The sequence below is a fragment of the Saccoglossus kowalevskii genome, chromosome 15 (genome assembly GCF_978046115.1).
Source record: "Saccoglossus kowalevskii chromosome 15, keSacKowa6.1, whole genome shotgun sequence".
NCBI lineage: Eukaryota > Metazoa > Hemichordata > Enteropneusta > Harrimaniidae > Saccoglossus > Saccoglossus kowalevskii.
The window spans coordinates 473,635-591,634 of NC_140655.1; the positions used below are offsets into that span (position 1 = coordinate 473,635).

At 37.7% G+C, this 118,000-nt stretch overlaps 1 protein-coding gene across 1 annotated transcript; it reads right to left on the minus strand.

Moving 5' to 3' along the window:
* Nucleotides 1-48,413: 48,413 nt before the first annotated feature.
* Nucleotides 48,414-109,380, minus strand: LOC102808927 (neprilysin-1-like). The gene is made up of 20 exons (XM_085490778.1): nucleotides 109,233-109,380; nucleotides 108,770-108,838; nucleotides 107,750-107,911; nucleotides 106,867-106,950; nucleotides 105,680-105,897; nucleotides 105,019-105,081; nucleotides 104,691-104,807; nucleotides 103,094-103,186; nucleotides 102,754-102,887; nucleotides 102,304-102,526; nucleotides 101,910-102,008; nucleotides 101,680-101,757; nucleotides 100,344-100,447; nucleotides 99,496-99,554; nucleotides 99,322-99,373; nucleotides 96,036-96,234; nucleotides 51,296-51,361; nucleotides 50,223-50,327; nucleotides 49,563-49,639; nucleotides 48,414-48,852 (listed from the first exon to the last, which is right to left on the minus strand). Exons 1-20 carry the CDS (start codon nucleotides 109,378-109,380, stop codon nucleotides 48,753-48,755), a joined length of 2,250 nt encoding a protein of 749 aa, XP_085346904.1. The 3' UTR covers nucleotides 48,414-48,752.
* Nucleotides 109,381-118,000: the final 8,620 nt, after the last annotated feature.

Consider the following 118,000-nt stretch of genomic DNA (forward strand, 5'->3'; position numbering starts at 1 on the left):
GCATGATACGCGCGAGGGAGAGTATTTTCAGTACAAATATGTGCGAAGGAGAGTATTTTCAGTACAAATACGCACGAGGGAGAGTATTTCAGTACAAATATGCGCGAGGGAGAGTAATTTCAGTACAAATATGAGCGATGGGAGTATTTTCAGTCCAAATATGCGCGAGGGAGAGTATTTACTGTACAAATACGCGAGAGGGAGAGTATTTTCAGTACAGATATGCGCGAGGGTGACTATTTTCAGTACAAATACGCGCGAGGGGAGAGTATTTAAGTTCAGTACAAATACGCGCGAGTGAGAGTACTAGTATTTTAAGCACAAATATGAGCGAGGAAGAGTATTTTCAGTACAAATATGAGCGAAGGTGAGTATTTTCAGTACAAATATGTGCGATTGAGAGTATTTTCACTACAAATATGCAAGAGAGAGTATTTTCAGTAAAAATATGAGCGAAAGAGATTATTTTCAATACAAATATGAGCGATGGGAGTATTTTCAGCACAAATATGCGCGGAGGGAGATTATTTTCTGTACAAATACGCGAGAGGGAGAGTATTTTCAGTACAGATATGCGCGAGGGAGAGTATTTTCAGTACAACTACGCGCGAGGGAGAGTATTTTCAGTACAAATACGCGCGATCGGAGTATTTTCGGTACGGATATGCGCGAGGGGGAGTATTTTCAGTACTAAGACGCGCGAGGGAGTGTATTTTCAGTACACATATGCGCGAAGATGAGTAATTTCTGTACAAATATGAGCGATGGGAGTATTTTCAGCCCAAAAAATGCGCGAGGGAGAGTATTAACTGTACAAATACTCGAGAGGGAGAGTATTTTCAGTACAGATATGCGCGAGGAAGAGTATTTTCAGTACAAATACGCGCGAGGGAGAGTATTTTCAGTACAAATACGCGCGATGGGAGAGTATTATCAGTACAAATATGCGCGAGGGAGAGTATTTTCAGTACAATTTTGCACGAGGGAGAGTAATTTCAGTATAAATATGCGCGAGGGAGAGTATTTTCAGTACAATTTTGCACGAGGAGAGTAATTTCAGTATAAATATGCGCGAGGGAGAGTATTTTCAGTACAAATATGCGCGAGGGAGAGTAATTTCAGTACAAATATGAGCGATGGGAGTATTTTCTGTCCAAATATGCGCGAGGGAGAGCATTTACTGTACAAATACGCGACAGGGAGAGTATTTTCAGTACAGATATGCGCGAGGGAGAGTAATTTCAGTACAAATATGAGCGATGGGAGTATTTTCAGTCCAAATATGCGCGAGTGAGAGTATTTACTGTACAAATACGCGAGAGGGAGAGTATTTTCAGTAGAAATACGCGCGATGGGAGTATTCTCAATACAAATATGCGCGAGGGAGAGTATTTTCAGTACGGAATATGCGCGAGCGAGACTATTTTCAGTACAAATACGCGCGAGGGAGAGTATTTAAGTTCAGTACAAATACGCGCGAGGGAGAGTATTTAAGTTCAGTACAAATACGCGCGAGTGAGAGTACTAGTATTTTAAGCACAAATATGAGCGAGGAAGAGTATTTTCAGTACAAATATGAGCGAAGGTGACTATTTTCAGTACAAATATGTGCGATTGAGAGTATTTTCACTACAAATATGCAAGAGAGAGTATTTTCAGTAAAAATATGAGCGAAAGAGATTATTTTCAATACAAATATGAGCGATGGGAGTATTTTCAGCACAAATATGCGCGAGGGAGATTATTTTCTGTACAAATACGCGAGAGGGAGAGTATTTTCAGTACAGATATGCGCGAGGGAGAGTATTTTCAGTACAACTACGCGCGAGGGAGAGTATTTTTCAGTACAAATACGCGCGATCGGAGTATTTTCGGTACGGATATGCGCGAGGGGGAGTATTTTCAGTACTAAGACGCGCGAGGGAGTGTATTTTCAGTACACATATGCGCGAAGATGAGTAATTTCTGTACAAATATGAGCGATGGGAGTATTTTCAGCCCAAAAAATGCGCGAGGGAGAGTATTAACTGTACAAATACTCGAGAGGGAGAGTATTTTCAGTACAAATACGCGCGAGGGAGAGTATTTTCAGTACAAATACGCGCGATGGGAGAGTATTATCAGTACAAATATGCGCGAGGGAGAGTATTTTCAGTACAATTTTGCACGAGGGAGAGTAATTTCAGTATAAATATGCGCGAGGGAGAGTATTTTCAGTACAATTTTGCACGAGGGAGAGTAATTTCAGTATAAATATGCGCGAGGGAGAGTATTTTCAGTACAAATATGCGCGAGGGAGAGTAATTTCAGTACAAATATGAGCGATGGGAGTATTTTCTGTCCAAATATGCGCGAGGGAGAGCATTTACTGTACAAATACGCGACAGGGAGAGTATTTCAGTACAGATATGCGCGAGGGAGAGTAATTTCAGTACAAATATGAGCGATGGGAGTATTTTCAGTCCAAATATGCGCGAGTGAGAGTATTTACTGTACAAATACGCGAGAGGGAGAGTATTTTCAGTAGAAATACGCGCGATGGGAGTATTCTCAATACAAATATGCGCGAGGGAGAGTATTTTCAGTACGGATATGCGCGAGCGAGACTATTTTCAGTACAAATACGCGCGAGGGAGAGTATTTAAGTTCAGTACAAATACGCGCGAGGGAGAGTATTTAAGTTCAGTACAAATACGCGCGAGTGAGAGTACTAGTATTTTAAGCACAAATATGAGCGAGGAAGAGTATTTTCAGTACAAATATGAGCGAAGGTGAGTATTTTCAGTACAAATATGTGCGATTGAGAGTATTTTCACTACAAATATGCAAGAGAGAGTATTTTCAGTAAAAATATGAGCGAAAGAGATTATTTTCAATACAAATATGAGCGATGGGAGTATTTTCAGCACAAATATGCGCGAGGGGAGATTATTTTCTGTACAAATACGCGAGAGGGAGAGTATTTTCAGTACAGATATGCGCGAGGGAGAGTATTTTCAGTACAACTACGCGCGAGGGAGAGTATTTTCAGTACAAATACGCGCGATCGGAGTATTTTCGGTACGGATATGCGCGAGGGGGAGTATTTTCAGTACTAAGACGCGCGAGGGAGTGTATTTTCAGTACACATATGCGCGAAGATGAGTAATTTCTGTACAAATATGAGCGATGGGAGTATTTTCAGCCCAAAAAATGCGCGAGGGAGAGTATTAACTGTACAAATACTCGAGAGGGAGAGTATTTTCAGTACAGATATGCGCGAGGAAGAGTATTTTCAGTACAAATACGCGCGAGGGAGAGTATTTTTCAGTACAAATACGCGCGATGGGAGAGTATTTTCAGTACAATTTTGCACGAGGGAGAGTAATTTCAGTATAAATATGCGCGAGGGAGAGTATTTTCAGTACAATTTTGCACGAGGGAGAGTAATTTCAGTATAAATATGCGCGAGGGAGAGTATTTTCAGTACAATTTTGCACGAGGGAGAGTAATTTCAGTATAAATATGCGCGAGGGAGAGTATTTTCAGTACAAATATGGCGCGAGGGAGAGTAATTTCAGTACAAATATGAGCGATGGGAGTATTTTCTGTCCAAATATGCGCGAGGGAGAGCATTTACTGTACAAATACGCGAGAGGGAGAGTATTTTCAGTACAGATATGCGCGAGGGAGAGTAAATTTCAGTACAAATATGAGCGATGGGAGTATTTTCAGTCCAAATATGCGCGAGTGAGAGTATTTACTGTACAAATACGCGAGAGGGAGAGTATTTTCAGTAGAAATACGCGCGATGGGAGTATTCTCAATACAAATATGCGCGAGGGAGAGTAATTTCAGTACGGATATGCGCGAGCGAGACTATTTTCAGTACAAATACGCGCGAGGGAGAGTATTTAAGTTCAGTACAAATACGCGCGAGGGAGAGGACTTAGTATTTTAAGCACAAATATGAGCGAGGAAGAGTATTTTCAGTACAAATATGAGCGAAGGAGAGTATTTTCAGAACAAATATGTGCGAGGGGAGAGTATTTTCAATACAAATATGCAAGAGAGAGTATTTTCAGTACAAATACGAGTGAAGGAGAGTATTTTCAGTACAAATATGAGCGAAGGAGATTATTTTCTGTACAAATACGCGAGAGGGAGAGTATTTTCAGTACAGATATGCGCGAGGGAGAGTATTTTCAGTACAAATACGCGCGAGGGAGAGTATTTTCAGTACAAATACGCGCGAGGGAGAGTATTTTCAGTACAGATATGCGCGAGGGAGAGTATTTTCAGTACAAATACGCGCGAGGGAGAGTATTTTCAGTACAAATACGCGCGATGGGAGAGTATTTCTGTACAAATACACGAGATAGAGAGTATTTTAAGCACACATATGAGTGAGGGAAGAGTATTTTCAGTACAAATACGCGCGAGGGAGAGTATTTAAGTTCAGTACAAATACGCGCGATCGGAGTATTTTCAGTACGGATATGCGCGAGGGAGAGTATTTTCAGTACTAATACGCGCGAGGGAGTGTATTTTCAGTACACATATGCGCGAGGGAGAGTAATTTCTGTACAAATACGCGCGAGGGAGAGTATTTTCAGTACAAATACGCCGCGATCGGAGTATTTTCAGTACGGGATATGCGCGAGGGAGAGTATTTTCAGTACTAATACGCGCGAGGGAGTGTATTTTCAGTACACATATGCGCGAGGGAGAGTAATTTCTGTACAAATATGAGCGATGGGAGTATTTTCAGCCCAAAAAATGCGCGAGGGAGAGTATTTACTGTACAAATACGCGAGAGGGAGAGTATGTTCAGTACAGATATAAGCGAAGGAGAGTAATTTCTGTACAAATATGAGCGATTGGAGTATTTTCAACCCAAAAAATGCGCGAGTGAGAGTATTTACTGTGAGGGGGGAGTATTTTCAGTACAGATATGCGCGAGGGGAATATTTTCAGTACAAATACGCGCGAGGGAGAGTATTTCAGTACAAATACGCGCGATGGGAGAGTATTTCTGTACAAATACACGAGATAGAGAGCATTTTCAGTACGGATATGCGCGAGCGAGACTATTTTCAGTACAAATACGCGCGAGGGAGAGTATTTAAGTTCAGTACAAATACGCGCGAGGGAGAGTACTAGTATTTTACGCACACATATGGGTGAGGAAGAGTATTTTCAGTACAAGTACACGCGATGGGAGTATTTTCCGTACAAATATGTGCGAGGGAGAGTATTTTCTGTACAAATACGCGAGAAGGAGAGAATTTTCAGTACGGATATGCGCGAGCGAGACTATTTTCAGTACAAATACGCGCGAGGGAGAGTATTTAAGTTCAGTACAAATACGCGCGAGGGAGAGTAATAGTATTTTAAGCACAAATATGAGCGAGGAAGTGTATTTTCAGTACAAATATGAGCGCAGGAGAGTATTTTCAGTAGAAATATGTGCTAGGGAGGGTATTTTCACTACAGATATGCAAGAGAGAGTATTTCAGTACAAATACGAGTGAAGGAGAGTATTTTCAGTACAAATATGAGCGAAGGAGATTATTTTCAATACAAATATGAGCGATGGGAGTATTTTCAGTACAAATATGCGCAAGGGAGATTATTTTCTGTACAAATACGCGAGAGGGAGAGTATTTTTAATACAGATATGCGCGAGGGAGAGTATTTTCAGTACAAATACGCGCGAGGGAGAGTATTTTCAGTACAAATACGCGCGATCGGAGTATTTTCAGTACGGATATGCGCGAGGGAGAGTATTTTTCAGTACTAATACGCGCGAGGGAGTGTATTTTCAGTACACATATGCGCGAGGGAGAGTAATTTCTGTACAAATATGATCGATGGGAGTATTTCCAGCCCAAAAAATGCGCGAGGGAGAGTATTTACTGTACAAATATGAGAGAGGGAGAGTATTTTCAGTACAGATACGCGCGAGGGAGAGTATTTTCAGTACAAATATGTGCGAAGGAGAGTATTTTCAGTACAAATACGCACGAGGGAGAGTATTTTCAGTACAAATATGCGCGAGGGAGAGTAATTTCAGTACAAATATGAGCGATGGGAGTATTTTCAGTCCAAATATGCGCGAGGGAGAGTATTTACTGTACAAATACGCGAGAGGGAGAGTATTTTCAGTACAGATATGCGCGAGGGTGACTATTTTCAGTACAAATACGCGCGAGGGAGAGTATTTAAGTTCAGTACAAATACGCGCGAGTGAGAGTACTAGTATTTTAAGCACAAATATGAGCGAGGGAAGAGTATTTTCAGTACAAATATGAGCGAAGGTGAGTATTTTCAGTACAAATATGTGCGATTGAGAGTATTTTCACTACAAATATGCAAGAGAGAGTATTTTCAGTACAAATACGAGTGAAGGAGAGTATTTTCAGTACAAATATGAGCGAAGGAGATTATTTTCAATACAAATATGAGCGATGGGAGTCTTTTCAGTACAAATATACGCGAGGGATATTATTTTCTGTACAACTACGCGAGAGGGAGAGTATTTTCAGTACAGATATGCGCGAGGGAGAGTATTTTCAGTACAAATACGCGCGAGGGAGAATATTTTCAGTACAAATAGGCGCGATCGGAGTATTTTCAGTACGGATATGCGCGAGGGAGAGTATTTTCAGTACAAATACGCGCGAGGGAGTGTATTTTCAGTACATATATGCGCGAAGGTGAGTAATTTCTGTACAAATATGAGCGATGGGAGTATTTTCAACCCAAAAAATGCGCGAGGGAGAGTATTTACTGTACAAATACTCGAGAGGGGAATATTTTCAGTACAGATATGCGCGAGGGAGAGTATTTTCAGTACAAATACGCGCGAGAGGGAGAGTATTTTCAGTACAAATACGCGCGATGGGAGAGTAATTATCAGTACAAATATGCGCGAGGGAGAGTATTTTCAGTACAATTTTGCACGAGGGAGAGTAATTTCAGTATAAATATGCGCGAAGGAGAGTATTTTCAGACAAAATACGCGCGAGGGAGAGTATTTTCAGTACAAATATGCGCGAGGGAGAGTAATTCAGTACAAATATGAGCGAGAGAGACTATTTTCAGAACAAATACGCGTGAGGGAGAGTATTTTCAGTACAAATATGCTCGAGGGAGAGTAATTTCAGTACAAATATGAGCGATGGGAGTATTTTCAGTTCAAATATGCGCGAGGGAGAGTATTTACTGTACAAATACGCGAGAGGGAGAGTATATTCAATACAGATATGTGCGAGGGAGAGTATTTTCTGTTCAAATACGCGAGAAGGAGAGTATTTCAGTACGGATATGCGCGAGCGAGACTATTTTCAGTACAAATACGCGCGAGGGAGAGTATTAAGTTCAGTACAAATACGCGCGAGTGAGAGTACTAGTATTTTAAGCACAAATATGAGCGAGGAAGAGTATTTTCAGTACAAATATGAGCGCAGGAGAGTATTTTCAGTAGAAAATATGTGCGAGGGAGAGTATTTTCACTACAAATATGCAAGTGAGAGTATTTTCAGTACAAATACGAGTGAAGGAGAGTATTTTCAGTACAAATATGAGCGAAGGAGATTATTTTCAATACAAATATGAGCGATGGGAGTATTTTCAGTACAAATATGCGCAAGGGAGATTATTTTCTGTACAAATACGCGAGAGGGAGAGTATTTTCAGTACAGATATGCGCGAGGGAGAGTATTTTCAGTACAAATACGCGCGTGGGAGAGTATTTTCAGTACAAATACGCGCGATCGGAGTATTTTCAGTACGGATATGCGCGAGGGAGAGTATTTTCAGTACTAATACGCGCGAGGGAGTGTATTTTCAGTACACATATGCGCGAGGGAGAGTCATTTCTGTACAAATATGAGCGATGGGAGTATTTTCAGACCAAAAAATGCGCGAGGGAGAGTATTTACTGTACAAATACTCGAGAGGGAGAGTATTTTCAGTACAGATACGCGCGAGGGAGAGTATTTCCAGTACAAATATGTGCGAAGGAGAGTATTTTCAGTACAAATACGCACGAGGGAGAGTATTTTCAGTACAAATATGCGCGAGGGAGAGTAATTTCAGTACAAATATGAGCGATGGGAGTCTTTTCAGTACAAATATGCGCGAGGGAGATTATTTTCTGTACAAATACGCGAGAGGGAGAGTATTTTCAGTACAGATATGCGCGAGGGAGAGTATTTTCAGTACAAGTACGCGCGAGGGAGAATATTTTCAGTACAAATAGGCGCGAGCGGAGTATTTTTCAGTACGGATATGCGCGAAGGAGAGTAATTTCTGTCCAAATATGAGCGATGGGAGTATTTTCAACCCAAAAAATGCGCGAGGGAGAGTATTTTCTGTACAAATACTCGAGAGGGGGAGTATTTTCAGTACAGATATGCGCGAGGGTGACTATTTTCAGTACAAATACGCGCGAGGGAGAGTATTTAAGTTCAGTACAAATACGCGCGAGTGAGAATACTAGTATTTAAGCACAAATATGAGCGAGGAAGAGTATTTTCAGTACAAATATGAGCGAAGGTGAGTATTTTCAGTACAAATATGTGCGAGGGAGAGTATTTTCACTACAAATATGCAAGAGAGAGTATTTTCAGTACAAATACGAGTGAAGGAGAGTATTTTCAGTACAAATATGAGCGAAGGAGATTATTTTCAATACAAATATGAGCTATGGGAGTCTTTTCAGTACAAATATGCGCGAGGGAGATTATTTTCTGTACAAATAGGCGCGATCGGAGTATTTTCAGTACGGATATGCGCGAGGGAGAGGATTTTCAGTACAAATACGCGCGAGGGAGTGTATTTTCAGTACACATATGCGCGAAGGAGAGTAATTTCTGTACAAATATGAGCGATGGGAGTATTTTCACAACCCAAAAAATGCGCGAGGGAGAGTATTTACTGTACACATACTCGAGAGGGGGAGTTTTTCAGTACAGATATGCGCGAGGGAGAGTATTTTCAGTACAAATACGCGCGAGGGAGAGTATTTTCAGTATAAATACGCGCGATGGGAGAGTATTATCAGTACAAATATGCGCGAGGGAGAGTATTTTCAGTACAATTTTGCACGAGGGAGAGTAATTTCAGTATAAATATGCGCGAAGGAGAGTATTTTCAGAACAAATACGCGCGAGGGAGAGTATTTTCAGTACAAATATGCGCGAGGGAGAGTAATTTCAGTACAAATATGAGCGAGGGAGACTATTTTCAGAACAAATATGCGTGAGGGAGAGTATTTACAGTACAAATATGCTCGAGGGAGAGTAATTTCAGTACAAATATGAGCGATGGGAGTATTTTCAGTTCAAATATGCGCGAGGGAGAGTATTTACTGTACAAATATGCGCGAGGGAGAGTATTTTCAGTATAAATATGAGCGAAGGAGAGTACCTTCAGTAGAAATATGAGCGAAGGAGAGTATTTTCAATACAAATATGCACGAGGAAGAATGTCTTCAGTACAAATATGCGCGAGGGAGACTATTTTCAGTACAAATATGCGCGAGGGAGAGCATTTTCAGTACAAATATGCGCGAGGGAGAGTATTTTCAGTACAAATACGCGCGAGGGAGAGTATTTTCAGTACAAATATGCGCGAGGGAGAGTATTTTCTGTACAAATACGCGAGAGGGAGAAGTATTTTCAGTACAGATATGCGCGAGGGAGAGTATTTTCAGTACAAATATGCGCGAGGGAGAGTATTTTCGTTACAAATATGCGCGAGGGAGAGTATTTTCAGTATAAATATGAGCGAAGGAGAGTACCTTCAGTAGAAATATGAGCGAAGGAGAGTATTTTCAATACAAATATGCACGAGGAAGAATGTCTTCAGTACAAATATGCGCGAGGGAGACTATTTTCAGTACAAATATGCGCGAGGGAGAGCATTTTCAGTACAAATATGCGCGAGGGAGAGTATTTTCAGTACAAATACGCGCGAGGGAGAGTATTTTCAGTACAAATATGCGCGAGGGAGAGTATTTTCAGTACAAATTAGCGCGAGGAAGAGAATTTTCAGTACAAATATGCGCGAGGGAGAGGATTTTCAGTACAAATATGAGCCAAGGAGAGTATCTTCAGTAGAAATGTGAGCGAAGAAGAGTATTTTCAGTACAAATATGCGCAAGGGAGAGGTATTTTCAGTACAATATGCGCGGGGGGTATTTTCAGTACAAATATGCGCGAAGTAGAGTATTTTCAGTACAAATATGAGCGAAGGAGAGTATTTTCAGTACAAATATACGCGAGGGAGAGTATTTTCAGTACAAATATGCGCAAGGGAGAGTATTTTCAGTACAAATTAGCGAGAGGGAGAGAATTTTCAGTACAAATATGTGCGAGGGAGAGTATTTTCAGTACAAAATATGCGCGAGGGAGAGTATTTTCAGAGTATCTTCATTACACATACGCGCGAGGGAGAGTATTCTTTCACTACAAATACGCGCAAGGGATAGTATTTTCCGTATAAATATGCGCAAGGGAGAGTATTTTCAGTACAAATTAGCGCGAGGGAGAGAATTTTCAGTACAAATATGCGCGAGGGAGAGTATTTTCATTACAAATATGCGCGAGGGAGAGTGTTTTCAATACAAATATGCGCGAGGGAGAGTATTTTCAGTACAAATATGAGCGAAGGAGAGTATCTTCAGTACAAATATGAGCCAAGGAGAGTATTTTCAGTACAAATATGCGCGAGGGGAGAGTATTTTCGGTACAAATATAAGCGACGGAGAGTATTTTCAGTATAAATATGAGCGAAGGAGAGTATCTTCAGTACAAATATGTGCAAGAGAGAGTATTTTCAGCACAAATATGCGCGGGGGGGGGTATTTTCAGTACAAATATGCGCGAGGGAGAGTATTTTGAGTACAAATATGAGCGAAGGAGAGTAATTTTCAGTACAAATATGCGCGGAGGGAGAGTATTTTAAGTACAAATTAGCGCGAGGGAGAGAATTTTCAGTACAATTATGCGCGAGGGAGAGAATTTTCATTACAAATTAGCGCGAGGGAGAGTATTTTCAGTACAAATATGCGCGAGGGAGAGTATTTTCAGCTTGAGTACAAATGTGCGCGCGTGAGAGTATTTTCAGTACAAATATGCGCGAGGGAGAGTATTTACAGAACAAACATGCGCGAGGGAGAGTATTTTAAGTACAAATTAGCGCGAGGGAGAGAATTTTCAGTACAATTATGCGCGAGGGAGAGTATTTTCAGTATAAATATGTCCGCGAGAGAGCATATTCGGTGCAAATATAAGCGACGGAGAGTATCTTCAATACAAATATGCGCAAGGGAGAGTATTTTCATTACAAATGTGCGCGAGGGAGAGTAGATTCATAGTATCTTCAATACAAATACGCGCGAGGGAGAGTGTTATTTCAGTACAAATACGTGCGAGGGGAGAGTATTTTCAGTATAAATATGCGTTGAGAGAAAATTTTCACTACAAATAGGCGCGAGGGAGAGTATTTTCAGTACAAATATGCGCGCGAGAGAGTATTTTTGATACAAATATAAGCGACGGAGAGTATCTTCAGTACAAATATGAGCGAGGGAGAGTATTTTCAGTACAAATATGCGCAAGGAGAGTATTTTCAGTACAAATATGCGCGCGAGAGAGTATTTTTGATACAAATATAAGCGACGGAGAGTATCTTCAGTACAAATATGAGCGAGGGAGAGTATTTTCAGTACAAATATGCGCAAGGGAGAGTATTTTCAGTACAAATATGCGCGGGGAGTATTTTCAGTACAAATATGCGCGAGGGAGAGTATTTTCAGTACAAATATGCGCGGGGGGTATTTTCAGTACAAATATGCGCGAGGGCGAGTATTTTCAGTACAAATATGAGCGAAGGTGAGTATTTTCAGTATAAATATGCGCGAGGGAGAGTATTTTCAGTACAAATTAGCGAGTGGGAGAGAATTTTCAGTACAAATATGCGCGAGGGAGAGTATTTCCAGAGTATCTTCTGTACAAATACGCCCAAGGGAGAGTATTCTTTCAGTACAAATACGCGCAAGGGAGAGTATTTTCAGTATAAATAAGCGCGAGGGAGAGTATTTTGAGTATAAGTTTGCGCAAAGGGAGAGTATTTTCAGTACAAAATAGCGAGAGGAAGAGTATTTTCAGAACAAATATGCGCGAGGGAGAGTATTTTCAGCTTGAGTACAAATATGCGCGCGTGAGAGTATTTTCAGTACAAATATGCGCGAGGGAGAGTATTTTCATTACAAATATGAGCGAAGGAGAGTATCTTCAGTAGAAATATGAGCGAAGGAGAGTATTTTCAGTACAAATATGGGCAAGGGAGAGTATTTTCAGTACAAATATGCGCGGGGGGTATTTTCAGTACAAATATGCGCGAAGGAGAGTATTTTCATTACAAATATGAGCGAAGGAGAGTATTTTCAGTACAAATATACGCGAGGGAGAGTATTTTCAGTACAAATATGCGCAAGGGAGAGTATTTTCAGTACAAATTAGCGAGAGGGAGAGAATTTTCAGTACAAATATGTGCGAGGGAGAGTATTTTCAGTACAAATATGCGCGAGGGAGAGTATTTTCAGGACAGAATAGCGAGAGGAAAAGAATTTTCAGTACAAATATGCGCGAGGGAGAGTATTGTCAGAGTATCTTCAGTACAAATACGCCCGTGGGAGAGTATTCTTTCAGTACAAATACGCGCAAGGGAGAGTATTTTCAGTATAAATATGCGCAAGGGAGAGTATTTTCAGTACAAATTAGCGAGAGGGAGAGAATTTTCAGTACAAATATGTGCGAGGAAGAGAATTTTCAGTACAAATATGCGCGAGGGAGAGTATTTTCAGGACAGAATAGCAAGAGGAACAGAATTTTCATTACAAATATGCGCGAGGGAGAGTATTTTCAGTATAAATATGAGCGAAGGAGAGTATTTTCAGTACAAATACGCGCAAGGGTGACTATTTTCAGTACAAATATGGGCGAGGGAGAGTATTTTCAGGACAAATATCCGCGAGGGAGATTATTTTCAGTACAAATATGCGCAAGGGAGACTATTTTCAGTATAAATATGAGCGACGAAGAGTATCTTCAATACAAATACGCGCGAGGGAGAGTATTATTTCAGTACAAATACGTGCGAGGGAGAGTAGTTCAGTATAAATATGCGCGTGGGAGAATATTTTCGGTACAAATATGCGCAAGAGAGAGTATTTTCAGCACCAATATGCGCCGGGGGGGGTATTTTCAGTACAAATATGCGCGAGGGAGAGTATTTTCAGTACAAATATGAGCGAAGGAGAGTATTTTCAGTACAAATATGCGCAAGAGAGAGTATTTTCAGCACCAATATGCGCCGGGGGGGGGTATTTTCAGTACAAATATGCGCGAGGGAGAGTATTTTCAGTACAAATATGAGCGAAGGAGAGTATTTTCAAGACAAATATGCGCAAGAGAGAGTATTTTCAGCACCAATATGCGCCGGGGGGGGGGGTATTTTCAGTACAAATATGCGCGAGGGAGAGTATTTTCAGTACAAATATGAGCGAAGGAGAGTAGTTCAGTATAAATATGCGCGTGGGAGAATATTTTCGGTACAAATATAAGCGACGGAGAGTATCTTCAGTATAAATATAAGCGAAGGAGAGTATTTTCAGTACAAATATGAGCGAAGGAGAGTATTTTCAGTACAAATATGCGCAAGAGAGAGTATTTTCAGCACCAATATGCGCCGGGGGGGGGGTATTTTCAGTACAAATATGCGCGAGGGAGAGTATTTTCAGTACAAATATGAGCGAAGGAGAGTAGTTCAGTATAAATATGCGCGTGGGAGAATATTTTCGGTACAAATATAAGCGACGGAGAGTATCTTCAGTATAAATATAAGCGAAGGAGAGTATTTTCAGTACAAATATGCGCAAGGGAGAGTATTTTGAGTACAAATATGCGCGGGGGGGGGGGTTATTTTCAGTACAAATATGCGCGAGGGAGAGTATTTTGAGTACAAATATGAGCGAAGGAGAGTATTTTCAGTACAAATATGCGCGAGGGAGAGCATTTTCAGTACAAACATGAGCGAAGGAGAGTATTTTCAGTACAAATATGCGCGAGGGAGAGTATTTTCAGTACAAATATTCGCGAGGGAGAGTATTTTCAGTACAAATTAGCGCGAGGGAGAGAATTTTCAGTACAAATATGCGCGAGGGAGAGTATTTTCAGAGTATCTTCATTACACATACGCGCGAGGGAGAGTATTCTTTCACTACAAATACGCGCAAGGGATAGTATTTTCCGTATAAATATGCGCAAGGGAGAGTATTTTCAGTACAAATTAGCGCGAGGGAGAGAATTTTCAGTACAAATATGCGCGAGGGAGAGTATTTTCAATACAAATATGCGCGAGGGAGAGTATTTTCAGTACAAATATGAGCGAAGGAGAGTATCTTCAGTACAAATATGAGCCAAGGAGAGTATTTTCAGTACAAATATGCGCGAGGAAGAGTATTTTCAGTACAAATATGCACGAGGGAGAGTATTTTAAGTATAAATATGAGCGAAGGAGAGTATCTTCAGCACAAATATGCGCGAGGGAGAGTATTTTCAGTACAAATTAGCGCGAGGGAGAGAATTTTCAGTACAAATATGCGCGAGGGAGAGTATTTTCAGAGTATCTTCATTACACATACGCGCGAGGGAGAGTATTCTTTCACTACAAATACGCGCAAGGGATAGTATTTTCCGTATAAATATGCGCAAGGGAGAGTATTTTCAGTACAAATTAGCGCGAGGGAGAGAATTTTCAGTACAAATATGCGCGAGGGAGAGTATTTTCAATACAAATATGCGCGAGGGAGAGTATTTTCAGTACAAATATGAGCGAAGGAGAGTATCTTCAGTACAAATATGAGCCAAGGAGAGTATTTTCAGTACAAATATGCGCGAGGAAGAGTATTTTCAGTACAAATATGCACGAGGGAGAGTATTTTAAGTATAAATATGAGCGAAGGAGAGTATCTTCAGCACAAATATGCGCGAGGGAGACTATTTTCAATACAAATATGCGCGGGGGGGGTATTTTCAGTACAAATATGCGCGAGGGAGAGTATTTTCAGTACAAATATGAGCGAAGGAGAGTATTTTCAGTACAAATATGCGCGAGGGAGAGTATTTTCAGCTTGAGTACAAATGTGCGCGCGTGAGAGTATTTTCAATACAAATATGCGCGAGGGAGAGTATTTTCAGTACAAATATGCGCGAGGGAGAGTATTTTAAGTACAAATTAGCGCGAGGGAGAGAATTTTCAGTACAATTATGCGCGAGGGAGAGAATTTTCATTACAAATATGCGCGAGGGAGAGTATTTTCATTACAAATGTGCGCGAGGGAGAGTAGATTCAGAGTATCTTCAATACAAATACGCGCGAGGGAGAGTATTATTTCAGTACAAATACGTGCGAGAGAGAGTATTTTCAGTATAAATATGCGTTGAGAGAAAATTTTCACTACAAATAGGCGCGAGGGAGAGTATTTTCAGTACAAATATGCGCGCGAGAGAGTATTTTTGATACAAATATAAGCGACGGAGAGTATCTTCAGTACAAATATGAGCGAGGGAGAGTATTTTCAGTACAAATATGAGCAAGGGAGAGTATTTTCAGTACAAATATGCGCGCGAGAGAGTATTTTTGATACAAATATAAGCGACGGAGAGTATCTTCAGTACAAATATGAGCGAGGGAGAGTATTTTCAGTACAAATATGCGCAAGGGAGAGTATTTTCAGTACAAATATGCGCGGGGGGTATTTTCAGTACAAATATGCGCGAGGGAGAGTATTTTCAGTACAAATATGCGCGGGGGGTATTTTCAGTACAAATATGCGCGAGGGCGAGTATTTTCAGTACAAATATGAGCGAAGGTGAGTATTTTCAGTATAAATATGCGCGAGGGAGAGTATTTTCAGTACAAATTAGCGAGTGGGAGAGAATTTTCAGTACAAATATGCGCGAGGGAGAGTATTTTCAGTACAAAATAGCGAGAGGAAGAGAATTTTCATTACAAATATGCGCGAGGGAGAGTATTTCCAGAGTATCTTCTGTACAAATACGCCCAAGGGAGAGTATTCTTTCAGTACAAATACGCGCAAGGGAGAGTATTTTCAGTATAAATAAGCGCGAGGGAGAGTATTTTGAGTATAAGTTTGCGCAAAGGGAGAGTATTTTCAGTATAAAATAGCGGGAGGAAGAGAATTTTCAGTACAAATATGCGCGAGGGAGAGTATTTTCAGTACAAATATGAGCGAAGGAGAGTATCGTCAGTACAAATCAGAGCGAAGGAGAGTATATTCAGTACAAATATGTGCGAGGGAGAGTATTTTCAGTACAAATATGCGCGATGGAGATTATTTTCAACCTGAATACAAATATGCGCGCGAGAGAGTATTTTCAGTACAAATTTGCGCGAGGGAGAGTATTTTCAGTACAAATATGCGCGAGGGAGAGTATTTTCAGTACAAATATGAGCGAAGGAGAGTATCTTCAGTACAAATCTGCGCGAAGGAGAGTATCTTCAGTTCAAATATGCGCGAAAGGGAGTATTTTCAGTACAAATATGCGCGAGGGAGAGAATTTTCAGAACAAATATGCTCAAGGGTGATTATTTTCAGTACTAATACCAGTGAAGGAGAGTATTTTCAGCACAAATATGCGCGAGGGAGAGTATTTTCAGTACAAATATGCGCGCGAGAGAGTATTTTCGGTACAAATATAAGCGACGGACAGTATCTTCAGTACAAATATGAGCGAAGGAGAGTATTTTCAGTACAAATATGCGCAAGGGAGAGTATTTTCAGTACAAATATGCGCTAGGGAGAGTATTTTCAGTACAAATTAGCGCGAGGGAGAAAATTTTCAGTACAGATATGCGCGAGGGAGAGTATTTTCAGTACAAATACGCGCGAGGGAGAGTATTTTCAGTACAAATAGGCGCGATCGGAGTATTTTCAGTACGGATATGCGCGAGGGAGAGTATTTTCAGTACTAATACGCGCGAGGGAGAGTATTTTCAGTACAAGTACGCGCGATGGGAGTATTTTCAGTACAAATATGCGCGAGGGAGAGTATTTTCTGTACAAATATGTGCGAGGGAGAGTATTTTCACTACAAATATGCAAGAAAGAGTATTTTCAGTACAAATACGAGTGAAGGAGAGTATTTTCAGTACAAATATGAGCGAAGGAGATTATTTTCAATACAAATATGAGCGATGGGAGATTATTTTCTGTACAAATACGCGAGAGGGAGAGTATTTTCAGTACAGATATGCGCGAAGGAGAGTATTTTCAGTACAATTACGCGCGAGGGAGAGTATTTTCAGTACAAATAGGCGCGATCGGAGTATTTTCAGTACGGATATGCGCGAGGGAGAGTATTTTCAGTACAAATACGCGAGAGAGAGTGTATTTTCAGTACACATATGCGCGAAGGAGAGTAATTTCTGTACAAATATGAGCGATTGGAGTATTTTCAACCCAAAAAATGCGCGAGGGAGAGTATTTACTGTACAAATACTCGAGAGGGGGAGTATTTTCAGTACAGATATGCGCGAGGGGAATATTTTCAGTACAAATACGCGCGATGGAGAGTATTTTCAGTAGAAATACGCGCGATGGGAGAGTATTTTCTGTACAAATACGCGAGATAGAGAGTATTTTCAGTACGGATATGCGCGAGCGAGACTATTTTCAGTACAAATACGCGCGAGGGAGAGTATTTAAGTTCAGTACAAATACGCGCGAGGGAGAGTACTAGTATTTTAAGCACACATATGAGGGAGGAAGTGTATTTTCAGTACAAGTACGCGCGATGGGAGTATTTTCAGTACAAATATGTGCGAGGGAGAGTATTTTCTGTACAAATACGCGAGAAGGAGAGTATTTTCATTACGGATATGCGCGAGCGAGACTATTTTCAGTACAAATTCGCGCGAGGGAGAGTATTTAAGTTCAGTACAGATACGCGCGAGGGAGAGTTCTAGTATTTTAAGCACAAATATGAGCGAGGAAAAGTATTTTCAGTACAAATATGAGCGCAGGAGAGTATTTTCAGTAGAAATATGTGCGAGGGAGAGTATTTTCACTACAAATATGCAAGAGAGAGTATTTTCAGTACAAATACGAGTGAAGGAGAGTATTTTCAGTACAAATATGAGCGAAGGAGATTATTTTCAATACAAATATGTACGATGGGAGTATTTTCAGTACAAATATGCGCAAGGGAGATTATTTTCTGTACAAATACGCGAGAGGGAGAGTATTTTCAGTACAGATATGCGCGAGGGAGAGTATTTTCAGTACAAATACGCGCGAGGGAGAGTATTTTCAGTACAAATACGCGCGATCGGAGTATTTTCAGTACGGATATGCGCGAGGGAGAGAATTTTCATTACAAATGTGCGCGAGGGAGAGTAGATTCAGAGTATCTTCAATACAAATACGCGCGAGGGAGAGTATTATTTCAGTACAAATACGTGCGAGGGAGAGTATTTTCAGTATAAATATGCGTTGAGAGAAAATTTTCACTACAAATAGGCGCGAGGGAGAGTATTTTCAGTACAAATATGCGCGCGAGAGAGTATTTTTGATACAAATATAAGCGACGGAGAGTATCTTCAGTACAAATATGAGCGAGGGAGAGTATTTTCAGTACAAATATGCGCAAGGGAGAGTATTTTCAGTACAAATATGCGCGGGGGGTATTTTCAGTACAAATATGCGCGAGGGAGAGTATTTTCAGTACAAATATGCGCGGGGGGTATTTTCAGTACAAATATGCGCGAGGGCGAGTATTTTCAGTACAAATATGAGCGAAGGTGAGTATTTTCAGTATAAATATGCGCGAGGGAGAGTATTTTCAGTACAAATTAGCGAGTGGGAGAGAATTTTCAGTACAAATATGCGCGAGGGAGAGTATTTTCAGTACAAAATAGCGAGAGGAAGAGAATTTTCAGTACAAATATGCGCGAGGGAGAGTATTCTTTCAGTACAAATACGCGCAAGGGAGAGTATTTTCAGTACAAATATGAGCGAAGGAGAGTATTTTCAGTACAAATATGCGCGAGGGAGAGTATTTTCAGTACAGATATGCGCGAGGGAGAGTATTTTCAGTACAAATACGCGCGAGGGAGAGTATTTTCAGTACAAATACGCGCGATCGGAGTATTTTCAGTACGGATATGCGCGAGGGAGAGAATTTTCATTACAAATATGCGCGAGGGAGAGTATTTTCAGTACAAAATAGCGAGAGGAAGAGAATTTTCAGTACAAATACGCCCAAGGGAGAGTATTTTCAGTACAAAATAGCGAGAGGAAGAGTATTTTCAGTACAAATACGCGCAAGGGAGAGTATTTTCAGTATAAATAAGCGCGAGGGAGAGTATTTTCAGTACAAATATGAGCGAAGGAGAGTATCGTCAGTACAAATCAGAGCGAAGGAGAGTATATTCAGTACAAATATGTGCGAGGGAGAGTATTTTCAGTACAAATATGCGCGATGGAGATTATTTTCAACCTGAATACAAATATGCGCGCGAGAGAGTATTTTCAGTACAAATTTGCGCGAGGGAGAGTATTTTCAGTACAAATATGCGCGAGGGAGAGTATTTTCAGTACAAATATGAGCGAAGGAGAGTATCTTCAGTACAAATCTGCGCGAAGGAGAGTATCTTCAGTACAAATATGCTCGAAAGGGAGTATTTTCAGTACAAATATGCGCGAGGGAGAGAATTTTCAGAACAAATATGCTCAAGGGAGATTATTTTCAGTACAAATATCAGTGAAGGAGAGTATTTTCAGCACAAATATGCGCGAGGGAGAGTATTTTCAGTACAAATATGCGCGCGAGAGAGTATTTTCGGTACAAATATAAGCGACGGACAGTATCTTCAGTACAAATATGAGCGAAGGAGAGTATTTTCAGTACAAATATGCGCAAGGGAGAGTATTTTCAGTACAAATATGCGCTAGGGAGAGTATTTTCAGGACAAATTAGCGCGAGGGAGAAAATTTTCAGTACAGATATGCGCGAGGGAGAGTATTTTCAGTACAAATACGCGCGAGGGAGAGTATTTTCAGTACAAATAGGCGCGATCGGAGTATTTTCAGTACGGATATGCGCGAGGGAGAGTATTTTCAGTACTAATACGCGCGAGGGAGAGTATTTTCAGTACAAGTACGCGCGATGGGAGTATTTTCAGTACAAATATGCGCGAGGGAGAGTATTTTCTGTACAAATATGTGCGAGGGAGAGTATTTTCACTACAAATATGCAAAAAAGAGTATTTTCAGTACAAATACGAGTGAAGGAGAGTATTTTCAGTACAAATATGAGCGAAGGAGATTATTTTCAATACAAATATGAGCGATGGGAGATTATTTTCTGTACAAATACGCGAGAGGGAGAGTATTTTCAGTACAGATATGCGCGAGGGAGAGTATTTTCAGTACAATTACGCGCGAGGGAGAGTATTTTCAGTACAAATAGGCGCGATCGGAGTATTTTCAGTACGGATATGTGCGAGGGAGAGTATTTTCAGTACAAATACGCGAGAGAGAGTGTATTTTCAGTACACATATGCGCGAAGGAGAGTAATTTCTGTACAAATATGAGCGATTGGAGTATTTTCAACCCAAAAAATGCGCGAGGGAGAGTATTTACTGTACAAATACTCGAGAGGGGGAATATTTTCAGTACAAATACGCGCGAGGGAGAGTATTTTCAGTAGAAATACGCGCGATGGGAGAGTATTTTCTGTACAAATACGCGAGATAGAGAGTATTTTCAGTACGGATATGCGCGAGCGAGACTATTTTCAGTACAAATACGCGCGATGGGAGTATTTTCAGTACAAATATGTGCGAGGGAGAGTATTTTCTGTACAAATACGCGAGAAGGAGAGTATTTTCATGACGGATATGCGCGAGCGAGACTATTTTCAGTACAAATACGCGCGAGGGAGAGTATTTAAGTTCAGTACAGATACGCGCGAGGGAGAGTTCTAGTATTTTAAGCACAAATATGAGCGAGGAAAAGTATTTTCAGTATAAATATGAGCGCAGGAGAGTATTTTCTGTACAAATATGTGCGAGGGAGAGTATTTTCACTACAAATATGCAAGAGAGAGTATTTTCAGTACAAATACGAGTGAAGGAGAGTATTTTCAGTAGAAATATGAGCGAAGGAGATTATTTTCAATACAAATATGTGCGATGGGAGTATTTTCAGTACAAATATTCGCAAGGGAGATTATTTTCTGTACAAATACGCGAGAGGGAGAGTATTTTCAGTACAGATATGCGCGAGGGAGAGTATTTTCAGTACAAATACGCGCGAGGAAGGGTATTTTCAGTACAAATACGCGCGATCGGAGTATTTTCAGTACGGATATGCGCGAGGGAGAGTATTTTCAGTACTAATACGCGCGAGGGAGTGTATTTTCAGTACACATATGCGCGAGGGAGAGTAATTTCTGTACAAATATGAGCGATGGGAGTATTTTCAGCCCAAAAAATGCGCGAGGGAGAGTATTTACTGTACAAATACTCGAGAGGGAGAGTATTTTCAGTACAGATACGCGCGAGGGAGAGTATTTTCAGTACAAATATGAGCGAGGAAGAGTATTTTCAGTACAAATATGAGCGAAGATGAGTATTTTCAGTACAAATATGTGCGAGGGAGAGTATTTTCACTACAAATATGCAAGAGAGAGTATTTTCAGTACAAATATGAGCGAAGGAGATTATTTTCAATACAAATATGAGCAATGGGAGTCTTTTCAGTACAAATATGCGCGAGGGAGATTATTTTCTGTACAAATACGCGAGAGGGAGAGTATTTTCTGTACAGATATGCGCGAGGGAGAGTATTTTCAGTACAAATACGCGCGAGGGAGAGTATTGTCAGTACAAATAGGCGCGATCGGAGTATTTTCAGTACGGATATGCGCGAGGGAGAGTATTTTCAGTACAAATGCGCGAGAGGGAGTGTATTTTCAGTACACATATGCGCGAAGGAGAGTAATTTCTGTACAAATATGAGCGATTGGAGTATTTTCAACCCAAAAAATGCGCGAGGGAGAGTATTTACTGTACAAATACTCGAGAGGGGGAGTATTTTCAGTACAGATATGCGCGAGGGGAATATTTTCAGTACAAATACGCGCGAGGGAGACTATTTTCAGTACAAATACGCGCGATGGGAGAGTATTATCAGTACAAATATGCGCGAGGGAGAGTATTTTCAGTACAAATATGCGCGAGGGAGAGTAATTTCAGTACAAATATGAGCGAGGGAGACTATTTTCAGCACAAATACGCGTGAGGGAGAGGATTTTCAGTACAAATATGCTCGAGGGAGAGTATTTTCAGTACAAATATGCGCGAGGGAGAGTATTTTCAGTACAAATATGAGCGAAGGAGATTATTTTCAATACAAATATGTACGATGGGAGTATTTTCAGTACAAATATGCGCAAGGGAGATTATTTTCTGTACAAATACGCGAGAGGGAGAGTATTTTCAGTACAGATATGCGCGAGGGAGAGTATTTTCAGTACAAATACGCGCGAGGGAGAGTATTTTCAGTACAAATACACGCGATCGGAGTATTTTCAGTACGGATATGCGCGAGGGAGAGAATTTTCATTACAAATATGCGCGAGGGAGAGTATTTTCAGTATAAATATGTCCGCGAGAGAGCATATTCGGTGCAAATATAAGCGACGGAGAGTATCTTCAATACAAATATGCGCAAGGAAGAGTATTTTCATTACAAATGTGCGCGAGGGAGAGTAGATTCAGAGTATCTTCAATACAAATACGCGCGAGGGAGTGTATTATTTCAGTACAAGTACGTGCGAGGGAGAGTATTTTCAGTATAAATATGCGTTGAGAGAAAATTTTCACTACAAATAGGCGCGAGGGAGAGTATTTTCAGAACAAATATGCGCGCGAGAGAGTATTTTTGATACAAATTAAGCGACGGAGAGTATCTTCAGTACAAATATGAGCGAGGGAGAGTATTTTCAGTACAAATATGCGCAAGGGAGAGTATTTTCAGTACAAATATGCGCGCGAGAGAGTATTTTTGATACAAATATAAGCGACGGAGAGTATCTTCAGTACAAATATGAGCGAGGGAGAGTATTTTCAGTACAAATATGCGCAAGGGAGAGTATTTTCAGTACAAATATGCGCGGGGGGTATTTTCAGTACAAATATGCGCGAGGGAGAGTATTTTCAGTACAAATATGCGCGGGGGGTATTTTCAGTACAAATATGCGCGAGGGCGAGTATTATCAGTACAAATATGAGCGAAGGTGAGTATTTTCAGTATAAATATGCGCGAGGAAGAGTATTTTCAGTACAAATTAGCGAGTGGGAGAGAATTTTCAGTACAAATATGCGCGAGGGAGAGTATTTTCAGTACAAATATGAGCGAAGGAGAGTATTTTCAGTACAAATATGAGCGAAGGAGAGTATTTTCAGTACAAATATGCGCGAGGGAGAGTATTTTCAGTACAGATATGCGCGAGGGAGAGTATTTTCAGTACAAATACGCGCGAGGGAGAGTATTTTCAGTACAAATACGCGCGATCGGAGTATTTTCAGTACGGATATGCGCGAGGGAGAGAATTTTCATTACAAATATGCGCGAGGGAGAGTATTCTTTCAGTACAAATACGCGCAAGGGAGAGTATTTTCAGTATAAATAAGCGCGAGGGAGAGTATTTTGAGTATAAGTTTGCGCAAAGGGAGAGTATTTTCAGTACAAAATAGCGAGAGGAAGAGAATTTTCAGTACAAATATGCGCGAGGGAGAGTATTTTCAGTACAAATATGAGCGAAGGAGAGTATCTTCAGTACAAATCTGCGCGAAGGAGAGTATTTTTAGTACAAATATGCGCGAGGGAGAGAATTTTCAGAACAAATATGCTCAAGGGTGATTATTTTCAGTACTAATACCAGTGAAGGAGAGTATTTTCAGCACAAATATGCGCGAGGGAGAGTATTTTCAGTACAAATATGCGCGCGAGAGAGTATTTTCGGTACAAATATAAGCGACGGACAGTATCTTCAGTACAAATATGAGCGAAGGAGAGTATTTTCAGTACAAATATGCGCAAGGGAGAGTATTTTCAGTACAAATATGCGCTAGGGAGAGTATTTTCAGTACAAATTAGCGTGAGGGAGAAAATTTTCAGTACAGATATGCGCGAGGGAGAGTATTTTCAGTACAAATACGCGCGAGGGAGAGTATTTTCAGTACAAATAGGCGCGATCGGAGTATTTTCAGTACGGATATGCGCGAGGGAGAGTATTTTCAGTACTAATACGCGCGAGGGAGAGTATTTTCAGTACAAGTACGCGCGATGGGAGTATTTTCAGTACAATTATGCGCGAAGGAGAGTATTTTCTGTACAAATATGTGCGAGGGAGAGTATTTTCACTACAAATATGCAAGAAAGAGTATTTTCAGTACAAATACGAGTGAAGGAGAGTATTTTCAGTACAAATATGAGCGAAGGAGATTATTTTCAATACAAATATGAGCGATGGGAGATTATTTTCTGTACAAATACGCGAGAGGGAGAGTATTTTCAGTACAGATATGCGCGAGGGAGAGTATTTTCAGTACAATTACGCGCGAGGGAGAGTATTTTCAGTACAAATAGGCGCGATCGGAGTATTTTCAGTACGGATATGTGCGAGGGAGAGTATTTTCAGTACAAATACGCGAGAGAGAGTGTATTTTCAGTACACATATGCGCGAAGGAGAGTAATTTCTGTACAAATATGAGCGATTGGAGTATTTTCAACCCAAAAAATGCGCGAGGGAGAGTATTTACTGTACAAATACTCGAGAGGGGGAATATTTTCAGTACAAATACGCGCGAGGGAGAGTATTTTCAGTAGAAATACGCGCGATGGGAGAGTATTTTCTGTACAAATACGCGAGATAGAGAGTATTTTCAGTACGGATATGCGCGAGCGAGACTATTTTCAGTACAAATACGCGCGATGGGAGTATTTTCAGTACAAATATGTGCGAGGGAGAGTATTTTCTGTACAAATACGCGAGAAGGAGAGTATTTTCATGACGGATATGCGCGAGCGAGACTATTTTCAGTACAAATACGCGCGAGGGAGAGTATTTAAGTTCAGTACAGATACGCGCGAGGGAGAGTTCTAGTATTTTAAGCACAAATATGAGCGAGGAAAAGTATTTTCAGTACAAATATGAGCGCAGGAGAGTATTTTCAGTACAAATATGTGCGAGGGAGAGTATTTTCACTACAAATATGCAAGAGAGAGTATTTTCAGTACAAATACGAGTGAAGGAGAGTATTTTCAGTAGAAATATGAGCGAAGGAGATTATTTTCAATACAAATATGTGCGATGGGAGTATTTTCAGTACAAATATTCGCAAGGGAGATTATTTTCTGTACAAATACGCGAGAGGGAGAGTATTTTCAGTACAGATATGCGCGAGGGAGAGTATTTTCAGTACAAATACGCGCGAGGGAGAGTATTTTCAGTACAAATACGCGCGATCGGAGTATTTTCAGTACGGATATGCGCGAGGGAGAGTATTTTCAGTACTAATACGTGCGAGGGAGTGTATTTTCAGTACACATATGCGCGAGGGAGAGTAATTTCTGTACAAATATGAGCGATGGGAGTATTTTCAGCCCAAAAAATGCGCGAGGGAGAGTATTTACTGTACAAATACTCGAGAGGGAGAGTATTTTCAGTACAGATACGCGCGAGGGAGAGTATTTTCAGTACAAATCTGAGCGAGGAAGAGTATTTTCAGTACAAATATGAGCGAAGGTGAGTATTTTCAGTACAAATATGTGCGAGGGAGAGTATTTTCACTACAAATATGCAAGAGAGAGTATTTTCAGTACAAATATGAGCGAAGGAGATTATTTTCAATACAAATATGAGCAATGGGAGTCTTTTCAGTACAAATATGCGCGAGGGAGATTATTTTCTGTACAAATACGCGAGAGGGAGAGTATTTTCTGTACAGATATGCGCGAGGGAGAGTATTTTCAGTACAAATACGCGCGAGGGAGAGTATTGTCAGTACAAATAGGCGCGATCGGAGTATTTTCAGTACGGATATGCGCGAGGGAGAGTATTTTCAGTACAAATGCGCGAGAGGGAGTGTATTTTCAGTACACATATGCGCGAAGGAGAGTAATTTCTGTACAAATATGAGCGATTGGAGTATTTTCAACCCAAAAAATGCGCGAGGGAGAGTATTTACTGTACAAATACTCGAGAGGGGGAGTATTTTCAGTACAGATATGCGCGAGGGGAATATTTTCAGTACAAATACGCGCGAGGGAGACTATTTTCAGAACAAATACGCGCGATGGGAGAGTATTATCAGTACAAATATGCGCGAGGGAGAGTATTTTCAGTACAAATATGCGCGAGGGAGAGTAATTTCAGTACAAATATGAGCGAGGGAGACTATTTTCAGCACAAATACGCGTGAGGGAGAGGATTTTCAGTACAAATATGCTCGAGGGAGAGTATTTTCAGTACAAATATGCGCGAGGGAGAGTAATTTCAGTACAAATATGAGCGATGGGAGTATTTTCAGTCCAAATATGTGCGAGGGAGAGTGTTTACTGTACAAATACGCGAGAGGGAGATTATTTTCAGTACAGATATGCGCGAGGGAGACTATTTTCAGTACAAATACGCGCGAGGGAGAGTATTTAAGTTCAGTACAAATACGCGCGAGTGAGAGTACTAGTATTTTAAGCACAAATATGAGCGAGGAAGAGTATTTTCAGTACAAATATGAGCGAAGGTGAGTATTTTCAGTACAAATATGTGCGAGGGAGAGTATTTTCACTACAAATATGCAAGAGAGAGTATTTTCAGTACAAATACGAGTGAAGGAGAGTATTTTCAGTACAAATACGCGCGATCGGAGTATTTTCAGTACGGATATGCGCGAGGGGGAGTATTTTCAGTACTAATACGCGCGAGGGAGTGTATTTTCAGTACACATATGCGCGAGGGTGAGTAATTTCTGTACAAATATGAGCGATGGGAGTATTTTCAGCCCAAAAAATGCGCGAGGGAGAGTATTTTCTGTACAAATACGCGAGAGGGAGAGTATTTTCAGTACAGATATGCGCGAGGGAGAGTATTTTCAGTACAAATACGCGCGAGGGCGAGTATTTTCAGTACAAATACGCGCGATCGGAGTATTTTCAGTACGGATATGCGCGAGGGAGAGTATTTTCAGTACTAATACGCGCGAGGGAGTGTATTTTCAGTACACATATGCGCGAGGGAGAGTAATTTCTGTACAAATATGAGCGATGGGAGTATTTTCAGCCCAAAAAATGCGCGAGGGAGAGTATTTACTGTACAAATACTCGAGAGGGAGAGTATTTTCAGTACAGATACGCGCGAGGGAGAGTATTTTCAGTACAAATATGTGCGAAGGAGAGTATTTTCAGTACAAATACGCACGAGGGAGAGTATTTTCAGTACAAATATGCGCGAGGGAGAGTAATTTCAGTACAAATATGAGCGATGGGAGTATTTTCAGTCCAAATATGTGCGAGGGAGAGTGTTTACTGTACAAATACGCGAGAGGGAGAGTATTTTCAGTACAGATATGCGCGAGGGAGACTATTTTCAGTACAAATACGCGCGAGGGAGAGTATTTAAGTTCAGTACAAATACGCGCGAGTGAGAGTACTAGTATTTTAAGCACAAATATGAGCGAGGAAGAGTATTTTCAGTACAAATATGAGCGAAGGTGAGTATTTTCAGTAGAAATATGTGCGAGGGAGAGTATTTTCACTACAAATATGCAAGAGAGAGTATTTTCAGTACAAATACGAGTGAAGGAGAGTATTTTCAGTACAAATATGAGCGAAGGAGATTATTTTCAATACAAATATGAGCAATGGGAGTCTTTTCAGTACAAATATGCGCGAGGGATATTATTTTCTGTACAAATACGCGAGAGGGAGAGTATTTTCTGTACAGATATGCGCGAGGGAGAGTATTTTCAGTACAAATACGCGCGAGGGAGAGTATTGTCAGTACAAATAGGCGCGATCGGAGTATTTTCAGTACGGATATGCGCGAGGGAGAGTATTTTCAGTACAAATGCGCGAGAGGGAGTGTATTTTCAGTACACATATGCGCGAAGGAGAGTAATTTCTGTACAAATATGAGCGATTGGAGTATTTTCAACCCAAAAAATGCGCGAGGGAGAGTATTTACTGTACAAATACTCGAGAGGGGGAGTATTTTCAGTACAGATATGCGCGAGGGGAATATTTTCAGTACAAATACGCGCGAGGGAGACTATTTTCAGTACAAATACGCGCGATGGGAGAGTATTATCAGTACAAATATGCGCGAGGGAGAGTATTTTCAGTACAAATATGCGCGAGGGAGAGTAATTTCAGTACAAATATGAGCGAGGGAGACTATTTTCAGCACAAATACGCGAGAGGGAGATTATTTTCAGTACAGATATGCGCGAGGGAGACTATTTTCAGTACAAATACGCGCGAGGGAGAGTATTTAAGTTCAGTACAAATACGCGCGAGTGAGAGTACTAGTATTTTAAGCACAAATATGAGCGAGGAAGAGTATTTTCAGTACAAATATGAGCGAAGGTGAGTATTTTCAGTACAAATATGTGCGAGGGAGAGTATTTTCACTACAAATATGCAAGAGAGAGTATTTTCAGTACAAATACGAGTGAAGAAGAGTATTTTCAGTACAAATATGAGCGAAAGAGATTATTTTCAATACAAATATGAGCGATGGGAGTATTTTCAGCACAAATATGCGCGAGGGAGAGTATTTTCAGTACAAATACGCGCGATGGGAAAGTATTATCAGTACAAATATGCGCGAGGGAGAGTATTTTCAGTACAAATATGCGCGAGGGAGAGTAATTTCAGTACAAATATGAGCGAGGGAGACTATTTTCAGTACAAATACGCGTGAGGGACAGTATTTTCAGTACAAATATGCTCGAGGGAGAGTAATTTCAGTACAAATATGAGCGATGGGAGTATTTTCAGTTCAAATATGCGCGAGGGAGAGTATTTACTGTACAAATACGCGAGAGGGAGAGTATTTTCAATACAGATATGCGCGAGGGAGACTATTTTCAGTACAAATACGCGCGAGGGAGAGTATTTTCAGTACAAGTACGCGCGATGGGAGTATTTTCAGTACAAATATGCGCGAGGGAGAGTATTTTCTGTACAAATACGCGAGAAAGAGAGTATTTTCAGTACGGATATGCGCGAGCGAGACTATTTTCAGTACAAATACGCGCGAGGGAGAGTATTTAAGTTCAGTACAAATACGCGCGAGGGAGAGTACTAGTATTTTAAGCACAAATATGAGCGAGGAAGAGTATTTTCAGTACAAATATGAGCGAAAGAGATTATTTTCAATACAAATATGAGCGATGGGAGTATTTTCAGCACAAATATGCGCGAGGGAGATTATTTTCTGTACAAATACGCGAGAGGGAGAGTATTTTCAGTACGGATATGCGCGAGCGAGACTATTTTCAGTACAAATACGCGCGAGGGAGAGTATTTAAGTTCAGTACAAATACGCGCGAGGGAGAGTACTAGTATTTTCAGTACAGATATGCGCGAGGGAGAGTATTTTCAGTACAACTACGCGCGAGGGAGAGTATTTTCAGTACAAATACGCGCGATCGGAGTATTTTCATTACGGATATGCGCGAGGGGGAGTATTTTCAGTACTAATACGCGCGAGGGAGTGTATTTTCAGTACACATATGCGCGAGGGTGAGTAATTTCTGTACAAATATGAGCGATGGGAGTATTTTCAGCCCAAAAAATGCGCGAGGGAGAGTATTAACTGTACAAATACTCGAGAGGGAGAGTATTTTCAGTACAGATATGCGCGAGGGAGAGTATTTTCAGTACAAATACGCGCGAGGGAGAGTATTTTCAGTACAAATACGCGCGAGGGAGAGTATTTTCAGTACAAATACGCGCGATGGGAGAGTATTATCAGTACAAATACGCGAGAGGGAGTGTATTTTCAGTACACATATGCGCGAAGGAGAGTAATTTCTGTACAAATATGAGCGATTGGAGTATTTTCAACCCAAAAAATGCGCGAGGGAGAGTATTTACTGTACAAATACTCGAGAGGGGGAGTATTTTCAGTACAGATATGCGCGAGGGGAATATTTTCAGTACAAATACGCGCGAGGGAGAGTATTTTCAGTACAAATACGCGCGATGGGAGAGTATTATCAGTACAAATATGCGCGAGGGAGAGTATTTTCAGTACAAATATGCGCGAGGGAGAGTAATTTCAGTACAAATATGAGCGAGGGAGACTATTTTCAGCACAAATACGCGTGAGGGAGAGTATTTTCAGTACAAATATGCTCTAGGGAGAGTATTTTCAGTACAAATATGCGCGAGGGAGAGTAATTTCAGTACAAATATGAGCGATGGGAGTATTTTCAGTGCAAATATGTGCGAGGGAGAGTGTTTACTGTACAAATACGCGAGAGGGAGATTATTTTCAGTACAGATATGCGCGAGGGAGACTATTTTCAGTACAAATACGCGCGAGGGAGAGTATTTAAGTTCAGTACAAATACGCGCGAGTGAGAGTACTAGTATTTTAAGCACAAATATGAGCGAGGAAGAGTATTTTCAGTACAAATATGAGCGAAGGTGAGTATTTTCAGTACAAATATGTGCGAGGGAGAGTATTTTCACTACAAATATGCAAGAGAGAGTATTTTCAGTACAAATACGAGTGAAGGAGAGTATTTTCAGTACAAATATGAGCGAAGGAGATTATTTTCAATACAAATATGAGCAATGGAAGTCTTTTCAGTACAAATATGCGCGAGGGAGATTATTTTCTGTACAAATACGCGAGAGGGAGAGTATTTTCAGTACAGATATGCGCGAGGGAGAGTATTTTCAGTACAAATACGCGCGAGGGAGAGTATTGTCAGTACAAATAGGCGCGATCGGAGTATTTTCAGTACGGATATGCGCGAGGGAGAGTATTTTCAGTACAAATACGCGAGAGGGAGTGTATTTTCAGTACACATATGCGCGAAGGAGAGTAATTTCTGTACAAATATGAGCGATTGGAGTATTTTCAACCCAAAAAATGCGCGAGGGAGAGTATTTACTGTACAAATACTCGAGAGGGGGAGTATTTTCAGTACAGATATGCGCGAGGGGAATATTTTCAGTACAAATACGCGCGAGTTAGAGTATTTTCAGTACAAATACGCGCGATGGGAGAGTATTATCAGTACAAATATGCGCGAGGGAGAGTATTTTCAGTACAAATATGCGCGAGGGAGAGTAATTTCAGTACAAATATGAGCGAGGGAGACTATTTTCAGTACAAATACGCGTGAGGGAGAGTATTTTCAGTACAAATATGCTCGAGGGAGAGTAATTTCAGTACAAATATGAGCGATGGGAGTATTTTCAGTTCAAATATGCGCGAGGGAGAGTATTTACTGTACAAATACGCGAGAGGGAGAGTATTTTCAATACAGATATGCGCGAGGGAGACTATTTTCAGTACAAATACGCGCGAGGGAGAGTATTTTCAGTACAAGTACGCGCGATGGGAGTATTTTCAGTACAAATATGCGCGAGGGAGAGTATTTTCTGTACAAATACGCGAGAAGGAGAGTATTTTCAGTACGGATATGCGCGAGCGAGACTATTTTCAGTACAAATACGCGCGAGGGAGAGTATTTAAGTTCAGTACAAATACGCGCGAGGGAGAGTACTAGTATTTTAAGCACAAATATGAGCGAGGAAGAGTATTTTCAGTACAAATATGAGCGAAGGAGAGTATTTTCAGTACAAATATGCAAGAGAGAGTATTTTCAGTAAAAATACGAGTGAAGAATAGTATTTTCAGTACAAATATGAGCGAAAGAGATTATTTTCAATACAAATATGAGCGATGGGAGTATTTTCAGCACAAATATGCGCGAGGGAGATTATTTTCTGTACAAATACGCGAGAGGGAGAGTATTTTCAGTACAGATATGCGCGAGGGAGAGTATTTTCAGTACAACTACGCGCGAGGGAGAGTATTTTCAGTACAAATACGCGCGATCGGAGTATTTTCGGTACGGATATGCGCGAGGGGGAGTATTTTCAGTACTAATACGCGCGAGGGAGTGTATATTCAGTACACATATGCGCGAAGGTGAGTAATTTCTGTACAAATATGATCGATGGGAGTATTTTCAGCCCAAAAAATGCGCGAGGGAGAGTATTAACTGTACAAATACTCGAGAGGGAGAGTATTTTCAGTACAGATATGCGCGAGGAAGAGTATTTTCAGTACAAATACGCGCGAGGGAGAGTATTTTCAGTACAAATACGCGCGATGGGAGAGTATTATCAGTACAAATATGCGCGAGGGAGAGTATTTTCAGTACAATTTTGCACGAGGGAGAGTAATTTCAGTATAAATATGCGCGAGGGAGAGTATTTTCAGTACAATTTTGCACGAGGGAGAGTAATTTCAGTATAAATATGCGCGAGGGAGAGTATTTTCAGTACAAATATGCGCGAGGGAGAGTAATTTCAGTACAAATATGAGCGATGGGAGTATTTTCAGTCCAAATATGCGCGAGGGAGAGCATTTACTGTACAAATACGCGAGAGGGAGAGTATTTTCAGTACAGATATGCGCGAGGGAGAGTAATTTCAGTACAAATATGAGCGATGGGAGTATTTTCAGTCCAAATATGCGCGAGTGAGAGTATTTACTGTACAAATACGCGAGAGGGAGAGTATTTTCAGTAGAAATACGCGCGATGGGAGTATTCTCAATACAAATATGCGCGAGGGAGAGTATTTTCAGTACGGATATGCGCGAGCGAGACTATTTTCAGTACAAATACGCGCGAGGGAGAGTATTTAAGTTCAGTACAAATACGCGCGAGGGAGAGGACTTAGCATTTTAAGCACAAATATGAGCGAGGAAGAGTATTTTCAGTACAAATATGAGCGAAGGAGAGTATTTTCAGTACAAATATGTGCGAGGGAGAGTATTTTCACTACAAATATGCAAGAGAGAGTATTTTCAGTACAAATACGAGTGAAGGAGAGTATTTTCAGTACAAATATGAGCGAAGGAGATTATTTTCTGTACAAATACGCGAGAGGGAGAGTATTTTCAGTACAGATATGCGCGAGGGAGAGTATTTTCAGTACAAATACGCGCGAGGGAGAGTATTTTCAGTACAAATACGCGCGAGGGAGAGTATTTTCAGTACAGATATGCGCGAGGGAGAGTATTTTCATTACAAATACGCGCGAGGGAGAGTATTTCCAGTACAAATACGCGCGATGGGAGAGTATTTTCTGTACAAATACACGAGATAGAGAGTATTTTCAGTACGGATATGCGCGAGCGAGACTATTTTCAGTACAAATACGCGCGAGGGAGAGTATTTAAGTTCAGTACAAATACGCGCGTTGGAGAGTACTAGTATTTTAAGCACACATATGAGTGAGGAAGAGTATTTTCAGTACAAGTACGCGCGAGGGAGAGTATGTTCAGTACAAATACGCGCGATCGGAGTATTTTCAGTACGGATATGCGCGAGGGAGAGTATTTTCAGTACTAATACGCGCGAGGGAGTGTATTTTCAGTACACATATGCGCGAGGGAGAGTAATTTCTGTACAAATACGCGCGAGGGAGAGTATTTTCAGTACAAATACGCGCGATCGGAGTATTTTCAGTACGGATATGCGCGAGGGAGAGTATTTTCAGTACACATATGCGCGAGGGAGAGTAATTTCTGTACAAATATGAGCGATGGGAGTATTTTCAGCCCAAAAAATGCGCGAGGGAGAGTATTTACTGTACAAATACGCGAGAGGGAGAGTATGTTCAGTACAGATATGCGCGAAGGAGAGTAATTTCTGTACAAATATGAGCGATTGGAGTATTTTCAACCCAACAAATGCGCGAGGGAGAGTATTTACTGTGAGGGGGAGTATTTTCAGTACAGATATGCGCGAGGGGAATATTTTCAGTACAAATACGCGCGAGGGAGTGTATTTTCAGTACACATATGCGCGAAGGAGAGTAATTTCTGTACAAATATGAGCGATGGGAGTATTTTCAACCCAAAAAATGCGCGAGGGAGAGTATTTACTGTACAAATACGCGAGAGGGAGAGTATTATCAGTACAAATATGCGCGAGGGAGAGTATTTTCAGTATAAATACGCGCAATGGGAGAGTAATATCAGTACAAATATGCGCGAGGGAGAGTATTTTCAGTACAATTTTGCACGAGGGAGAGTAATTTCAGTATAAATATGCGCGAAGGAGAGTATTTTCAGAACAAATACGCGCGAGGGAGAGTATTTAAGTTCAGTACAAATACGCGCGAGTGAGAGTACTAGTATTTTAAGCACAAATATGAGCGAGGAAGAGTATTTTCAGTAAAAATATGAGCGAAGGTGAGTATTTTCAGTAGAAATATGTGCGAGGGAGAGTATTTTCACTACAAATATGCAAGAGAGAGTATTTTCAGTACAAATACGAGTGAAGGAGAGTATTTTCAGTACAAATATGAGCGAAGGAGATTATTTTCAATACAAATATGAGCAATGGGAGTCTTTTCAGTACAAATATGCGCGAGGGATATTATTTTCTGTACAAATACGCGAGAGGGAGAGTATTTTCTGTACAGATATGCGCGAGGGAGAGTATTTTCAGTACAAATACGCGCGAGGGAGAGTATTGTCAGTACAAATAGGCGCGATCGGAGTATTTTCAGTACGGATATGCGCGAGGGAGAGTATTTTCAGTACAAATGCGCGAGAGGGAGTGTATTTTCAGTACACATATGCGCGAAGGAGAGTAATTTCTGTACAAATATGAGCGATTGGAGTATTTTCAACCCAAAAAATGCGCGAGGGAGAGTATTTACTGTACAAATACTCGAGAGGGGGAGTATTTTCAGTACAGATATGCGCGAGGGGAATATTTTCAGTACAAATACGCGCGAGGGAGACTATTTTCAGTACAAATACGCGCGATGGGAGAGTATTATCAGTACAAATATGCGCGAGGGAGAGTATTTTCAGTACAAATATGCGCGAGGGAGAGTAATTTCAGTACAAATATGAGCGAGGGAGACTATTTTCAGCACAAATACGCGTGAGGGAGAGGATTTTCAGTACAAATATGCTCGAGGGAGAGTATTTTCAGTACAAATATGCGCGAGGGAGAGTAATTTCAGTACAAATATGAGCGATGGGAGTATTTTCAGTCCAAATATGTGCGAGGGAGAGTGTTTACTGTACAAATACGCGAGAGGGAGATTATTTTCAGTAGAGATATGCGCGAGGGAGACTATTTTCAGTACAAATACGCGCGAGGGAGAGTATTTAAGTTCAGTACAAATACGCGCGAGTGAGAGTACTAGTATTTTAAGCACAAATATGAGCGAGGAAGAGTATTTTCAGTACAAATATGAGCGAAGGTGAGTATTTTCAGTACAAATATGTGCGAGGGAGAGTATTTTCACTACAAATATGCAAGAGAGAGTATTTTCAGTACAAATACGAGTGAAGGAGAGTATTTTCAGTACAAATATGAGCGAAGGAAATTATTTTCAATACAAATATGAGCAATGGGAGTCTTTTCAGTACAAATATGCGCGAGGGAGATTATTTTCTGTACAAATACGCGAGAGGGAGAGTATTTTCAGTACAGATATGCGCGAGGGAGAGTATTTTCAGTACAAATACGCGCGAGGGAGAGTATTGTCAGTACAAATAGGCGCGATCGGAGTATTTTCAGTACGGATATGCGCGAGGGAGAGTATTTTCAGTACAAATACGCGAGAGGGAGTGTATTTTCAGTACAAATATGCGCGAAGGAGAGTAATTTCTGTACAAATATGAGCGATTGGAGTATTTTCAACCCAAAAAATGCGCGAGGGAGAGTATTTACTGTACAAATACTCGAGAGGGGGAGTATTTTCAGTACAGATATGCGCGAGGGGAATATTTTCAGTACAAATACGCGCGAGGGAGAGTATTTTCAGTACAAATACGCGCGATGGGAAAGTATTATCAGTACAAATATGCGCGAGGGAGAGTATTTTCAGTACAAATATGCGCGAGGGAGAGTAATTTCAGTACAAATATGAGCGAGGGAGACTATTTTCAGTACAAATACGCGTGAGGGACAGTATTTTCAGTACAAATATGCTCGAGGGAGAGTAATTTCAGTACAAATATGAGCGATGGGAGTATTTTCAGTTCAAATATGCGCGAGGGAGAGTATTTACTGTACAAATACGCGAGAGGGAGAGTATTTTCAATACAGATATGCGCGAGGGAGACTATTTTCAGTACAAATACGCGCGAGGGAGAGTATTTTCAGTACAAGTACGCGCGATGGGAGTATTTTCAGTACAAATATGCGCGAGGGAGAGTATTTTCTGTACAAATACGCGAGAAAGAGAGTATTTTCAGTACGGATATGCGCGAGCGAGACTATTTTCAGTACAAATACGCGCGAGGGAGAGTATTTAAGTTCAGTACAAATACGCGCGAGGGAGAGTACTAGTATTTTAAGCACAAATATGAGCGAGGAAGAGTATTTTCAGTACAAATATGAGCGAAAGAGATTATTTTCAATACAAATATGAGCGATGGGAGTATTTTCAGCACAAATATGCGCGAGGGAGATTATTTTCTGTACAAATACGCGAGAGGGAGAGTATTTTCAGTACAGATATGCGCGAGGGAGAGTATTTTCAGTACAACTACGCGCGAGGGAGAGTATTTTCAGTACAAATACGCGCGATCGGAGTATTTTCATTACGGATATGCGCGAGGGGGAGTATTTTCAGTACTAATACGCGCGAGGGAGTGTATTTTCAGTACACATATGCGCGAGGGTGAGTAATTTCTGTACAAATATGAGCGATGGGAGTATTTTCAGCCCAAAAAATGCGCGAGGGAGAGTATTAACTGTACAAATACTCGAGAGGGAGAGTATTTTCAGTACAGATATGCGCGAGGGAGAGTATTTTCAGTACAAATACGCGCGAGGGAGAGTATTTTCAGTACAAATACGCGCGATGGGAGAGTATTATCAGTACAAATACGCGAGAGGGAGTGTATTTTCAGTACACATATGCGCGATGGAGAGTAATTTCTGTACAAATATGAGCGATTGGAGTATTTTCAACCCAAAAAATGCGCGAGGGAGAGTATTTACTGTACAAATACTCGAGAGGGGGAGTATTTTCAGTACAGATATGCGCGAGGGGAATATTTTCAGTACAAATACGCGCGAGTTAGAGTATTTTCAGTACAAATACGCGCGATGGGAGAGTATTATCAGTACAAATATGCGCGAGGGAGAGTATTTTCAGTACAAATATGCGCGAGGGAGAGTAATTTCAGTACAAATATGAGCGAGGGAGACTATTTTCAGTACAAATACGCGTGAGGGAGAGTATTTTCAGTACAAATATGCTCGAGGGAGAGTAATTTCAGTACAAATATGAGCGATGGGAGTATTTTCAGTTCAAATATGCGCGAGGGAGAGTATTTACTGTACAAATACGCGAGAGGGAGAGTATTTTCAATACAGATATGCGCGAGGGAGACTATTTTCAGTACAAATACGCGCGAGGGAGAGTATTTTCAGTACAAGTACGCGCGATGGGAGTATTTTCAGTACAAATATGCGCGAGGGAGAGTATTTTCTGTACAAATACGCGAGAAGGAGAGTATTTTCAGTACGGATATGCGCGAGCGAGACTATTTTCAGTACAAATACGCGCGAGGGAGAGTATTTAAGTTCAGTACAAATACGCGCGAGGGAGAGTACTAGTATTTTAAGCACAAATATGAGCGAGGAAGAGTATTTTCAGTACAAATATGAGCGAAGGAGAGTATTTTCAGTACAAATATGCAAGAGAGAGTATTTTCAGTAAAAATACGAGTGAAGAATAGTATTTTCAGTACAAATATGAGCGAAAGAGATTATTTTCAATACAAATATGAGCGATGGGAGTATTTTCAGCACAAATATGCGCGAGGGAGATTATTTTCTGTACAAATACGCGAGAGGGAGAGTATTTTCAGTACAGATATGCGCGAGGGAGAGTATTTTCAGTACAACTACGCGCGAGGGAGAGTATTTTCAGTACAAATACGCGCGATCGGAGTATTTTCGGTACGGATATGCGCGAGGGGGAGTATTTTCAGTACTAATACGCGCGAGGGAGTGTATATTCAGTACACATATGCGCGAAGGTGAGTAATTTCTGTACAAATATGAGCGATGGGAGTATTTTCAGCCCAAAAAATGCGCGAGGGAGAGTATTAACTGTACAAATACTCGAGAGGGAGAGTATTTTCAGTACAAATACGCGCGATGGGAGAGTATTATCAGTACAAATATGCGCGAGGGAGAGTATTTTCAGTACAATTTTGCACGAGGGAGAGTAATTTCAGTATAAATATGCGCGAGGGAGAGTATTTTCAGTACAATTTTGCACGAGGGAGAGTAATTTCAGTATAAATATGCGCGAGGGAGAGTATTTTCAGTACAAATATGCGCGAGGGAGAGTAATTTCAGTACAAATATGAGCGATGGGAGTATTTTCAGTCCAAATATGCGCGAGGGAGAGCATTTACTGTACAAATACGCGAGAGGGAGAGTATTTTCAGTACAGATATGCGCGAGGGAGAGTAATTTCAGTACAAATATGAGCGATGGGAGTATTTTCAGTCCAAATATGCGCGAGTGAGAGTATTTACTGTACAAATACGCGAGAGGGAGAGTATTTTCAGTAGAAATACGCGCGATGGGAGTATTCTCAATACAAATATGCGCGAGGGAGAGTATTTTCAGTACGGATATGCGCGAGCGAGACTATTTTCAGTACAAATACGCGCGAGGGAGAGTATTTAAGTTCAGTACAAATACGCGCGAGGGAGAGGACTTAGTATTTTAAGCACAAATATGAGCGAGGAAGAGTATTTTCAGTACAAATATGAGCGAAGGAGAGTATTTTCAGTACAAATATGTGCGAGGGAGAGTATTTTCACTACAAATATGCAAGAGAGAGTATTTTCAGTACAAATACGAGTGAAGGAGAGTATTTTCAGTACAAATATGAGCGAAGGAGATTATTTTCTGTACAAATACGCGAGAGGGAGAGTATTTTCAGTACAGATATGCGCGAGGGAGAGTATTTTCAGTACAAATACGCGCGAGGGAGAGTATTTTCAGTACAAATACGCGCGAGGGAGAGTATTTTCAGTACAGATATGCGCGAGGGAGAGTATTTTCATTACAAATACGCGCGAGGGAGAGTATTTCCAGTACAAATACGCGCGATGGGAGAGTATTTTCTGTACAAATACACGAGATAGAGAGTATTTTCAGTACGGATATGCGCGAGCGAGACTATTTTCAGTACAAATACGCGCGAGGGAGAGTATTTAAGTTCAGTACAAATACGCGCGTTGGAGAGTACTAGTATTTTAAGCACACATATGAGTGAGGAAGAGTATTTTCAGTACAAGTACGCGCGAGGGAGAGTATGTTCAGTACAAATACGCGCGATCGGAGTATTTTCAGTACGGATATGCGCGAGGGAGAGTATTTTCAGTACTAATACGCGCGAGGGAGTGTATTTTCAGTACACATATGCGCGAGGGAGAGTAATTTCTGTACAAATACGCGCGAGGGAGAGTATTTTCAGTACAAATACGCGCGATCGGAGTATTTTCAGTACGGATATGCGCGAGGGAGAGTATTTTCAGTACTAATACGCGCGAGGGAGTGTATTTTCAGTACACATATGCGCGAGGGAGAGTAATTTCTGTACAAATATGAGCGATGGGAGTATTTTCAGCCCAAAAAATGCGCGAGGGAGAGTATTTACTGTACAAATACGCGAGAGGGAGAGTATGTTCAGTACAGATATGCGCGAAGGAGAGTAATTTCTGTACAAATATGAGCGATTGGAGTATTTTCAACCCAAAAAATGCGCGAGGGAGAGTATTTACTGTGAGGGGGAGTATTTTCAGTACAGATATGCGCGAGGGGAATATTTTCAGTACAAATACGCGCGAGGGAGTGTATTTTCAGTACACATATGCGCGAAGGAGAGTAATTTCTGTACAAATATGAGCGATGGGAGTATTTTCAACCCAAAAAATGCGCGAGGGAGAGTATTTACTGTACAAATACTCGAGAGGGGGAGTATTTTCAGTACAGATATGCGCGAGGGAGAGTATTTTCAGTACAAATACGCGCGAGGGAGAGTATTTTCAGTATAAATACGCGCAATGGGAGAGTATTATCAGTACAAATATGCGCGAGGGAGAGTATTTTCAGTACAATTTTGCACGAGGGAGAGTAATTTCAGTATAAATATGCGCGAAGGAGAGTATTTTCAGAACAAATACGCGCGAGGGAGAGTATTTTCAGTACAAATATGCGCGAGGGAGAGTAATTTCAGTACAAATATGAGCGAGGAAGACTATTTTCAGAACAAATATGCGTGAGGGAGAGTATTTACAGTACAAATATGCTCGAGGGAGAGTAATTTCAGTACAAATATGAGCGATGGGAGTATTTTCAGTTCAAATATGCGCGAGGGAGAGTATTTACTGTACAAATACGCGAGAGGGAGAGTATGTTCAATACAGATATGTGCGAGGGAGAGTATTTTCTGTTCAAATACGCGAGAAGGAGAGTATTTTCAGTACAAATACGCGCGAGGGAGTGTATTTTCAGTACACATATGCGCCAAGGAGAGTAATTTCTGTACAAATATGAGCGATGGGAGTATTTTCAACCCAAAAAATGCGCGAGGGAGAGTATTTACTGTACAAATACTCGAGAGGGGGAGTATTTTCAGTACAGATATGCGCGAGGGAGAGTATTTTCAGTACAAATACGCGCGAGGGAGAGTATTTTCAGTATAAATACGCGCGATGGGAGAGTATTATCAGTACAAATATGCGCGAGGGAGAGTATTTTCAGTACAATTTTGCACGAGGGAGAGTAATTTCAGTATAAATATGCGCGAAGGAGAGTATTTTCAGAACAAATACGCGCGAGGGAGAGTATTTTCAGTACAAATATGCGCGAGGGAGAGTAATTTCAGTACAAATATGAGCGAGGGAGACTATTTTCAGAACAAATACGCGTGAGGGAGAGTATTTTCAGTACAAATATGCTCGAGGGAGAGTAATTTCAGTACAAATATGAGCGATGGGAGTATTTTCAGTTCAAATATGCGCGAGGGAGAGTATTTACTGTACAAATACGCGAGAGGGAGAGTATGTTCAATACAGATATGTGCGAGGGAGAGTATTTTCTGTTCAAATACTCGAGAAGGAGAGTATGTTCAGTACGGATATGCGCGAGCGAGACTATTTTCAGTACAAATACGCGCGAGGGAGAGTATTTAAGTTCAGTACAAATACGCGCGAGGGAGAGTACTAGTATTTTAAGCACAAATATGAGCGAGGAAGAGTATTTTCAGTACAAATATGAGCGATGGGAGTATTTTCAGTTCAAATATTCGTGAGGGAGAGTATTTACTGTACAAATACGCGAGAGGGAGAGCATTTTCAATACAGATATGCGCGAGGGAGACTATTTTCAGTACAAATACGCGCGAGGGAGAGTATTTTCAGTACAAGTACGCGCGATGGGAGTATTTTCAGTTCAAATTTGCGCGAGGGAGAGTATTTTCTGTACAAATACGCGAGAGAGAGAGAGTATTTTCAGTACGGATATGCGCGAGCGAGACTATTTTCAGTACAAATACGCGCGAGGGAGAGTATTTAAGTTCAGTACAAATACGCGCGAGGGAGAGTAATAGTATTTTAAGCACAAATATGAGCGAGGAAGAGTATTTTCAGTACAAATATGCGCGAGGGAGATTATTTTCCGTACAAATACGCGAGAGGAAGAGTATTTTCAGTACAGATATGCGCGAGGGAGAGTATTTTCAGTACAACTACGCGCGAGGGAGAGTATTTTCAGTACAAATACGCGCGATCGGAGTATTTTCTGTACGGATATGCGCGAGGGAGAGTATTTTCAGTACAAATACGCGCGATGGGAGAGTATTATCAGTACAAATATGCGCGAGGGAGAGTATTTTCTGTATAAATACTCGAGAGGGAGAGTATTTAAGTTCAGTACAAATACGCGCGAGGGAGAGTATTTACTGTACAATTACGCGAGAGGGAGAGTATTTTCAGTACAGATATGCGCGAGGGAGAGTAATTTCAGTACAAATATGAGCGATGGGAGTATTTTCAGTCCAAATATGCGCGAGTGAGAGTATTTACTGTACAAATACGCGAGAGGGAGAGTATTTTCAGTACAGATATGCGCGAGGGACAGTAATTTCAGTACAAATACGAGCGATGGGAGTATTTTCAGTCCAAATATGCGCGAGTGAGAGTATTTACTGTACAAATACGCGAGAGGGAGAGTATTTTCAGTAGAAATACGCGCGATGGGAGTATTCTCAATACAAATATGCGCGAGGGAGAGTATTTTCAGTACAAATACGCGCGAGGGAGAGTATTTTCAGTACGGATATGCGCGAGCGAGACTATTTTCAGTACAAATACGCGCGAGGGAGAGTATTTAAGTTCAGTACAAATACGCGCGAGGGAGAGTACTTAGTATTTTAAGCACAAATATGAGCGAGGAAGAGTATTTTCAGTACAAATATGAGCGAAGGAGAGTATTTTCAGTACAAATATGTGCGAGGGAGAGTATTTTCACTACAAATATGCAAGAGAGAGTATTTTCAGTACAAATACGAGTGAAGGAGAGTATTTTCAGTACAAATATGAGCGAAGGAGATTATTTCCAATACAAATATGAGCGATGGGAGTATTTTCAGTACAGATATGCGCGAGGGAGAGTATTTTCAGTACAAATACGCGCGAGGAGGAGTATTTTCAGTACAAATACGCGCGATCGGAGTATTTTCAGTATGGATATGCGCGAGGGAGAGTATTTTCAGTACTAATACGCGCGAGGGAGTGTATTTTCATTACACATATGCGCGAGGGAGAGTAATTTCTGGACAAATATGAGCGATGGGAGTATTTTCAGCCCAAAAAATGCGCGAGGGAGAGTAATTTCTGGACAAATATGAGCGATGGGAGTATTTTCAGTACAGATATGCGCGAGGGAGAGTAATTTCAGTACAAATATGAGCGATGGGAGTATTTTCCGTCCAAATATGCGCGAGGGAGAGTATTTACTGTACAAATGCGCGAGAGGGAGAGTATTTTCAGTACAGATATGCGCGAGGGACAGTAATTTCAGTATAAATACGCGCGAGGGAGTGTAATTTCAGTACAAATATGAGCGATGGGAGTATTTTCCGTCCAAATATGTGCGAGGGAGAGTATTTACTGTACAAATACGCGAGAGGGAGAGTATTTTCAGTACAGATATGCGCGAGGGAGAGTAATTTCAGTACAAATATGAGCGATGGGAGTATTTTCAGCCCAAAAAATGCGCGAGGGAGAGTATTTTCAGTACAAATACGAGTGAAGGAGAGTGTCGCATACGACTTGTTTCCCACTTCCTTGTGACTGAGAATGTTCTAGAACCGTACTGTGTCTGGGTGGAATTTTTAGAAACTGGTTGAATAGGTAATGGATCATTCTCGAAATTTGTAGTAAGTTCCAGACTCATTATGTATGCTGATGTAATGGTCTATTTATATAGGTGAGTTGTTCAGCACTGAGATCAGATCGGAGATCTCGTTGAATTGTATTGGAGTTTAAGTATCTAGTTATTGGAGTAGTGGAGTTTTACCGCGTTATTGTACTTGATGTTTGCAGAGTATAATAATACCAGTACCACTTGAAACCTCATCTGTTGGCTCCGTGTTCGCATGTTATCATCGCCGCCAGGGAAGTCTTTCTGTTACTGTTGCCATTTTGGTATTTGAACCATCACACCTGTACTATACCAATTACGATTATATTACGTTGCGTGTGACAGAGAGTGTTTTAAGTACAAATATAAGCGAAGGAGATTATTTTCAATACAAATATGAGCGAAGGAGAGTATTTTCAGTAAAATATGCGCGAGGGAGAATATTTTCAGTACAAATATGCGCGAGGGAGAGTATTTTCAGTACAAATATGCGCGAGGGAGAGTATTTTCAGTACAAATATGCGCGAGGGAGAGTAATTTCAGTACAAGTATGAGCGATGGGAGTATTTTCAGTACAAATACGCAAGAGGGAGAGTATTTTCAGTACAGATATGCGCGAGGGAGAGTATTTTCAGTACAAATACGCGCGATGTAGAGTATTTTCAGTACAAATATGCTCGAGGGACAGTATTTTCAGTACATATATGCGCGAGGGAGAGTATTTTCAGTACAAATATGAGCGAAACAGAGTATTTTCAGTACAAATATGAGCGAAGGAGAGTATTTTTAATACAAATATGTGCGAAGGGGATGTATTATCAACGCGAATGTGAACGAAGGAGAAGACATTAAACATCCGATAAGAAACAACCTGCTGTATATTGAATGTACCACGCAATTGGAAGCACCAAAGATAGCCATGAAATGAGGAAGTTGAAACCGATACTTGCGACCAGATATCCACCAACACTGGTGAGTTAAAATATTGGCATGAAAAGACACATCGGGGTGGTGTTATACACACAATCGTATTCAGTCATATGTATTATGTTTGATAAATGGAAATTGCTATGGTTTTGTGAGTGGCTGTAAATCCAGTTTGAAAGCAGACTGCGAAGACGGTGTTGGAAAAAGGCGAAAGTTAAAATATTGTCTACTGAGCTGTTTATGACATTATCAATTTCTTTGAATAATAATTCATAAGTTTGAATAATAATCCCCATTTTATCATTTCAAAATGATATGTATGGTAATACATTAATTTAAGTCATGTAATATGCATGTACTTAATTCCAAATCAAAGTAAACAACCCATGCATGGCACTGTCCCCGTTAGTTATCGAATTTAAGATATTTAATTTTTGTTTATAGTAATATTGCTGGAATATAACCATGTCAGGAATATGATTATGATAATTGTTTAACATTAAAATAATTGACATTTGTATCTGATTGTCAAACGAGTACTTGTTCATAAATTCCAGAAATGTTGATATTTGATGATTTTTTTTGTACAAAAATGGCCACCATTCGGCAATTTTTAATAGGATCGTCAAACCAATATATCTGTCTATCTATGACAAGCTGTATAATGAATATTTAAAATTTGAACATAATCAATCAAAGCAAGTCAGAGATACGGCACTAGAACCACATTCATTAACACAAAATGGCCGCCAGTCGGTCATTTTTAATCTTATCTGACAAACAAAATTGTTTGCATCAAGGTCCCGTAATATCTTATGTATATACCAAGTTTGAACAAAATCCATCTGTAAACAGCCGAGAAATGCTTGATTTTGATGATTTTTCAATACAAAATTGGCCGCCATTCGGCCATCTTGAATCAGATCGTGAAGCAAATTGATGTTCATATGTATTATATCATGTATAACGTATGTGTGAAGTTTGATTGTGATTGGTCCAGGCATTTCTAAGATACGGGTTCGGACGCACGCACGGCACGGAAGCACAGTCAAAACATGAGTCCCGTTTGGGACTGCGTTCGAACGTGGACTAATTAGGGAAATAAACCGGAAAAACAAAACGTTGTTAAAATTAAAACCTTTCTTAATAGTCCCAATAAAGTTAAAACGCGGCAGTTATCTCTATACACTCTTCACTTCAACCCGTTTGAATATATGCAGTTAAATGTGTTTGCTATATAAGCATATGTCGAAAATATATCGCCAATTTAGTCATATACTATGTTATTACACTATTACTATACGATTATTTACACGTAAAATATTGCCTTTGAATAAATGTCTTTATTTGTTAAGTAGGGCCTGATTTGATGGATGACACTGGAAAGTATTATAGTTTCACACTTTAAATAAGATATATTCAGTGTTGTTTCATTACAGTACTGTTATGATGAAATCAAGTCAAAATAGTAGATTCAGTACCAACATTAAAATAAACATGACATGTGTACAGGGCAATCAATCGAAACGCAGATGATCCTAATTGCCTCAAACTTCCAGTGACGTCTGGCTAAACTTGTACAAGACCACGGGAAACGCTATTATTGATGATAACCATTGCTTTATTTCTTCCCGAATGGGCGTGGCTTACAAGTGACATGTTTTTTTTCAAACTGTCAGCCAAAGAAATGGACTATTACTCTCCAATAATAACTTTACAGCCAGGCCTGTGGAATTCCGGTGCAAATTACTACCCTTGCAAAACTACTGATTAGCTAAGTTGATTTCCAATCTAACACACACAGAAATATAAACAACCTTCACGAGCACCTGAATCACTTGGGACACGTTCCTTTCCAAAGCAGTATTTCGTAAACTGAAAGCATGTTTAGCGGAATGGCCCTTGGGTTATAGTTCCGATACTTGACTTTCCATGCCTTGATACATGTCTGCGATGACTCGAGATTTGTCTTAGGTTGAACAGGTTTGAAATTCTTGCAAGATGCTGGAAAGTCACGTTTTTTAGTTATTCTTCTTGGAATTCCACCGACGACGTTCAATTAACAGACTTTGGCATTTAATCAACAAACACTTTTGTTATATCCATCTAAATAGTAGGTTACTCTTTGGGTAATTTGCGAACCTGTACAGAAAATAATATGAAACGGAATCATTATCGAAAACTTCATTTTATTTGATTAGGAATTGGATTGTCATTTCTCGGATCGTTTGAACTTTGGAGATAGTGAGCGATGGTCAATCCCGGTGTCAACACGGACACCATGAGAGGCTCTTATTTCCGATCAGTGGAAAGGACTCAATATTAACTTTGCCCATAATTGTGCTGAATATTCTCTCCTTCACCTATAATTGTATCGAACAAAAACTGCTCCTATATATAGTGAATATATGCAAGGTAAATTTTTATCCTTCCCCGATAATTGTACTTTCGCTCAAGGTCGTCACATTAAATATGTTTTTAACGAAGTAGTATAGTTCTGCATTTTATAGTCACGCGTCCCATTTATGAACAACACTTTCCTTCGTACCTAGCCCTTTCGCACTCCTTCGTTTTAGTGGCGCCCATTTTACTTACAGTTTAATTAAACTTTTTCACGGTATAATGCTTTATTATTTAGTGAAATTTTAATTTAACGACATTATTGGGTTAAAAGACTAAGTAGGTATAAAATATATCAACATAAACCCTAAACGTAATACCAAAACACGCATTTCTTCAATATAAATTAATTCGCCTACTTTTACTACTTTTTACTTTTAATTTTATTACACGTAGTTGAATAATAACTTGAGACATAAATCGCATGAGAACGTTCATTGGTTTATTATGAAAACTCGTGGAAATAGTGTCCCATGGCACCATGAAATAGCATTCTTTGGTTTGTTACAGTGATGTATTTGATAAACTTGTCTTACTATTTATTTTTTAGAACAATTCCATAGAACACAATGGTAGGGAAAAAATGCATGTTTTGACTCTTTTTAAAACCCAGACATAAATTAAAGAATAACCCACCAGTTGCAATATATAATTTGTTCAGCCTATGTCACAAGCCTACAATGTGGTTTATGACATAGTATCCCTGCCATAGAAACCTATGACAAAATGACCACTATCCACTAAAATACAACCATCATCTTTCCGAAAAGTTGGCAGGTTACTACTACTTTTTTAAGTCAATATCCCTGTATTGACCGTGTGTACAATTTATTGTAATATGAATAAATTATGGGTATTCGCATTTCTAAGTAGGCTTCTACCTTAAGAAAGAGTCGCGATTTATTAGTGGCCGCCAAATTTTAATCGGTTTCAATAAGGCGTGTAGTTACTTGGCAACTCCGTTACTTGGCAACTCCGCACCTATTCAAATACTTAGCTGTGAAAAAGTACTAATACTGGCACATCTCAATTACAACGCCCCCGTTTAAGCGTGGGCATAACTTACAATACAATCAGTGACTTCAAGTAACCAGCTTAATACGACATGTAATAACATGCCTATTCAATCTAATACATTGCATCTAATAGAGACCGTTAAATTTATCAATGGACGTCATTTACCAATATACATGCATTACATCATCTATTCGAGTTCATCAAATTCTAATATCGATATCATATATACAATAATATCACTCACTTCAAAACAAAGTTTTATTTGCTGAATATAAAATTACATATCACACAAACCCCAAATACATACAGATAACCCTAAATTATATACAGTGTTTACACAATTTGAAACTAAATTTAATATGTTGACTGTTCAGCTATATAAATTAATGAACAGTCATGTAAGAATAGTATGTATAATGCACACATTGTCATCTACCTGTCTGTCATTTGTGTCTTTATGTGTATTATTTTATATTTTTGTGAATTCTAAAATACAATATTTTGGAAGTTTATAATAATAAGCCATCTATGGATACTTTTATTTTCTTGGCTTTGATGACAAACCGATCCATCCATGCGTTACCATACAATGCATTTCTTTGAAGGATTCATTTTGTCAGTAGCACTACAACCAAATACATCAGAGAATTCTTGTAGATTGGAAATTGAACCAATAACTCTGAAAAACAAATCAAATCCACACATGATACATACGATAATGTAAACTGTAATATATAATGAGATTATTGTGACTATCACTTGAGTGTCAGTTAACCTGGCATTTGTTGCGCCACCTACGTCATCTCACGGTAATGCTTCAGAACTATTAGAACTCTAATATTTGCTTTGAGTGTGAATGCAAACGTCAATTTGATCTTGAATTATTCATATGAATAAACATCTAGATTGCTCATATTTTAAAGATGACGTCATTTGATACATCATTAGTAAGCAGATTTCTATCAACATATGCAACAGTGCAGCACAGTATTGTGCATTTTCACTAAATAACATTAAACATTGCAAATAAATAGCGAAAACGTTTTTAAGCTAACACCATGAACATAAAGAAGGTGCCAGTCAAGCGAACAGCCTTTGTGAATAGGAGTGATAAGTCTTGTTTCATTTACTCGGCATGTGCCAACCATTTCTTTGTATCGGCAAGAAGTAGTAAAAAAGAAACAATACAAAAATAAGAGCAAACAAATATCAGTAAACCGCCGCACATGCTCATGGTTAGGTTTAATGGGTTAATCAAAATAGTTCGAAGCATTGCCAAACTATGACTTATTATCCTGACATGCAATGCACGTAATACAAATATCCTAGTAACGGCCAATAGGAAATATGCCTTGGTTAATTTGTTCCCTTATTAGACAAGGTGCATACCTATACGGCCCGGGACTATGCACGCCAGTCAAGATTCTGTTCCTTGCTCCTTGTTCTGTGTACAGACTACACCATATCTATATAAGTAAAGCAATAAGTCACCAAGTTACTAAATATGATCACATCAGACAAAATAAAATAAAAAAAAATAAAATAAAAATGTTCAATTTTCTTTTCAAATGCCACAAACCACAATCAATATAAACATAGTAAAATGCCAGGTCCTGGTTAAGAGAAAAAAAGACGTAATTACAAACAAAACAGTTAAGTAATTTTAGCAATCATGATGTACCGTACACTCTACACGAATGTGACTCTATGTATTTGTATGTATTGTGTTAATCTTAATATCCTTCATTCCAATTATAATTGCAATTAGTCTAGCAGTTTTTACGAACAAGTTGAACAACTTTTACCAATATAAAAAAATATCTAGTAAATGTACAAATCTTGCAATCAACCATTATCGGCGATGTTTTTCTCTATGATATAAGGTGATTTTTTTTAATTGATGTACATCATACCATATATAGATATATTGTCGTTTAATTTTTATTTTGTAATTGTTGGATCAGTCATTTGTTTTGTAATCTCAAACTTGTGAATTCCCCTTGCCTCGTAAGGTTACTGTTTTTTACATTATTAGGGTTAGGAGAATACCTGTGCGAAATTGACAAATAATAGTTGATCCTGGGTGAGATCGAGTCCTGGTAGACGTAGTTCTTCTGTCCCAGATTTCTCCGCTTCTATCCAGTCACGATAACCCTGAACGATATAAGAACATAACATTTATAATTATCTCAATATATCAATTGTTAGTTTTCATTGAGTTTGAATAATACAATATTGACCTTAACCAGACACGCTCTATTTCCCCTTAGTTTCAAAAAACATAACACTCACAATGTTATCAGCAAACTGATTGCACCAAATCAATGCACACTGCATTATACCACTAATAATGACAGTGCCAACAATGTCAATGGTATATACTGTACAAGCAGAGATAATCGGTTGAAGACAACAACAATACACAACATGGGATTGCAACACGCTCACATAACATAGAGCCTCGTTCAATAATAAAACGCACGTTAAATTATACCAGCAATTTATATGTCCGAATACGTCGTTCTGATTAGGACAGAACGTGTCTTTAATTATGCAAACCGTGGTAATATACACAGTATATCCCGCTTTTTCAAGTTTCATGCTGTCAACTGAACTCGGCAAAAATAATATTTTGCGATATGGACACAATATGAACCCTGGATATTTCGGTTCGAAAAGATGGACAGGAAAAGAAATACGCCAACTACGGCAAGAATTCCCGCCTGCATTGGCTCGCTCGTAAACCCGGTTTTGTCAATTCACAAAACGCAATCGGCGTACGGCAATAACCGCTATTTTTTTAATTTGATGACCATTGAGACGATTTCATATATATATTAACATTGTCGCTAACAACAAATACTCAAGCAAACCTCATAACACCAAGCCGCTCGATGTAACTATAATCGGTGTGTGCTAGTTCCAGAGACCAGTTTTGCACAGTTCAATTCATATATACACTCTCTGACGCTCGGTTGATATATAGTTCGATTGGGCAAAATCTCGTGGTAAACCTGCAGCCTCAGGTGGTGGGTTATTGTTTCACCAACCAACCATCCAACACACCAGTCAGTGGGCAATGTGCGCCCTCACAAGTTTGACAATAAACATACGATACTTACTCGATATGTTTCTCTCAATCCACCGTTGTCGGCGATGTTCTCTCCCTGTGTCTGCACTCCATTTAACTGAAATAAACAGGCATGTCGCCATGAATGTTATGAAATAAACAATCACACGATTTTCTTGTTAAGTGTGACAATATTTAATAGTTAATACCTGTTGAAGGAAGGAAGGATTCTGCCGTGATGTTGAGGAAGGAGACAATGTGAAGAGAGTTATGAAAGTATGAGTGGTGATGCCAGTCTTTGGTAGTCAGAAGACGCATAGAACATTATTTGTGACACTTACTGTCATGTTACGTGAGCGCATTTATAACACTTACTGTCATATTACAAGAGTAGATTGGTGACACTTATTGTCATATTACATGAGTGGATTGGTGACACTTACTGTCATATTAAATGAGTGGATTAGTGACACTTACTGTCATATTACATGGGTGGATTGGAGACACTTACTGTCATATTACATGAGCAGATTGGTGACCTTTACTGTAATATTACATCAGTGGATTGGCGACACTTACTGTCATATTACATGACTAGATTGGCGACACTTACTGTCATATTACATGAGTGGATTAGTGACATTTACTGTCATATTACATGAGTTAATTGATGACACTTACTGTCATATTACATGACTACATTGGCGACACTTACAGTCATATTACATAACAAGATTGGCGACACTTACTGTCATATTACATGACTAGATTGGCGACACTTACTGTCATATTACATGAGTGGATTAGTGACATTTACTGTCATATTACATGAGTTAATTGATGACACTTACTGTCATATTACGTGACTACATTGGCGACACTTACTGTCATATTAAATGAGTGGATTAGTGACACTTACTGTCATATTACATGAGTAGATTGGTGACACTAACTGTCATATTACATGAGTGGATTTGTGACACTTACTGTCATATTAAATGAGTGGATTAGTGACACTTACTGTCATATTACATGAGTAGATTGATGACACTTACTGTCATATTACATGAGTGGCTTGATAACACTTACTCTCATATTACATCAGTGGAATGGCGACACTTACTGTCAAATTACATGAATAAATTGGTGACACTTACTGTAATATTACATGAGTAGATTGGTGACACTTACTGTAATATTACATGAGTAGATTGGTGACACTTACTGTCCTAATACATGAGTAGATTGGTGACACTGTCATATTTCATGAGTTGAATGGTGACACTTACTGTCATAAAACATGAGTGGATTTATAACACTTTCTGCCATAGTACATGAGTAGATTGGTGACACATACTGTAATATTACATGAGTGGATTGATGACACTTACTGTCATATTAAATGAGTAGATTGGTAACACTTACTGTCATGTTACATTAGTGGAATAGTGACACTTACTGTCATATTACATGACTGGATTGGTGACACTGTTGTATTACATGAGTAGATTGGCGACACTTACTCTCATATTACATGAGTGGATTGGTGACACTTACTGTCATATTAAATGAGTAGATTGGTAACACATACTGTCATATTACATTAGTGGATTTATAACACTGTTTTAATACATGAGAGGAATTGCGACACTTACTGTCATATTACATGAGTAGAACCGTGACACTTACTGTCATATTACATGAGTAGATTGGTGACACTTACTGTCCTAATACATGAGTAAATTGGTGACACAGTCATATTACATGAGTTGAATAGTGACACTTACTGTCATAAAACATGAGTGGATTTATAACACTTACTGCCATAGTACATGAGTAGATTGGTGACACTTACTGTCATATTACATGAGTTGATTGGTGACACTTACTGTAATATTACATGAGTTGATTGGTGACACTTACTGTCCTAATACATGAGTAGATTGGTGACACTGTCATATTACATGAGTTGATTGGTGACACTTACTGTCCTAATACATGAGTAGATTGGTGACACTGTCATATTACATGAGTTGAATGGTGACACTTACTGTCATATTACATGAGTGGATTGGTGTCACTTACTGTCATATTACATGAGTGGATTGATAACACTTACTCTCATATTACATGAGTGGAAAAGTGACACTTACTGTCATATTACATGACTGGGTTGGTGACACTTACTGTTGTATTACATGAGTAGATTGGCGACACTTACTCTCATATTACATGAGTGGATTGGTGACACTTACTCTCATATTAAATGAGTAGATTGGTAACACTTACTGTCATATTACATTAGTGGATTTATAACACTGTTTTAATACATGAGTGGAATTGCGACACTTACTGTCATATTACATGAGTAGAACCGTGACACTTACTGTCATATTAAATGAGTAGATTGGTAACACTTACTGTCATGTTACATTAGTGGAATAGTGACACTTACTCTCATATTACATGACTGGATTGGTGACACTTACTGTCATAATACATGAGTAGATTGTAGACACTTACTCTCATATTACAAGAGTGGATTGGTGAGACTTACTGTCATATTACACGAGTCGATTTTTGACACTTACTGTCATATTGCATGAGTGGATTGGTGACACTTACTGTCATATTACATGAGTGGATTGATAACACTTACTCGCATATTACATGAGTGGAAAGGTGACACTTACTGTCATATTACATGAGTAGATTGATGACACTTACTGTCATATTGCATGAGTGGAATGGCGACACTTACTGTCAAATTACATGAATAAATTGGTGACACTTACTGTAATATTACATGAGTAGATTGGTGACACTGTCATATTACATGAGTAGATTGGTGACACTTACTGTCATAATACATGAGTAGATTGTCGACACTTACTCTCATATTACATGACTGGATTGGTGACACTTACTGTCATAATATATGAGTAGATTGTCGACACTTACTCTCATATTACATGAGTGGATTGGTGACACTTACTCTCATATTACATGAGTTGAATGGTGACACTTACTGTCATAAAACATGAGTGGATTTATAACACCTTCTGCCATAGTACATGAGTAGATTGGTGACACTTACTGTAATATTACATGAGTGGATTGGTGACACTTACTGTCATATTAAATGAGTAGATTGGCAACATTTATTGTCATGTTACATTAGTGGAATTGTGACACGTACTGTCATATTACATGACTGGATTGGTAACACTTACTGTCACAATACATGAGTAGATTGTCGACACTTACTGTCATATTACATGAGTGGATTGGTGACACTTACTGTCATAATAAATGAGTAGATTGGTAACACTTACTCTCATATTACATTAGTGGATTTATAACACTGTTTTAATACATGAGTGGAATTGCGACACATACTGTCATATTACATGAGAAGAACCGTGACACTTACTGTCATATTACATGAGTGGATTTTTGACACTTACTGTCATATTACATGAGTGGATTGATAACACTTACTCTCATATTACATGAGTGGATTGGTGACACTTACTGTCATATTACATGAGTAGATTGATGTCACTTACTGTCATATTAAATGAGTGGATTAGTGGCACAGTCATATTATATGACTAGATTGGCGACACTTACTGTCATATTACGTGAGTTAATTGATGACACACACTGTCATATTACATGAGTGGATTGGTGACACTTACTGTCATATTAAATGAGTGGATTAGTGACACTTACTGTCATATTACATGAGTAGATTGATGACACTTACTGTCATATTACATGAGTGGCTTGATAAGACTTACTGTCATATTACATCAGTGGAATGGCGACACTTACTGTCAAATTACATGAATAAATTGGTGACACTTACTGTAATATTACATGAGTAGATTGGTGACACTTACTGTCCTAATACATGAGTAGATTGGTGACACTGTCATATTTCATGAGTTGAATGGTGACACTTACTGTCATAAAACATGAGTGGATTTATAACACTTTCTGCCATAGTACATGAGTAGATTGGTGACACATACTGTAATATTACATGAGTGGATTGATGACACTTACTGTCATATTAAATGAGTAGATTGGTAACACTTACTGTCATGTTACATTAGTGGAATAGTGACACTTACTGTCATATTACATGACTGGATTGGTGACACTGTTGTATTACATGAGTAGATTGGCGACACTTACTCTCATATTACATGAGTGGATTGGTGACACTTACTGTCATATTAAATGAGTAGATTGGTAACACATATACTGTCATATTACATTAGTGGATTTATAACACTGTTTTAATACACGAGAGGAATTGCGACACTTACTGTCATATTACATGAGTAGAACCGTGACACTTACTGTCATATTACATGAGTAGATTGGTGACACTTACTGTCCTAATACATGAGTAAATTGGTGACACAGTCATATTACATGATTTGAATAGTGACACTTACTGTCATAAAACATGAGTGGATTTATAACACTTACTGCCATAGTACATGAGTAGATTGGTGACACTTACTGTCATATTACATGATTGGATTGGTGACACTTACTGTAATATTACATGAGTTGATTGGTGACACTTACTGTCCTAATACATGAGTAGATTGGTGACACTGTCATATTACATGAGTTGATTGGTGACACTTACTGTCCTAATACATGAGTAGATTGGTGACACTGTCATATTACATGAGTTGAATGGTGACACTTACTGTCATATTACATGAGTGGATTGGTGTCACTTACTGTCATATTACATGAGTGGATTGATAACACTTACTCTCATATTACATGAGTGGAAAAGTGACACTTACTGTCATATTACATGACTGGGTTGGTGACACTTACTGTTGTATTACATGAGTAGATTGGCGACACTTACTCTCATATTACATGAGTGGATTGGTGACACTTACTGTCATATTAAATGAGTAGATTGGTAACACTTACTGTCATATTACATTAGTGGATTTATAACACTGTTTTAATACATGAGTGGAATTGCGACACTTACTGTCATATTACATGAGTAGAACCGTGACACTTACTGTCATATTAAATGAGTAGATTGGTAACACTTACTGTCATGTTACATTAGTGGAATAGTGACACTTACTCTCATATTACATGACTGGATTGGTGACACTTACTGTCATAATACATGAGTAGATTGTAGACACTTACTCTCATATTACAAGAGTGGATTGGTGAGACTTACTGTCATATTACACGAGTCGATTTTTGACACTTACTGTCATATTGCATGAGTGGATTGGTGACACTTACTGTCATATTACATGAGTGGATTGATAACACTTACTCGCATATTACATGAGTGGAAAGGTGACACTTACTGTCATATTACACGAGTAGATTGATGACACTTACTGTCATATTGCATGAGTGGAATGGCGACACTTACTGTCAAATTACATGAATAAATTGGTGACACTTACTGTAATATTACATGAGTAGATTGGTGACACTGTCATATTACATGAGTAGATTGGTGACACTTACTGTCATAATACATGAGTAGATTGTCGACACTTACTCTCATATTACATGACTGGATTGGTGACACTTACTGTCATAATATATGAGTAGATTGTCGACACTTACTCTCATATTACATGAGTGGATTGGTGACACTTACTCTCATATTACATGAGTTGAATGGTGACACTTACTGTCATAAAACATGAGTGGATTTATAACACCTTCTGCCATAGTACATGAGTAGATTGGTGACACTTACTGTAATATTACATGAGTGGATTGGTGACACTTACTGTCATATTAAATGAGTAGATTGGCAACACTTATTGTCATGTTACATTAGTGGAATTGTGACACGTACTGTCATATTACATGACTGGATTGGTAACACTTACTGTCACAATACATGAGTAGATTGTCGACACTTACTGTCATATTACATGAGTGGATTGGTGACACTTACTGTCATAATAAATGAGTAGATTGGTAACACTTACTCTCATATTACATTAGTGGATTTATAACACTGTTTTAATACATGAGTGGAATTGCGACACATACTGTCATATTACAGTAGAAGAACCGTGACACTTACTGTCATATTACATGAGTGGATTTTTGACACTTACTGTCATATTACATGAGTGGATTGATAACACTTACTCTCATATTACATGAGTGGATTGGTGACACTTACTGTCATATTACATGAGTAGATTGATGTCACTTACTGTCATATTAAATGAGTGGATTAGTGGCACAGTCATATTATATGACTAGATTGGCGACACTTACTGTCATATTACATGAGTGGATTGATAACACTTACTCTCATATTACATGAGTGGAAAAGTGACACTTACTGTCATATTACATGAGTGGATTGGTGACACTTACTGTCATATTAAATGAGTGGATTAGTGACACTTACTGTCATATTACATGAGTAGATTGATGACACTTACTGTCATATTACATGAGTGGCTTGATAAGACTTACTGTCATATTACATCAGTGGAATGGCGACACTTACTGTCAAATTACATGAATAAATTGGTGACACTTACTGTAATATTACATGAGTAGATTGGTGACACTTACTGTCCTAATACATGAGTAGATTGGTGACACTGTCATATTTCATGAGTTGAATGGTGACACTTACTGTCATAAAACATGAGTGGATTTATAACACTTTCTGCCATAGTACATGAGTAGATTGGTGACACATACTGTAATATTACATGAGTGGATTGATGACACTTACTGTCATATTAAATGAGTAGATTGGTAACACTTACTGTCATGTTACATTAGTGGAATAGTGACACTTACTGTCATATTACATGACTGGATTGGTGACACTGTTGTATTACATGAGTAGATTGGCGACACTTACTCTCATATTACATGAGTGGATTGGTGATACTTACTGTCATATTAAATGAGTAGATTGGTAACACATATACTGTCATATTACATTAGTGGATTTATAACACTGTTTTAATACATGAGAGGAATTGCGACACTTACTGTCATATTACATGAGTAGAACCGTGACACTTACTGTCATATTACATGAGTAGATTGGTGACACTTACTGTCCTAATACATGAGTAAATTGGTGACACAGTCATATTACATGAGTTGAATAGTGACACTTACTGTCATAAAACATGAGTGGATTTATAACACTTACTGCCATAGTACATGAGTAGATTGGTGACACTTACTGTCATATTACATGATTGGATTGGTGACACTTACTGTAATATTACATGAGTTGATTGGTGACACTTACTGTCCTAATACATGAGTAGATTGGTGACACTGTCATATTACATGAGTTGATTGGTGACACTTACTGTCCTAATACATGAGTAGATTGGTGACACTGTCATATTACATGAGTTGAATGGTGACACTTACTGTCATATTACATGAGTGGATTGGTGTCACTTACTGTCATATTACATGAGTGGATTGATAACACTTACTCTCATATTACATGAGTGGAAAAGTGACACTTACTGTCATATTACATGACTGGGTTGGTGACACTTACTGTTGTATTACATGAGTAGATTGGCGACACTTACTCTCATATTACATGAGTGGATTGGTGACACTTACTGTCATATTAAATGAGTAGATTGGTAACACTTACTGTCATATTACATTAGTGGATTTATAACACTGTTTTAATACATGAGTGGAATTGCGACACTTACTGTCATATTACATGAGTAGAACCGTGACACTTACTGTCATATTACATGAGTGGATTGGTGACACTTACTGTAATATTACATGAGTTGATTGTTGACACGTACTGTCCTAATACATGAGTAGATTGGTGACACTGTCATATTACATGAGTTGAATGGTGACACTTACTGTCATAAAACATGAGTGGGTTAATAACACTTACTTCCATAGTACATGAGTAGATTGGCGACACTTACTGTCATATTACATGAGTGGATTAGTGACATTTACTGTCATATTACATGAGTTAATTGATGACACTTACTGTCATATTACGTGACTACATTGGCGACACTTACTGTCATATTAAATGAGTGGATTAGTGACACTTACTGTCATATTACATGAGTAGATTGGTGACACTAACTGTCATATTACATGAGTGGATTTGTGACACTTACTGTCATATTAAATGAGTGGATTAGTGACCCTTACTGTCATATTACATGAGTAGATTGATGACACTTACTGTCATATTACATGAGTGGCTTGATAACACTTACTCTCATATTACATCAGTGGAATGGCGACACTTACTGTCAAATTACATGAATAAATTGGTGACACTTACTGTAATATTACATGAGTAGATTGGTGACACTTACTGTAATATTACATGAGTAGATTGGTGACACTTACTGTCCTAATACATGAGTAGATTGGTGACACTGTCATATTTCATGAGTTGAATGGTGACACTTACTGTCATAAAACATGAGTGGATTTATAACACTTTCTGCCATAGTACATGAGTAGATTGGTGACACATACTGTAATATTACATGAGTGGATTGATGACACTTACTGTCATATTAAATGAGTAGATTGGTAACACTTACTGTCATGTTACATTAGTGGAATAGTGACACTTACTGTCATATTACATGACTGGATTGGTGACACTGTAGTATTACATGAGTAGATTGGCGACACTTACTCTCATATTACATGAGTGGATTGGTGACACTTACTGTCATATTAAATGAGTAGATTGGTAACACATACTGTCATATTACATTAGTGGATTTATAACACTGTTTTAATACATGAGAGGAATTGCGACACTTACTGTCATATTACATGAGTAGAACCGTGACACTTACTGTCATATTACATGAGTAGATTGGTGACACTTACTGTCCTAATACATGAGTAAATTGGTGACACAGTCATATTACATGAGTTGAATAGTGACACTTACTGTCATAAAACATGAGTGGATTTATAACACTTACTGCCATAGTACATGAGTAGATTGGTGACACTTACTGTCATATTACATGATTGGATTGGTGACACTTACTGTAATATTACATGAGTTGATTGGTGACACTTACTGTCCTAATACATGAGTAGATTGGTGACACTGTCATATTACATGAGTTGATTGGTGACACTTACTGTCCTAATACATGAGTAGATTGGTGACACTGTCATATTACATGAGTTGAATGGTGACACTTACTGTCATATTACATGAGTGGATTGGTGTCACTTACTGTCATATTACATGAGTGGATTGATAACACTTACTCTCATATTACATGAGTGGAAAAGTGACACTTACTGTCATATTACATGACTGGGTTGGTGACACTTACTGTTGTATTACATGAGTAGATTGGCGACACTTACTCTCATATTACATGAGTGGATTGGTGACACTTACTGTCATATTAAATGAGTAGATTGGTAACACTTACTGTCATGTTACATTAGTGGAATAGTGACACTTACTCTCATATTGCATGACTGGATTGGTGACACTTACTGTCATAATACATGAGTAGATTGTAGACACTTACTCTCATATTACAAGAGTGGATTGGTGAGACTTACTGTCATATTACACGAGTCGATTTTTGACACTTACTGTCATATTGCATGAGTGGATTGGTGACACTTACTGTCATATTACATGAGTGGATTGATAACACTTACTCGCATATTACATGAGTGGAAAGGTGACACTTACTGTCATATTACATGAGTAGATTGATGACACTTACTGTCATATTGCATGAGTGGAATGGCGACACTTACAGTCAAATTACATGAATAAATTGGTGACACTTACTGTAATATTACATGAGTAGATTGGTGACACTGTCATATTACATGAGTAGATTGGTGACACTTACTGTCATAATACATGAGTAGATTGTCGACACTTACTCTCATATTACATGACTGGATTGGTGACACTTACTGTCATAATATATGAGTAGATTGTCGACACTTACTCTCATATTACATGAGTGGATTGGTGACACTTACTCTCATATTACATGAGTTGAATGGTGACACTTACTGTCATAAAACATGAGTGGATTTATAACACCTTCTGCCATAGTACATGAGTAGATTGGTGACACTTACTGTAATATTACATGAGTGGATTGGTGACACTTACTGTCATATTAAATGAGTAGATTGGCAACACTTATTGTCATGTTACATTAGTGGAATTGTGACACGTACTGTCATATTACATGACTGGATTGGTAACACTTACTGTCACAATACATGAGTAGATTGTCGACACTTACTGTCATATTACATGAGTGGATTGGTGACACTTACTGTCATAATAAATGAGTAGATTGGTAACACTTACTCTCATATTACATTAGTGGATTTATAACACTGTTTTAATACATGAGTGGAATTGCGACACATACTGTCATATTACATGAGAAGAACCGTGACACTTACTGTCATATTACATGAGTGGATTTTTGACACTTACTGTCATATTACATGAGTGGATTGATAACACTTACTCTCATATTACATGAGTGGATTGGTGACACTTACTGTCATATTACATGAGTAGATTGATGTCACTTACTGTCATATTAAATGAGTGGATTAGTGGCACAGTCATATTATATGACTTGATTGGCGACACTTACTTTCATATTACGTGAGTTAATTGATGACACACACTGTCATATTACATGAGTGGATTGGTGACACTTACTGTCATATTAAATGAGTGGATTAGTGACACTTACTGTCATATTACATGAGTAGATTGATGACACTTACTGTCATATTACATGAGTGGCTTGATAACACTTACTCTCATATTACATCAGTGGAATGGCGACACTTACTGTCAAATTACATGAATAAATTGGTGACACTTACTGTAATATTACATGAGTAGATTGGTGACACTTACTGTAATATTACATGAGTAGATTGGTGACACTTACTGTCCTAATACATGAGTAGATTGGTGACACTGTCATATTTCATGAGTTGAATGGTGACACTTACTGTCATAAAACATGAGTGGATTTATAACACTTTCTGCCATAGTACATGAGTAGATTGGTGACACATACTGTAATATTACATGAGTGGATTGATGACACTTACTGTCATATTAAATGAGCAGATTGGTAACACTTACTGTCATGTTACATTAGTGGAATAGTGACACTTACTGTCATATTACATGACTGGATTGGTGACACTGTAGTATTACATGAGTAGATTGGCGACACTTACTCTCATATTACATGAGTGGATTGGTGACACTTACTGTCATATTAAATGAGTAGATTGGTAACACATACTGTCATATTACATTAGTGGATTTATAACACTGTTTTAATACATGAGAGGAATTGCGACACTTACTGTCATATTACATGAGTAGAACCGTGACACTTACTGTCATATTACATGAGTAGATTGGTGACACTTACTGTCCTAATACATGAGTAAATTGGTGACACAGTCATATTACATGAGTTGAATAGTGACACTTACTGTCATAAAACATGAGTGGATTTATAACACTTACTGCCATAGTACATGAGTAGATTGGTGACACTTACTGTCATATTACATGATTGGATTGGTGACACTTACTGTTATATTACATGAGTTGATTGGTGACACTTACTGTCCTAATACATGAGTAGATTGGTGACACTGTCATATTACATGAGTTGATTGGTGACACTTACTGTCCTAATACATGAGTAGATTGGTGACACTGTCATATTACATGAGTTGAATGGTGACACTTACTGTCATATTACATGAGTGGATTGGTGTCACTTACTGTCATATTACATGAGTGGATTGATAACACTTACTCTCATATTACATGAGTGGAAAAGTGACACTTACTGTCATATTACATGACTGGGTTGGTGACACTTACTGTTGTATTACATGAGTAGATTGGCGACACTTACTCTCATATTACATGAGTGGATTGGTGACACTTACTGTCATATTAAATGAGTAGATTGGTAACACTTACTGTCATATTACATTAGTGGATTTATAACACTGTTTTAATACATGAGTGGAATTGCGACACTTACTGTCATATTACATGAGTAGAACCGTGACACTTACTGTCATATTAAATGAGTAGATTGGTAACACTTACTGTCATGTTACATTAGTGGAATAGTGACACTTACTCTCATATTACATGACTGGATTGGTGACACTTACTGTCATAATACATGAGTAGATTGTAGACAATTACTCTCATATTACAAGAGTGGATTGGTGAGACTTACTGTCATATTACACGAGTCGATTTTTGACACTTACTGTCATATTGCATGAGTGGATTGGTGACACTTACTGTCATATTACATGAGTGGATTGATAACACTTACTCGCATATTACATGAGTGGAAAGGTGACACTTACTGTCATATTACATGAGTAGATTGATGACACGTACTGTCATATTGCATGAGTGGAATGGCGACACTTACTGTCAAATTACATGAATAAATTGGTGACACTTACTGTAATATTACATGAGTAGATTGGTGACACTGTCATATTACATGAGTAGATTGGTGACACTTACTGTCATAATACATGAGTAGATTGTCGACACTTACTCTCATATTACATGACTGGATTGGTGACACTTACTGTCATAATATATGAGTAGATTGTCGACACTTACTCTCATATTACATGAGTGGATTGGTGACACTTACTCTCATATTACATGAGTTGAATGGTGACACTTACTGTCATAAAACATGAGTGGATTTATAACACCTTCTGCCATAGTACATGAGTAGATTGGTGACACTTACTGTAATATTACATGAGTGGATTGGTGACACTTACTGTCATATTAAATGAGTAGATTGGCAACACTTATTGTCATGTTACATTAGTGGAATTGTGACACGTACTGTCATATTACATGACTGGATTGGTAACACTTACTGTCACAATACATGAGTAGATTGTCGACACTTACTGTCATATTACATGAGTGGATTGGTGACACTTACTGTCATAATAAATGAGTAGATTGGTAACACTTACTCTCATATTACATTAGTGGATTTATAACACTGTTTTAATACATGAGTGGAATTGCGACACATACTGTCATATTACATGAGAAGAACCGTGACACTTACTGTCATATTACATGAGTGGATTTTTGACACTTACTGTCATATTACATGAGTGGATTGATAACACTTACTCTCATATTACATGAGTGGATTGGTGACACTTACTGTCATATTACATGAGTAGATTGATGTCACTTACTGTCATATTAAATGAGTGGATTAGTGGCACAGTCATATTATATGACTAGATTGGCGACACTTACTGTCATATTACGTGAGTTAATTGATGACACACACTGTCATATTACATGAGTGGATTGGTGACACTTACTGTCATATTAAATGAGTGGATTAGTGACACTTACTGTCATATTACATGAGTAGATTGATGACACTTACTGTCATATTACATGAGTGGCTTGATAAGACTTACTGTCATATTACATCAGTGGAATGGCGACACTTACTGTCAAATTACATGAATAAATTGGTGACACTTACTGTAATATTACATGAGTAGATTGGTGACACTTACTGTCCTAATACATGAGTAGATTGGTGACACTGTCATATTTCATGAGTTGAATGGTGACACTTACTGTCATAAAACATGAGTGGATTTATAACACTTTCTGCCATAGTACATGAGTAGATTGGTGACACATACTGTAATATTACATGAGTGGATTGATGACACTTACTGTCATATTAAATGAGTAGATTGGTAACACTTACTGTCATGTTACATTAGTGGAATAGTGACACTTACTGTCATATTACATGACTGGATTGGTGACACTTACTGTCATATTAAATGAGTGGATTGGTGACACTTACTGTCATATTACATTAGTGGATTTATAACACTGTTTTAATACATGAGAGGAATTGCGACACTTACTGTCATATTACATGAGTGGATTGGTGACACTTACTGTCATATTAAATGAGTAGATTGGTAACACATATACTGTCATATTACATTAGTGGATTTATAACACTGTTTTAATACATGAGAGGAATTGCGACACTTACTGTCATATTACATGAGTAGAACCGTGACACTTACTGTCATATTACATGAGTAGATTGGTGACACTTACTGTCCTAATACCTGAGTAAATTGGTGACACAGTCATATTACATGAGTTGAATAGTGACACTTACTGTCATAAAACATGAGTGGATTTATAACACTTACTGCCATAGTACATGAGTAGATTGGTGACACTTACTGTCATATTACATGATTGGATTGGTGACACTTACTGTAATATTACATGAGTTGATTGGTGACACTTACTGTCCTAATACATGAGTAGATTGGTGACACTGTCATATTACATGAGTTGAATGGTGACACTTACTGTCATATTACATGAGTGGATTGGTGTCACTTACTGTCATATTACATGAGTGGATTGATAACACTTACTCTCATATTACATGAGTGGAAAAGTGACACTTACTGTCATATTACATGACTGGGTTGGTGACACTTACTGTTGTATTACATGAGTAGATTGGCGACACTTACTCTCATATTACATGAGTGGATTGGTGACACTTACTGTCATATTAAATGAGTAGATTGGTAACACTTACTGTCATATTACATTAGTGGATTTATAACACTGTTTTAATACATGAGTGGAATTGCGACACTTACTGTCATATTACATGAGTAGAACCGTGACACTTACTGTCATATTACATGAGTGGATTGGTGACACTTACTGTAATATTACATGAGTTGATTGGTGACACGTACTGTCCTAATACATGAGTAGATTGGTGACACTGTCATATTACATGAGTTGAATGGTGACACTTACTGTCATAAAACATGAGTGGGTTAATAACACTTACTTCCATAGTACATGAGTAGATTGGTGACACTTACTGTCATATTATATGAGTGGATTGGTGACACTTACTGTCATATTAAATGAGTAGATTGGTAACACTTATTGTCATAATACATGAGTAGATTGTTGAGACTTACTGTCATATTACACGAGAGGATTTTTGACACTTACTGTAATATTACATGAGTGGATTGGTGACACTTACTCTCATATTACACGAGTGGATTGATAACACTTACTCTCATATTACATGAGTGGAATGGTGACACTTACTGTCATATTACATGAGTAGATTGATGTCACTTACTGTCATATTAAATGAGTGGATTAGTGGCACAGTCATATTATATGACTAGATTGGTGACACTTACTGTCCTAATACAGGAGTAGATTGGTGACACTGTCATATTTCATGAGTTGAATGGTGACACTTACTGTCATAAAACATGAGTGGATTCATAACACTTTCTGCCATAGTACATGAGTAGATTGGTGACACATACTGTAATATTACATGAGTGGATTGATGACACTTACTGTCATATTAAATGAGTAGATTGGTAACACTTACTGTCATGTTACATTAGTGGAATAGTGACACTTACTGTCATATTACATGACTGGATTGGTGACACTTACTGTTGTATTACATGAGTAGATTGGCGACACTTACTCTCATATTACATGAGTGGATTGGTGACACTTACTGTCATATTAAATGAGTAGATTGGTAACACTTACTGTCATATTACATTAGTGGATTTATAACACTGTTTTAATACATGAGAGGAATTGCGACACTTACTGTCATATTACATGAGTAGAACCGTGACACTTACTGTCATATTGCATGAGTAGATTGGTGACACTTACTGTCCTAATACATGAGTAGATTGGTGACACAGTCATATTACATGAGTTGAATAGTGACATTTACTGTCATAAAACATGAGTGGATTCATAACACTTTCTGCCATAGTACATGAGTAGATTGGTGACACATACTGTAATATTACATGAGTGGATTGATGACACTTACTGTCATATTAAATGAGTAGATTGGTAACACTTACTGTCATGTTACATTAGTGGAATAGTGACACTTACTGTCATATTACATGACTGGATTGGTGACACTTACTGTTGTATTACATGAGTAGATTGGCGACACTTACTCTCATATTACATGAGTGGATTGGTGACACTTACTGTCATATTAAATGAGTAGATTGGTAACACTTACTGTCATATTACATTAGTGGATTTATAACACTGTTTTAATACATGAGAGGAATTGCGACACTTACTGTCATATTACATGAGTAGAACCGTGACACTTACTGTCATATTGCATGAGTAGATTGGTGACACTTACTGTCCTAATACATGAGTAGATTGGTGACACAGTCATATTACATGAGTTGAATAGTGACATTTACTGTCATAAAACATGAGTGGATTTATAACACTTACTGCCATAGTACATGAGTAGATTGGTGACACTTACTGTCATATTACATGAATGGATTGGTGACACTTACTGTAATATTACATGAGTTGATTGGTGACACGTACTGTCCTAATACATGAGTAGATTGGTGACACTGTCATATTACATGAGTTGAATGGTGACACTTACTGTCATAAAACATGAATGGATTAATAACACTTACTTCCATAGTACATGAATAGATTGGTGACACTTACTGTCATATTACATGAGTGGATTGGTAACACTTATTGTCATAATACATGAGTAGATTGGTGAGACTTACTGTCATATTACACGCGTGAATTTTTTACACTTACTGTCATATTACATGAGTGGATTGGTGACACTTACTGTCATATTACATGAGTGGATTGATAACACTTACTCTCATATTATATGAGTGGAATGGTGACACTTACTGTAATATTACATGAGTAGATTGATGCCTCTTACTGTCATATTAAATGAGTGGATTAGTGACACAGTCATATTACATGACTAGATTGGCGACACTTACTGTCATATTACATGAGTTAATTGATGACACACACTGTCATATTACATGAGTGGATTGGTGACACTTACTGTCATATTAAATGAGTGGATTAGTGACACTTACTGTCATATTACATGAGTAGATTGATGACTCTTACTGTCATATTACATCAGTATATCGGTAACACTTCCTTTCATATTACATGAACAGATTGGAGACACTTACTGTCATATTACATGAGTGGCTTGATAACACTTACTCTCATATTACATCAGTGGAATGACGACACTTACTGTCAAATTACATGAATAAATTGGTGACACTTACTGTAATATTACATGAGTAGATTGGTGACACTTACTGTTCTAATACATGAGTAGATTGGTGACACTGTCATATTACATGAGTTGAATGGTGACACTTACTGTCATAAAACATGAGTGGATTTATAACACTTTCTGCCATAGTACATGAGTAGATTGGTGACACTTACTGTAATATTACATGAGTGGATTGGTGACACTTACTGTCATATTAAATGAGTAGATTGGTAACACTTACTGTCATGTTACATTAGTGGAATAGTGACACTTACTCTCATATTACATGACTGGATTGGTGACACTTACTGTCATAATACATGAGTAGATTGTAGACACTTACTCTCATATTACAAGAGTGGATTGGTGAGACTTACTGTCATATTATACGAGTCGATTTTTGACACTTACTGTCATATTGCATGAGTGGATTGGTGACACTTACTGTCATATTACACGAGTGGATTGATAACACTTACTCTCATATTACATGAGTGGAATGGTGACACTTACTGTCATATTACATGAGTAGATTGATGTCACTTACTGTCATATTAAATGAGTGGATTAGTGGCACAGTCATATTATATGACTAGATTGGCGACACTTACTGTCATATTACGTGAGTTAATTGATGACACACACTGTCATATTACATGAGTGGATTGGTGACACTTACTGTCATATTAAATGAGTGGATTAGTGACACTTACTGTCCTAATACATGAGTAGATTGGTGACACTGTCATATTTCATGAGTTGAATGGTGACACTTACTGTCATAAAACATGAGTGGATTTATAACACTTTCTGCCATAGTACATGAGTAGATTGGTGACACATACTGTAATATTACATGAGTGGATTGATGACACTTACTGTCATATTAAATGAGTAGATTGGTAACACTTACTGTCATGTTACATTAGTGGAATAGTGACACTTACTGTCATATTACATGACTGGATTGGTGACACTTACTGTTGTATTACATGAGTAGATTGGCGACACTTACTCTCATATTACATGAGTGGATTGGTGACACTTACTGTCATATTAAATGAGTAGATTGGTAACACTTACTGTCATATTACATTAGTGGATTTATAACACTGTTTTAATACATGAGAGGAATTACGACACTTACTGTCATATTACATGAGTAGAACCGTGACACTTACTGTCATATTACATGAGTAGATTGGTGACACTTACTGTCCTAATACATGAGTAGATTGGTGACACAGTCATATTACATGAGTTGAATAGTGACACTTACTGTCATAAAACATAAGTGGATTTATAACACTTACTGCCATAGTACATGAGTAGATTGGTGACACTTACTGTCATATTACATGAATGGATTGGTGACACTTACTGTAATATTACATGAGTTGATTGGTGACACGTACTGTCCTAATACACGTGTAGATTGGTGACACTGTCATATTACATGAGTTGAATGGTGACACTTACTGTCATAAAACATGAGTGGATTAATAACACTTACTTCCATAGTACATGAATAGATTGGTGACACTTACTGTCATATTACATGAGTGGATTGGTAACACTTATTGTCATAATACATGAGTAGATTGGTGAGACTTACTGTCATATTACACGCGTGAATTTTTTACACTTACTGTCATATTACATGAGTGGATTGGTGACACTTACTGTCATATTACATGAGTGGATTGATAACACTTACTCTCATATTATATGAGTGGAATGGTGACACTTACTGTAATATTACATGAGTAGATTGATGCCACTTACTGTCATATTAAATGAGTGGATTAGTGACACAGTCATATTACATGACTAGATTGGCGACACTTACTGTCATATTACATGAGTTAATTGATGACACACACTGTCATATTACATGAGTGGATTGATAACACTTACTCTCATATTATATGAGTGGAATGGTGACACTTACTGTAATATTACATGAGTAGATTGATGCCACTTACTGTCATATTAAATGAGTGGATTAGTGACACTTCCTTTCATATTACATGAACAGATTGGAGACACTTACTGTCATATTACATGAGTGGCTTGATAACACTTACTCTCATATTACATCAGTGGAATGACGACACTTACTGTCAAATTACATGAATAAATTGGTGACACTTACTGTAATATTACATGAGTAGATTGGTGACACTTACTGTTCTAATACATGAGTAGATTGGTGACACTGTCATATTACATGAGTTGAATGGTGACAATTACTGTCATAAAACATGAGTGGATTTATAACACTTTCTGCCATAGTACATGAGTAGATTGGTGACACTTACTGTAATATTACATGAGTGGATTGGTGACACTTACTGTCATATTAAATGAGTAGATTGGTAACACTTACTGTCATGTTACATTAGTGGAATAGTGACACTTACTCTCATATTACATGACTGGATTGGTGACACTTACTGTCATAATACATGAGTAGATTGTAGACACTTACTCTCATATTACAAGAGTGGATTGGTGAGACTTACTGTCATATTACACGAGTCGATTTTTGACACTTACTGTCATATTGCATGAGTGGATTGGTGACACTTACTGTCATATTACATGAGTGGATTGATAACACTTACTCGCATATTACATGAGTGGAAAGGTGACACTTACTGTCATATTACATGAGTAGATTGATGACACTTACTGTCATATTGCATGAGTGGAATGGCGACACTTACTGTCAAATTACATGAATAAATTGGTGACACTTACTGTAATATTACATGAGTAGATTGGTGACACTGTCATATTACATGAGTAGATTGGTGACACTTACTGTCATAATACATGAGTAGATTGTCGACACTTACTCTCATATTACATGACTGGATTGGTGACACTTACTGTCATAATATATGAGTAGATTGTTGACACTTACTCTCATATTACATGAGTGGATTGGTGACACTTACTCTCATATTACATGAGTTGAATGGTGACACTTACTGTCATAAAACATGAGTGGATTTATAACACCTTCTGCCATAGTACATGAGTAGATTGTAGACACTTACTCTCATATTACAAGAGTGGATTGGTGACACTTACTGTAATATTACATGAGTGGATTGGTGACACTTACTGTCATATTAAATGAGTAGATTGGCAACACTTATTGTCATGTTACATTAGTGGAATTGTGACACGTACTGTCATATTACATGACTGGATTGGTAACACTTACTGTCACAATACATGAGTAGATTGTCGACACTTACTGTCATATTACATGAGTGGATTGGTGACACTTACTGTCATAATAAATGAGTAGATTGGTAACACTTACTCTCATATTACATTAGTGGATTTATAACACTGTTTTAATACATGAGTGGAATTGCGACACATACTGTCATATTACATGAGAAGAACCGTGACACTTACTGTCATATTACATGAGTGGATTTTTGACACTTACTGTCATATTACATGAGTGGATTGATAACACTTACTCTCATATTACATGAGTGGATTGGTGACACTTACTGTCATATTACATGAGTAGATTGATGTCACTTACTGTCATATTAAATGAGTGGATTAGTGGCACAGTCATATTATATGACTAGATTGGCGACACTTACTGTCATATTACGTGAGTTAATTGATGACACACACTGTCATATTACATGAGTGGATTGGTGACACTTACTGTCATATTAAATGAGTGGATTAGTGACACTTACTGTCATATTACATGAGTAGATTGATGACACTTACTGTCATATTACATGAGTAGATTGGTGACACTTACTGTCATATTACATGAATGGATTGGTGACACTTACTGTAATATTACATGAGTTGATTGGTGACACGTACTGTCCTAATACACGTGTAGATTGGTGACACTGTCATATTACATGAGTTGAATGGTGACACTTACTGTCATAAAACATGAGTGGATTAATAACACTTACTTCCATAGTACATGAATAGATTGGTGACACTTACTGTCATATTACATGAGTGGATTGGTAACACTTATTGTCATAATACATGAGTAGATTAGTGAGACTTACTGTCATATTACACGCGTGAATTTTTTACACTTACTGTCATATTACATGAGTGGATTGGTGACACTTACTGTCATATTACATGAGTGGATTGATAACACTTACTCTCATATTATATGAGTGGAATGGTGACACTTACAGTAATATTGCATGAGTAGATTGATGACTCTTACTGTCATATTACATCAGTATATCGGTAACACTTCCTTTCATATTACATGAACAGATTGGAGACACTTACTGTCATATTACATGAGTGGCTTGATAACACTTACTCTCATATTACATCAGTGGAATGACGACACTTACTGTCAAATTACATGAATAAATTGGTGACACTTACTGTAATATTACATGAGTAGATTGGTGACACTTACTGTTCTAATACATGAGTAGATTGGTGACACTGTCATATTACATGAGTTGAATGGTGACAATTACTGTCATAAAACATGAGTGGATTTATAACACTTTCTGCCATAGTACATGAGTAGATTGGTGACACTTACTGTAATATTACATGAGTGGATTGGTGACACTTACTGTCATATTAAATGAGTAGATTGGTAACACTTACTGTCATGTTACATTAGTGGAATAGTGACACTTACTCTCATATTACATGACTGGATTGGTGACACTTACTGTCATAATACATGAGTAGATTGTAGACACTTACTCTCATATTACAAGAGTGGATTGGTGAGACTTACTGTCATATTACACGAGTCGATTTTTGACACTTACTGTCATAATACATGAGTAGATTGTAGACACTTACTCTCATATTACAAGAGTGGATTGGTGAGACTTACTGTCATATTACACGAGTCGATTTTTGACACTTACTGTCATATTGCATGAGTGGATTGGTGACACTTACTGTCATATTACATGAGTGGATTGATAACACTTACTCGCATATTACATGAGTGGAAAGGTGACACTTACTGTCATATTACATGAGTAGATTGATGACACTTACTGTCATATTGCATGAGTGGAATGGTGACACTTACTGTCATATTACATGAATGGATTGGTGACACTTACTGTAATATTACATGAGTTGATTGGTGACACGTACTGTCCTAATACACGTGTAGATTGGTGACACTGACATATTACATGAGTTGAATGGTGACAATTACTGTCATAAAACATGAGTGGATTTATAACACTTTCTGCCATAGTACATGAGTAGATTGGTGACACTTACTGTAATATTACATGAGTGGATTGGTGACACTTACTGTCATATTAAATGAGTAGATTGGTAACACTTACTGTCATGTTACATTAGTGGAATAGTGACACTTACTCTCATATTACATGACTGGATTGGTGACACTTACTGTCATAATACATGAGTAGATTGTAGACACTTACTCTCATATTACAAGAGTGGATTGGTGAGACTTACTGTCATATTACACGAGTCGATTTTTGACACTTACTGTCATATTGCATGAGTGGATTGGTGACACTTACTGTCATATTACATGAGTGGATTGATAACACTTACTCGCATATTACATGAGTGGAAAGGTGACACTTACTGTCATATTACATGAGTAGATTGATGACACTTACTGTCATATTGCATGAGTGGAATGGCGACACTTACTGTCAAATTACATGAATAAATTGGTGACACTTACTGTAATATTACATGAGTAGATTGGTGACACTGTCATATTACATGAGTAGATTGGTGACACTTACTGTCATAATACATGAGTAGATTGTCGACACTTACTCTCATATTACATGACTAGATTGGTGACACTTACTGTCATAATATATGAGTAGATTGTTGACACTTACTCTCATATTACATGAGTGGATTGGTGACACTTACTCTCATATTACATGAGTTGAATGGTGACACTTACTGTCATAAAACATGAGTGGATTTATAACACCTTCTGCCATAGTACATGAGTAGATTGGTGACACTTACTGTAATATTACATGAGTGGATTGGTGACACTTACTGTCATATTAAATGAGTAGATTGGCAACACTTATTGTCATGTTACATTAGTGGAATTGTGACACGTACTGTCATATTACATGACTGGATTGGTAACACTTACTGTCACAATACATGAGTAGATTGTCGACACTTACTGTCATATTACATGAGTGGATTGGTGACACTTACTGTCATAATAAATGAGTAGATTGGTAACACTTACTCTCATATTACATTAGTGGATTTATAACACTGTTTTAATACATGAGTGGAATTGCGACACATACTGTCATATTACATGAGAAGAACCGTGACACTTACTGTCATATTACATGAGTGGATTTTTGACACTTACTGTCATATTACATGAGTGGATTGATAACACTTACTCTCATATTACATGAGTGGATTGGTGACACTTACTGTCATATTACATGAGTAGATTGATGTCACTTACTGTCATATTAAATGAGTGGATTAGTGGCACAGTCATATTATATGACTAGATTGATGACACACACTGTCATATTACATGAGTGGATTGGTGACACTTACTGTCATATTAAATGAGTGGATTAGTGACACTTACTGTCATATTACATGAGTAGATTGATGACACTTACTGTCATATTACATGAGTAGATTGGTGACACTTACTGTCATATTACATGAATGGATTGGTGACACTTACTGTAATATTACATGAGTTGATTGGTGACACGTACTGTCCTAATACACGTGTAGATTGGTGACACTGTCATATTACATGAGTTGAATGGTGACACTTACTGTCATAAAACATGAGTGGATTAATAACACTTACTTCCATAGTACATGAATAGATTGGTGACACTTACTGTCATATTACATGAGTGGATTGGTAACACTTATTGTCATAATACATGAGTAGATTGGTGAGACTTACTGTCATATTACACGCGTGAATTTTTTACACTTACTGTCATATTACATGAGTGGATTGGTGACACTTACTGTCATATTACATGAGTGGATTGATAACACTTACTCTCATATTATATGAGTGGAATGGTGACACTTACTGTAATATTACATGAGTAGATTGATGCCACTTACTGTCATATTAAATGAGTGGATTAGTGACACAGTCATATTACATGACTAGATTGGCGACACTTACTGTCATATTACGTGAGTTAATTGATGACACACACTGTCATATTACATGAGTGGATTGGTGACACTTACTGTCATATTAAACGAGTGGATTAGTGACACTTACTGTCATATTACATGAGTAGATTGATGACACTTACTGTCATATTACATGAGTGGCTTGATAACACTTACTCTCATATTACATCAGTGGAATGGCGACACTTACTGTCAAATTACATGAATAAATTGGTGACACTTACTGTAATATTACATGAGTAGATTGGTGACACTTACTGTCCTAATACATGAGTAGATTGGTGACACTGTCATATTTCATGAGTTGAATGGTGACACTTACTGTCATAAAACATGAGTGGATTTATAACACTTTCTGCCATAGTACATGAGTAGATTGGTGACACATACTGTAATATTACATGAGTGGATTGATGACACTTACTGTCATATTAAATGAGTAGATTGGAAACACTTACTGTCATGTTACATTAGTGGAATAGTGACACTTACTGTCATATTACATGACTGGATTGGTGACACTTACTGTTGTATTACATGAGTAGATTGGCGACACTTACTCTCATATTACATGAGTGGATTGGTGACACTTACTGTCATATTAAATGAGTAGATTGGTAACACTTACTGTCATATTAAATTAGTGGATTTATAACACTGTTTTAATACATGAGAGGAATTGCGACACTTACTGTCATATTACATGAGTAGAACCGTGACACTTACTGTCATATTACATGAGTAGATTGGTGACACTTACTGTCCTAATACATGAGTAGATTGGTGACACAGTCATATTACATGAGTTGAATAGTGACACGTACTGTCATAAAACATGAGTGGATTTATAACACTTACTGCCATAGTACATGAGTAGATTGGTGACACTTACTGTCATATTACATGAATGGATTGGTGACACTTACTGTAATATTACATGAGTTGATTGGTGACACGTACTGTCCTAATACATGAGTAGATTGGTGACACTGTCATATTACATGAGTTGAATGGTGACACTTACTGTCATAAAACATGAATGGATTAATAACACTTACTTCCATAGTACATGAGTAGATTGGTGACACTTACTGTCATATTAAATGAGTGGATTAGTGACACTTACTGTCATATTACATGAGTAGATTGATGACACTTACTGTCATATTACATGAGTGGCTTGATAACACTTACTCTCATATTACATCAGTGGAATGGCGACACTTACTGTCAAATTACATGAATAAATTGGTGACACTTACTGTAATATTACATGAGTAGATTGGTGACACTTACTGTCCTAATACATGAGTAGATTGGTGACACTGTCATATTTCATGAGTTGAATGGTGACACTTACTGTCATAAAACATGAGTGGATTTATAACACTTTCTGCCATAGTACATGAGTAGATTGGTGACACATACTGTAATATTACATGAGTGGATTGATGACACTTACTGTCATATTAAATGAGTAGATTGGTAACACTTACTGTCATGTTACATTAGTGGAATAGTGACACTTACTGTCATATTACATGACTGGGTTGGTGACACTTACTGTTGTATTACATGAGTAGATTGGCGACACTTACTCTCATATTACATGAGTGGATTGGTGACACTTACTGTCATATTAAATGAGTAGATTGGTAACACTTACTGTCATATTACATTAGTGGATTTATAACACTGTTTTAATACATGAGAGGAATTGCGACACTTACTGTCATATTACATGAGTAGAACCGTGACACTTACTGTCATATTACATGAGTAGATTGGTGACACTTACTGTCCTAATACATGAGTAGATTAGTGACACAGTCATATTACATGAGTTGAATAGTGACACTTACTGTCATAAAACATAAGTGGATTTATAACACTTACTGCCATAGTACATGAGTAGATTGGTGACACTTACTGTCATATTACATGAATGGATTGGTGACACTTACTGTAATATTACATGAGTTGATTGGTGACACGTACTGTCCTAATACACGTGTAGATTGGTGACACTGTCATATTACATGAGTTGAATGGTGACACTTACTGTCATAAAACATGAGTGGATTAATAACACTTACTTCCATAGTACATGAATAGATTGGTGACACTTACTGTCATATTACAAGAGTGGATTGGTAACACTTATTGTCATAATACATGAGTAGATTGGTGAGACTTACTGTCATATTACACGCGTGAATTTTTTACACTTACTGTCATATTACATGAGTGGATTGGAGACACTTACTGTCATATTACATGAGTGGATTCATAACACTTACTCTCATATTATATGAGTGGAATGGTGACACTTACTGTAATATTACATGAGTAGATTGATGCCACTTACTGTCATATTAAATGAGTGGATTAGTGACACAGTCATATTACATGACTAGATTGGCGACACTTACTCTCATATTACATGAGTTAATTGATGACACACACTGTCATATTACATGAGTGGATTGGTGACACTTACTGTCATATTAAATGAGTGGATTAGTGACACTTACTGTCATATTACATGAGTAGATTGATGACTCTTACTGTCATATTACATCAGTATATCGGTAACACTTCCTTTCATATTACATGAACAGATTGGAGACACTTACTGTCATATTACATGAGTGGCTTGATAACACTTACTCTCATATTACATCAGTGGAATGACGACACTTACTGTCAAATTACATGAATAAATTGGTGACACTTACTGTAATATTACATGAGTAGATTGGTGACACTTACTGTTCTAATACATGAGTAGATTGGTGACACTGTCATATTACATGAGTTGAATGGTGACACTTACTGTCATAAAACATGAGTGGATTTATAACACTTTCTGCCATAGTACATGAGTAGATTGGTGACACTTACTGTAATATTACATGAGTGGATTGGTGACACTTACTGTCATATTAAATGAGTAGATTGGTAACACTTACTGTCATGTTACATTAGTGGAATAGTGACACTTACTCTCATATTACATGACTGGATTTGTGACACTTACTGTCATAATACATGAGTAGATTGTAGACACTTACTCTCATATTACAAGAGTGGATTGGTGAGACTTACTGTCATATTACACGAGTCGATTTTTGACACTTACTGTCATATTGCATGAGTGGATTGGTGACACTTACTGTCATATTACATGAGTGGATTGATAACACTTACTCGCATATTACATGAGTGGAAAGGTGACACTTACTGTCATATTACATGAGTAGATTGATGACACTTACTGTCATATTGCATGAGTGGAATGGCGACACTTACTGTCAAATTACATGAATAAATTGGTGACACTTACTGTAATATTACATGAGTAGATTGGTGACACTGTCATATTACATGAGTAGATTGGTGACACTTACTGTCATAATACATGAGTAGATTGTCGACACTTACTCTCATATTACATGACTGGATTGGTGACACTTACTGTCATAATATATGAGTAGATTGTCGACACTTACTCTCATATTACATGAGTGGATTGGTGACACTTACTCTCATATTACATGAGTTGAATGGTGACACTTACTGTCATAAAACATGAGTGGATTTATAACACCTTCTGCCATAGTACATGAGTAGATTGGTGACACATACTGTAATATTACATGAGTGGATTGGTGACACTTACTGTCATATTAAATGAGTAGATTGGCAACACTTATTGTCATGTTACATTAGTGGAATTGTGACACTTACTGTCATATTACATGACTGGATTGGTAACACTTACTGTCACAATACATGAGTAGATTGTCGACACTTACTGTCATATTACATGAGTGGATTGGTGACACTTACTGTCATAATAAATGAGTAGATTGGTAACACTTACTCTCATATTACATTAATGGATTTATAACACTGTTTTAATACATGAGTGGAATTGCGACACATACTGTCATATTACATGAGAAGAACCGTGACACTTACTGTCATATTACATGAGTGGATTTTTGACACTTACTGTCATATTACATGAGTGGATTGATAACACTTACTCTCATATTACATGAGTGGATTGGTGACACTTACTGTCATATTACATGAGTAGATTGATGTCACTTACTGTCATATTAAATGAGTGGATTAGTGGCACAGTCATATTATATGACTAGATTGGCGACACTTACTGTCATATTACGTGAGTTAATTGATGACACACACTGTCATATTACATGAGTGGATTGGTGACACTTACTGTCATATTAAATGAGTGGATTAGTGACACTTACTGTCATATTACATGAGTAGATTGATGACACTTACTGTCATATTACATGAGTGGCTTGATAAGACTTACTGTCATATTACATCAGTGGAATGGCGACACTTACTGTCAAATTACATGAATAAATTGGTGACACTTACTGTAATATTACATGAGTAGATTGGTGACACTTACTGTCCTAATACATGAGTAGATTGGTGACACTGTCATATTTCATGAGTTGAATGGTGACACTTACTGTCATAAAACATGAGTGGATTTATAACACTTTCTGCCATAGTACATGAGTAGATTGGTGACACATACTGTAATATTACATGAGTGGATTGATGACACTTACTGTCATATTAAATGAGTAGATTGGTAACACTTACTGTCATGTTACATTAGTGGAATAGTGACACTTACTGTCATATTACATGACTGAATTGGTGACACTGTTGTATTACATGAGTAGATTGGCGACACTTACTGTCATATTACATGAGTGGATTGGTGACACTTACTGTCATATTAAATGAGTAGATTGGTAACACATACTGTCATATTACATTAGTGGATTTATAACACTGTTTTAATACATGAGAGGAATTGCGACACTTACTGTCATATTACATGAGTAGAACCGTGACACTTACTGTCATATTACATGAGTAGATTGGTGACACTTACTGTCCTAATACATGAGTAAATTGGTGACACAGTCATATTACATGAGTTGAATAGTGACACTTACTGTCATAAAACATGAGTGGATTTATAACACTTACTGCCATAGTACATGAGTAGATTGGTGACACTTACTGTCATATTACATGATTGGATTGGTGACACTTACTGTAATATTACATGAGTTGATTGGTGACACTTACTGTCCTAATACATGAGTAGATTGGTGACACTGTCATATTACATGAGTTGATTGGTGACACTTACTGTCCTAATACATGAGTAGATTGGTGACACTGTCATATTACATGAGTTGAATGGTGACACTTACTGTCATATTACATGAGTGGATTGGTGTCACTTACTGTCATATTACATGAGTGGATTGATAACACTTACTCTCATATTACATGAGTGGAAAAGTGACACTTACTGTCATATTACATGACTGGGTTGGTGACACTTACTGTTGTATTACATGAGTAGATTGGCGACACTTACTCTCATATTACATGAGTGGATTGGTGACACTTACTGTCATATTAAATGAGTAGATTGGTAACACTTACTGTCATATTACATTAGTGGATTTATAACACTGTTTTAATACATGAGTGGAATTGCGACACTTACTGTCATATTACATGAGTAGAACCGTGACACTTACTGTCATATTACATGAGTGGATTGGTGACACTTACTGTAATATTACATGAGTTGATTAGTGACACGTACTGTCCTAATACATGAGTAGATTGGTGACACTGTCATATTACATGAGTTGAATGGTGACACTTACTGTCATAAAACATGAGTGGGTTAATAACACTTACTTCCATAGTACATGAGTAGATTGGTGACACTTACTGTCATATTACATGAGTGGATTGGTGACACTTACTGTCATATTAAATGAGTAGATTGGTAACACTTATTGTCATAATACATGAGTAGATTGTTGAGACTTACTGTCATATTACACGAGAGGATTTTTGACACTTACTGTAATATTACATGAGTGGATTGGTGACACTTACTCTCATATTACACGAGTGGATTGATAACACTTACTCTCATATTACATGAGTGGAATGGTGACACTTACTGTCATATTACATGAGTAGATTGATGTCACTTACTGTCATATTAAATGAGTGGATTAGTGGCACAGTCATATTATATGACTAGATTGGCGACAATTACTGTCATATTACGTGAGTTAATTGATGACACACACTGTCATATTACATGAGTGGATTGGTGACACTTACTGTCATATTAAATGATTGGATTAGTGACACTTACTCTCATATTACATCAGTGGAATGGCGACACTTACTGTCAATTTACATGAATAAATTGGTGACACTTACTGTACTATTACATGAGTAGATTGGTGACACTTACTGTCCTAATACATGAGTAGATTGGTGACACTGTCATATTTCATGAGTTGAATGGTGACACTTACTGTCATAAAACATGAGTGGATTTATAACACTTTCTGCCATAGTACATGAGTAGATTGGTGACACATACTGTAATATTACATGAGTGGATTGATGACACTTACTGTCATATTAAATGAGTAGATTGGTAACACTTACTGTCATGTTACATTAGTGGAATAGTGACACTTACTGTCATATTACATGACTGGATTGGTGACACTTACTGTTGTATTACATGAGTAGATTGGCGACACTTACTCTCATATTACATGAGTGGATTGGTGACACTTACTGTCATATTAAATGAGTAGATTGGTAACACTTACTGTCATATTACATTAGTGGATTTATAACACTGTTTTAATACATGAGAGGAATTGCGACACTTACTGTCATTTTACATGAGTAGAACCGTGACACTTACTGTCATATTGCATGAGTAGATTGGTGACACTTACTGTCCTATTACATGAGTAGATTGGTGACACAGTCATATTACATGAGTTGAATAGTGACACTTACTGTCATAAAACATGAGTGGATTTATAACACTTACTGCCATAGTACATGAGTAGATTGGTGACACATACTGTCATATTACATGAATGGATTGGTGACACTTACTGTAATATTACATGAGTTGATTGGTGACACGTACTGTCCTAATACATGAGTAGATTGGTGACACTGTCATATTACATGAGTTGAATGGTGACACTTACTGTCATAAAACATGAATGGATTAATAACACTTACTTCCATAGTACATGAGTAGATTGGTGACACTTACTGTCATATTACATGAGTGGATTGGTGACACTTACTGTCATATTAAATGAGTAGATTGGTAACACTTATTGTCATAATACATGAGTAGATTGTTGAGACTTACTGTCATATTACACGAGTGGATTTTTGACACTTACTGTAATATTACATGAGTGGATTGGTGACACTTACTGTCATATTACACGAGTGGATTGATAACACTTACTCTCATATTACAAGAGTGGAATGGTGACACTTACTGTCATATTACATGAGTAGATTGATGTCACTTACTGTCATATTAAATGAGTGGATTAGTGGCACAGTCATATTATATGACTAGATTGGCGACACTTACTGTCATATTACGTGAGTTAATTGATGACACACACTGTCATATTATATGAGTGGATTGGTGACACTTACTGTCATATTAAATGAGTGGATTAGTGACACTTACTGTCATATTACATGAGTAGATTGATGACACTTACTGTCATATTACATGAGTGGCTTGATAAGACTTACTGTCATATTACATCAGTGGAATGGCGACACTTACTGTCAAATTACATGAATAAATTGGTGACACTTACTGTAATATTACATGAGTAGATTGGTGACACTTACTGTCCTAATACATGAGTAGATTGGTGACACTGTCATATTTCATGAGTTGAATGGTGACACTTACTGTCATAAAACATGAGTGGATTTATAACACTTTCTGCCATAGTACATGAGTAGATTGGTGACACATACTGTAATATTACATGAGTGGATTGATGACACTTACTGTCATATTAAATGAGTAGATTGGTAACACTTACTGTCATGTTACATTAGTGGAATAGTGACACTTACTGTCATATTACATGACTGGATTGGTGACACTTACTGTTGTATTACATGAGTAGATTGGCGACACTTACTCTCATATTACATGAGTGGATTGGTGACACTTACTGTCATATTAAATGAGTAGATTGGTAACACTTACTGTCATATTACATTAGAGGATTTATAACACTGTTTTAATACATGAGAGGAATTGCGACACTTACTGTCATATTACATGAGTAGAACCGTGACACTTACTGTCATATTACATGAGTAGATTGGTGACACCTACTGTCCTAATGCATGAGTAGATTGGTGACACAGTCATATTACATGAGTTGAATAGTGACACTTACTGTCATAAAACATGAGTGGATTTATAACACTTACTGCCATAGTACATGAGTAGATTGGTGACACTTACTGTCATATTACATGAATGGATTGGTGACACTTACTGTAATATTACATGAGTTGATTGGTGACACGTACTGTCCTAATACATGAGTAGATTGGTGACACTGTCATATTACATGAGTTGAATGGTGACACTTACTGTCATAAAACATGAATGGATTAATAACACTTACTTCCATAGTACATGAGTAGATTGGTGACACTTACTGTCATATTACATGAGTGGATTGGTAACACTTATTGTCATAATACATGAGTAGATTGTTGAGACTTACTGTCATATTACACGAGTGGATTTTTGACACTTACTGTTATATTACATGAGTGGATTGGTGACACTTACTGTCACATTACACGAGTGGATTGATAACACTTACTGTCATATTACATGAGTGGAATGGTGACACTTACTGTCATATTACATGATTAGATTGATGTCACTTACTGTCATATTAAATGAGTGGATTAGTGGCACAGTCATATTATATGACTAGATTGGCGACACTTACTGTCATATTACGTGAGTTAATTGATGACACACACTGTCATATTACATGAGTGGATTGGTGACACTTACTGTCATATTAAATGAGTGGATTAGTGACACTTACTGTCATATTACATGAGTAGATTGATGACACTTACTGTCATATTACATGAGTGGCTTGATAACACTTACTCTCATATTACATCAGTGGAATGGCGACACTTACTGTCAAATTACATGAATAAATTGGTGACACTTACTGTAATATTACATGAGTAGATTGGTGACACTTACTGTCCTAATACATGAGTAGATTGGTGACACTGTCATATTTCATGAGTTGAATGGTGACACTTACTGTCATAAAACATGAGTGGATTTATAACACTTTCTGCCATAGTACATGAGTAGATTGGTGACACATACTGTAATATTACATGAGTGGATTGATGACACTTACTGTCATATTAAATGAGTAGATTGGTAACACTTACTGTCATGTTACATTAGTGGAATAGTGACACTTAGTGTCATATTACATGACTGGATTGGTGACACTTACTGTTGTATTACATGAGTAGATTGGCGACACTTACTCTCATATTACATGAGTGGATTGGTGACACTTACTGTCATATTAAATGAGTAGATTGGTAACACTTACTGTCATATTACATTAGTGGATTTATAACACTGTTTTAATACATGAGAGGAATTGCGACACTTACTGTCATATTACATGAGTAGAACCGTGACACTTACTGTCATATTACATGAGTAGATTGGTGACACCTACTGTCCTAATGCATGAGTAGATTGGTGACACAGTCATATTACATGAGTTGAATAGTGACACTTACTGTCATAAAACATGAGTGGATTTATAACACTTACTGCCATAGTACATGAGTAGATTGGTGACACTTACTGTCATATTACATGAATGGATTGGTGACACTTACTGTAATATTACATGAGTTGCTTGGTGACACGTACTGTCCTAATACATGAGTAGATTGGTGACACTGTCATATTAAATGAGTTGAATGGTGACACTTACTGTCATAAAACATGAATGGATTAATAAAACTTACTTCCATAGTACATGAGTAGATTGGTGACACTTACTGTCATATTACATGAGTGGATTGGTGACACTTACTGTAATATTACATGAGTTGATTGGTGACACGGACTGTCCTAATACACGTGTAGATTGGTGACACTGTCATATTACATGAGATGAATGGTGACACTTACTGTCATAAAACATGAGTGGATTAATAACACTTACTTCCATAGTACATGAATATATTGGTGACACTTACTGTCATATTAAATGAGTAGATTGGTAACACTTATTGTCATAATACATGAGTAGATTGGTGAGACTTACTGTCATATTACACGCGTGAATTTTTTACACTTACTGTCATATTACATGAGTGGATTGGTGACACTTACTGTCATATTACATGAGTGGATTGATAACACTTACTCTCATATTACATGAGTGAAATGGTGACACTTACTGTCATATTACATGAGTAGATTGATGTCACTTACTGTCATATTAAATGAGTGGATTAGTGGCACAGTCATATTATATGACTAGATTGGCGACACTTACTGTCATATTACGTGAGTTAATTGATGACACACACTGTCATATTACATGAGTGGATTGGTGACACTTACTGTCATATTAAATGAGTGGATTAGTGACACTTACTGTCATATTACATGAGTAGATTGATGACACTTACTGTCATATTACATGAGTGGCTTGATAACACTTACTCTCATATTACATCAGTGGAATGGCGACACTTACTGTCAAATTACATGAATAAATTGGTGACACTTACTGTAATATTACATGAGTAGATTGGTGACACTTACTGTCCTAATACATGAGTAGATTGGTGACACTGTCATATTTCATGAGTTGAATGGTGACACTTACTGTCATAAAACATGAGTGGATTTATAACACTTTCTGCCATAGTACATGACTGGATTGGTGACACATACTGTAATATTACATGAGTGGATTGATGACACTTACTGTCATATTAAATGAGTAGATTGGTAACACTTACTGTCATGTTACATTAGTGGAATAGTGACACTTACTGTCATATTACATGACTGGATTGGTGACACTTACTGTTGTATTACATGAGTAGATTGGCGACACTTACTGTCATATCACATGAGTAGATTGGTGACACTTACTGTCATATTGCATGAGTCGATTGATGACACTTACTATCATATACATGAGTGGATTGGTGACACTTACTGTCATATTACATGAGTAGATTGGTGAGACTTACTGTCATATTACACGCGTCAATTTTTTACACTTACTGTCATATTACATGAGTGGATTGGTGACACTTACTGTCATATTACATGAGTGGATTGATAACACTTACTCTCATATTACATGAGTGAAATGGTGACACTTACTGTCATATTACATGAGTAGATTGATGTCACTTACTGTCATATTAAATGAGTGGATTAGTGGCACAGTCATATTATATGACTAGATTGGCGACACTTACTGTCATATTACGTGAGTTAATTGATGACACACACTGTCATATTACATGAGTGGATTGGTGACACTTACTGTCATATTAAATGAGTGGATTAGTGACACTTACTGTCATATTACATGAGTAGATTGATGACACTTACTGTCATATTACATGAGTGGCTTGATAACACTTACTCTCATATTACATCAGTGGAATGGCGACACTTACTGTCAAATTACATGAATAAATTGGTGACACTTACTGTAATATTACATGAGTAGATTGGTGACACTTACTGTCCTAATACATGAGTAGATTGGTGACACTGTCATATTTCATGAGTTGAATGGTGACACTTACTGTCATAAAACATGAGTGGATTTATAACACTTTCTGCCATAGTACATGAGTAGATTGGTGACACATACTGTAATATTACATGAGTGGATTGATGACACTTACTGTCATATTAAATGAGTAGATTGGTAACACTTACTGTCATGTTACATTAGTGGAATAGTGACACTTACTGTCATATTACATGACTGGATTGGTGACACTTACTGTTGTATTACATGAGTAGATTGGCGACACTTACTCTCATATTACATGAGTGGATTGGTGACACTTACTGTCATATTAAATGAGTAGTTTGGTAACACATATACTGTCATATTACATTAGTGGATTTATAACACTGTTTTAATACATGAGAGGAATTGCGACACTTACTGTCATATTACATGAGTAGAACCGTGACACTTGCTGTCATATTACATGAGTAGATTGGTGACACTTACTGTCCTAATACATGAGTAGATTGGTGACACAGTCATATTACATGAGTTGAATAGTGACACTTACTGTCATAAAACATGAGTGGATTTGTAACACTTACTGCCATAGTACATGAGTAGATTGGTGACACTTACTGTCATATTACATGAATGGATTGGTGACACTTACTGTAATATTACATGAGTTGATTGGTGGCACGTACTGTCCTAATACATGAGTAGATTGGTGACACTGTCATATTACATGAGTTGAATGGTGACACTTACTGTCATAAAACATGAATGGATTAATAACACTTACTTCCATAGTACATGAGTAGATTGGTGACACTTACTGTCATATTACATGAGTGGATTGGTGACACTTACTGTCATATTAAATGAGTAGATTGGTAACACTTATTGTCATAATACATGAGTAGATTGTTGAGACTTACTGTCATATTATATGACTAGATTGGCGACACTTACTGTCATATTACGTGAGTTAATTGATGACACACACTGTCATATTACATGAGTGGATTGGTGACACTTACTGTCATATTAAATGAGTGGATTAGTGACACTTACTGTCATATTACATGAGTAGATTGATGACACTTACTGTCATATTACATGAGTGGCTTGATAACACTTACTCTCATATTACATCAGTGGAATGGCGACACTTACTGTCAAATTACATGAATAAATTGGTGACACTTACTGTAATATTACATGAGTAGATTGGTGACACTTACTGTCCTAATACATGAGTAGATTGGTGACACTGTCATATTTCATGAGTTGAATGGTGACACTTACTGTCATAAAACATGAGTGGATTTATAACACTTTCTGCCATAGTACATGAGTAGATTGGTGACACATACTGTAATATTACATGAGTGGATTGATGACACTTTCTGTCATATTAAATGAGTAGATTGGTAACACTTACTGTCATGTTACATTAGTGGAATAGTGACACTTACTGTCATATTACATGACTGGATTGGTGACACATACTGTAATATTACATGAGTGGATTGATGACACTTACTGTCATATTAAATGAGTAGATTGGTAACACTTACTGTCATGTTACATTAGTGGAATAGTGACACTTACTGTCATATTACATGACTGGATTGGTGACACTTACTGTTGTATTACATGAGTAGATTGGCGACACTTACTGTCATATCACATGAGTAGATTGGTGACACTTACTGTCATATTGCATGAGTCGATTGATGACACTTACTATCATATACATGAGTAGATTGGTAACACTTATTGTCATAATACATGAGTAGATTGTTGAGACTTACTGTCATATTACACGAGTGGATTTTTGACACTTACTGTAATATTACATGAGTGGATTGGTGACACTTACTGTCATATTACACGAGTGGATTGATAACACTTACTCTCATATTACATGAGTGGAATGGTGACACTTACTGTCATATTACATGAGTAGATTGATGTCACTTACTGTCATATTAAATGAGTGGATTAGTGGCACAGTCATATTATATGACTAGATTGGCGACACTTACTGTCATATTACGTGAGTTAATTGATGACACACACTGTCATATTACATGAGTGGATTGGTGACACTTACTGTCATATTAAATGAGTGGATTAGTGACACTTACTGTCATATTACATGAGTAGATTGATGACACTTACTGTCATATTACATGAGTGGCTTGATAACACTTACTCTCATATTACATCAGTGGAATGGCGACACTTACTGTCAAATTACATGAATAAATTGGTGACACTTACTGTAATATTACATGAGTAGATTGGTGACACTTACTGTCATATTACATGAGTGGATTGGTAACACTTATTGTCATAATACATGAGTAGATTGGTGAGACTTACTGTCATATTACACGCGTGAATTTTTTACACTTACTGTCATATTACATGAGTGGATTGGTGACACTTACTGTCATATTACATGAGTGGATTGATAACACTTACTCTCATATTATATGAGTGGAAAGGTGACACTTACTGTAATATTACATGAGTAGATTGATGCCACTTACTGTCATATTAAATGAGTGGATTAGTGACACAGTCATATTACATGACTAGATTGGCGACACTTGCTGTCATATTACATGAGTTAATTGATGACACACACTGTCATATTACATGAGTGGATTGGTGACACTTACTGTCATATTAAATGAGTGGATTAGTGACACTTACTGTCATATTACATGAGTAGATTGATGACTCTTACTGTCATATTACATCAGTATATCGGTAACACTTCCTTTCATATTACATGAACAGATTGGAGACACTTACTGTCATATTACATGAGTGGCTTGATAACACTTACTCTCATATTACATCAGTGGAATGACGACACTTACTGTCAAATTACATGAATAAATTGGTGACACTTACTGTAATATTACATGAGTAGATTGGTGACACTTACTGTTCTAATACATGAGTAGATTGGTGACACTGTCATATTACATGAGTTGAATGGTGACACTTACTGTCATAAAACATGAGTGGATTTATAACACTTTCTGCCATAGTACATGAGTAGATTGGTGACACTTACTGTAATATTACATGAGTGGATTGGTGACACTTACTGTCATATTAAATGAGTAGATTGGTAACACTTACTGTCATGTTACATTAGTGGAATAGTGACACTTACTCTCATATTACATGACTGGATTGGTGACACTTACTGTCATAATACATGAGTAGATTGTAGACACTTACTCTCATATTACATGAGTGGATTGGTGAGACTTACTGTCATATTACACGAGTCGATTTTTGACACTTACTGTCATATTGCATGAGTGGATTGGTGACACTTACTGTCATATTACATGAGTGGATTGATAACACTTACTCGCATATTACATGAGTGGAAAGGTGACACTTACTGTCATATTACATGAGTAGATTGATGACACTTACTGTCATATTGCATGAGTGGAATGTCGACACTTACTGTCAAATTACATGAATAAATTGGTGACACTTACTGTAATATTACATGAGTAGATTGGTGACACTGTCATATTACATGAGTAGATTGGTGACACTTACTGTCATAATACATGAGTAGATTGTCGACACTTACTCTCATATTACATGACTGGATTGGTGACACTTACTGTCATAATATAAGAGTAGATTGTCGACACTTACTCTCATATTACATGAGTGGATTGGTGACACTTACTCTCATATTACATGAGTTGAATGGTGACACTTACTATCATAAAACATGAGTGGATTTATAACACCTTCTGCCATAGTACATGAGTAGATTGGTGACACTTACTGTAATATTACATGAGTGGATTGGTGACACTTACTGTCATATTAAATGAGTAGATTGGCAACACTTATTGTCATGTTACATTAGTGGAATTGTGACACGTACTGTCATATTACATGACTGGATTGGTAACACTTACTGTCACAATACATGAGTAGATTGTCGACACTTACTGTCATATTACATGAGTGGATTGGTGACACTTACTGTCATAATAAATGAGTAGATTGGTAACACTTACTCTCATATTACATTAGTGGATTTATAACACTGTTTTAATACATGAGTGGAATTGCGACACATACTGTCATATTACATGAGAAGAACCGTGACACTTACTGTCATATTACATGAGTGGATTTTTGACACTTACTGTCATATTACATGAGTGGATTGATAACACTTACTGTCATATTACATGAGTGGATTTTTGACACTTACTGTCATATTACATGAGTAGATTGATGACACTTACTGTCATATTACATGAGTCGATTGATGACACTTACTATCATATACATGAGTGGATTGGTGACACTTGCTGTCATATCACATGAGTAGATTGGTGACACTTACTGTCATATTGCATGAGTCGATTGATGACACTTACTATCATATACATGAGTGGATTGGTGACACTTACTGTCATATTAAATGAGTAGATTGGTAACACTTACTGTCATATTACATTAGTGGATTTATAACACTGTTTTAATACATGAGAGGAATTGCGACACTTACTGTCATATTACATGAGTAGAACCGTGACACTTACTGTCATATTACATGAGTAGATTGGTGACACTTACTGTCCTAATACATGAGTAGATTGGTGACACAGTCATATTACATGAGTTGAATAGTGACACTTACTGTCATAAAACATGAGTGGATTTATAACACTTACTGCCATAGTACATGAGTAGATTGGTGACACTTACTGTCATATTACATGAATGGATTGGTGACACTTACTGTAATATTACATGAGTTGATTGGTGGCACGTACTGTCCTAATACATGAGTAGATTGGTGACACTGTCATATTACATGAGTTGAATGGTGACACTTACTGTCATAAAACATGAATGGATTAATAACACTTACTTCCATAGTACATGAGTAGATTGGTGACACTTACTGTCATATTACATGAGTGGATTGGTGACACTTACTGTCATATTAAATGAGTAGATTGGTAACACTTATTGTCATAATACATGAGTAGATTGTTGAGACTTACTGTCATATTACACGAGTGGATTTTTGACACTGACTGTAATATTACATGAGTGGATTGGTGACACTTACTGTCATATTACACGAGTGGATTGATAACACTTACTCTCATATTACATGAGTGGAATGGTGACACTTACTGTCATATTACATGAGTAGATTGATGTCACTTACTGTCATATTAAATGAGTGGATTAGTGGCACAGTCATATTATATGACTAGATTGGCGACACTTACTGTCATATTACGTGAGTTAATTGATGACACACACTGTGATATTACATGAGTGGATTGGTGACACTTACTGTCATATTAAATGAGTGGATTAGTGACACTTACTGTCATATTACATGAGTAGATTGATGACACTTACTGTCATATTACATGAGTGGCTTGATAACACTTACTCTCATATTACATCAGTGGAATGGCGACACTTACTGTCAAATTACATGAATAAATTGGTGACACTTACTGTAATATTACATGAGTAGATTGGTGACACTTACTGTCATATTACATGAGTGGATTGGTAACACTTATTGTCATAATACATGAGTAGATTGGTGAGACTTACTGTCATATTACACGCGTGAATTTTTTACACTTACTGTCATATTACATGAGTGGATTGGTGACACTTACTGTCATATTACATGAGTGGATTGATAACACTTACTCTCATATTATATGAGTGGAATGGTGACACTTACTGTAATATTACATGAGTAGATTGATGCCACTTACTGTCATATTAAATGAGTGGATTAGTGACACAGTCATATTACATGACTAGATTGGCGACACTTGCTGTCATATTACATGAGTTAATTGATGACGCACACTGTCATATTACATGAGTGGATTGGTGACACTTACTGTCATATTAAATGAGTGGATTAGTGACACTTACTGTCATATTACATGAGTAGATTGATGACTCTTACTGTCATATTACATCAGTATATCGGTAACACTTCCTTTCATATTACATGAACAGATTGGAGACACTTACTGTCATATTACATGAGTGGCTTGATAACACTTACTCTCATATTACATCAGTGGAATGACGACACTTACTGTCAAATTACATGAATAAATTGGTGACACTTACTGTAATATTACATGAGTAGATTGGTGACACTTACTGTTCTAATACATGAGTAGATTGGTGACACTGTCATATTACATGAGTTGAATGGTGACACTTACTGTCATAAAACATGAGTGGATTTATAACACTTTCTGCCATAGTACATGAGTAGATTGGTGACACTTACTGTAATATTACATGAGTGGATTGGTGACACTTACTGTCATATTAAATGAGTAGATTGGTAACACTTACTGTCATGTTACATTAGTGGAATAGTGACACTTACTCTCATATTACATGACTGGATTGGTGACACTTACTGTCATAATACATGAGTAGATTGTAGACACTTACTCTCATATTACATGAGTGGATTGGTGAGACTTACTGTCATATTACACGAGTCGATTTTTGACACTTACTGTCATATTGCATGAGTGGATTGGTGACACTTACTGTCATATTACATGAGTGGATTGATAACACTTACTCGCATATTACATGAGTGGAAAGGTGACACTTACTGTCATATTACATGAGTAGATTGATGACACTTACTGTCATATTGCATGAGTGGAATGGCGACACTTACTGTCAAATTACATGAATAAATTGGTGACACTTACTGTAATATTACATGAGTAGATTGGTGACACTGTCATATTACATGAGTAGATTGGTGACACTTACTGTCATAATACATGAGTAGATTGTCGACACTTACTCTCATATTACATGACTGGATTGGTGACACTTACTGTCATAATATAAGAGTAGATTGTCGACACTTACTCTCATATTACATGAGTGGATTGGTGACACTTACTCTCATATTACATGAGTTGAATGGTGACACTTACTATCATAAAACATGAGTGGATTTATAACACCTTCTGCCATAGTACATGAGTAGATTGGTGACACTTACTGTAATATTACATGAGTGGATTGGTGACACTTACTGTCATATTAAATGAGTAGATTGGCAACACTTATTGTCATGTTACATTAGTGGAATTGTGACACGTACTGTCATATTACATGACTGGATTGGTAACACTTACTGTCACAATACATGAGTAGATTGTCGACACTTACTGTCATATTACATGAGTGGATTGGTGACACTTACTGTCATAATAAATGAGTAGATTGGTAACACTTACTCTCATATTACATTAGTGGATTTATAACACTGTTTTAATACATGAGTGGAATTGCGACACATACTGTCATATTACATGAGAAGAACCGTGACACTTACTGTCATATTACATGAGTGGATTTTTGACACTTACTGTCATATTACATGAGTGGATTGATAACACTTACTCTCATATTACATGAGTGGATTGGTGACACTTACTGTCATATTACATGAGTAGATTGATGACACTTACTGTCATATTACATGAGTCGATTGATGACACTTACTATCATATACATGAGTGGATTGGTGACACTTGCTGTCATATCACATGAGTAGATTGGTGACACTTACTGTCATATTGCATGAGTCGATTGATGACACTTACTATCATATACATGAGTGGATTGGTGACACTTACTGTCATATTACATGAGTAGATTGATGACACTTACTGTCATATTACATGAGTCGATTGATGACACTTACTATCATATACATGTGTGGATTGGTGACACTTGCTGTCATATCATATGAGTAGATTGGTGACACTTACTGTCATATTACATGAGTAGATTGGTGACACTTACTGTCATATTACATTAGTAGATTGGTGACACACACTGTCATATTACATGAGTCGATTGATGACACTTACTATCATATACATGAGTGGATTGGTGACACTTGCTGTCATATCATATGAGTAGATTGGTGACACTTACTGTCATATTACATGAGCGGATTGGTGACACTTACTGTCATATTACATTAGTAGATTGGTGACACACACTGTCATATTACATGAGTCGATTGATGACACTTACTATCATATACATGAGTGGATTGGTGACACTTGCTGTCATATCACATGAGTAGATTGGTGACACTTACTGTCACATTACATGAGTGGATTAGTGACACTTATTGCCATATTACATGAGTTAATTGATGACACTTACTGTCATATTACATGAGTGGATTGATGACACTTACTGTCATATTACATGAGTGAATTGGTGACACTTGCTGTCATATTACATTTGTAGATTGGTGACACTTACTATCATATTACTTGAGTGGACTGGTGGCACTAACTGTCATATTACATGAGTTGATTGGTGACACATATTATATAGGTAGATAGATGACACTTACTGTCATATTACTTTCAGACATGTAGTAATCATCATATTGGTCCACGATACACTGGGCACTATATTTAAATTTTTTCACAGATTCGTCACTCCACCACTGTTCCAGATTACCGTCTTTATCATACTGTCGCCCTCTATCGTCAAAGCCGTGTGTTATTTCATGGCCTATCACCATTCCAATACCACCGAAATTCAAATACCTGTTACGTATTAAATCAAGCGATGCTGTAACGACATAATCCAATAATTGTTCAACAAAACAAAAAACTATCCAATGCTACTTGTATTAGGATTTTGACCTACAGCGTGAACGTAAAATAAATTTGACAAACACCACATTTCTTGTTTCGTTATGCACACCCCACATTTCATACGTATTTGTTGCGCATAACACAACTCGTGCAATGAAATTAGTAGAACTAGAATAAAGCTACAAAACTCTATGTGTTGTATGTTCTAAGTGTGTCTAATGTACTGTACGTTTTGTCTATTCTAATTGCGTCGACTGTACTGTACGTGCTGCCTATTCTAAGTGTGTTAACTGTACTGTACGTGTTGTATATTCTGAGTGTGTCGACTGTACTGTACGTGTTGTCTATTCTATGTGTGTTAACTGTACGGTACGTGTTGTCTATTCTAAGTGTGTCGAATGTACTGTACGTGTTGTATATTCTGAGTGTGTCGACTGTACTGTACGTGTTGTCTATTCTATGTGTGTTAACTGTACGGTACGTGTTGTCTATTCTAAGTGTGTCGAATGTACTGTTCGTGCTGTCGATTCTATGTGTGTTAACTGTACGGTATGTGTTGTCTATTCTAAGTGTGTTAACTGTACTGTACGTGTTGTATATTCTGAGTGTGTCGACTGTACTGTACGTGTTGTCTATTCTATGTGTGTTAACTGTACGGTACGCGTTGTCTATTTTATGTGTGTTAACTGTACTGTACGTGTTGTATATTCTGAGTGTGTCGACTGTACTGTACGTGTTGTATATACTTAGTGTGTTAACTGTATGTACGTGTTAACTGTACTGTACGAGTTGTCTATTCTAAGTGCGTTAACTGTACTGTACGTGCTGTCGATTCTAAGTGTGTTAACTGTACTGTACGTGTTGTCTATTCTAAGTGTATTAACTGTACTGTACGTGTTGTCTATTCTAAGTGTGTTAACTGTACTGTACGTGTTGTCGATTCTATGTGTGTTAACTTTACTGTACGTGTTGTCTATTCTAAGTGTGTCGACTGTTCTGTACGTGTTGTCTATTCTAAGTGTATTAACTATACTGTAAGTGTTGTCTATTATAAGTGTGTTAACTGTACTGTACGTGTTGTCTATTCTAAGTGTGTCAACTTTACTGTATGTGCTGTCTATACTAAGTGTGTTAACTGTACTGTACGTGTTGTCGATTCTATGTGTGTTAACTGTACTGTACGTGTTGTCTATTCTAAGTGTGTCGACTGTACTGTACGTGTTGTCAATTCTAAGCGTATCTACTGTACGTGTTGTCTATTCTAAGTGTGTTGACTGTACTGTACGGTTGACTATTCCAAGTGTGTCGACTGTACTGTACGTGTTGTCTACACTAATTGTGTCTACTGTACTGTATGTGTTGTCTATATTAATTGTGTTAACTGTACTGTACGTGTTGACTATTCTAAGTGTGTCTACTTTACTGTATGTGCTGTCGATTGTAAGTGTGTCAACTGTACTGTGTGTTGTCTATTCTAAGTGTGTTAAAATTACTGTACGTGTTGTCTATTCTATGTGTGTTAACTGTACGGTACGTGTTGTCTATTCTAAGTGTGTCGAATGTACTGTTCGTGCTATCGATTCTATGTGTGCTAACTGTACGGTATGTGTTGTCTATTCTAAGTGTGTTAACTGTACTGTACGTGTTGTCTATTCTAAGTGTGTCGACTGTACTGTACGTGTTGTCGATTCTATGTGTGTCGACTGTACTGTACGTGTTGTATATACTTAGTGTGTTAACTGTATGTACGTTTTAACTGTGCTGTACGTGCTGTCGATTCTAAGTGTGTTAACTGTACTGTACGTGTTGTATATTCTATGTGTGTTAACTGTACTGTACGTGTTGTCTATTCTAAGTGTGTCTACTTTACTGTATGTGCTGTCTATACTAAATGTGTTAACTGTACTGTACGTGTTGTCTATTCTAAGTGTGTTAACTGTACTGTACGTGTTGTCTATTCCAAGTGTGTCGACTGTACTGTACGTGTTGTCTATACTTAGTGTGTTAACTGTACTGTACGTGTTGTCTATTCTAAGTGTGTTAACTGTACTGTACGTGTTGTATATTCTATGTGTGTTAACTGTACTGTACGCGTTGCCTATACTAAGTGTGTCGACTGTACTGTACGTGTTGTCGATTCTATGTGTGTTAACTTTACTGTACGTGTTGTCTATTCCAAGTGTGTCGACTGCACTGTACGTGTTGTATATTCTAAGTGTATCGACTGTACTGTACGTGTTGGCTATTATAAGTGTGTTAAGTGTACTGTACGTGCTGTCGATTCTATGTGTGTTAACTGTACGGTACGTGTTGTCTATTCTAAGTGTGTCGACTGTACTGTACGTGTTGTCGATTCTATGTGTGTTAACTTTACTGTACGTGTTGTCTATTCTACATGTAAGTGTATCTACTGTACTGTACGTGTTGTCTATTCTAGGTGTGTCTATTGTACTGTACGTGTTGTCTATTCTAAGTGTGTCTACTGTACTGTACGTGTTGTATATTCTAAGTGTGTCTACTGTACTGTACGTGTTGTCTATTCTAAGTGTTTCTGCTGTACTGTACGCGTTGTCTATTCTAAGTGAGTCTACTGTACTGTACGTGTTGTCTATTTTAGGTGTGTCTATTGTACTGTACGTGTTGTCTATTCTAAGTGTGTCTACTGTACTGTATGTGTTGTATATTCTAAGTGTGTCTACTGTACTGTACGTGTTGTCTATTCTAGGTGTGTCTATTGTACTGTACGTGTTGTCTATTCTAAGTGTTTCTACTGTACTGTACGTGTTGTATATTCTAAGTGTTTCTACTGTACTGTACGCGTTGTCTATTCTAAGTGAGTCTACTGTACTGTACGTGTTGTCTATTCTAAGTGTGTCTACTGTACTGTACGTGTTGTCTATTCTAAGTGTTTCTACTGTACTGTACGTGTTGTCTATTCTAAGTGTTTCTGCTGTACTGTACGCGTTGTCTATTCTAAGTGAGTCTACTGTAGTGTACGCTTTGTCTATCTAATATACTCTATCTAATAGTACTTACTCTGGAGATTCTTTATGATAGAATAACGGTTGCAATATACCAGCTGGAAATGCTGAAACCAAACAAAACATATAAAAATAATATTCAAATTTCATATCACGTCTGCGTTTTCTATGCCTGAGTTTTCTTTATTTGGCTGAATATACACAGAGAATAGATGAAGACGCTACTTACTTATACTGTTACTACTAGAACTGTAATATGCATTAACAATGGCAGGAAATGTTCCCCATCTGTTAATTAGACATTATAATACACTACCATAAGTATCATCGAGGAAATAAAATGATGATATAAACTAATGCAAATGATCAGATATGATTCGTTGTAAAAGGTGGTATACTATTACGACATATATTCTATATTATGATAAAGATACAATGATATAAAATGATGACATGTTCTATGGTATAAGTTAGAATTATATAATATGATCACATGTTCTATGGTGTAAGACACAATGATATAATATGATGACATGTTCTGTGGTGTAAGATACAATGATATAATATGATGACATATTATATGGTGTAAGATACAATGATATAATGTGATGAAATGTTCTATAGTTTAAGACACAATGATATAATATGATGAAATGTTCTATGGTGTATGATACAAATGATATAATATGATTTTCTATGGTGTAAGATGCAATGATATAATATGATGAAATGTTCTATAGTTTAAGACACAATGATATAATATGATGATATGTTATATAGTATAAGTTACTCTACTATAATATGATGACATGTTCTATGGTTCAAGATAGAATGATATAATATGATCACATGTTATGTGGTATTTGATACACAATGATATAATATCATGACATTTCTATGGTGTATGATACAATGATATAATATCATGACAATTCTATGTTGTAAGATACATTGATATAATATGATGACATGTTCTATGGCATAAGACCTTACCTTCAAAATATGCCAACCAGTAATGCGATGGAGAAATTTTAACGTTTGAAGATTTGAGATTTATATAGTGAAAAAATAACTTACTCTTCTTTGTTAACATTTTCTCTCAAGTAATCAAAACTTCTTCTCGTAGATTCACGTAAATATTGCAAGTAATTCTCAAAGTATTTGTTGGATATGAAATCATACTGGAAGGAAAATGTGTGGCTTGGTTTTATACATTGGATTGTAAGAATCCTTAGTATTATTCTGTTCCTATCTCTATCATGGCGCGATGCATTCCTAGTAATATTCAGTTTTCAGCCCCTAGTATTGCGTTAAGCATTCTTAGTATTATTCGGTTTTTGACTCCTAATATGGTGTTAATCATTCCAGGTATTATTTAGTTTTCGACCCTTGAACACATTTTATAACTTGGCCTGAATGCAATATTTTGGATTCGAAGAGAAATCCAAATTCTTCCTCAAATTCTGGAAAAGATGGCTATGTGTGTAGGTGTAGCCTGTCGGTGATCTTGCTTTCACGAATTGAATTATTAATAAGCAAAGAACAAAACGTTATTACACTTAATGATTTAATGCATGCATGCGTTAATGAAGTAGTATTGTTAGCCAAATATTCTATAGCATACATTCATGTAGTTCGATGTATTTCCCATGAGTCCCACAATCACCCCATGTCTAATGTGCCAAGTTTGTGCATATTGAGTAGCTTAATGATATATTACTTATGTATGTAATTTCCGTTTTGGTATCATTATATTAGGGTTAGTACAATGTGGTGATTATGTAAGCCAGTAGAAGTCGTCATTGTGAAATAGAATTGCATATTATTTAAACTCAGTGTTATAGACCCCCGTTTCTGAATTCAGTCAAAGGTTTTATTGTAAAATCTAAAATCTTAAAAACAATTTATAAGGAGAATCATGTGTGCCGGAAACAATAAACAATAGACTGTATGCATGTTTATAGTATGTGTTATAGTAAGGGATTGTATGTGACACATAAAATTAATACACTTATGTTTGAAGAGGGAGTTTTTAAAAAAAATGTAGCATACTTTCATGCAATTAGTTTTCATTTACTAATTGTTTGAATCGAGATCAGTAGCAATACCTATATGTTGCTCATTGATGTGCTATCATGGGAAAATTAAAATCTTGTAATGACTAATTTCGTCAGTGTTGGAACTATATAGGTAATCTTCCGTTTAGGGACATTTAACAGAATGTATTGACACTCTACGCCAAATGACCTTTGACCTCACTTGCTACATTCACAGATCAAAATTGCAGTAAATTTATATATTTAATAGACTATGCTAATGCAAACAACTACCAAGTTTACTTTAAAGTCTGTAAATCACGTTTCAACTATCAAAATTAATACACATGATTCAAACAATGACCACTAAAACCTACATTTTTATAATATTCGATTAACTGATCATCAACCTTTATCCAATCTGGGTAACCAATCTTGCGCCTCATCGCCTGTGCCTGTGTAGAGAACATAATAGTGCATTGTTTATATATGACAAGAGTCAAATGTAGCACGTGTTTCGTCAATGTCTTTGCCACATGTTACTTTTCAACGACAATCGCTTAATCTGTATGTTTGTCCATTTGTTCTGATTCATTCTGAAACACACCTTTTCTTTTGCAACGCCTTGTGTCTGTTTGTCCATCCACTCTGATTCATCGACTAACTGAAGGAACGCAGTTTGCAGGTAATTAATCATGACATTGGTCTATTTGAATGAAGAAAACATACGTTACGTATATAAATGCATGATGGGGTGCATGATGACATGACATTCGAGCTTCATTGAAACTAAACGAAAGATTGTAATAGCATGGAGATGTTGTGTTAGGTGTTGGGACTTATTGTAAAACATAATTCTTTAGAATTAAATTTTAAATATTGATGACATTTTTCAAGTAAGACTGTAGTAATAATTATTGCATAAAAACGTAATGGCAATTGTTATTACCAAATATAAACATTGGTTTTGAAATCGATAAAATTACAACACTATACTGTACCCTGTCTTTGCTTTCTACATCATAATGTACATCTACAAACATTCTACCCGTAGCCATTCCCATTACATCATTGACGTGATTCACGCATGACTGCCATCGAGCGCCCTCTGACGCTGTGCCATAAACAATTGTATCAAAGGCCAGTTTCACTTTTCTGAAGTCGGAACTTAATTGACTAATTCTGTTCATTGTTATCCTCCACATAAGATAATTTGCAATAATCCTGGAATTTAATTGAAAGAAAAAAATATATTATAACAAATAAAATTATATTAAACGTTTTGCAAAATTCATTACCTACTTCATCGTCATGCTTGTTTAATATGCAAATCATCAAAGCCATGATCAAATAACTCTACGACACATATACAATACCGTGAATGGTTTTAACTATCATCATGTTGTTTATTAACTAGCATATTATATTACATTTTTTGGTGTGCTGCTCACCTTTTGTCTGTATAATTGGTGAGAATATTGACGTCTGCAACATATTTTGGTTCGTGTACTACTATATATTCACTAGTAGTGATGTTATCGGACCAGCTTGCATTTAATCCTCTATAATATCTCAACCAATCAAACTGTATGGGGGAAATTTGTAATCTTTGTCTTGTTATTTTATATTTAATAAATTAAAACTGGTCTCTGTTACATGGATGACGTTGTGTGGATTTGAATCAATTCACGTGATACGTATCTTAAATATGGTACTCGCTTCGTGGGATAAAGAATTATTCTATTAGAGTAATGTTTATTGTAAGGGGTTATGGTAAACAAATATACATACACCATTTCCGGTAATGTTTGACTGTAATTCAGACATGGTCATTTTGTTGTAAAGTTTGTTGGCATCTCGACGCTCGTCGGCAGGAGTCGTCAACTGGAATGAATTCAGCACAATTATTGTTCTGTTTGATTGTTTACATGATGATTATACGAGATATTGTTAAATTATCTCTGAAGAAGTAAAAATAAATGTCGTTAAATGAGTTTTGCACTGGCAAGAAATGGACACATTTAAAACTTTCAAGGAACATAAACATAATTCTGTTAACTACTGTACCAATTAATTAATAAACATAATTCTGTTAACTACTGTACCAATTAATTAATAAACATAATTCTGTTAACTACTGTACCAATTAATTAATAAACATAATTCTGTTAACTACTGTACCAATTAATTAATAAACATAATTCTGTTAACTACTGTACCAATTAATTAATAAACATAATTCTGTTAACTACTGCACCAATTAATTAATAAACATAATTCTGTTAACTACTGTACCAATTAATTAATAAACCTAATTCTGTTAACTACTGCACCAATTAATTAATAAACATAATTCTGTTAACTACTGTACCAATTAATTAATAAACATAATTCTGTTAACTACTGTACCAATTAATTAATAAACATAATTCTGTTAACTACTGTACCAATTAATTAATAAACATAATTCTGTTAACTACTGTACCAATTAATTAATAAACATAATTCTGTTAACTACTGTACCAATTAATTAATAAACCTAATTCTGTTAACTACTGTACCAATTAATTAATAAACATAATTCTGTTAACTACTGTACCAATTAATTAATAAACATAATTCTGTTAACTACTGTACCAATTAATTAATAAACATAATTCTGTTAACTACTGTACCAATTAATTAATAAACATAATTCTGTTAACTACTGTACCAATTAATTAATAAACATAATTCTGTTAACTACTGTACCAATTAATTAATAAACATAATTCTGTTAACTACTGTACCAATTAATTAATAAACATAATTCTGTTAACTACTGTACCAATTAATTAATAAACATAATTCTGTTAACTTCTGTACCAATTAATTAATAAACATAATTCTGTTAACTACTGTACCAATTAATTAATAAACCTAATTCTGTTAACTACTGTACCAATTAATTAATAAACATAATTCTGTTAACTACTGTACCAATTAATTAATAAACATAATTCTGTTAACTACTGTAATTAGCATCAATTAATTAATAAACATAATTCTGTTAACTACTGTACCAATTAATTAATAAACATAATTCTGTTAACTACTGTACCAATTAATTAATAAACATAATTCTGTTAACTAATGTAATTAACACCAATTAATTAATAAACCTAATTCTGTTAACTACTGTAACTAGCACCAATTAATTAATAAACATAATTATGTTAACTACTGTAATTAGCACCAATTAATTAATAAACATAATTCTGTTAACTACTGTAATTAGCACCAATTAATTAATAAACATGATTCTGTTAACTACTGTAATTAGCACCAATTAATTAATAAACATAATTCTGTTAACTACTGTAATTAGCATCAATTGATTAGTACTCACGTTTGCTATCCGAGTTTCAAAACCAATGACATCATTCATTTGTTGCTTTGCTGAAGCTTGTTCTGCTCCAAGCATCACAGCGATGGTTGTCATGTAATCATGGTAAGCATTTATAAACTAGCAATGATAAAATAAGATAACCACTGATTATCCACGTATTATAGTACATGGCAAATAATTAAGTGTTTGGAAAGAAAAGAATATAATCAAATTGTATGTGGGTGTACATAGGATCGTAATAATAATAATAATAATAATAATAATAATAATAATAATAATAATAATAATAATAATAATAATAATAATAATAATAATAATAATAACTCACCTTTTGTTTTTCTTTATCTAGATAATAATCCCTGCTTGGCAATCCAAGACTTGGTTGATCTAACTGATTAGTTAAAACACACAAATAATTGATGTGAAAATAAGTAACTAATATTGTCAATACTGTTATGATAGCAACTTCACGTTCGCACATTCGGTTCACACGCTGTTGCTCTGCTGTTCAGAACCAACAACTTGCATGTTTAGGGTGGAGATTATAAACATATATTACAGGAATTTTGTAAATAGATTGTTTATTAATTATTGTATTTAGTAGTAGCAGCTTTGCAAGGCTTTAACCGTGAGACACATCCCTGGTAATCACGTGAACGTGCCAACGACTGCAGCGATTGGCTGATCGCATGTTTACTCTGCCACGCTTCAGTGTTTTGACTTTTATTAGAGGGAGAAGAACGGTGCAGCGAGGGGTTACCTCGGTGACTACTTCTGTGAATAAAGCTGGACTATCTGTAATGAACTTATGTGTATTCATTTGGGACGAATCTGGTACATCTACGTGTAAGTGACATCAGCCAAGCGAGACGAAGTTTCCTGATCCCCGAACACAACGCTAGTGTCTATAACAATACTGTCAATAAAGAGACAATTTAGTTTATACAGATACTTCGTCAATACAAGTACCTGGAGTGGCACTGAGTTACCTTGAGGATGTACTTTGAAGAGTCTTTATTATCGGTACTGACGTATGTGTAGTATATCATAGAGTTGCTGTAACTACCACGCAATGTAGACAACTGATCTTCAAGATTAAAATCTGCTTCGCTCCAGTTTCCACCCGGATTGTTACTAAGTACAGGCCAACCGCCAAGTTGGGACATTAAATTAACCAGTGGCTGACTTGCTCTGGTTTCTATCGTGGCTGTTCCAAGAAAATGAAAGTGGGTAAATTCACGCCTGTGAATCGTAGTTCACTTGTTTAAGTTAGAGATGCAGTTTACCTGACAGGTATTTTAATTAGTTGATTAGGAAACCAAGATGACCTCCATTGTCCACAAAACTATATATTTTCGGAAAGCTTATTGTATGAATTTTAAAATGTTGTTATTATTTATCTTTTATGGACACTGTAGTTTGAAATATGCACAAAAATGTGTTTTTTTTGGTCAAAAGTGATTTAAAAAAAATTAGCTCCTAAACCATGTTTCTGTTTCCTGTCAAAATTTGCTTATGGGTACATCTGTTTACTATGAAGAAAGCTCCGTCTTGAAAACTGTCTACCAGTTGTCAATTTTGCAGGGCACAGCCCAAATTTCACTACTTCAAGTTTATGCATAAATTAACACCCATGCGAGTTGTCTGTGTTGTAACACTGTTCAACCAAAAACAATGCCCCGACGGCGTTTTGAAGATAGACACAATGTCAATCATTTGTGAAAAATTCAAAACAAAAGTTTAAAGCGTCTAGGAGCTATTTTTTTAATGTTCTGGGATTGCTAATTTGCATAACAACTCACTCAGTAAGAAGTTCGCTAATGCTCATAATTAAAATGGCTGTAGCAGTTCCAAATTTAAATGTATTGTCGTTTTGTTAAAAGTTAAATATAGTGCATATTATGGAGATCCAGTCATTTCTTGTTTTTACCATGTTTCTTTTTTATTTTTTATGTACAGCCTTGCTAAATCTTTTAAGCATTCAAAGGAGAGAATGTTTGCACCTGTTATCTATATTTTAAAATCGTTTTTTGAGTATGTTCCACTATTCACAATTCTAAAAAAGTTTAACAATCTATAACCAAGACTGTTTGAATAATAAAAAGCAAAAAAAAAAATTCACTCCCAAGTGCCCACGAACCTGCATCCCTACCTTAACTATATCTTTATTACTTACCTAAATCTATACAGGCAATGTAGTTGTTTTTTACATTAACGGTAGGTTTTATGTCACTACTTATGACGGGTTGATCCACCAAAGCTGTGGCAAATTAAACATATATTATTATTAAAAAAATATCAATATGAGTTAATATATTAATTCTCAAACTTGTATTTAACACAAGTTAGTATAAGATTACCAACTCAATATGCAGATAGTGATATTTGTGCCATTACATTTATAGTAACATATGAAGTAAAGTAAGTAGATAACACAGAATATTCGGCAGATAAAATAAAAGTAAGCATTTACTGCATGTATGACGTGCACGACACCGGAATCGACGAGCTACAGTATTTCCTTCGGCTACCAGAAACTTTCTGAAAGCCGGCTAATGACCGAAGTATTACGTACAGAATGCGTAAACCCGTCCACATCGATTCAACTCACACAGCATTAATAACATCAACTGGTAATGATGAAATATTGTAAAAACATTGTAACTGCTAAACAAAAACGACAAATTCATGGAAGCGATGAGTCTTTAAAACATGGACGAGAATTCAAGAAATATTTGAAATGAAAAAAACTATTTAGCAATGCATACTATTGATAATTTGTAAGTACCATTTAAGTAACCACGCCCTCAATATCGAAACACAGAGGCATACTAAACCGAAAATGCCAGAAAAAAAAATTGCTATCTTTGAAATGAAAGATATATGACAACATGTTTTTTTACAGAAATCAGAGAAAAAAATAAAAGATTTCACAATATTGACAGAAGATAAATTTACAACAATAAAAACACTATTTAATATTGCATTTGCCAAATATATAAATAAAAGAGAGAGTGTGCTAGGTGTGGTTATAGGTTATACCAATACAAATTTGTTACCTTTCAGTTTGATATCCAGATTATCGCGAAGTTCCGAGAAAGTGGTGAATGATGATCTGTCATCGGGTATCACCCTTGCATTCTCCCATCTACCGCACGCATATTGATAAAAATCTTCACATGGGTTAACGTCCAGGTCCATACGTTCAATCATGTCCCCGGCTGCGAAAGAATAAGTCGCTTAGAGCAATTTGTTATGACAGTATACGTTATCCAAGAAATAAGATTTTATGACTAAGTCACCATCTAAAACAAATGGTATTACGTCATCCAGTATCTTACGGTGGAGAGGGCAACTACATATCTGATGAACTAGAGTATGTCCTTGTAATATAGATAAGAGGTATTACAGTGCCTGTAGACCTAAAAGAACATATTACTAGAGTAGTTAAATACCTTGTCACTATGGTCTGCCCTTGTTCAATAGTCTAAGAAAATGAGTATTACATTACCTGCTTACCTAGTCAACTATTCACACCAATAGAAACATATTACGACAATATTGCCACAAATGAAAGAAATAAAGTAACTATTCATGTTCTGTACTGCACAAAATGCATGCATGATTAACTAAGGTCTATTTTGTCCCATAACAAAAGAATAGTACAGTAACTGCGCAGCTTGTCAACTGGGGTCTGTTCATGTTTCTAATAAAAGTAATAATACAGTAATTGCATCAAGTTCAATTAGGGTGTAGCCTAATTCGAATTTAATACTACTGTAATACTGCCCTCAAAAATGACACAAACAATTCGGTATTTTTGAATTATTATAAGTGTTATTATTTGTTGACATGCGGTCTCGAAATATGTACCAATTTTCTGCAGTGTACGCTTGAAATATATGTGCAGTAACGACTCGGACATAGTTAATTACAAAGGACATATAAACTAAAGAGCAACTACCAATGCCGACATACTTCATTATGTAATTCGCGAAACGAAATAGAAACGTAATAACATGTTGTCATGGAATATTTGAATAGCTTCATCAAGCAATATAAATGTGACTAGTGCTTACCCATCATGGCGCAATGTCCCGTATTGCAGTACTCTTCCATGTCAGTTGTATCACTTATGATAACTACAACTAAGATACAGTGAACAAACGTTATATGAGAGTAATATGTCTTATTCGAGTGGAACTATTAATATATATTATTATATGCTGGAAAACATAAACATACGTAAACATAAATTAAAAATGTGTACATGCGTCATGATGTGTACGCCAAGTTCTGCGTTCCAGCATAGTAAAATATACACTCGGAAACAGGGAAAATATTATTACTAAGATCCAAGAGAGGCCACTTATACTGATCTCAAAGTGTCAGAAGTCTTCAGTATTTCCCAAGTTTATTTTGTAATCTATGCACCCCAGATAAAGCGTGGAAAAATAGTCTTATAACTTGAATTTCAGATATATTATCTTATAATGTTACCGGTATTTCAGGCGACATAATTCTGCTCGTCTACGTACTTACTCAACGCAACTGCAAGGCCGATGCATACAAGAACCGATACAGCACACACCACAGTCTGAATCAACTGTTTTCTTGTGTTTGCCTTAACAGCAACATCATCCTCCATCTGACACAGCTCCGATTTGCTATTTGAATTCGTAACAGCCATGATTCTATCGTACAGTTAAAGCAATTTGTCAATTAAACCGATTCCTTTTCATAAAAAGTCATGAAATTTGAATATAGAAATTACTGAAACAAAAGAATTAAGGAATGTCTATGATAATTATTCCTAATTATGATTATAATCTTATGTATATTTATTAAAGAGAAAAATTGTTACACTCTGCGAAAAAAAGGCATTCCCTTCAATTATATAAATATCAATATAAATTTCAATGGCAGTTGAATCCAATCGACAATAAACACGCATAGTGAGCAAACATGACATTTAAAAACAGGCTAATATAAATCTCTCGTTTATTTATAGAGATGAAGCGAACGGGTGTGTTGTATATATATAACCTAGCACCATGCATGATACATGTCCGTACACGTACCATTTGTTTGTTTATTGTTTGACAATAAATCACCATATTAAGTGCGAACGGTGCTTGTTTAGTTATCGACCTCATTTTTGTCCGATCAATAATCGTAAAAAAATACTAAACTGAATAAACGGAGGTGATATACCGTAAATGAATAATGAGGGTATATACAGTCAAGTAGACGATGTATATGTCTGTTTTGAATTACTGTAGTGTTATGTTTAATCATTCGGCAATTTTGCCACAGGCATTGGTTTTAAAATATGTCGTAACGTTGAGCTTTGGTTGAGAATAGAATTTTACCAATAGATTATGTCTCACAGTTTCCATGTCTATGTGTCATAGGTCAGCAATGGGTCTGAGTGTTGCCTACAGCGACGATATTGTTGATAATCGCGGAGAGGATAACAAATTTAGCACTGACAACTGTTAAAGCTTAATATGTGTTTATTAACTTGTAATTTGAATGCCAACACACACACCATGAAAGCTGACGCCTAATCTGCAATCTAATTCAACATCGTAGCAACCACTATTAATGGAGATTATATTCGATAGAAGTTCAATATAAAGTGACACAAAGTCTGTAGGCTGTCCTGTTTCCTATACAATTAGCAAGCCTATGTGCACGGACTTATAGTTGGAATATGTGTTATTACTCACAACCATCACTTCAACCCCTACACAAACATCACCTCAACCCCCTACACAACCATCACCTCAACCCGTACACAACCATCACCTCAACCATAACACAACCATCACATTAATCCCTACGCAACCATCACCTCAACCCCTATACAAACATCACCTCAACCCCTACACAACCGTCACCACAACCCCTACACAACTATCACCTCAACTCCTACACAACCATCACCACAACTCTTACACAACAATCACCTCAACCCCTACACAACCATCACTTCAACCCATACTCAACCATCACCTCAACACCTACACAACCATCACCTCAACACCTACACAAACGTCACCTCAACTCCTACACAACCATCACCTCAACCCCTATACAAACATCACCCCAACCCCTACACAACCGTCACCACAACCCCTACACAACTATCACCTCAACTCCTACACAACCATCACCTCAACTCTTACACAACAATCACCTCAACCCCTACATAACCATCACCTCAACCCACACTCAACCATCACCTCAACTCCTACACAACCATCACCTCAACCCCTACACAAACGTCACCTCAACACTTACACAACCATCACCTCAACTCCTACCCAACCATCACCTCAAAACCTACACAATCATCACCTCAAACCTACACAACCATCACCTCAAGCCCTACACAACCATAACCTCAACTCCTACACAACCATCACCTCAACTCCTAAACAACAATCATCTCAACCCTACACAACCATCACCTCAACCCCTAAACAACCATCACCTCATACACAACCATCACCTCGACACCTACACCACCAAAACCTCAAACCCAACATAACCATTACTTCAACTCCTACACAACCATCACCTCAACCCCTACACAACCATCTTCTCAACTCCTACACAACCTTCACCTCAACCCCCATACAAACATCACCTCAACCCCAACACAACCATCACCTCAACCCCTACACAACCATAACCTCAACTCCTACACAAACTACACCTCAACTCCTACACAACCATCACCTCATCTCTTACACAACCATCACCTCAACCCCTACACAACCATCACCTCAACCCATACTCAACCATCACCTCAACACCTACACAATCATCTTCTCAACCCCTGAACAACCATCACCTCAATCCCTGCACAACCATCACCTCAACCCCTACGCAACCATCACCTCAACCACAACACAAACGTCACCTCAACTCTTACACAACCATCACCTTAACCCCTACAAAACCATCACCTCAACACATACACAATCATCACCTCAACCCCAACAAAACCATCACCTCAACACATAAACAACCATCACCCCATTCCCTACACAACCAGCACCTTAACTCCTACACAACCATCACATCAAATCCTACACAACCATCACCTCAGCCCCTACACAACCATCACCTCAACCCCTAAACAAACATCACGTCGAATTCTACACAACCATCACCTCAACACCTACACAACCATCACCTCACAACAATCACCTCAACCCCTACACAACCTCAACTCATACACATCCATCACCTCAACAACTACACAAACATCTCATCAACACCCACACAACCATCACCTCAACCCCAACACAACCATCACTTCAAATCCTACACAACCATCACCTCAATCCTTACACAACCATCTTCTCAACTGCTACACAACCTTCACCTCAACCCCCATACAAACATCACCTCAAACCCTACACAACCATCACCTCATCCCCTACACAACCATAACCTCAACTCCTACACAACCTTCACCTCAACTCCTACACAACCATCACCTCATCTCTTACACAACAATCACCCCAACCCCTACACAACCATCACCTCAACCCATTCTCAACCATCACCTCAACCCCTACACAATCATCACCTCAACCCCTGAACAATCATCACCTCAATCCCTACACAACCATCACCTCAACCCATACACAACCATCACATCAACCCCTACACAAACGTCACCTCAACTCTTACACAACCATCACATCAACCAATACACAACCATCACATCAACCCCTACACAACCATCACCTCAATCCCTACACAACCATCACCTCAACCCATACACAACCATCACATCAACCCCTACACAAACGTCACCTCAACTCTTACACAACCATCACATCAACCAATACACAACCATCACATCAACCCCTACACAACCATCACCTCAACCCCTACACAACAATCACCTCAACCCCTACACACCAATCATTTCAACCCATCCACACCCATCCCCTCAACCCATACACAACCATCACCTCAACACCTACGCAACCATCACCTCAATTGCTAGACAATCTCAACCACTACACCACCATCACATCAACTCCTACACAACTATCAACTCAACCCCTACACAACCATCACATCAACCCCTAAACAACCATCACCTCAACTCCTACACAACCATCATCTCAACCCCTACACAACCATAACCCCAACACCTACACAACCATCACCTCAATTGCTAGACAATCTCAACCACTACACCACCATCACATCAACTCCTACACAACTATCAACTCAACCCCTAAACAACCATCACCTCAACTCCTACACAACCATCATCGCAACCCATACACAACCAGCATCTTAACTCCTACACAACCATCATATCAACACCTACACAAACATCAACTCAACCCCTACACAACCATCACATCAACCCCTACACAACTTTCACCTGAACTCCTACACAACCATCACCTCATCTCTTGCACAACAATCACCTCAACCCCTACACAACAATCACCTTAACCCCGACATACCAATCATTTCAACCCCTCCACACCTATCCCCTCAACCCCTACTCAACCATCACCTCAACCCCTACACACCCACCACCTCAACCCCTACACAAACATCACCTCAACCCCTACACAACCATCACATCAATCCCTACGCAACCATCACCTCAACCCCTATACAAACATCACCTCAACCCCTACACAACCGTCACCACAACCCTACACAACTATCACCTCAACTCCTACACAACCATCACCTCAACTCTTACACAACAATCACCTCAACCCCTACACAACCATCACTTCAGCCCATACTCAACCATCACCTCAACCCCTACACAACCATCACCTCAACCCCTAAACAAACGTCACCTCAACTCCTACACAACCATCTCCTCAACCCCTATACAAACATCACCTCAACCCCTACACAACCGTCACCACAACCCCTACACAACTATCACCTCAACTCATACACAACCATCACCTCAACTCTTACACAACAATCACCTCAACACCTTCACAACCATCACTTCAAACCATACTCAACCATCACCTCAACTCCTACACAACCATCACCTCAACCCCTACACAAACGTCACCTCAACACTTACACAACCATCACATCAACCCCTAAACAACCATCACCTCATACATAACCATCACCTCGACACCTACACCACCAACACCTAAACCCCAACACAACCATCACTTCAACTCCTACGCAACCATCACCTCAACCCCTACACAACCATCTTCTCAACTCCTACACAACTTTCACCTCAACCCCCATACAAACATCACCTCAACACCTACACAACCATCACCTCAACCCCTACACAACCATAACCTCAACTCCTACACATCCTTCACCTCAACTCCTACACAACCATCACCTCATCTCTCACACAACAATCACCTCAACCCCTACACAACCATCACCTCAACCCATACTCAACCATCACCTCAACACCTACACAATCATCACCTCAACCCCTGAACAACCATCACCTCAATCCCTACACAACCATCACCTCAACCCCTACACAACCATCACCTCAACCCCTACACAAACGTCACTTCAACCCCGACATACCAATCATTTCAACCCCTCCACACCTATCCCCTCAACCCCTACTCAACCATCACCTCAACCCCTACACACCCACCACCTCAACCCCTACACAAACATCACCTCAACCCCTACACAACCATCACATCAATCCCTACGCAACCATCACCTCAACCCCTATACAAACATCACCTCAACCCCTACACAACCGTCACCACAACCCTACACAACTATCACCTCAACTCCTACACAACCATCACCTCAACTCTTACACAACAATCACCTCAACCCCTACACAACCATCACTTCAGCCCATACTCAACCATCACCTCAACCCCTACACAACCATCACCTCAACCCCTAAACAAACGTCACCTCAACTCCTACACAACCATCTCCTCAACCCTATACAAACATCACCAACCCCTACACAACCGTCACCACAACCCCTACACAACTATCACCTCAACTCATACACAACCATCACCTCAACTCTTACACAACAATCACCTCAACCCCTTCACAAACATCACTTCAAACCATACTCAACATCACCTCAACTCCTACACAACCATCACCTCAACCCCTACACAAACGTCACCTCAACACTTACACAACCATCACATCAACCCCTAAACAACCATCACCTCATACATAACCATCACCTCGACACCTACACCACCAACACCTAAACCCCAACACAACCATCACTTCAACTCCTACGCAACCATCACCTCAACCCCTACACAACCATCTTCTCAACTCCTACACAACTTTCACCTCAACCCCCATACAAACATCACCTCAACCCCTACACAACCATCACCTCAACCCCTACACAACCATAACCTCAACTCCTACACATCCTTCACCTCAACTCCTACACAACCATCACCTCATCTCTCACACAACAATCACCTCAACCCCTACACAACCATCACCTCAACCCATACTCAACCATCACCTCAACACCTACACAATCATCACCTCAACCCCTGAACAACCATCACCTCAATCCCTACACAACCATCACCTCAACCCCTACACAACCATCACCTCAACCCCTACACAAACGTCACTTCAACTCTTACACAACCATCACCTTAACCCTACAAAACCATCACCCTAACACCTACAGAATCATCACCTCAACCCCAACAAAACCATCACCTCAACACATAAACAACCATCACCTCATCCCCTACACAACCAGCACCTTAACTCCTACACAACCATCACATCAAATCCTACACAACCATCACCTCGGCCCCTTCACAACCATCACCTTAACCCTACACAACCATCACCTCAACTTCTACACAACCATCACATCAAACCTTACACAAGAATCACCTCAACTGTTACACAACCATAACCTCAACCCCTACACAATCATCACATCAACTCCTACACAACCATAACTTCAACCCCTACACAACCATCACCTCAACCCTTACACAACCATCACATAAACCCCTACACAACCATCACCTAAACCCCACACAACCATCACCTCAACCCTTACACAACCGTCACCTCAACTCCTACACAACCATCTCTCAACCCCTATACAAACATCACCTCAACCCCTACACAACCGTCACCACAACCCCTACACAACTATCACCTCAACTCATACACAACCATCACCTCAACTCTTACACAACAATCACCTCAACCCCTTCACAACCATCACTTCAAACCATACTCAACCATCACCTCAACTCCTACACAACCATCACCTCAACCCCTACACAAACGTCACCTCAACACTTACACAACCATCACATCAACCCCTAAACAACCATCACCTCATACATAACCATCACCTCGACACCTACACCACCAACACCTAAACCCCAACACAACCATCACTTCAACTCCTACGCAACCATCACCTCAACCCCTACACAACCATCTTCTCAACTCCTACACAACTTTCACCTCAACCCCCATACAAACATCACCTCAACCCCTACACAACCATCACCTCAACCCCTACACAACCATAACCTCAACTCCTACACATCCTTCACCTCAACTCCTACACAACCATCACCTCATCTCTCACACAACAATCACCTCAACCCCTACACAACCATCACCTCACCCATACTCAACCATCACCTCAACACCTACACAATCATCACCTCAACCCCTGAACAACCATCACCTCAATCCCTACACAACCATCACCTCAACCCCTACACAACCATCACCTCAACCCCTACACAAACGTCACTTCAACTCTTACACAACCATCACCTTAACCCCTACAAAACCATCACCCTAACACCTACAGAATCATCACCTCAACCCCAACAAAACCATCACCTCAACACATAAACAACCATCACCTCATCCCCTACACAACCAGCACCTTAACTCCTACACAACCATCACATCAAATCCTACACAACCATCACCTCGGCCCCTTCACAACCATCACCTTAACCCTACACAACCATCACCTCAACTTCTACACAACCATCACATCAAACCTTACACAAGAATCACCTCAACTGTTACACAACCATAACCTCAACCCCTACACAATCATCACATCAACTCCTACACAACCATAACTTCAACCCCTACACAACCATCACCTCAACCCTTACACAACCATCACATAAACCCCTACACAACCATCACCTAAACCCCACACAACCATCACCTCAACCCTTACACAACCGTCACCTCAACTCCTACACAACCATCATCTCAACCCATACACAACCATCACCTCAACCCATACACAACCATCACCTCAACCCCTTCACAATCATCACATCAACACCTACACAACCATAACTTCAACCCCTACACAACCATCACCTCAACCCCATACAACCATCACATCAACCCCTACACAACCATCACATCAACCCCTACACATCCTCAACTCCTACACAACCATCATCTCAACCCATACACAACCATCACCTCAACACCTACACAACCATCACCACTACCCCTACACAACCATCACCTCAACCCATAATCAACCATCACCTCAACACCTACACAATCATCACCTCAACCCCTGAACAACCATCACCTCAATCCCTACACAACCATCACCTCAACCCCTACACAACCATCATATCAACACCTACACAAACATCAACTCAACCCCTACACAACCATCACATCAACCCCTACACAACTTTCACCTCAACTCCTACACAACCATCACCTCATCTCTTGCACAACAATCACCTCAACCCCTACACAACAATCACCTCAACCCGACACACCAATCATTTCAACCCCTCCACATCTATCCCCTCAACCCCTACTCAACCATCACCTCAACCCCTACACACCCATCACCTCAACCCCTACACAAACATCACCTCAACCCCTACACAACCATCACATCAATCCCTACGCAACCATCACCTCAACCCCTATACAAACATCACCTCAACCCCTACACAACCGTCACCACAACCCTACACAACTATCACCTCAACTCCTACACAACCATCACATCAACTCTTACACAACAATCACCTCAACCCCTACACAACCATCACTTCACCCCATACTCAACCATCACCTCAACCCCTACCAACCATCACCTCAACCCCTAAACAAACGTCACCTCAACTCCTACACAACCATCTCCTCAACCCCTATACAAACACCACCTCAACCCCTACACAACCGTCACCACAACCCCTACACAACTATCACCTCAACTCCTACACAACCATCACCTCAACTCTTACACAACAATCACCTCA

What these genes read in the sequence shown, in the direction of transcription:
- LOC102808927 (XM_085490778.1), bottom strand. Translation starts at nt 109,380, where the DNA reads ATGGCTGTTACGAATTCAAATAGCAAATCGGAGCTGTGTCAGATGGAG. An exon ending in CTTCAAAGTACATCCTCAAG is followed by an intron (nt 105,082 to 105,679) that starts GTAACTCAGTGC and finishes TTAACTAATCAG; the next exon opens with TTAGATCAACCAAGTCTTGG. An exon ending in TTGAAACTCGGATAGCAAAC is followed by an intron (nt 103,187 to 104,690) that starts GTGAGTACTAAT and finishes AATTCATTCCAG; the next exon opens with TTGACGACTCCTGCCGACGA.